Source organism: Eretmochelys imbricata, chromosome 1 (assembly GCF_965152235.1).
Source record: "Eretmochelys imbricata isolate rEreImb1 chromosome 1, rEreImb1.hap1, whole genome shotgun sequence".
NCBI lineage: Eukaryota > Metazoa > Chordata > Testudines > Cheloniidae > Eretmochelys > Eretmochelys imbricata.
The window spans coordinates 48,101,969-48,246,147 of record NC_135572.1 but is presented as its reverse complement, the minus strand read 5'-3'; the positions used below and the strand labels follow the sequence as shown (position 1 = coordinate 48,246,147).

Genomic DNA, 144,179 nt, shown 5'->3' with positions numbered 1-144,179 from the left:
TCAGGTACTTCTGATCTTTAGATGGTGCTTTGGAACTACCTCGGTGCTATACTTGCTTTTAAAATGTTATGACGCTGGATCTAAAACATCTGAATTATATTGACGATGAGCCATCATGACCTGACTTTCAGGGGGACTGAGCACCCACAACTCCAGTTAAAGTCAATGTGACCTACAGGGGCTCAGTATTTCTGGAAACCAGGCTATTACTGTAGTAAGGATATGTTATATGTCTATATCGTGTAAAATGATTTCAAAACAAAATGCTTGTCATTGCATGAAGTATGGTTATAATCAGAAGAATTTCTTTAGAAATGACACTGCAAGGTTTCCAACAATACCAGTCTACAAGTAGGTAATAACAATAATTAATAAAATCCCATATTCATTCTTTTTTATTTACTGTCTGTACATTTAGACTTTAAGCTGTTTGGGCAGGGTCTGTCTCTGATTATACATTAGTATAGTATCTAGGAAAATTGGGCCATGAACTTGGTTGGGACAACTAGGTGCTAAGATAACACAATGAATAATACTATATATGAAATGTGCTTAATGTTCATGTTTAAAAACAAAAGATGGGTTTTTTCTAATGGCCATAATTGTAAACTCAAAATGAGATCTCTGCATCAAGCAGTTTTTGTTCTCTCTCATATCATTACTGTTGATAATGATTGTGCTACTAGAATTTAGCTGTCAATTTTGTTGGTGATACATGAGGCTTTCCCCTACTACAGTGCACTGGGCAGCAGAGATGATGCAAAGCCACAGGGAGCAGATGTGTCGAATATGAACGTCACTTTTCTGACTGTAACTACATTTAAAGGCTGCAGTGCTTCTCTTGACTATTTATTGAATTCCAGCTGATTTCTGGGCCTGACAAACTATTTGAGACTGCAGTTACTCTGATTAATTGTCTGGCTCTTTGTTTTGTTTTTTTTAAATCTGAGGCTTGTCTGTTTCTTTGCACTACTGGGTGATTACACTGCCTTTATTTTCTTCCAACTCATTATCAATGGCTGTTCCGTCCCCTGGCATTTCTGGAGTTAGAAAAATGGATGCTCAATGCAACATGAGAGGGGTCCTAGGGCTAGTGAAATTATTGACATGACTAAGCTCCTTTGTACTGCTGGTAACCAGCCAGCCTGTCCTTTCCTGTTTTAACTGGTTAACACTGGCAGTCCAGAGGTCACTCAATAATCTCCCTTGCTCTGGGCCATCACTTCGGTTGCTTTGACCATCCAGTTTTATCACACCGTTATTAGTATTTTTTTCAAACACCCAACAACGTGCAAGCACCTCAGAAAATGGAGCAAAGATGCAGTCTCTGCTCTAATGAGTGCACAATCCAAATGGGACATAAAACAGGGGCCTGATCCAAAGCCCATGGAGGCCTTCAAAGAGACTTTCCGTTAGCTACATTTGGCTTGGGCTCAGGTCCTAAGTGAAAGTCACAAATAGACCAGGAAGAAGGGAAGAGATAGGACAAGAATGTCAGTAGTGATTTGATGTAGTTACCCAGGAAGGTGTGTACACATCTTGGTGGAACTTTTAACTTGTGGGGGGGCTCTTAAAATATATATTTTTATCTTTACCTTTCCTCCCCCTCCCTCCTCGCAAACAAGGAAACACAGGTTTAAGGAAGATTTGAACATGGTGAAACTAGATGCTTGAAAACAGCTTTAAAAATAGAGCTTTCCATGTGTGAGGCTGCATTGGAAAAGATACAGATACTGAGGTGATAGAAGGGAGCAGAGAGGGCACCAACGCTGGTATCACTAGTGAAACAGAAGATGCAGAAGGATAGTCTTATGATTAGGGCATTCGACTAGTGCTCAGGAGATATAGGTTGGTTCCTGGCACTATCACAGACTTTCTGTGTGACTTGGGCCATAGTTCCTATCCACAAAATGGGAATAATAATCCTTAAATTGGTTAGTCTCTAAGGTGCCACAAGTACTCCTTTTCTTTTTGCGAATACAGACTACCATGGCTGTTACTCTGAAACCAATCCTTCTTTGTGCGCCTCATTTATTTAGGTTGTAAGATTTTTGGGCAGGGACTTTGTATAGCACCTAGCATAACATGGCTACAATCTCAGTAGAGGCCTCCAGGCACTACTGTAACATAAATAATATATAATAACCTTGCAATTAGTCAAAGATAAGGTCAAAGATATTGAGTGGGCTGAATACAAGGAGAGAGCTCAGAGGGGACTAATATCTTAGTTGGTGCTTCAGGAAATATTCTATTGGAGAACAGTTTTTTCTTCCCTATTTTTCTTTTCTCTCTGTCTTTTTTATTGACCTATACGTTGAGATTTGTGTAGCTGTGACATTTAAAAGTCATTAGCACCTATCCCTTTGTCTGTCGACCCTATCTCAATCATTGTTTCTGGCTTTCATTGTACTTCCCAATGTGTTTCTCTTTGGCAGTTCATCTCAGCCATTCTCCTGGAGGCCTTTTAACCAGGTGAAACTAAACTTTAGTTTTTATTAGCTCCTCTCTTGATTTCTGTGCTTCAAATACAAAACATTTTCAGTGTCTTTTGTAGCCTCATCTTGTTTTTACCTGCATAAACATATCTTGTATGTCTTAGGCCCGTGATTATTCTAAGCAGACATGTCTGAGTGTATGAGAGGATGTAGACGACAAAAATGGTTAGTGTGTTTATATCTGCTCCTATTACAAGGTATCTGATAGTTCCTCCTTGTTATCTAAGCTGCAGTATTCTGTCCATATTCCTGTCTAAGGGCACTAGCTGTGAGGGGCAGTAGCTATGTCGATGGGAAAAGCTGGCATAGCCCTGTCCACACTACCACGTTAGGTGTAACTTATGTCACTTGTGGGGGGGGGTGATTTATTCACACCTGTCAAGGTTCCTTCCCCACTCTGAACGCTAGGGTACAGATGTGGGGACCTGCATGAAAAACCTCCTAAGCTTATCTTTACCAGCTTAGGTCAAAACTTCCCCAAGGTACAAAATATTCCATCCTTTGTCCTTGGATTGGCCGCTACCACCACCAAACAAATACTGGTTACTGGGGAAGAGCTGTTTGGAAACGTCTTTCCCCCCAAAATACTTCCCAAAACCTTGCACCCCACTTCCTGGACAAGGTTTGGTAAAAAGCCTCACCAATTTGCCTAGGTGACTGCAGACCCAGACCCTTGGAGCTTAAGAACAATGAACAATCCTCCCAACACTTGCACCCTCCCTTTCCTGGGAAATGTTGGATAAAAAGCCTCACCAATTTGCATAGGTGACCACAGCCCAAACCCTTGGATCTGAGAACAATGAAAAAGCATTCAGTTTTCTTACAAGAAGACTTTTAATAGAAATAGAAGTAAATAGAAGTAAAGAAATCACCTCTGTAAAATCAGGATGGTAGATACCTTACAGGGTAATTAGATTCAAAACATAGAGAACCCCTCTAGGCAAAACCTTAAATTACAAAAAAGATACACAGACAGAAATAGTTATTCTATTCAGCACAATTCTTTTCTCAGCCATTTAAAGAAATCATAATCTAACACGTACCTAGCTAGATTACTTACTAAAAGTTCTAAGACTCCATTCCTGGTCTATCCCCGGCAGAAATAGCATAAAGACAGACAGAGAGCCTTTGTTTCTCTCCCTCCTCCCAGCTTTTGAAAGTATCTTGTCTCCTCATTGGTCATTTTGATCAGGTGCCAGCGAGGTTACCTTTAGCTTCTTAACCCTTTACAGGTGAGAGGAGCTTTCCCCTGGCCAGGAGGGATTTCAAAGGGGTTTACCCTTCCCTTTATATTTATGACAACATCCCTGAGCAAGATAAATTATGCCAAGATAAGCTGTAGTGTAGACATGGCCTAGGAGTTTGTAACAAGCATAGAAGAGACAATTCCCAGGGAATCCTTTCCACACTAAGACTGGAATGGGATTTGCCGAGTTTAGGCCTTAATTTAGCAAGGTACTTAAGCACACGTCTAACCTGAAGTCAGTGGACTACATGTTAAAAGTTAAGCACATTGCATAAGTACCATGCTGGGGCCTCAATCATTGCTGTGTGAATGTTCATGCAGTGTAGGTATAATTAATAAAGTCATGTACCCAATTACTGATGTTCAGTGGAAAACATATTTGCACAGCACAATGGGGGCCAGTGGTGAGTGGGGCCTTTGGGTTTATTGTAATCTCAAGAATAATAAATGCCCTGATTTAAGAATAACCAGGAACACAATACAAAAGTCACCCGTGATTTCTGAATGTTTTGCTCAGTACTGTCTCAGAAACCTAGCCAGATGGTGCTTTAGTTTATCACCCTTCTGAGTTCATCCTTACAGGATAAAAAGCTATGTACCATTCATATAGTTCACACTGGGGCAGTGGAGTGACTCTGGTTCTTGCAGGGTCTTCTGCTTGAAAATTTTCTTTAGATTTATTTGTGCATGTAACGATTTGGGGCCAGAGCATGGAAGAAGAATGGATTCATTCAGGCTAGTGGGACTATTGACATGATTAGTAACTGCTCACCTATGTGATTAGGTGTCCCATAATATAGAGCTAATTTTTCAAAATAGTACCTATGTTTCATATGCAAACTACTAGAAATTGCCTATTTTCTGCTATTAGCTCTGTATCATTAAATTTAGCAGCCCATGCCTTTGGTTTGAAATCGGAATTTCCCTTTTCCTAGCGATTGTGGAGGAAGACAACCAAGGGGAAGCCAAAGACTCGGTACTTCGACTAGATATCTGCAGACCTTAGACTCAGAAAGACCGATTTGCATGACAGCCAGGCATACAGTCATGAGATTTGGAAGAAGGCTATAAAAGTTGCTGACCACGAACAGGGAACTGGCAAGAACAAGAATTAGCTCTGCATCTGTATGAACAACTCAGGTGCCTGTTCTTGAAAATTATCAGCTAGAGAGTCTCCTTTTCTATCTTATTCTTCCTTGTGACCTATGACATATACTAACTCTGGCATAACACCAAGGTAACGCATTCCTACTATTTAAGAAAAAATAAAAATCTTCTTCCACTCAAACCTTTCTAGGAGGTCGGAATTGTCATTGCCAGCAGCAAATAAAATCTGAATTGTATCTATATTGGCATATCTATTCTTACCATTCCAACCAATGTCTGTGTCTCTGCCATGCATGGTGTCCAAATATTACTATAATTTTATAATCAACAGTAACCCTCATAACATATACAAAGCCATTGTATGGACCACATTGTAAAAATCCCATCAGTCTTTATTCTAAGTCACTTCAGCATTTGACATCCCTTAGAGTTGAGGTTAGATGTAATGATGCCCAATTTCTGTAATGAGATATGTAACGTAATTCCGGTACTTGCCTCTTAATGAAAATGTTAGCTAATCCATCAAAATATTAGAGCTGAGTAAATAAATGATGTTTTTGATTGATTAGCTGAACCAAAAATCTGGAAAAAAAATTGCTTAGTTTCAAACTAAATGGATGACAACAAGAAAAACTTTTCATTTGGGTTGAACTAAAAATTTTGAACATTGTTTTGAATCCACATTTTGTTTTAGAAATGTCGATTTGAAATGACACAGTTCATTTCTAAATGAAATATTGAAACACTTCATTTTGAAAATGTCATAATGAACCATTTCAACTTTTTTGACATTTTTATTTGGCTAAAACTATCGGTCGAATTTGACCTGAATTTGCAAATAGTTTCAGTTGCCCCGAAACTGCATATTTTGGCAAATTACTATTTGACCAAAAAATGTAGCCCATCTCTACATAATGTATTAAACTCAATCAATCCACAGTACCTTGGAAGTAACAGAAACCTCTCTCCCACCACTGAGCCTTTCCCTTTACAAATATGAATTGTTTACTTAGGAGCAAATTCATCCCTGATATAACTCTATTTATTTCAGTGGTGTTTTGCTGAGACTTATGTTGCCACTAGAGCCTTATTATGAGCCATAAGTAGAATATTTAACTATAGAGCCAACACTTTTGTTTCAATCTGAAATGCCCAAATGTGATCCCTCTTGCACATTGATCTGAACCATTGACGAGAGTGTTTGTATGAGCTGTTAGTCCAACCACAGATTAATGCATACAGGAAATGTGACCTGAGATAAGCTAAAAATACTCAGGTATTGCATATATTCTTAGCGACAATTTTAGCTGAGCTTCTTTGACCATATAAAAAATTAAAACACATGCATATACTGCCATTTTCTTTCTCATACACTCCTGTATCTTTACCGAACAAATCCCTTCCCTGACTGCGAGAAATAGCGTAGGCTCTTTACTAGGCAACGCTTTCTCAAGTTTTATAAATAAGGGGGATCAGCCACATACTTGAGCCTTCTGGGAGTATTTTCTATAATAATCCTAAAGGAAGACTGCTCAAAGGAGCATTATATTTTATATAATGTACAAAATGGTGTAATTATAAGCACTGGTAAAAGGAATCTTTGCTATATATTGAAGTTGCATTGTCTTCAATTCATCCTTATCAAGTAGTGGAGTCATTTTAGCAATGCCTGCTGAGTTCTGGACTGATTTTCTTGCACAGATAAATCAGTCTAGGACTCAAAGTACTATAATGGTGTATGAGGGTAAGAACCATAGTATCGTAGAAATGGAGGGCTAGAAGGGACCTCCATAGGTCATCAAGACCAGCCCCCTGCACAGAGGCAGAACCAAGTAAATCGAGACCATCCCTGAAAGGTGTTTGTCCAGCCTGTTTGTAAAAAGCTCCAATGGTGGGGATTCACAGCCTCCCTTGGAAGCATATTCCAGAACTTAACTACCATTATAGTTAGAAAGGTTTTCCTAATATCGAAACTAAATCTGCCTTGCTGCAGATTCAGCCCATTACTTCTTGTCCTACCTTCAGTGGACATGAAGAACAATTGATCACAGTCCTCTTTATAACAGCCCTTAGCATATTTGAAGGCTCTTATCAGGTCCCCCCTCAGTCTTCTGTTGTCATGCTCAGTTTTTTTAACCTTTCCTCATAGGTCAGCTTTTCTAAACCTTTTATCGTTTTTGTTGCTTTCCTTTGGACTTACTCCAATTTATCCACATATTTTCTAAAAAGTGGGACCCAGAACTGAACACTGTAGACCAGCTAAGTGGCGAGTAGAGCAGGACAATTACCTCCTGTATCGTACATTCAGCACTCCTGCTAATACACCCCAGAAAGATATTAGCCTTTTTTGCAACTGCATCAGATTGTTGACATATTCAACTTGTGATCCTTTGCAGCAGGGCTACCACCCAGACAGTTATTCCCCATTTTGTAGTTGTGTATTTGATTTTTCCTTCAGAAGTGTAGAACTCTGCACTTATCTTTACTGAGTTTCATCTTATTGATTTCAGATCAATTCTCCAATTTAACAAGGCATTTTGAATTCGAATCCTGTCTTGCAAAGTGCTTGCAACACTTCCCAGCTTGGTGTCATCTGCAGATTTTATAAACATACTCTCCACTCCATTGTCCAAGTTATTAATGAAAATATTGACTAGTCCTGAACCCAGGACTGACCCCTGAGGGACCCCCACCCTTCATATGTCCCACCCATTTTGACAGGACATCTTTGATAACTACTCTTTGTGTATAGTCTTTCAACCAGTTGTGCACCCACATTACAGTAATTTCAGCTAGACAACAGTTCCCTAGTTTCCTTTGAGAATGTCATGTAGAACGGTGTCAAAAACCTTACTAAAATCAAGATATATCATGTCTACTGCTTATCCCCTATCTACTAAGGCCAGTAACCCTGTCAAAGATATAAATTAGGTTAGTTTGGTATGATTTGTCTTTGACAAATCCATGCCGGCTATTCTTTATAACACTATAATCCTCTAGGTGCATAAAAATTGATTGTTTAATTATTTTTTCCAGTGTCTGTCCAGGTTCAAAATTAGTCTGCCTGATCTATAATTCTCTGTGTCCTTTTGCCCATCTCCAGTCCTCTGGGACCTTACCCATTCTCCATGAGTTCTCGAAGATAATGCTAATGGTTCCAAGATTGTTTCAGCTAGTTCCTTAAGTACCCTAGGATGAATTTCATCAAGCCCTGCTGACTTGAATACATCTCACTTACCTAACTAGTCTTTAACCTGTTCTTTCTCTATTTTGGCTTTTGATTCTTCCCTCTTGTTGTTAATATTAATTGTGTTGAGTATCTGGTCATCATTAACCATTTAAGTGAAGACTGAAGCAAAATAGGCATTAAACACCTCTGCCATCTTGAAGTCATTTGCTCTCCTTTCCTCTGGAAGTACAGGATCTACACTTTCCTTTGTCTTTCTTTTGCTCCTAATGTATTTAAAGAACCTCTTTTTGCTTTTTATGTCCCTTGCTCGCTGTAACTCTTTCAAGAAGCATTCTTGAATCTCACATTCCAGATTTACTCTTCCATGACAGCAAAGGGATATTTCCTTAGATCTGGACAGCTGGCTGTAGGGAAGTTCATCAACAAACTAGCCAGTTTGACACCTCTATACATGCTTGTGTAACTCCCCCAATGGGTATTATTTGGGAGTGTCTATCAGTATGGGAATGCTCTCAGCAATGCTGTGCAATAGCCTTCCAACAAAACATACACTCAAATGGAAGCTCTCACCTCGTTTCCCATCTCACTTTTTGCCCCACCTCCTTTTTCAAACGTTTATTTAAACTGTTGAAAAACCTGTTGACCTAAGAGAAAACAGCCAAACCAAGAACCTCAGCATTCCTCAACCATTCCTCCTGCTCAAATACCTTTATAATAAAAATAGAGCTTATTTATACATTTATTCTACCCATTCAGCTAGCCAGTGAGATGGACCTTTCCTCAAAATCTTCTGTAATTTTTGAGAGGGAGGGATGACATTTTCTATATTGATGTCTGTGTGTTGTCAAGCTCAAAGGTGAAGAATGAAGGAAGGTATTTAAACTCCTCCCTTCTCACCTTTATCCTTCAGTACCTATTATTGGTATTTGGATTAAAGGGTAAGGTTTGGCTCATTCTAGAGATAGGGGGTCATCTGGAATGTTTGGATCAGAGTCCAAATCCAGAGACAAACATTACCAAAATGTAGGAGTATTTGGATCCAGAAGTTGATCCTGGCCTATCTCCAACATTTTATATTAACTTCTTATATTCGGGGGTGGGGAGTGGGGGGGGAACACCTGCACTGAAACCTCATACATATTTTTGTCAGAATTATACCATCACCTCCTTCCTACACAATGACTTAAAAAGTCAGCCAGAAAATCATCCAGTTTGGTTACTTTGTTCACTGGCAGGCTCTAATGTGGGTCGTTTCCTCCTTCTGTTCTCCTTGCCTCTACTTCAGCCACACCAGCTAGTGTAATTTAGCCATGTCTATGTTTATCCTTAATATCCACCTGTTTAGTATTGATGGCTGATGGAACAGACGCTGGTAGAAATGTACAGATTCTTCCTTGGCTATTCTTGGGCCAGGAATGTTTAATATGAGTGATTGTGTCTATTCTAACCTATTCTGTATAGGTTCTTGTACCACGTTCATCATCATAGTATCTGAGCACCTTCCAGTAGTGTGTTGAGCAATGTAATCACACATCTATCCTATGTTAACAGGTTTCAGAGTGGTAACCGTGTTAGTCTGTATCAGCAAAAAGAACAAGGAGTACTTGTGGCACCTTAGAGACTAACACATTTATTTGAGCATAAGCTTTTGTGGGCTAAAGCTCACTTCATCAGATGCATGCAGTGGAAAATACAGTTGGAAGATGTATATATATACAGAGAACATGAAAAAATGGGGGTTGCCATACCAACTCTAACAAGAATCATTGATTAAGATGGGCTATTATCAGCAGGTGAAAAAAAACTTTTGTAGTGATAATCAGGATGGCCCATTTCAAACAGTTGACAAGAAAGTGTGAGTAACAGTAGGGGAAAAATTAGCATTGGGAAATAGTTTTTAATTTGTGTAATGACCCATCCACTCCCAGTCTTTATTCAAACCTAATTTAATGGTGTCCAGTTTGCAAATTAATTCCAGTTCTGCAGTTGTTGGAGTCTGTTTCTGAAGTTTTTTTGTTGAAGAATTGCCACTTTTAGGTCTGTAATTGAGTGTCTAGGGAGGTTGAAGCGTTCTCTGACTGGTTTTTGAATGTTCTCATTCTTGACGTCTGATTTGTGTCCATTTATTTCATGTTGTTTGTTTTCTCCTTCTCTCCACAGAGGAAGAAACAAGTGCAGTGGAGTATCTAGTTTACTGCCATCCCAATGCTCTATCAGTTCTGTTAATTTTTTCTAAGTAATGCCTCTTAGATACCTGAATCATAGATTCCATTTTTATTGTTTATTTTTCTGCTATTATTGATTTCTGCTATTAGCTTTGAGGATTATTTCCTCCAGGACGCATCAACAGAGTGAATCCTCTGCACTGTGATTTCCCGCCTGATGAATAGAAAGTGGGGATTGGTTAGCAACTTCCAGACCACCATCCTTCCATCCCAGAATCTGTAGATCCGCCTCTGAGAGTCCTAGGATCTACACATGGAGAGAGAGCAGGAGAAGACAGAGATGAAGGAGGGCCAGCAGGCAGGTTAAGCCTGCCCTATCTTTTGTGTGAAGCTCTCTCTGCATTGGGAAAAATCTCCGTTCAGGGGGAAGCTACCTGTGAGGTACACCCCAGCAGTACATCTCAAAGGGAAACTCGCTGCCTGGGTGTCAGTAGAAGCAAGGTGGGCCCAGAGCTGTGAAGAGCTTAGGGTCTGCACGCAGATGGCCCTGTGCCTCCAGAAGATCCCCAGAGATCTCCAGGCTCTTGAGGCTAACCCCCTTGACAGGACCCTGGGGCAAGGAGGGAATGCCCTATCCTCTCCTCTGATGGGTCCTGGGGCTACCAGTTGTTCTCTCTCATGAGTTGGTCCATGCGAGGGGTCAGTGCTTAATTTGTGCCAGGGCTGAGCTCTGGCACCTCTGAGCTTGCTATGTCAGTTATGAATGTAAAAAAATTGCTTGAGCCCCAGCACCTCTTTAATTACAAATTAAACACTGCTGGGGTGGTCCCAGACCAAGCCTCTTATGATTTTTTGGTATTTTCAAAGGAGTCAGTGGGTGTTAACACCCACTTCCCACTGATACCTTTACCATCTAGATTCAACACAGGGAATTCTTTGCTGTTCATCATTTTTAGCTAGACCTGATAAAAGGCACATTTGAGGAGGCTGAATAGAGAGAGAGAGAGAGATTGGGAGAGAAACAATTTTTTTAAAACAAGCCTCCCCTGGGGTTTGGCAAAGCCCCTGCTCTGAGGCACGTTAATTCAGAACAACACAGAATAAGCTTGGTGAGCTTTATCTAAAAATGCTTAATGTTTGAGGCAAAACATAAAGGCTGTAGTTTTCAAAGGACGCTAAGGGAATTAGACCCACTAATTGACACCGAATTACATTTGCCGTACCCCAAAGGATGCTGCTTTTGAAAATGTGGCCATATATATAAAAGCCTTTCAGACTTTTAATCAGGTGTAGCAAAAATGATGTGTTTCAGAATAGCAGAGAATTCCTCATGTTGAATCTAGACTGTGGAGTCCCAGAGAGAGAGAGAGAGAGAGAGAGAGAGAATATCAGTGCCTCCCTCTGGAGCAGCCTGGGGCCCGCACTGTCAGCTGCCAGTCCCACCTTTAGATTTCCCTTGTGAGAAGCCTGATTCTGGCTGACTCTGTCTGAGGAGGGGTGGGTGGGGCTGAGAGAGCTCGAAGGCTCACCCCGTCCTTGTGCACCAGCACAGGGTGAGCCACATTTCAGATGCTCGTGGGCCCTCAGTGATGCTGCTGTAAATTCTAGGGTTACAACAGTGAAATCAGCAGCTTTACTCTGGATTTCCACCAGTGATATTGGGATGAGGATCTGGCTTCCTGAGTTGCAAGGAGCATTAGTGCCGCCAGTCGCACCAGGGACTCCAGCGGGGAGCATGCCAGGAGAGTGGTAGTGAGCCCACTTCTTTCCACACCTGTCAGCAGCCTGGAGGTAGATGCAGGCAGGATACAGATTCAAACCCCCCCCCCCCCCGAAAGGAGAGGAAAGAGCTCCCTGTGCATATGCTCCTCCCCAATTCCCCTCCATGTACTCCACACAGAGAATCCCTCCTGCCACTGGTGAACACTGTGTGCCGGGCCAGGTTCGCCTTTTTACCCCAGTGTTTATCAGGATTAACTCAGCTGAGGTCAGTGGTGTCAGCGAGAGGGGACCCAGGCCCACGCTTTTTACTATGGCTGTGCCAGCAATACCCCCGTCGTAGGGGCCTTAATCACCTGGTATCATTTTAGCTGAAGTGGGAAAGCTGTTGTGGTGAAGAAAACTTTCCATTGGAAATTAACCCTTTCTTTTCTCTTCGAGGAAAAGTCGGGCAAGCCGGACTGTGGCATATTTGGCGGTCGAAGATGCACACTAAGAGGAGGATGCTTTGCTCCCCAGCTGTCTGTTCCCAATATGCTGCTGTGAACGCCGCGTGGGAAGAGAAGCACCTTGGCATGGTTGCAGTGATGCCTGCAGTGCTAACAGCTGATAAGCAGTACAGAAGGGGCCATTTCTTGAAAGCACGTGTCCCGCTCTAGTCCAGTAAAATTGTTCAGGGCACATATGGGTTACCTGAATCAGGAAATATTGGCTCCATGTTCAAAAATAGAGGAGAAGAAGAAAAAAGACCTGTTTTTCATTCCTTCATCTGTAAATGTCTAATATGAAACATGTTTTCAGGTCGGAGAAAGCAGCAGGAACAATTGCAGATTGCACCTGGCAACATCCCACCCCAGGTGAGCCTTGATGAATTTGGATGTTTGGGTAAATTTCTCATATTTTTATTGTGCTTTGGCTGTTATGGCTTCGTTTGCAAAACAGCAAGGAAAGAGAGGTAATTGTTGGGTCGGGCGCTGGGTGTGCTAATGTGAGCCTCACTTGGGTTAAAACTGGTCAGAGATAATTTGCAACCCACATGTGCCTAAAACCAATTTTGCATAATCTCCATGGACATACAGTTAGTGCCTTTGTGAGTGCTGGAAGGAGCATTGCCTTATCTTTCAGTAAGGATATTACTTTTCCTTGAGAAACATCAAGCGAATATTCTCTGTATAAATAGAAAAGAGGAAACATTTTAAGAGCAGGAAAACTCACAAGTTAGCTTGCCGATGAAATCAATGTAATAAACAGGAAATGAATTTTCATATGGACAAGCTCATATGAGCCTGCGGGACAGGAATCCTCTCAGTCTGACATTTGGCATACAAAGCACATTTTATGTTTATATATAACGGATTTTCTATTTTTTCTGTACTTTGAAGTGAGGGTGAAGTTTGAGACAACAGGGAGGAAGGAGACACTGAACCATTATTGGCTCCAGAATGGACTGGGACTGAGGGAGAGCTGAGGAGAGATCACAAGCTTTAAAAAAATGTTAAAAAAAAAAACATTTGCCATTCAGGCACTGGCCCCAGAGTCATCTTCCCTATCAAGACAAACAGGTCTTGTGTTCGCCACTATGGTCCCACGCAAGCATAATATACTAAAGCCATTGGTTATCACTATTCTAGCACTTTTTATCTGTAGATATGATCCAGTGTTGCCAACTTTTGTGACCTCAACTCAAGTTGCAATATTTGGTGTTTGTCTTTAAGCATGAGACCCTGGAATCATGTGACTATACCATGAATTACAGGTGTTCGATATTTTTAATGTAAGTCTCTAGGCCTCGTGGTTGTGGAAGAAAACTTGAAAGCAGAAACCCCGAAGGTTCAAAAGGCAAGTGAAAAGAATCCAACTGTATTATTTTATACGTTTCATGTTTTTAAGCAAATCCCATGATTTTGGAGGGACCTTACTTCAGATGTTGGGACACAGCTAAGAGCACCAATCTCAGGCCAGACTGCCAGAATACAGGGTATTCACCCCAAACGGGTGGCATACTCTCTCATAAGATTTAGCAAGCCAGTAACATATGTGTAACTTCCAAAATACTATACTAGTTATTATGAAGCCACAGACCTTCAGGCCCTCTGGCCCCTCATGCACCACCCAGACAAACCAGACTTTATGTGAAAGGCTATTAAACCCATAAGTCATCACACATTAGGTTCTTCCAGCTCCGGAGAGCCAGCCACTCACCCCAGGTCAATATGTTCTTCAGGATCTTACCAAAAAAACCACGCTGATGCCAACCCTCTAGTAAACTAAAAGTTTATTAATAAAAAAGAAGAGAGTTATGAAAAGGTTAAAGTGAATCATATACATTACAGTTGATTTCAGAGTCTGTAGATCAGGATAATAGCAGTGATGTTAAATCTGCTAGCTTGTAGTAAGTCTTTCTGGTTCAATCAAACGATGAGAGTCCTCAGTCCATTGTTCAAAGCTCCCCTTGTTAGAAGTTCAGAGATGTGGGGCAGGAATAAGACCAAGAGGTGCTGTCTCCATCTCCAATTTATATCTCCAGCCAGGTACTGGATCAAACATGGAGTTATGCATCACATGTTCTACGTTCCACGCTGAATCATGGGGTCTCCATTGTCCATGTGCTCTTTGAGGCATCCTTGAGAAGGGCCCACTGGAAGAGTTGATTCTCCTGATTGGCCTATCAAGCATGGCTGTCTAGTCTTGATGTAAATCTGTCTTGTGGGTGTTACCCAGGAACATAACATGTTTAGTGACAAGCAAAATTTCATAACTTCATACCCAATGATGATATATGCATTTCATCAAGTTATCACTGTTCCACAGATTACAGCTTTTCCAATGATACCTTACAAGGCATATTTTGTACAAGATTTATCACAATTGCGCTACAATGGTGACAATATTAGTGTAGACAGTCACCTTCCTTTATATACAGTGTCATGATTTTTAAGCAGATCCCATGATTTTGCGGGGACCTGACTTCCGACATTTGAATGCTTGTGGTTGGCAATACTGGATAGCAAAGGAGATTAAGTATCTTTATCCCCTTTAGAGAGATGGGGAAAATGAGGCACAGAGGAGCTAACTGACTTGCCCAAGGTCACATAGCTATTTGGTTGCAGAACTGGGAATAGAACATTGGTCTCTTGACTTTCACGCTGGTATCCTGTCCACAAGGCCACACTGTAAGAGCTGATGTAATGTATAGGGCCTTGTTTGGGCCCTCTGCACTATGAATTTCATTCTGTAATACTGAACCCACATGGCATTGTAATGGGGTTCCTCTCTTCCACTTTCTGGGTTGCAGGTGCATATGGTTTGAGAGAGGCTGCAGAAATGGAAAGTGAGAAGTGTTCTTGAGTTTGGTGCTACCTGGGGACAGACACTTGCTGTGTGGGGACTTGCATTAGGATTAAGATTAAGTTGCATTAACATAGGATTGCTAGATTTAAGAACAGTGTGCTGATCTACCTGGGGCCCAGCGTGTGTGGAGGAGGTGTGAGTCTCCCAAGATCCTGGGGTTGTCAAGATCTGTAGTTGTCATTCAGAGATGGATTTTGTGGCCAGTGTCTCTGGGGCAGCAGCCAGGTCTCCTCTGTGATGGGAGAAGCCCAAGGCTAATGCGGGGGGGGGGGTCACCTAATCCTGCCTGGGGCTGTCCAGAGCCCAAACCCTGATCTGACCAAAATGGGGGCCTGGGCCTCCTGGGCTATATAAATACTGGTGCTAATAATGGTAGTAAAGTACTGCACAGTATTCAAGTTCTGTTTTGCACAAGGTGTTCAAGGGTTTAGGAATGTGACATAGAAAGGCTGACATATTATCGCAGTGTTACATTAGAAATGTCTGCCTAAGTGGCTGAAGAATGTGGTATTGTCTAGCATTTGGCAGCATGCACAGATTGCTTAGATAACTTACTGATTGAAATAGGACCTTCGACATTGATGGTGCCTGCTACATCCATCAACTGGTAAAATCGATGTATCACCTTATTATGAAGCAAAACCAGCTGTATTAGGCTCAGAAATTACAACCCAAAATAAGGGGCTTTATTGGAGGCAGAAATGAACACTGTGTCTTAGGACACTTAAAAGACACTGGTTTCTGCATCTCTTTTTTTGAAGCTGCAGTAAGCACTCTCCCCAGAAATGACCTTGGACCAATAGCTGTACACAGTGGTGGAGGAGGATGGGCCTGTAGCCACACTCCCTTTGCGGGGCATGCTACTATTACCATAGCCAGCACAATGACGCCACTCCACATTGTGCTCAAGAACTCCTTGCACTAAGGGTTTTTCCTGCTGGGCGCAGGTGTGCCATGGCAGGAAGAGCTGCCTGTGTTTTTCCCTTCTCCTTGCTCACCTGGGCAGAGAATCTTGCCCAATGAGTTCCTTTGTTAGCAGTAGGAAGAACAGGAGGAGGAACAGGAGGCCGGTTCAAGCAAATCTATTGAATCTAGCAGGCTTTCTATCGCTGCGGGATCTAGGAATTGGACATGCGGCTTAGAAAGGGGTGGTCCAGATTCTCCTGTCATCCTGATTTTACACTGGTGTAATTCCGTTGACTTTAATGGAACCAGTGCTGATTTATACCAGAGTTTGTGAGAGGAGAATAAGGCCCAGTGAGATCTGTCCAGAAGAGACAGTCCATTCCCCATCCCTCTCTTTGTTTGTAGCCAGGCAGCCATGTGCACTGGCCCCTTTGGGGGGATGCTTTGCTGAAGGGGTGGGCTCTGCAATATGACCTGAAGATGGTGAGGCTCAGATATGAGCCTTGTTGGGGAAGGCTGTTCCCAGTTATTGGGCCTGCTATTAAAAGGCTCCTGCTCTGTATCCATTGACTCTCTACATGGGCTTCATTAGTCATAAGATCCTGTCAGTCCACAAGGTACTCTGGGCCTATCCCATTAAAGGCTTTGTAGATCAGAACCTTGAACTGGGCCTGGTAATGAAGAGGGATACAGGGTATATTAGGGAGCAGTGGGGCAATATGCTGTTGTAATCTTCCCCCTGCTCACACAACAGCTTGGTGCAGTGTACCAGCTAAAGCTCCTTTTTTGCTAGACCCAAGTAAAGCAAACCATGATAACACATCCTGAAGGTGATGAAGGCCTGGATGGCAGGTCAGCAGTGCAGTCTGGATCCCTTGTAATGGCTCCACATGACTGTTGACTAGATGTTTTAATAAATATCTTCAGGAGGGGTCTGGAAGTCATTATTTGCACACACAATGGCTGTACTGGCATAGCTAACTATAGGTGCAAATTTGCAGGCTGTTTTTTTAAAACGTGGCCTTCAGCATCTGTTAAGGAAGAGGGAATGATGAGGGAAGCAATGAGCAAAATGGACTAAAGCTAATCAAAAGGGAATAAGAAGGGCCCTGGGATGGGGTGCACCTGTCCTTTACAACTCCCTACAGGATGGCCTGCGGTCCTATTACAACCTGCCTAAGGAAGCAGAGATATAGGAGGAAGGGAGCAGTGAAGGTGGGTCCTCCAGGCCTGCCTCTGGAGACCTGATCCTCCAAGAGCTAGTGACAGCCAGTAAGAGCCCTGCAGGCTCAGATCAAATGATGCTGTAGGGCATTGGCAGGGCAGTCCATGGCTGGAACTGGGGGCTGGGGGGGAGAAGACAGGTTCTCCTCTCTGGCCAAAGGAGCCTGACAGTCAGGCAGGGTTGATGGCTGGCTGAAATTACATAGGTGGGACAGAAGGACCTGAGGATACTGACCTTAAGATAGGGCTGGAGATGACAGGGCCCAGTGGGAGGAGGCCCAGAGAAATAGCAGCAAAGGACTGAAGTGAGCAGTAAGTGCCTGCTGTACGCAGAGTCCCTGGGTTGGAACCTGGAGTAATGGGCGGTGCCTGGGTTCTCCTACTGCCACAAGTAAAGTAGTGTAGACCCCAAGAAGGGGACAGGGCTTATTTGGAAACCCAAACCAAGGCCTGGATTTAAAGACCTGGGGCTGACGACCTAACTGAAGGCAGAGAGATGGCTTATTTATTGGCCTCTTTCATTCAGACTTTGTGACTCAGCTGCAGGACCATGCCACTGAAGACCCACCAAGATTGTTCGGCACCTACAGGGGGCACCAGGGGGAAGGAAAGGACTGTGGTACTGCACCCAGTTACTCGGAAGTGCTCAAAAGGTGAGTGCCCCTTTCCAGGCCTTTACACATATACCAAGGAGAAGAAAAAAACAAGGGAGGAAGCAGGTCACTTAATAAAGGAGGGGGATGAAGTTAATGGAGACTCAAATATAACTGAGATGCTGAACATCTTTTAAAAATCTGACTTTAATACGAGAAACAGAGTCAAACAACTCTCTGAAGGAATGAAATCGGTGGAAAGAAATTGAGAGATTGTGTATCAGGGATGCTGGACTGAGACTCAAACTTTCTGAATCTCTAATTCTGGGATTAGGACTCAGGCTATAGTTTTTCAAAAACAACTCCATAAAACAACAGGACACTTAAAGAAGTGTGATTCTATAAAGCTCCAACCCAGCCTGGTGAGGACTGACTGACACACTGCAAAAGACCTCGCCACCAGTTTATTATTTCTTGTATTGCAGCAATGCCTGCTGTGCAAGGTGCTGTACAAATGCATAGTGAGAGACAAAATTTAATAGGCAAAGAAGTGGGGGTAAACAGAGGCACAGAAAGGTGAAAAGATTTGCCAAGGTCACACAGCAGGGCAAGGACAGAGCTGGGAGTAGAAGCTAGATCTCCTGGCTTTCAGGCCAGCTTCCTGCCATTAGACACACTACCTCCTCAAGGGTTGGCATTGGTGTGATATTTACAGTTAGACGGTGTTGCATGAGAGATGATAGCTACCAGCCAAACATAACTTTTACATTGTAAATCATTTTGTGTTTGGTTGCCATTGTCTGCCAGCGACCTTTGCCACTGCAGCTAGTCACACTTCTTGTAGTGGTTGGTTTCCTTTGGCCCAAGTAAGAGGCTTTTCCTTTCACTTCTTCTTTTCCCTGCTGCACACAGTCCCTGGGTATGCAGCCACTAAGCCTGAGTTCTTCTTTGCAACTTCCTCTTCTGAGCTGCTCCTTATGCATACAATTAACCTGATTCACCTTTTTGTTATTCCAGCTTTGCCTGGAATAGGTGGAGTTACCGAAGCAGTGAATCAGGCCAGCTGGGTGGACAATAATCTCCATACTGAGGGTTGCTTCTGTTCTTAGCCAGGATGCTGTGCTATGTCTAATATGCTAGAGAACACTTGAGTCATGCCCGTCCGCCAGGCGCCAGGCCTCCATCCAGCTGTTATTTATGTTGCATTTTGCAGAAGTTTGCAGGCTGTCATGGACTCTTGCATCTGGGTCATGACGTTGGCATTGCACAGGAAGCAGAACTGGGGACTTTCATGTAACACCAAAGACATGGGCGGTTTGTGGCATTGAAAATTGTCTCATCTTTACATTACCTATTTCCATATTTCTTCTGGCCATTTTAAGCAGTGATCCAACTGCACTGATATTTCTGCCAGGTGTGGCTTTAACCAAAGACACAATTAAATGGGCCCAGTGTTGTGGGGGTGGAAACAGTTTGCTGCAGTTTTAAGTTAGAAACTGGTTTCTTTAATGTTACTACTGTAGGGCTAGATTCTGGTCAGACTCAGCACAAGTGCACAAAAACCGGGAGGATACATCCTCTTCCCCTCTCCTCCCACCACGGCACCCCTAAGTAGATGCTGCTCAGAATCCCACTGGGGAGCACAGACCCTGCCTGCTCCCTCCTAGCAGCCCCATGTGTGCTAACTTGCATAAGGGAGCAGGGAGTATGAGACCTTTACCCCTCCTTGCACTGGCTTGTGAATAAGACCATGAGCGCGGCCATACTGGGACAGACCAATGGGCCATCTAGCCCTGGATCCTGTCTTCTGACAGCAGCCAGTGCCAGATGCTTCTGAACAGCGCAATTTATTGAGTGATTCATCCCCTGTCGTCCAGTCCCAGCTTCTGGCACTCAGAGGTTTAGGCAGTCAAAGGACCAGGCCAGAGTGCTACATCCTCTCCAAAGGCTGGTTGAACTACAGCTCAGCGGGCCTGATCCCAAGCCCGTTAAACACTGTGGGAGTTTTTCCACTGAGTTAACTGGATTTTGGACCAAGTCCAGTGTGCACATCCTAGGGGCCCACTAGAACGAGTTGTGGATGAATCAGCCACAATTCCTCCTGGGGCCCCAGCTAACACACTGTCCCTCTGCAACCCCTCTGGAGCCCCAGAACCTTGCTCTTAATTATATTTTACATAGCTGATGCTGGGCAAAGGCTGAACTAGGAAACGTGGGAGATTTTTATATACACTTTATTGAGGTAGGGTTTTTTATTATTAGGAGAAATAAAATAAATGCACAAAATGCTGTGATTTATTACAGTGGAACTTAATGTAGCTCATCTTTTGGGAATCTGTCACATCATTCTTCACCTATAACTCAGTGTATTCTCCAGCTGGGCATGGATTCAAGGCACCTAATTCAGCTAACCAAATCAGGTCTTTAACCAAGCAAATTCTTACAACCAATACAAGCATGTTGGGTTATAGCTTCATGAAGATCCAAAAGAAATACTTAGAGTAATCTTCCTTACTCTATGACGTACTCAGAACTGTTGCCTCTAAATGAGAAATTGCAACATTTATTCTGATCTTACGGCGTGCCTCCCACAGCTGTTACAGAATATTCATCTCAGATCTCAGAATGGAGGCAGGGATACATATACCAAACGACACATTTGAAGAGGCACTCTCAGGGTTAACAGGGCCCAACTTTCTCCTACATTAAAGCTGCTTTTTTTTTTTTTTCTTTCTCTGGCATCCTCATTCTCATCCTGATCCTGAACAGTCTTTCGAGAGACAGGTGCAGTCTAGTTCTTAAAGTGCAAGGCTAGGAATTAGGAAGTCATAAATTCTAATCTCAGGTTCTGACACTGGCTCTCTCTGTGCTTTTAGACAAGGCAATTATGGCTAAAATGGGCTTGCCTGTGCGCAGGTGTGCTAGCCTGGACAGGAGGCACAGGAATCTCCTTCCTTTCTTTACTGTATTTCTGCAGGGCACAGACAGACAGCTGATTTGCAGGGCTCCAGAGACTAAGCATCAGGGCAGGCTCCTTTTGCCTGCAGTGCTGATTGGGCCCATCCCAAAGCATTTCTTTGTGGGATGTGAGCAGAATCATGGCCTGTTTATTTGTCTAGGCTCTTACATTGTGCTCATCCCTGCATTGTCCAAATAGTGGGTTGACTGCGCTGTGAAGATTATTTGCACACCCATGGGTGGTGGGTATCGCAGGCCAGGGGAGGCTGAGCCACTCCAAACAGCCAGGCATGGCCCTGCTCATGCTCTGCCCTGAGGCCACCTCCTGCTTCCCGCTCTTCCCCCATTGCCCCAGCCCAGGCAGCTCCTCTTCCCAGAAGCAGGTGGGGCTGGGGCTAAGGCAGGCCGGCTGGTGGCCCGGGACTCGGGGCAGCTGGGGCGGCACTTGGCTCACCCAGCGCTCTGGAGCTGGGGTCACTGGGGCCACCCGCCCGGCGATCTGAGGCTGGGGTTGCTCAGGTAGGCCAGCTGAGGCAGGGGTGAGGGGAGCAGGCAGCCAGGGCCAGATGGTGGGCCTGGACTCCTGGCAGCTGGGGCAGGGCTCCTCCAGCTGCAGTGGGGGGCTCGGGCAGAAGGGGCTGGGATGGGGGCTAGCCTCCCCGAACAGGCGTCTCACACGCTGCTCAAGGCACCACTTTTTCAAAGATGAAGCCAGGGGCACGACTGACCTTATTTGCTCATGCCCCGCTCTCATCTGGGCATCTCTTCCTCGTATGCAGAGCTCTCCAGTAGTGTGGGAGTTACAGTTTGACTTTCTCTCTCAGTTTTCCCCAGTGTAAAAGGACTTCAGTGGAGCAGCACATGCTTTGCCAGTGGACAAATTAGCTTAGAAAGCATAAATGCAACATACAGCGAGTTATCACGTTGTGGTGATAGGTGAGATGCCACTGTTATTGTTTGTACAATCTAGGAGTGTTGTCTAGTGGCTTGAGCACTGGACTGGGACTCAGGGGAGCTAGGCTCTATTCCCAGCTCTCTCCCTAGCCTGCTGTGTGGCCTTGAGCAAATTGCTTCACCTCTCCATGCCTGTTTCCTGATCTGTGAAATGGGGATAACAATACTTATCTCCTTTGTAAAACGCTTTGAGGTCTACTGTTGAAAAGACCTAGGTATCTCTGGTAAATGTTGACTTTTTGATAACAACCACTGGCAGGGTTTGGAATGTACAAGAATCCTGCTCTCTGAAGTGATTTATGTATTTCAAACTCCTGCCTACTCACAAGAATGAAGTCAACAGACAGAAGGATGAGGGGATGTGATTACGCTCACAGGTGCTGTGTTCATGTAGGTGCTATAGTGAACCAGAAAAAAAACGCTACTAGGTTAAAGTCTGGCATGTGAAAATGTCACCTTCGGACAAAAAGGAGATGCCTTGGCACTGTCCCTTTAAAGTAAACACATCTGGATCGAAACTACACCAATGCAGCAGACTGCAGCTTCCACTTTGTAACTCTACGAATCACTCTATGTGGAAACAGAAAATGATTCTCAGATTGGAGGTAAGTCCTGAAAGTCACATTGGCTGAGTGGGAGTCACACAGCTAATACTTCCTACAAATGTTTAGTCGCGTCCATGTCATCGTAATCATTTATCGACATTTGTCCCTTTTCACTTAAATTCCATTGGGACAGTTTGGGGAAAATGTCTGTGTCAGTGTCCGAATTCCTTTTGGTTTGTGAAATAGTATTTATGACTGTAACCTTCGGTGTGGATTAGAACCTCCAGTTTGTAGCAGAAACAGAGTAAGGCCAGGTCTATACTCTTGTCGGCATAGCCATACTGGCACACAACATTGGCAAAGCCCTCCTCGTATGGACACAGCTGAGACTGGCAAAACTGCACTTTTGCCGGTGTATCTTAGTCTAGCCCCCTTGAGTGAAACAAGCTATACCAGTAAGTAAAAGCACAGTTTGCCTGTATAACTGTACCTACACTCGGGGCTTGTGCCCGCACAGCAGTATTGGTCAGGGTCCACACTTCTTCACACCCCTGACTGATGGAGCTATGCCGCCAAAAGCTCAGAGCGTAGACCTGGCCTGTGTCTGAGAAGCTAAAACAGGGTCTTCAAAGGGCTACCAACAATTGAATACTGTAGTGCTACCTTGGTGGGACAATAGGGTTGCTACTGGCAGAGCCATTGATTTTTAATGACCCTCTGCCCAACATCCAAGAGGGGGTTAGAGCATGGAACATCCACAGAGGAAGAAGAGAAGAGAAAGAAAAAATGGGTCTCAGGCTGCTTTGAAAAACAATATACCCGATAGGCAAGGGAGGCAGCCCATCACCAGAAACAGGAGACCCCACTGGAGGAGTGGTGGCAGACGGGGCTTTGCTGTCCCTAGGGTTGCCAACTGTCTAATTGCACAAACCTAAAGACCCTTGGTCCACCCTTCCCCAAGGTCCCACCCCTGCCCCCTCCTTCTTCGAGGCACCCCCCCATTCACTCCAGCCCCCCCCCGTCGCTCACTCTCCCCCACCCTCACTCGCTTTCACCGGGCTGGGGCAGGGGATTGGGGTGTGGGATGGGGTGCGGGCTCTGGGCTGGGAGGTGGGGCTGAGGGGTTTGGAGTGTGGGAGGGGGCTCCAAGCTGAGCCTGGGGCAGGGGGTTGGCGTGCAGGAGGGGGTTTGGGGTGTGGGCTCTGGGAGGGAGTTTGAGGGAGGGAGGGGGCTCAGGGCTGGGGCAGGAGGTTGGGGTGCTGGAGGGGGTGCGGGCTCTGGGAGGGAGTTTGGGTGTGGGAGGGGGCTGGGGCAGGGGGTTGGAGTGTGGGAGGGAGTTCAGGGTGCAGGGTCTGGCCTGGTGGCACTTACCTCGGGTGGCTTCCAGAAGTGGCGGCATGTCTGCCAGCAGTTCCTAGGCTTCTGGACAGCCAGGTGGCTCTGTACTCTGCCCCTTCCTGCAACCACCGCCCCCGCAGCTCTCATTGGCTGTAGTTCCCCATTCCCAGCCAATGGGAGCTGCGGAGTCAGCGCTTGGGGTAGGGGCAGCGCACAGAGAACCCCTGGCTGCACCTCCTCCGAGGAGCTGCTGCCAGACATGTCGCCACTTCCAGGAGCAGCGTGGAGCCAGGGCTTAGCTGCATGTGGGATCCAGAGGTTGGGCCCGATTAACTCAGTTTGGTGATTGTCAGACAGGTCTGAGACATTTATTTCTTGTCAAATGTTTTTCATGTTAATTTTATGGTTTTCTTAAAGTCATTCCTATAATAATAACCCGGTACTTATAGAGCCCTTATCACAGTACTATATGAGCACCTCCTGGTCATTGACGGGAGGGGGTGAGCTTCAGAGCCTGAGCCACAACTTCAAAGCACTCGTACTAGCACGAGCCCCAACTAGCCTGAGTCTGTCAGTCGGGGCTGGGAGGCTCGCTGCCTCAGGCCGTGTGGACATTACCAGAAAGTCTCTGGGAGAGCTGGGAACTGAACACAGGCCTCCAATGTCCCAGTCCAGTGTGTTAACGGCTACGCCTTCTTCTGCCGTAATACCGCAATGCTGTGACATTAACCTCTCTCTGTCATAAAGGTAGCCACACAAAACACTGCAGCTTCTGAAACACATTGGCAAATCTTCACTTGAGTTCCCCAGCAATGTACTAATATGGGGAAAGAAATTCTGGTTCTGAAATGATCGTTGGTTCCTGTTGAGCGAAGTGTGAGATGACACATGACATGACCGAATGTACTCAAGAGAAGTCGGTAAATCCACAACATGTGTGGTGCTCAGCCTTGTACCACAACGCTTAACCAGTGAAGAAGCATAAGTGTTTCCACACATGCCGCTTGAACCGTGATGCATATAATACATAATATATCGAGAAAACCCCCCATGAATTCAAAATAATGTATTAATAAATTGATTTCTGTGACAAACAATAGCAGCGCATTTATTGCTTCCAAAATTAGTACACCGGATGTTTTCAGTAACAATAAACATTTTTCCTAAAGCAAACCTTAATGTTAAATTATAAAAGCAATTTGAAAATGGATCTTCTGCCTCCCCCTCTAGTTCTTACCAGCAGGTGGCATCAGTACCTTCATATCTTGAAAGACAGGCAGGCTGAGCTACACTAGGGAGAGTAAAGCTCCAGGCCTTGGGAAGCACAGGGAGGGATTTCATGCCAGCTGCCTTTCCCCACGCAAAGTTATTACTGTTGCTTTGAGTTTCTGAATGGTGGAAGGATTCTGGTAAGAAAAGTGCTGATGCATATGAGGATGTGAGAACCTGTGTCCCATCACTGCTATGTCTTCCGGTGGCCAAGCCATTTTAGGAAATGAAACAATCATCACATTTGTTTTGAACCTGAAGGACAGTGAGCAGAAAAACGTCTCACTGGTAAATTAATCGAACACAAGGTGCTACAAAAGGCTGAAGCGCCTGATTCATGAGAACCCAAGCAATGCTTAGGAACAATACACTATTTCTTCGTTGAAAGCAAGGGCCTGAACCTTTGAGGTGCCGAGCACCCTTAAATCCCTTTGACTTCAGGGGGAGTCAAAGTTTTTCAGTTCCTTACAAGGGGTATTCAGACTGAGTCCCAAGAAAATCTCTGTCGGATAACAGAGACCTCATTAGTTAGTATTATTCACCTGTGACATAGATAAATACACAATGGGTTCTGATCAATATCCCATCCCTAAATCAGTTCATCTTTTTTTATTCTGTGCAGAAGCAGCCCTTTCTCCAATACTCTGAGCAAAGCTATGTGAGTTGGCAAAACCAGACTGACTAAGCATTTACATACATACATGAATGGATTCTCTGCTTAATCAGGAGCACAACATACAAGATCTTGCAGCTTTTTAGCAGCCATTACTTATCCACTGATAGTTTACCAGCTTTAAAGTATCTATTTCCTCTATTTGAAAAAGCAGCTACCTTACCAAATTCAACTGGTATGAGATTTAATTTCCCTCTTCCTAGTAGCTATACCAGTGGTGGGCAACCTGCGACTCACAGGCCGCACTCAGCCCATCAGGGTAATCCGCTGGTGGGCTGCGAGACAGTTTGTTTTCATTGCCGTCCGCAGGCACGGCTGCCTGCAGCTCCCAGTGGCCGTGGTTCGCGGTTCCCGGCCAATGGGAGCTGCGGGAAGCGGCGCGGGCCTCAGGGACATGCTGGCTGCTGCTTCCTGCAGTTCCCGTTGGCCGGGAATGGCAACCTGGGGCCACTGGGAGCTGTAGGCAGCCGTGCCTGCATATGGAAATGTAAACAAGCTGTCTCATGACCCGCCAGTGGATTACCCTGACGGGCCGCAGGTTGCCCACCACTGAGCTATGCTGTACTTTCTGAAAGAAACACAAACCACTATATCTTGTCATCTGTTGTCATACACATCTATATTTCTTGCAGTGTGTCAAATGGTTAAGTATATTCTGGTTTGCACATGCTGTTAATGATTAACAGCTGTCTGCTAGAGTAACTGTTTTTTTCCTTCATTTCTAAAGTCATTAGCCATCTTTAGAGGAGAAAGAAGAATAGCATTGCACTGGATTCAGTAGGGACTTGTAAATACTGCATTGATGATACAGAGGATGACAAAGCATTTGGAATCTGTGCCACAGCTTTTAGCTAGTCTGTTTGCTATTAGGTTTCAAAATGTGTATGGATAGAGGTGCATGAGAGAAAGCATGGGCTTGGGGTTAAGGCACTGGATTGGCCTGAGACTCAGAAGATCTGCATTAATGTCCTGGCTTCGCCACAGACTCTCTATATATGACATTGGGCAAATCACTTAATGTCCTTGTGTCTCAGTCCTCTACCTATTAGATGGGGATAATACTTCCTTCTCCCACCTTTTGTCTGTTTGATCTCTGTAGACAAAGCTTGTCAGGGCAGAGATTGTCTCTTACTGTATGTTTGTGCAGTGACTAGCACAACAGGGCCCTAATCTTGGTTGGGGCCTCTACATGCTATTCTACTACAAGTAAAAACTAAGGATATTAGCAGTAGGACAGATTCTGCACTGACTCACTCCTAGGTGTTCACTGTGCTTATCTTCAGGTCTCTTAGAGGGCTGGGACCAGGTACCTTATCGATCACCTCTGTCTCTGCATGGCAGTGGTCCACCATGACAACTGCAATCACCAGAAACACTAGAGTTGGCTGTGCCTGGGCTGAAAGTCACAGGAGACTGGACATTCTGTGCAGCTATGGAACTCCCTTCCACCAGACATCAGAGTGACCGCAGATGTCACCATATCCCGAGCGAAATTTGGACTCCACCTCTTTATGCTAGCATTCAGCTCAGATGGCAAATGAAAATAAAAACGCCAGAGATTTAGATTGTAGATGATCTAAGCAAAGATTTACCCATCTGTAAAGGGCTCACAAATATGGGTTCTAAAGAAATTATTTCTGTACACATGTATGTAGAGGGTTTAATTCTCCCCCACAGACCCACATGGAAGGGGCAGGAAACTGAGCCGGTCAGAACTTCCTCCCACTCCTTGTCTTGTCTTGTCTTGTCTCTGCGGAATGAGTAGAGGAGTTAGCCCCTAAGCCCTTGTAACGTGGCAGATCTGTGGATATGAGGGAGACCTGCAGAGGGCAAAGCCATAGGCATGGAGGCCCATGCTTCCACTCTGCATTCCAGCAATCCCCAGAGCTTCTTTGAAAACTCACAGCTGCTTCTGTCCTTGAAGCAGAGGCAGACATTGCATACAATACTGCTGACAATGTTACCATTAGCTTACGTGATGAATGAGGGGGGATGATGCTGCAAGCTATAGCCACCACTCTAGCCCTGTCCCCTTCCGACCTGTGGCCCTCCTGCTCTGTGGAGCACCCACTCATGGAAACTGAGGGATGATCACACACCCATTGTGAAATTTGCCATTGCTTGTTATCTTTTCTAGAGTGTGGTTCAATAACGTCGAAACAATGGTGAAATAATCACTAATGTGGATTTTAGGAACCGTCCACTGCATCCACTGTTGCTCCTAAACATTTTGGAAAACTAGTTTCAGACACAGTTATAAAGTAGTAGGACTGGGACTGTCCTGTGGTGAATATAAGCTATATAATATGTCTATACTGTGTGTACTATACCAGTATGCGTGTACTGCTAATATTCCTGTAACTAGAGCCAGAGACACCGACTTTCTACGTTCCCGGGGGGTGCTCGACCCCTGCTCCACCCCAGGCCCCACCCCCACTCCACCCCTTCCCCCAAACCCCCACCCGCCCCATCTCTTCCCGCCCCTGCTCCGCCCCCTCCCCCGCCGCAGTGCCGCCTGCACACTGCTGAACAGCTGGCCACCGGTGGGTGGGAGGCACTGGGAGGGAGGGGGAGGAGCTGATCTACAGAGCTGCCAGTGGGTGCTGAGCACCCACTGTTTTTTTGCTGTGGGTGCTCCAGTCTGCACCTATGGTTAGAGCATGATCAGGGACTCATACCGAGCAATTTCACATGCTTAAAATCCATCAGCCATTCATTTAGCCCTTTTCTTCAAACCCGCATGCTTGTATTTCAGTGTATATATACAGTGCATTCCTCAACAGAAATCTAAAAATTGGGAGGCTCCTACCAGAGACTCCACAATTAACACTCGGCTATAATTTCACACTGCAAAATTTCAAGACGCTGTGTGCCGAAAGCTGGTAGATCTTGCTCATATAATGGTGGCCCCTTTGCGAAATGTGACAGCGAACACCCTAATTAATCTTAGAAATGTCAGAGCCCACTGGAAGTAATTGGGCCTGACAGTTCGAGGGCTAATTAACTTCAAACCATGCATCTTATTTTTGCTTCCTCCACGCTTGTAGGTCACTTCTTTGCTTTATTTTTACATGACACTTGTTCTGTTTGGAGCTGTATTAGTGCCTGCCTGTTTGTGCGGAGGCTGATGTAAAGGTTGAGAGCAAAGTGTATCTAAATAATTGCCAGGTTGGGTGTACTGCAGGCAGTCACAGGAAGTCCCCTAGTGTATCCTGACTTGAAGGGAATACAAAACGGCAGTAAACTCTGGGCTAGCCCCCTGGGAACCGCTTAGTGCAGGAGACTGTAAGAATAAAACCTCATGAGGTCTCCTATTCCCATGCCTCAACAGTGTCTAGAAGCAGAGCCGTAACTAGGCATTTTAGTGCCTGGGACGAATAACCATATTTGTGCCCCCTCCTGGTTTTTTTAATCATTTTTCCGCCCCCGCAGCTTTGCGCAATGGGCAGCTGCCCCCTTCACCCCGCCCTGGGCTATGGCCCTGTCTAGAGGCATAACAGTTATCACTTTCAATCCCCGGCAGAGTGGTGGGTGAAGCCATTATCATGCTTCAACATTGTCCAGCAGCCATAATGAAGTGGTTGCACAGCGCAGTTTTATTAGGCCCGATCCCACTCCAGGTTAGCCGGAGACTGCAACATGAGCAGGATGAGGTTTGATGTGAGCCTCTGTCAAGCCAAGAAGGTGAGGATTTTGTGCTGCACAGAGCTAACGAAGAATCCTAGGCTCCTCTCCTTCACTCCACCACCTTTTACTTTAATCTCCTCTTCTTTCCCTGTTTGTAACTATTTTTGTAGGTATTGAATATGCATGAAAAGCATTCAGTTGGTTTCAACTCTTGCAGTTTTTCTCACGCGTCAGTCCAGGCGCACAAATTCCTTCTTTCCAACATAGACAGTGGGTTTTGAATAACAGAATTTTGAAAGGTACGGTACACTCCTGCGGCTTAGTTCACCCCCACTGGTGCAGGGATGAATATATGTGCAACTTGCACTCCCCTGCATCAGCAGGGACCACTGCACCAAAGGGCGAATTCACCCCAAGGGAGGGTAGCATTAAACTGTGACCAGGATGGCCTAGGAGCCCTACCCTTGGAGGCTGCCTGGGTAGTGTCTTGAATTGGCTCAGCTCCCTGACTCCCCAGCCATCTCACCCACCCTCCGCAGTGACTCCTTTTGAAGTGTCTTCAGGTTCCTCAACAGAGTAGGGATTGTGAGTGCTCTGTGCTGGTCCATAGCCCCTTCCAAGCAGACTTTAGTTTTAAATGTCTCTAGTGGTGGGGCTCCCATCACTTCCTTCGCAGACTGTTCCATAGCCTAATGCTGTAATTCTCACTCCTAGAAGGTTTCTCCTTTTATTTAGACTACTGTTTCTTCTTGCTTAATTTCATTCCATTACTACATATTATTCTGACTTGTACCAATTCTTCACCCTACTTGGCTCCTGATCTGTCCTTACCTTGGTAAAACTCCATTGACTTCTTCAAAGGGTATTGCCTGGGGAATGATCACAGAATAGGTCCCTTGGCTCTTACATCATTCAATGTTTATGGAAAGGCATAGAATGGGATAGAGAGGGAAAGTAAGGGAAAAGGGCAGCTAGTAAGGGCTTGTCTAAGTCAAGAAATTGCCTAAAGTAGTTATTTTGGAATACCTCCCCATAAGGACACTCTTATTCTGAAATAGCTATTCTAGTCAATTTCCCCATGTAAAAAAAACATAAATAGAGTTGGAAGGAAATCCCAAATTAGACTGTAAGGTCTTTAGAGCCGGAACTGTTTCTGTCTGTACAGCACCTAGCACTGTAGAGCCCTGAGTCTGATTTGGGTTTCTGGGTGCTACAGTAATACAAACACTAACAAGGAGCCTCTCCTTCTTAGCATCACAAGAACTGGGGTCCAATCTGGTGATAAGGCTATCTGTGGGAGTCAGGTCTGTCTATGCGGAGGCAAGGCACTTGAGATATGAACTATGTAGTACCCGAGTAGGAGGATACACTGCAGAGAAGGGAAATTAGGAAAAGTGTGAGAACACTATACCTGATTGTCATGGGGTTCATTGATCTTAATTTCTTTTCAGCTAGCACTCTTCTTCAGCTGCCACTTCACACTGCTCCAGCCAATATCTAATTATCCATCATATGCCTGGCACAGGAGTATCTAAGTGCCTTGTGAGTGTGGTACCTCGTTAGCATTCACTGAAACCTGTTGTAAAGGGATAGTACTGAAAAGAAAAGACTCAGTTCATTAATGAAGTTGCTTAGCCCTGGTCTACACTACGAGTTTAGGTCGAATTTAGCAGCGTTAGATCGATTTAACTCTATACCCGTTCATACAACGAAGCCATTTTTGTCAACTTAATGGGCTCTTAAAATCGATTTCTGCACTCCACCCCGACGAGGGGATTAGTGGTGAAATCGACATCGCCGGGTCGAATCTGGGTTAGTGTGGATGCAATTCGACAGTATTGGCCTCCGGGAGCAGGCCCACAGTGCTCCATTGTGACCGCTCTGGACAGCACTCTCAACTCGGATGCAGTGGCCAGGTACACAGGAAAAGCCCCGCAAACTTTTGAGTTGCATTTCCTGTTTGGCCGCCGTGGCGTGACCACACAGACAGAGCTCATCAGCAGAGATGACCATGGAGTCCCAGAATCGCAAAAAAGCTCCAGCATGGACTGAATGGGAGGTACTGGATCTGTTTGCTGTATGGGGAGATGAATTCGTGCTATCAGAACTCTGTTCCAAAAGATGAAATGCCAAAATATTTGAAAAAATCTCTAAGGGCATGAAGGACAGAGGCTATCACAGGGACCCGCAGCAGTGCCGCGTGGAACTTAAGGAGCTCAGGCAAGCCTACCAAAAAATCCAAGAGGCAAACGCTCGCTTGGGGTCAGAGCCCCAGACATGTCGATTCTATGATGAGCTGCATGCCATTCCAGGGGGTGCCCCTACAACTACCCCACACCTGTATGTACACTCCTGCAACGGAGTCTCACGCAACAGGGATGAGGATTTTGGGGATGAGGAGGGGGAGGTTGAAGATAGCGCACACCAGGCAAGCAGAGAAACCATTCTCCCTGACAGCCAGGAACTGTTTATCACCCTGGAGCCAATACCCTCCCAACCTGGGCTCCCAAACCTTGAAGCCAGAGAAGGCACCTCTGGCGAGGATACCTTTGTAAATATAATATGCGGTTTAAAAGCAAGCGTGTTTAATGTTTAATTTTCCCTGAAGACTTGGGATGCATTTGCGGCCAGCACAGCTACTGGAAAAGTCTGTTAACGTGTCTGGGGATGGAGCGGAAATCCTCCAGGGATATCTCAATGAAGCTGTCCTGGAGGTACTCCCAAAGCCTTTGCAAAAGGTTTCTGGGGAGGGCAGCCTTATTGCATCCTCCATGGTAGGACACTTTAGCATGGCAGGCCAGTCACACGTAGTCTGGAATCATTGCATATGAAAGCATGGCAGCGTGTGGTCCCAGTGATTGCTGGCATTCAAGCAACATCCATTCTTTATCTTTCTGTGTTATCTTCAGGAGAGTGACATCATTCATGGTCACCTGGTTGAAATAGGGGAATTTTCTTAAGGGGACATCAGAGGTGGCCGTTCCTGCTGGGCTATTTGCCTGTGGCTGAAAAGAAATCATCCCCGCTGTTAGCCACGCGGTGGGGGGGAGGGGTGAAGCGATCATCCCAGAGAATTGGGTGTGGGAGGGGTTTAGTTGGGTTTGTGCTGCACGTTAACTCGAAAACATCAGCCCCTCCTTTTAAATGGCCAATGTGTCTTTTTCAATTTTAATCTCCCTTTTTTTCCTCCCGCAGCTGCAAATGTTTCAACGCTGCGACTAGCATCTCCGTCCTAGAGGCTAGCGCAGATAAGAAGGCGAAAAGAACGCACTAGCGATTAAATGTTCTCTGAGCTCATGCTGTCCACCCAAACTGAAAGAGCACAGCAGAATGCGTGGAGGCAGACAATGGCAGAGTCCAGGAAAGCACAAAATGAACATGAGGACAGGAGGGACGTGCGAGAGGATAGATGGCTGGAGCAACACGAGAGGTGGCGGAATCAAGAAGAAAGGTGGCGGCAGCATAATGAAAGGAGGCAGGATGCAATGCTGAAGCTACTGGAGGATCAAACTGATATGCTCCAGCGTATGGTTGAGGTGCAGAAAAGGCACAGACCGCAACTGCAGCACCTGTGTAACCAACCACCCTCCTCCCCAAGGTCCATAGCATCCTCACCCAGATGCCCAAGAACGCGGTGGGGAGGGGGCCTCCGGCCACCCAGCCGCTCTACCCCAGAGGACTGCCCAAGCAACAGAAGGCTGGCATTCAATAAGTTTTGAAGTGCTGTGTGGCCTTGTCCTTCCCCCCTCCCCTCATCCACCACCCCACCCGGTGCTTCCCTCCTCCCCCACCCCTCCTGGGATACCTTGGCAGTTATCCCCCTATTTGTGTGACAAATTAATAAAGAATGCATGAATTTGAAACAACAATGACTTTATTGCCTCTGCAAGCGGTGATCGAAGGGGGGAGGAGAGGGAGGCTGGCTTACAAGGAAGTAGAGTGAACCAAGGGGGCAGGTTTTCATCAAGGAGAAACGAACAGAACTGTCACACCGTAGCCTGGTCAGCCATGAAACTGGTTTTCAAAGCTTCTCTGATGCACAGCGCGCCCTGCTGTGCTCTTCTAACCGCCCTGGTGTCTGGCTGCGCATAATCAGTGGCCAGGCAATTTGCCTCAACTTCCCACCCCACCATAAACATCTCCCCCTTGCTCTCTCAGATATTGTGAGGCACACAGCAAGCAGTAATAACAATGGGAATATTGGTTTCGCTGAGGTCTAACAGAGTCAGTAAACTGCGCCAGCGCGCTTTTAAACGTTTAAATGCACATTCTACCACCATTCAGCACTTGCTCAGCCTGTAGTTGAACAGCTCCTGACTACTGTCCAGGGTGTCTGTGTATGGCTTCATGAGCCAGGGCATTAAGGGGTAGGCTGGGTCCCCAAGGATAACTATAGGCATTTCAACATCCCCAACGGCTATTTTCTGGTCTGGGAAGTAAGTCCCTTGCTTCAGCTGTTCATACAGACCAGAGTTCCTGAAGATGTGAGTGTCATGTACCTTTCCCAGCCATCCCACGTTGATGTTGGTGAAACATCCCTTGTGACCTACCAGTGCTTTCAGCACCATTGAAAAGTACCCCTTTCGGTTTATGTACTGGCTGCCTTGGTGAACCGGTCCCAAGATAGGGATATGGGTTCTGTCTATCGCCCCACCACAGTTAGGGAATCCCATTGCAGCAAAGCCATCCACTATGACCTGCACATTTCCCAGAGTCACTACCCGTGATAGCAGCAGCTCAGTGACTGTGTTGGCTACTTGGATCACAGCAGCCCCCACAGTAGATTTGCCCACTCCAAATTGATTCCAGACTGACCAGTAGCTGTCTGGCGTTGCAAGCGTCCAGAGGGCTACCACCACTCACTTGTGAACTGTGAGGGCTGCTCTCATCTTGGTATTCTTGCACTTCAGGGCAGGGGAAAGCAAGTCACAAAGTTCCATGAAAGTGCCCTTACGCATGTGAAAGTTTCCCAGCCACTGGGAATCATCCCAGACCTGCAACACTATGCGGTCCCACCAGTCTGTGCTTGTTTCCCGGGCCCAGAATCGGTGTTCCACAGCATGAGCCTGCCCCATTGCCACCAGGATGGCCAGATTGCCGGGGCCCATGCTTTGAGAAAAGTCTGTGTCCATGTCCTCATTGCTCTCATCACCGTGCTGCCATCGCCTCCTTGACTGCTTTTGCAGGTTATGGTTCTGCACATACTGCAGGATAATGCTTGAGGTGTTTACAATGCTCATAACTGCCGCGATGATCTGAGCGGGCTCCATGCTTGCAGTCCTATGGCGTCTGCACGGGCAATCCAGGGAAAAGGGCGTGAAATGATTGTCTGCCATTGCTTTCACCAAGGGAGGGGAGACTGACGACAAGGGCAAATGCGAGGTGTTTATGTACAATGCTCACAACTCCAGCGGTGACCTGAGCAGACTCCTGCTTTCAGAGCTATGGCGCATGCACGAGCAATCCAGGAAAAAGGGTGCGACAGGATTGTCTGCCATTGCTTTCATGGCTGGGGGAGGATAGGGGGTGACTGACGACATGTACCCCAAACCACCTGAGGCTACCTTTTCCATTATCTCATTTATTTTTAAGTAATAAAGAAAAAATGCATGGTTTCAAAACAATAGTTGCTCTATTTCGAAGGGGGAAGGGTGGTTGGCTTACAGGAAGTTAAATTCAACAAAGGGGGCAGGTTTGCAGCCATGAGAAACTAGTTTTCAAAGTCTCTGTGATGCACCACGCACCTTGCCCATCCCGCCATACACGTCTTCCCCTTACCCAGGCATCACGTAGCACACAGCAAGCCGCAATAAACAATGCAAATGCTAGTTGCGCTGAGGTTTGATCAACAGCAGCAGCGAGCTTGTTAATGTCCAAAGGCACATCGCACCACCATTGCTCCTTACTACTGTCCAGGGGTCATGAGCTGTGGGAGCAAGGGGTAGGCGGGGGTGGGTGCGGCCGAGCGGTGCTGCTGCCTGTGACAGCAGCCAGGTTGCTGGAGATCAGGATGGCAGAGTTGCAGCGGAAGTGGCGGAGCGAGCAAAGCAACACTGCATTGCCGCTCCGAGGACAGTTAAAAGTCATATGCAGGACGACGGCTTTCAGGCCTGTTGCACAATCGGCTGCTGGATTGCAGGAGCTCGGGATGGCAGAGTTGCGGCGGAAGCGGCGGAGCGAGCAAAACACCATTGCTGTTGCAGATGGCTACAAGTCCTACTGATGAGGACGGCTGCAAGACTTCTTCTCTGGCGACAAAGGAGATGAATATGATGCGCCTAAAATCTAAACAGTCCCATACATGTCCCAGAGTCACTACCCTTTAGACTTGCCTGCAACAGCAGTGGTGACGGAGAGCTGAGCGGGCTCCTGCTTGCAGTGCTATGGCATCTGCGCTGTTAACCCAGGAAACAAGCCGTGAAACGATTGGCTGCTGTTACTTTCACAGAGGGAGGGAAGGAACGAGGGTTGACTGATGACAGTTACCCAAAACCACCCGCAACAAATTTTTGGCCCCATCAGGCATTGGGAGCTCAACCCAGAATTCCAATGGGCAGCGGGGACTGCGGGAACTGTGGGATAGCTTCCCACAGTGCACCACTCGGAATGTCAACGCTAGCCATGGTACTGTGGACGCGCTCCACCGACTTAATGTGCTTAGTTGGGACGCACGCATTCAACTTTATACAATCTGTTCCCAAAAATCGACTTCTATAAAATCGGCCTAATTTCATAGTGTAGACATACCTTTAGAGGAAAAGAACTGCTATATGTAACATCTCCTTTCATAGCTGTTGGATTAGGAGTTCAGTGTAGTCAAGAAAATGTACAAATATTTGCAAGATACTATATGTAAGGTTTTGTTGTTGTTGTTTCAGTTTTTAAAATAATAAGCACATTTTCTGTTATTTGAACTGTTGTAACTAATCAGAAGTTACATGGGTTACTATGAAGTATTTGTACCTAAATAAAGAGGCCCAATTCTGATGGACAAAGAGGCTTCTGAGAAGTTTGTGGGCTGTTGCAATGAAGTGGCAAATACTGTAAAATGGAAATGACAGCATGAATCCCTTTCATACATGCATTGTAATATTTCCTCTGCAATCATGTCTTTCTCCTTCTTACCATTTGAGGCAGATAATTTTGTTGAATTTCACTTTTTCTTGGGCAGTTGTTACATTTTTAAATCCTGTGTGAAATGATGTTGTGATGGCAAAAGTTTGACATGATTCACTGCAAAACAAGGTTTTTGTGAATAAAACCACAGATGAAAGAAAGCCAAGACACGGATTCATCAGACACCAGAATCCAACTGCAGAAATTATCAGTCTTTTGCTTTCACTAGGAGGATTCTGTAAGTGCTAGGAAATCGCCTTCACAAGCATCTCCTCATCCGCATTAGAAATGAACCATATGGCAACATGGCAGGAGCTGTCAAGTCACTGTTGGGGAGGCAAGGGGAGACTTTGAATAATGGAGCAATGAGTGGGCTATATGTGTTCAAATTACTAAAGCTCCCACTAAACTAATACAAGCCTCATTTTTAATGTAGTTCTTAATTTACCTTATCCTGGCTCTGGCTACGGCTACTTTGTGTTGCTCTCGTGACGCACATGGCCATGATTCTAGTTTAACCAGCTGGTGGAAGGTTCCTCTAGAGTGAGGAATCCCCAAGTGGTATATTATTGATTGATTCATTGATTTTATTTGTATTACAGTAATATCTACAGACCCCAATCAGAGACCAGCACCTCTGTGCTAGGTGCTGCACAAACCAAAAAGACGCCCCATACCTCATGGAGTTTACAATCTAAGTAAGCTGCTGTAATGGTTCTTCTGCCATTCCTTACCCAGCATAACGATAGTGCCTGGGAGGAAAAGGCCTCTCTGTAGGCCGGTGTGCGTAAGTTAGAGCAGCCTCCTATGTAAGGGACCAGTCCAGTCTCGAGCCAGCCCCAGGATCAGAAAGCCACTTTGCCTCTACCTGTGAGCAGCAAAAGATCACGGCCTTTATCTTTAGCAGGTTTATTTTTTCAAAGAAAAAAGACCCCCTCAGTGAGTGAGCGCTATTGCTCTGTAAAAATGTTTGCACTGGGGCAGGAGATTCTAGAAGTGTAAATATTAAAGTTTGTCCTACTTGGGATGTCTATGAAGACCAAAAGGAGAGTTAACAGAGATTCTAAAATCCATTTATGTTCTGCCAGATGAGATAAGGGCACCTGAATGTATGTGAACCTTTCAGATGATTTTCTTTCTGAGTCAGTCTGAAGTACCATGCACACAAAGCAGCATTGCTTGTTTGGGTTCAGGGCAATTCTTTTTATTCTGGAGGTAGCATCTCCCCCACCCGCAATCTAAGCATTGTTGACTTATTTGAATGAATTATGTGACTGTTTGGAGCAGCGACTGCATGTGCAAAGTCTGGCACAGCAGGGTGTCCATCTGGATACAGATAATAGGGCTTCCAGCTTACTCTCTGCAAACAGGGTGAACCTATGGCATTTTCACACTAGAGAATTGTATGTGCTCTGGAAATAATGAGGGAAACTAACTACTGGTTGGTGGTCAATTTGCCCTGATATTGTGAACGTTGTGCCTGCACAGATCTACATAAAAACAGCCATACTGGGTCAGACCAAAGGTCCATCCAGCCCAGTATCCTGTCTACCAGTGGCCAATGCCAGATGCCCCAGAGGGAGTGAACCTAACATGTAATGATCAAGTGATCTCTCTCCTGCCATCCATCTCCACCCTCTGACAACCAGAGGCTAGGGGCACCATTCCTTACCCATCCTGGCTAATAGCCATTAATGGACTTAACCTCCATGAATTTATCCAGTTCTCTTTTAAACCCTGTTATAGTCCTAGCCTTCACAACCTCCTCAGGCAAGGAGTTCCACAGGTTGACTGTGCGCTGTGTGAAGAGAACTTCCTTTTATTTGTTTTAAACCTGCTACCCATTAATTTCATTTGGTGGCCCCTAGTTCTTATGTTATGGAAACAAGTAAGTAACTTTTCCTTATTCACTGTCTCCACACCACTCATGATTTTATATACCTCTATCATATCCCCCCTTAGTCTCCTCTTTTCCAAGCTGAAAAGTCCTACCCTCTTTAATCTCTCCTCATATGGGACCCGTTCCAAACCCCTAATCATTTTAATTGCCCTTTTCTGAACCTTTTCTAATGCCAGTATATCTTTTTTGAGATGAGGGGACCACATCTGTACGCAGTATTCAAGATGTGGGCGTACCATGGATTTATATAAGGGCAATAAGATATTCTCCGTCTTATTCTCTATCCCTTTTTTAATGATTCCTAACATCCCGTTTGCTTTTTTGACTGCCACTGCACACTGCGTGGACGTCTTCAGAGAACTATCCACGATGAGTCCAAGATCTTTCTTCTGATTAGTTGTAGCTAAATTAGCCCCCATCATATTGTATGTATAGTTGGGGTTATTTTTTTCCAACGTGCATTACTTTACATTTATCCACATTAAATTTCATTTGCCATTTTGTTGCCCGATTGCTTAGTTTTGTGAGATCTTTTTGAAGTTCTTCACAGTCTGCTTTGGTCTTAACTATCTTGGGCAGTTTAGTATCGTCTGCAAACTTTGCCACCTCACTGTTTACCCCTTTCTGCAGATCATTTAGGAATAAGTTGAATAGGACTGGTCTATAGGATAGGACATCTAGCTGTTACTGGTTTTTTTCTTACTTTCTATCAAATATGCGACTTGTATTAAGCCCGTGGTGCTTGGCTCAGAATTTCATTGGGCTTTAGAAGCTGGAGTATAATGGCATATGTACAAGTAAATAGTATTTACTTTAACTGTTTTTTACTCTTTTTTATTTAACTGTTCCAAATGTGACAGTGCAAATAATTATGGACATTTTGCTACTGTCTTGATAACTATGAATGTTTATGTAGCCACTTACATTTTGGCAAATTGAAACCTCACTGTTAAATTCACAGCTGCATACTCAATTTGCAAGGAAGGGCTCAAGCACTGGACTTCCTTGTTAAGCTGATATGAATGCTTCCTCTTTCTTCTCTTCCTATACCCAAAAAACAAAATAAAGAAAATAAACTGATGTTTTCTCCTGTCAAAACCTGAGTACAGTTGATAACATCATTAACCTCTAAAGCTGTGTGGGGCATGCAGCTTCTCCAGATGTTTTCTGCAGTGTTGAATTTGCCAGCGATAGGCTACAAAACCCTTAACCCTGCACTCAGGTTTCGGTAAGTAATTTAAATTATCAATGATTTTTCAACTATTTCGTTGGACTAAAGTTTAAAATATGCAGCACCTACATAAGCGCTTTACAGTTTCAAAGTGAGAAGTATAAATAATCGGATACCAAATTTAGATCTTTAGCATTTTTAACTGGCTTACTTTATTTGTGTACAAAAGCATCTTTGCTCACCTATAAGCAGACTCAGATGGCTTTGGATATAATATAAGTGTGATCTACCTGGTCTCTGATCCCACTCCCACTGACTTTCTATTGACTTCAATGAGAATTGAACCAAGCCCCTGACTTCTACTGAGCTAGAGGGATCTTTGGTCTCACCCAGTCTGACCCAGTATGGCCATTCTTGTTTCTATAGCATACGCAATATGAAATCAGTATATTATGTTTCGTGACAAAGTTCCTGCTCTACCTTGCAAAAAGAAAAGGAGTACTTGTGGCACCTTAGAGACTAACCAATTTATCTGAGCATGAGCTTTCGTGAGCCACAGCTCACTTCATCAGATGCATACCGTGGAAACTGCAGCAGACTTTATATATACACAGAGAATATGAAACAATACCTCCTCCCACCCCACTGTCCTGCTGGTAATAGCTTATCTAAAGTAATCTTCAGGTTAGGCCATTTCCAGCACAAATCCAGGTTGTGCTGGAAATGGCCTAACCTGAAGATTACTTTAGATAAGCTATTACCAGCAGGACAGTGGGGTGGGAGGAGGTATTGTTTCATATTCTCTGTGTATATATAAAGTCTGCTGCAGTTTCCACGGTATGCATCTGATGAAGTGAGCTGTGGCTCACGAAAGCTCATGCTCAAATAAATTGGTTAGTCTCTAAGGTGCCACAAGTACTCCTTTTCTTTTTGCGAATACAGACTAATACGGCTGTTACTCTGAAACCTGCTCTACCTTGGTGGGTCTTGCGCTTATTGGCGGATTTGCTTGCCTTGGAGCTTCACGGCAGCCCTCAGCTTGGCTGTTTTCTGAACCCACAGTCCAGGTCGACTCCTCCTGTGTCTGATCAGAAGTTGGGAGGATTTGGGGGGAACCCGGGCCCACCCTCTACTCCGGGTTCCAGCCCAGGGCCCTGTGGAATGCAGCTGTCTCGAGTGCTTCCTGGAACAGCTGTGTGACAGCTACAACTCCCTGGGCTACTTCCCCATGGCCTCCTCCCAACACCTTCTTTATCCTCACCATAGGACCTTCCTCCTGGTGTCTGATAATGCTTGTACACCTCAGTCCTCCAACAGTACGTGTTCTCATTCTCAGCTCCTAGTGCCTCTTGCTCCCAGCTCCTCACACGCACACCACAAACTGAAGTGAGCTCCTTTTTAAAACCCAGGTGCCCTGATTAGCCTGCCTTAATTGATTCTAGCAGCTTCTTGATTGGCTGCAGGTGTTCTAATCAGCCTGTCTTAATTGTCTCCAGAAGGTTCCTGATTGTTCTGGAACCTTCCCTGTTACCTTACCCAGGGAAAGGGACCTACTTAGCCTGGGGCTAATATATCTGCCTTCTATTACTCTCCTATAGCCATCTGGCCCAACTCTGTCACAGTTTCTAATAGTATGTTCCCTAAAAGCTGCACTGTATGATGCTGTTAGGCATGAATATGCTGTTCAGGTTTCATTATGCGGCTGTGTGTACTCGTGTTTTTATGTTCTGGGAGCAATAACATGGAGGTGTTCTGTTCAACATCTGTAGCCATAAAATTGCTGAAGGACTTTGTTATACTGAATGTTGTGACCTTCACCACTACCTAGGACAAGACCTCTGCTCTGATCATTAGGAGGGTTGGAAGGAAGAAGGATTTTGGAAATGGGTCAGTGGGTTCTAACGGGGACAGAGGGTAACTAAAATGAGAAAAGTTAGGCCATGTTTACACTACAGAGTTAAGTCGACTTAAATTTTGTCGACGATCATAAGTTGCTTTAATAACATTGGTGGAGCATGTCCACACAACACTCCTTGTAACACCTGAGCATGTCCACAGTCATTGCTTTTGCATCAACAAGAGAGAGTGTTGCATCGTGGGTAGCTATCCCACTGTGTAACTTGCCACCCTCTGTCACCCTTTGCCACTGGGAGCTCTGGGAACAGATCGTGGTGCATCATGGGGACATGCTCACAATCCTGTGATGTAGTTCTTTCCGTCCCATCATTTCATGGGTTTCATACTTCCTACTTGGTTTCACACCATTTTTCAACAGCCCCAACGGAACAGAGAACCGCCGTCTCTGCCTAACAGTGTGGATCCTGAGCTGCTAACCATTGTGGTGATGAGCATTATGAACACAACTCAGCTGGTCCTGCAGTATTTCATGAGCTGCAAATCAGAGAGAGAATCAGTGATGCTTGTCCTGCTGTCTGCCATAGAAACAAATAATTCAAGATTGCTGCTCACATTCACGGAACAGCTTGCCACAGTGGACTGTCGGTACTGGGCTTGGGAAAAAAGCACTGATTGGTGGGAGCGCATTGTAATGCAGGTCTGCTACGATGAGCAGTGGCTACACTCACTGACATCAATGTGAGATAGTCAGGGAAGATGCATGATGCACGCATCTTTCAGAACACTGACTGGACTGTATAGAAAGCTGTGTGCTGGGACTTTCTTTCCAGACCAGAAGATTCCAATGGGGGATGAGCAAATGCCCATAGTGATCCTGGGTGACCCTGCATACCTTGATCCCCTGGCTCATGAAGCCTTACACCGGGAACCTAGGCAGCAGCAAGGAGTGCTTTAACAATAGGCTCAGCAGGTGCCGAATGATGGTTGAATGTGACTTTGGCCAATTAAAAGGATGCTGGCACTATCTTTTTGGCCGGTTAGACCTCAACAAGGCAAATACTCTGATGATCATTGTGGCCTGCTGTACTCTCCATAATATTTGCAAATCAAAGGGAGAAAAGTTTCCCTAGGGGTGGACCACTGAGGCTGATCAGTGCCAGAGCTGGAATGCTGATTTTCAGCAGCCATATACAAGGACAATTAGTGGGATGCAGTGGGAGGCTATTCGAATCAGGGAGCCTTTGAAGGAGCAGTTTGACAATGATTCCCAGTAATATGTTTTTATGTGATTCATTTGGCTAGACAATGTTTACTTGCTGCCATGCATTGCCCCTGCTATGCTTGCTTCTTGAGCATTAATTGCAAGGAGCAGATAGTCCTACCTATAGCCAGTGTGTTTCAATGTTAGCACTGAGCGATGTAGGTATGTCTGTATTTCACAAATAAAGACATTTAATTTCAAAGACTCAAGTTTAATAACAGGATCAAATGCAAACTTTTGGTCAAACAGGGGACATGAAAGTGAGGAACAGTCTCACAGTTAGGGCTCTCACACCTGAGTGTAACTCCAGCTTTCACTGGGAAACCAGTCCCCAGGCGTGGAGTGCATGGGATTGTGTGAGGGACCGGTAACATGTGATGAATGCAAGGGTGCGGGAAGTTTGGGGAGGGCATGGACTGGTGTTGTGTAGTGGCTGAAGGGGGAGTTGGGCACAGATTTACTGCAATTGCAGGCTGACGAGGGACTTCAACATCTCTGTCTGGTCCTCAAGGAGCTTTATCATCTGCTCCTGCCCCTGTGTCCTTTCCTGGCTATCCAGCTGCAGTCTTTCATATATTGTCTCCCTCCATGCTCTTCTTTTGCTCTGAGCTGCATCTGTAGACTGCAGTGCCTTGCAAAATAAATCCTCCTTACTCATCCTGGGTTGTCGCCTTATCTGATGGATAAGGCTCCGCAGGTGTGGAGGAGTGTATTCCCCAAGGGCACATCTGCAGAAGGCAAAGAAACAATGAACAGAGACAGGATTGTGAGTGCACTCACAGTCGTGAATCACAATAGTTACACACATCTCTTTCTCACTGCCCCTTGGCTAGCACACATGTTGCATAAATCATAATTATGGCTAATTAGCAGGGAAGGGAGGATGGACATGGGGGGAAAAGGGGAGAAAGGGAGGTTTGCAAAAGGGGTTATTATAAGCAGCTAGGGAGTCTATTTCCACAGGCTAGGGTAATTGAACCTGATATCTCACTCCTAAGGGTAACCCATCTCCTGCATGCATTTGCCTTCAGACCAGTTCCATATGCCACTCGCCTGTGTGCCGCTCTGGTCCCTGCAGAAATAATTGCCAGATGGTGTAGCAAAGCTTCCTACAGCAAAGGTAGAAACAAGGCAGCTCTCCCAAGGAACCTTCGGCGGAGGATTGCAGAATATCTACAGAAGAGTTTCCTAGAGATCACTATGGAGGATTCAAGAGACATCCCTGTGTACATTAACAAACTTTTCTGCCATGGCGTAGATTGACAGGCTCTGTTGTTAATTTCTGTCCCTTATCCCTCCTCTATCATATAACAAAGTACAGGAGAGCTCAATCTCCTCTCACTGTGCAGTATGAAAGCAAACTGAACACTTACCGGAGCTCCCCTCTCCTGCATCTTGCGTGCCAAAGCTGGAATGCTGGGACTGGCTAGACCCCTCTGGAGTGGAAAAGAGATCCTACTCACTGCGACACTGCACAACCCTGTGTGTATTCCACATCATCCTCCATCTCCATCTCCTTGTCCTCCACTTCCTTATCAGGGTTGAGTCTGCTGGCCACTGTCTCCAGTCCCCCCATAGTATCCCCGGGGCTCTTGGTGGTGAAGGTAGGGTCACCACTGAGGATGGCGTGCAGGTCCTTATAGAAGCGGCATGTCTTCGGTGTTGCACCAGAGCGATGGTTGGCCTTCTTTGCCTTCTGGTAGGCCTGCCTCAGCTCCTTGATTTTAGCATGACACTGTCGCATGTCCCTTTCGCGCCCCTTCTCCTGCATGCCACTAGCAATCAGCCCACAGGTATAGAAATTCCTACAGTTGGTGAGAAGCTGCAGCTGCACAGCCTCCTCTCCCCATAGACTCAGCAGATCCAACAGCTCTGGTGTACACCACACGGGAGCGCGTCTGCTACAGAAAGCTGGCATGGTCAGCTGGGAAGATGCTGTGTGAACTGTGCACACCCAGCAAACAGGAAGAGAAATTTCAAAAATTCCTGGGCCTTTAATGGGGGAGGGGCACATACTTGTGTACCTTCAGGGCAGCAGAGTTCAAACTGCTTACCAGAGTGGTCATGATGGGCATTGTGGAACACCTCGTTGAGGCCAATTAGGGCAACAACCCAGTGCGGTGTCTACACTGACTCTCTAAATAAGTCACAAAAAGCTCTTATGCCACTCGTTGAGGTGATTTTATTATGTTGGCATAACAGAGTAGTTACAGCGGCGGGAGGAACATTTCAGTGTGTACACCTCCACTGTTTTGTTGATGAAAGCTGACTTTTGTTGACCAAACTGTGTAGTGTAGACAAGGCCAAAGTGTCTGGTGCTGCTGTAAGTGACTTTGCTTAGAGTTGGGGGATGTGATGTTTTGTTTGTGGATTGGAATGTGCTACAGACCAGGGCACTTTTAACAAATGCCAGATCTGTTGATTGGCTGTTAGAGATTATGGCCAACATCTTCAAAAGCGACTAGTGACTTTGGGTGCCCAACCAGAGACACCTAAAAGGGGTCTGAGCACCTGTCCTCTGAAAACAAGGATTCTGGCTGCAACAGAAGTGGAGCTGGAAGGGGAAAAGGGTATGGCTCTATGCACCCTGTCCCTATTTGTTAATGAATCAAATGAATCAAGCCTACCCAATGTTTAATTTGCCAGGTTTTCAAAAGAATATATTCCTGCAGGCTGTTTGAAACAGGCTTCATTATGCCATGTCTTTAAAATTGCCAACAGGCCTCCATAGGACCTAATTTAACACATTCATTTGCTCACAGAAGTGTATAAGGAACAAACTAGAGAGCAAGAACAAAGAAACATTAACATACTTTGTCAAGCTAAACCAGTTGTAAAAGGCATGGTATACCTCTCTTCACTATTCTGCACATGACATATGCACTTTGGTACAATGAGTAAGGGCCATTATAAAACCTGCCTGTGGTTCTGGAGTGTTTTGGGCACCAACAAAAACACCCAAAGTGCCCAACACATAATACTCTATAACAAATGCCAATTACTTCTGTCAAAAATCAAAAAAAATGCAGAGTATTCAGAATGGATGATAATAGGAATTGCCAGTGGGACATCCCAGAAAACAAGTCAATCCCAGTCCTTATGCAAGTACACAAGGGGCAAGGCAAAGGGGGTGGATGCAAAGGGCCTACCCCATGACCTAGATAAGGGCCAGGCAGAATTGCAGTCCCCACACTCAGAAGGGAGAAAGCTGCACCATGCTCTCCTCCTGTATGACAAGGAGTCATTCTGATCATAGGGAAGAAAATGCTTCTTTGTCATGACCCCCAAGCCTCGAATCCCAGTCCACAGGAGCAGCCACACTGCAACCTTCCCCTTGCCAGCCTGCTGACAACTGCTGACCCAGGACCCATGAAGTCCAGCCCCAGTTTGAGGTTCCTCTCCTGAAGTCCCATTGGTGGAGTCCCAGAGCAGGATTGGCCCGCTGGCCCAACTTAATGCAGCAACAGGAACAGGAAGCTGTCTGAACAACTGGGATGTACCCTGCTCTGGACTGTGTACCTTGTCACTCCAGCTCCCCTGGCTTGGCTCCTGACCTCTGATTTGTGGTTCTGATCTCCAGTTTGTCTCCTGCTTCTCCTAGTATCCTGACCCTACTGACTCTCCACTTCTGACTGTGGGCTTTGCCTCTGACCCCTAAGTCTGGCTGCCCATGACCTGGCCTTGACATTCTTGGTGCTTCTTTGGGCAGTGCAAGTCTGCACCACCTTTTACTGTGAGCAGTGCCTAACACACACAATACAGCCTACTGGGTAAAGGTTTGATCCTGCATGGCTGGGACTACTCACATGCTTAAAGTTAAGCACATGCCAAAGTGCTTTGCTTGACTGGGGACAGAGTGTTTGGCACCTTCCTGAATTGAGCCCTAAAACTTCTTCCAATTTTGTTATCATCCTAACTGATTCAGTATCCTGGGTCTCCTATAAACTGAGTGATGGATGTTAACAGTTCAAATATATTGAGATTGGAGGAGATTGTGCTATCAGGGATTAGAGCATTTAGAGCAAACAATGGCTAGCAGCATTGGTCTAGATTCTGATCTAGCTAGCTCGATTTACTCTGGATTTCCATGGATAGAACAGAACAGAACAGTTAGTTGCTATTTTCTTTAATTGAAAAACATTCTTTTAAATAGAAGGAAAGAGGAAGTATGGAGACGGATATTGGCAACAGAGACACATTCACACAATTCTAACAGCTTAACTCAAACAACCGGTTTAGTATAAGAATCAACATACACTACACCAAGTATGCTGTTATTTATTCATAGACATATGAGAATCAGACCTAATGTTGTTAAATATTCTCTAATCGCTCATTCACTGGAAAAATATTTTTCAGGTTGGCAAGATCATTCATACTAAAATACCAGTCTGATCTTAAGATCTCTCTTTTTCATTTTTCTGGTATGTTTTGAGCCTTTCGACTTCATCTCATTATCAGCATCTGAGGGGTTTTATTTACATTCACCAGCATGTCCAGATCCACGCAAATAAAACCCCTGTCTTTAGAAGACCAAGCTGATAGAACGCTATTAGACTATTTCCAGCCAGAAGAAATCAGCCCATTCACATTTACTGGTAAACACTCCCTTTTATCCATAGAAGTAATAATCATATGATGTAGTGATCCTACATTCATTAGTGGGCTAGCCTGGCATTTCAGTCAATGGAATAAAAGCAAGTATAATTTTGCTGCATTCCAGCAGCAATAAAGATGGTATGCTAGAGAACCCAGAAAGCTGTTCAAATCCTTTTCCTTCCTAACTCTGAACATTATCTACTTTATGTGTTTCTACTGCTGGAGCAAAGGAAAAAGAAACATGGACTATATAAAAAAACTACACAGTTTGAAATTATTGTAAAAGTTGGATTCTGGAAAACAATGGCAAAAAGATTTTTTTAAAAATCAGTGGTTTTGATTTCATAACTGTTCACATCGTGTGCAACAGCACACACAAGGTTTTTGTGCTCCACCAGAAATGTGGGGTGAAGGCTATACATAGGTGAAGTAGTGTTAAGTGCAAGGTGTTGTGTCCTCTGCATGGAATGATAGTAATTCTGAACCTCTTGATGCTCAGTCACTTACCACATGTTCAGGGTAAAAAAAAAAAAAAAAAGGTTAGGGGGGCAAGGTAGGGCAGGACAGTATTGGGGAATGAGTGTGTCAGGAAGCATGGGGAATGGTGCGGTGTTTAAGTAATTCTTAGCTATATGTTCCCCTCATAGGTCTGATTCCTGCTACTGCTGCTAGCTATTCCAGGGTAGTGCTCTTATTAATACAGAATTGGGCTCCCATGCTCTGCATGTCCTGCTCATTAATTTTTAACCTTTGTGATCGAATACACCCCCTGTATTCACTCCCTACACACTATTGTAATAATCATGGTGCAAAATATGCCTTGTGAGGTATCATTAGAAAGCTCAGAACTTGCTGGTCAATAATATCACGGAGAAATGTGTGTCGCAACATTATATGTAAAGGTATTAACATAAGCTGAAATTATGACTGAAATGTGTTTACCAGACAAGTCTGGGAAGGGGATAAACCAGTTCCTCAAAGACAAAGGGCAAGCTGACACCTCTAGCCAGGTGTCATCAAAGTTGATTGGCAATCACCAGTCAAGTGTCCATTCTTTGGCAATGGAGGTGACAGGGACAGATCGGTCTGCATTTTAACAAACAACAACATGGAACTTCTTTCACCGTGAGACTCCATTTCTCTATCTTCACAGCAGGAAGAAACTGTACCTAGGGATAACCCTGTGGAAAGTGCATTTCAAAGGGGTACTGGACTATAAAAAGTGAGGGACAAAACACCACAGGGATTCTTTCTTTCTCTCTCACCTAAGAAGACATAGGAACCAGCCTAAGGACTTTGGGAGGGGTTCTGACCTAAAAATGTGGTTAGCAACGTTGCCGGGAACATGTGGTAAGGATTTTATCTTGAACCAAGTCTAGTTTAAGTTTTAGTTACTAGAAAGGATTTTATATTTTGCTCTTGTAACCATTTCTGACTTTAATGCCTTATACTTGTACTCACTTAAAATCTATCTCTTTGTAGTTAAATAGACTTGTTTTATTTTTTTAATCAAAACTAATCCAGTGTTGTGTTTAAACTGAGCTGTTTGGTAACTCCAATTAAAGTAGCACACTGTTGTATATTGACCCCTTACAGGGGAGATGGACCTCTAATGTCTGAACAGTCCAGGAGACGGCTAGTCAGTGCAGAACACACATTTTTTTTGCGGGGGCGGGGGGAATCTGGCACTAGGAGTGTGTTGGGGTCACCTTGCAAGTAGTAACGGAGAGTGTGACTGGAGTGTTGCTGGCAGGCTGCAGCTATATACAGTCAGGGGGTGACCTGCATGCTGTCTGGGAGGGACTCAAGGAGGGAGCTACAGCAGCAAAGTATTTTGAGCACCCAAGGTTGCAGGGCAGGTGGTGACACAACCCCTCACTGGTCTGGACTGCATCCCAAAATGTGACATATTTGCCGCACTCCACATTATAACATTGTTGAGAGTCACTAGAAGGTGCTGTTACAAATGGTTGTTAGTTTAGATTAACAGATTGTATAAATTTATTGTCAGCTGTGCTGCACTTCTCTTTTGATGCTGAAAATATCACCAGTCAAATCTGTTCTGCCTGAGTCTGTCTCTGACTGAATCTATTTTTAGGTGTAACTTGCCTACTAATGCAAGTAAACAAAACATTACGTGATGCCTGTCCCAGTTTCAGGGTAACTGCTCCTGAATTCCCCTCTCCGAGGTCCACTCCCGAAGTGCCCAGTCAGGTCTCAGGTCTCCAGCTGTCACCTGTTGCTGGGCAGGGACCCATGTCCCAGTCCATTCTGACTAAGGGATTTTAAGGCTGCACAGCTCCCTGCTTTACACTGTGATGTTCCCAGCAAGACAGCCTGCCTAACGGCCAGTCCCTGTGTGTTGCTTACTCTCTATGGGCTATGACAGGTGTGATTTACCAGTATGACCACATAGCTCTCTCTGCAGTACATTTATTCTTAAGGTAAAAGCATTACAGAGAAAATATATAAAATACAAGAAAAGTTCCTACATGTTTATTAAAATCTTGCCCAAAGTAACTCCCAACTCCAACATAGGGCTCCGGTAGGTGTCAGTCTTCCCAACCCTTCCACAAAGAGGAGTCCTTCTAGGACCCAAGGTCCTGTCAGTTTGTTGAGTCAAAAGGAAGATCCTATGTCAGTTTAAACTCAGGCTTTTATACCAAAAGCCCTTTCTTTGTCTCTTGGTCTCCGGAAAACCCAGTTTGAACCAGTATATGCAAACCATCCTGGGGTTGAGGGTGGGGGTGGGTGGAACTTCTCTGGAGTTCTTTATAATCACCGGGGTAATCACACCCACCCACACCCTAACACACACACATTGTGTTTAGTTTCTGGGGGAGCTGTGGTAACCCTCCCCAATGGAGTAGAACACAATCATACATAAACCATTCATAAATGTAATGCAATAGTCCCCAAAGATACTGCATTATAGTGAGGCGGCTGCCCCATTCCTGGAGAAAAGGGGTTAAAAGCAGCCAAGCTAGGCTGATTGGGTAAGCAGCCACAGCTGGGGCCATGCCAATCAGGGCCCAGCTGGCCCTGATAAGAGGGCTGGGGGCCAGGAGCTGAGAGGAGTCTCTCTCTAGCTGTTGAGAGAGAAGGACCTGGCTGCCTGGGAGCTCAGGGTACCGGGATTAGAGCAGTGCAGGGGAAAGGCAAGAGGAGCTGGGGAGCTCCAGCCTGGCAAATCCCCAGGCTGCGGACCTTGCTAAAGGCCAAAGCAGGTATTCGGGTTGCAGAGGTGCAGCCCACGGTTAGGCAGAGGCAGCTGGTCCTACCCTCTTGCCAATGATGAGTGGCCTTTACAGACTACAGTTTGCCCCAGTGACAGGGGGCTAGATGATGACTGGCAGTAGCCACTGAGGCAAGGTGGATGAGAGGGTTGGTGTCTCCCCTGGGTGGGGAGACCCAAAGAGTGGGGGTACTCCTGGTGCCAAAACCCTGAGTAAAAGGGGCACTGGGGTCCTGGAGGGACATGGGGCCTGAGGCAGGTAAGACACTGGCCAACAGAGGGCGCTCTGGAGCTGGAGTGAGCTAATCCCCAAGATGACCAGCAAAAGGTGCTGTGCCTGTGAGTTGTCGACCCTGCTAGATGCATGAGGTTGCTATATCTGTCACAAGGCCAAAACATTACATGGTGGCTGGAGCCCTGTAAGTGCAGAACCAATTTATGAAATAAACTGACCTGCTTTACAGAATATGCTGGAGTCCAGCTGCCCAAAAGGAACTGGGGAAAGCCCGAATCTTCTTTTGGGATGAAAGAAGCTTGGTCAGCATGGAGAGCTGTGTAGGAACAACACCTAAGTACAGAAGTGTTTTTACAAATGAGCTCTGTATCAAACAGATTTCGAGGGTATATATGCATGTAGAGATTATGACAAAATATATTTTTCATTTCATTATGTAGTTCATGGTAGTCAGGAATAGTACAAGTTAAATCTGATGACAGCTTTCACTCCGTTTCTTTTACGGAAAATATTGAATAGCTTTTTTGTTTTAAGGTGCATGCTTTGCTCCTTTAGACTAATACTCAAGCCATCTCCCACTTTTTAAAGTACCATTCATGCCCTTCTTAGGTCATGGGAGAGTTAGGTTTTCATACAAAGTTGAAGAGGTGTTTCATCAATAAGGAAACATAGATTTTGCTTTTACTGCAGACATTTATTACAAAACGGCTAAGAAGTGAACAGCATTTTTGTTTGGTGGCATTTCTAATACTTTGCAAAATACACTGTATTGTTCTGCATTAATATTCTGTGTTAAAACATACATTTTGCTGGATCTGCAAATAAATTTGTTCTAATAAAATAGAAAGTATTTAATCTCACAATGAAGCTGCCCGGAAGAGAGCTAGATATATTTTCCCCCTTTCAATTTTTCTTCAATTTATTTTTTACAAGTTTTTATGGAGTCTCTGACAACATCCTCAGTGCTTCAGAAAGTGAGGCTTTCTGGAAAGTGAATGGATTTAGGATCTCATACAACTCTCATGGTAGGCAGTGGGAGTCTTCCCATTTGTTTTAATGGCAGCTGGACTGAGGCCCCCATCTTGCAAACACTGATGGGCATACTTAACTACAAACTCCAGTTGCCACATTGTAAATGTCTATAGCAAAGCCAGTGATGAGTTTTTGTCTATTTCTTATGAGGTTTAAATATTTTCTTAAGATACCATGACTGCAACTTTTGTGAAGTCACATGCTCATTTATCTGTTTGAAAATGTATTATTAATTAAGTGCCAGCTGCATACTCAATGTTGTAAAAGAGATAAAATAAGACAAGATTCTCGTCCTGAGGAGCTTACAATCTAAAACCTCAATCCTGCAAAAGTTTACAGACAGATTTAACTCTTAAGCACAGCACTAGTCCTGTGTGCGCTAGTTAATTCTGACTTCAGTGAGACTACTCCCATGCTTTCAGCTGAGCACAAGCATAAATGTTCACAGGATCCTGGACTTTGGATCATAGGCTCTTTGGAGCAGGGATCATTTCCCATTCTGCATGTCATACTGCACCAGGAACATTGTTAGCAATTAATTAATAAATAATACACTTTTAAATAGAGGACTGAATGTGTGACCTTGCAAACATTGGATTTATGGTATCTTTTAAGAAATCATTTACACTCTAATAAAAAGAATTGAAATTTTATCACAGGTTTTGTGTATGGACAAATATTTATGCCATTACAGTTGTATGTGGGTGTAGTCTCCAGGCACCCAGATACTAATAGTGATGGATGCTTTAGCACTGAATGATGAGATAAATGTGCATTGAATTCTCCTTTTATTTAACTTTGAGTTAATACAGCTTATAATTGAGCTTTTAAATGAATGATAGAAGCAGGTAGTGCCTGCTCAGCACTATTAGAAATCGTAACTAGCTCAAACACTGTTGTTAAAAACTGTTGTGTGGGTGTCTCAAAGTCCTGTTTCAACCTTCTGCTGACACTACATCAATTATATGATTTTTTTATGCTAGTTATCTGATTGGGGGGTACGGGTCTATACTATATAAATACTGCTACTGTACATCTATGCACGGGGGTAGATTTAATTGATGCACTCTGGAATTCTGCAACCTGTCATCAGTACCTCAGCCAGAGGTGACGGGTGGGCGAGGTTCAGTGGCCTTCAGTGTGCAGGAGGTCCGACTAGATGACCATCGGAGGCAGATTAAGATTTACTGGGGCCCTGGGCACAAAAAACATTTGGGCTCCCCACACCTTGGGGGCTCAGAGGCGACGGAAATGGAGGGGCCTTGCCTGCCCACTTTTTAATCTGGGCGTAGTAGCCTTGGGCAGGTGCAGAGCAGCTGCAGCAGAGGCTGCGCTTCACAGTGGGGGAGCTGATCAGTCTCTTTCAAGTGCAGGGGCTGAGGTGGGCCTTAGTCACTGCTCACTACAGGGCCCCACCCCCTGCTCCTCCTCTTCCCCCTGAGGCCCTGGCCAAATCAGAAGCTGGAACCGGGATGTGGTAAGAGGCCCCCAGAGAGCCTGGGCTGCTGTGGAAAGCTCTGAACTAGGCTGTCAACTTTCTAATAGCAGAAAACCAAACACCCTTGTCCTGCCTCTTCCCCAAGGCCATGCCTCTGCCCCACCCCTTCTCCAAGCCCCCCCCTCCCTCCCAGCCACTCGCTCTCCCCCACCCTTGCTCACTCGCTCATTTTCACCGGGCTGGGGTAGGGAGTTGGGATGCAGGAGGGAGCGAGGTCTGGAGGTGCAGGCTCTGGGGTGGGGCCAGGGATGAGGGGTTTCAGGTGCAGGAGGGGGCTCCAGGCTGGGGCAGGGGATTGGGGTGCAGGAGGGGCTGAGAGCTCTGGCTGGGGGGCTGGGCTCAGGGGTGGGGCCAGGGGTGAAGGGGATTGGGGTGCAGGAGGGGGCTTTGGACTGGGGCAGGGGATTAGGGTGCAGGAGGGGGCCTTGGACTGGGACTGAGAGATTCAGGGTATGTGCTGAGGCAGGTGGTTGGGATGTCAGAGACAGTGAGGGCTCCAGCTGGGGGTTCAGGGTGGGACCAGAAATGAGGAGTTCAGGGTGCAGGAGCGGACTCTGGGCTGGGGCAGGGGATTGGGGTGCAGGAGGGGGCGAGGGCTCCGGCTGGTGGTGTGGGCTCTGGAGTGGGGCTGGGGATGTGGGGTTTGGCGTGCAGGAGGGGGCTCCAGGCTGGGGCCGAGGGGTTAGGAGTGTGGGAGGAGGCTCCGAGCAGGAACCGGGGGTTGGGGTGCAGGAGAGGGTGAGGGCTCTGGGCTGGGGGTTCAGGGTGTGGGAGGGGACTCCGGGCTTGTGGAGGGGGTTGAGGTGTGGAAGGGGGTCCGGGGTGCAGGCTCTAGGAGGGAGTTTGGGTACAGGAGGAGGTGAGGGATGCGGGCTCCGGGCAGCGCTTACCTCAGGCAGCTCCCGGAAGTGGCGACATGTCCCGATGGCTCCTAGGTGCAGGGGCAGCCAGGGAGACTGCACACGCTGACCTTGCCCGTAGGCGTCGCCCCTGCAGCTTCCATTGGCTGCAGTTCCTGGCCAATGGGAGCTGCGGAGCTGGCACTCAGGGGCATCTCACAGAGCCTGCCTGTCTGCCTAGGAGGCAGACATGTCGCTGCTTCTGGAAGCTGTGCGGAACCATGCAGGGAGCCTGCCAGCCCCACTGTGCCACAACCCGACTTTTTAACAGCCTGGTCAGCAGTGCTGACCGGAGCCACCAGGGTCCCTTTTCGACTGGGTGTTCCAGTCGAAAACCAGACACCTGGCAACCCTACCCTGAACCCTCCACCTTCCCTGGGTAGTGTGGGCGCGGGCCGGGGGCTGCTCTTGGGCCTCTGGCCTCCATGCCCAGTGTAGGTGGAGCGTCCAGGGCTCCCCACAGCGGCCCAGGCTCCCTGGGTGGCTCTTACCACAGCCCAATTCCAGCTTCGGCCTAGCCAGGGGGCAGGAACTCAGGGGGAAGAGGAGGAACAGGGACAGGGCCAGAGTTTTGGCACCAGTGGCCCCACCACCTCAAAACAGGTTCCTGCACTTCTGCAGGGACCCCCAAATTGTCTGGGGCCCTTGGGTATGGGCCTGTTAATCTGCCAATGATGATCATTATGGTGCCTTCTGACCTGATAGTCTGAGTCTATGCCAGTGCCATGACTGAATCTTAAAGAAAACAATCTGTCGCAACAGCTGCAGCATTCTAGATTATCTGGGTCTGGCAATATAAACAGAATAAAATTCAGATTGAAATGTAATGGAAATTCCAGTTAAAGGGCCTGCTGCTGTTCTCCCATCAGTGTAAATCATTAATAACTTAGTCAATGGAGATACACTGGTGGTATGGAATTAGTGTGAGATCATAATCCAGCCCAAAGTCCCCACTTTTTTTTTAAATTAAAAAAAAACAGTCATATATGTACAACTCCATTCCCCAGTACTGTTATTTTTCCCCTTTACATATAAAAGAAAGCAGAGCATTCAGCAAAACAAAAGAAAGGATTATTCACATGTTTCATATACTGACAACATTCATCCTCAGGAACTCTTTGTTGATTGTTCCTAGTAGCTCTAGTAATAAATTTAAAGAAATACAAAACAGTGGTGTCCCCGTACCCCATAGACGACACTATACCATTGTCCTATTATGTTTAAAGAATGTAACAGTGACTGTAAAGAGTTTCCTGAGCAAACAGCAAGTGGTAACCAAAGGACAAGTGGTCTCTTGAGTCAATTAAAAAAGCAGAATTTCTAAATGCTGCTTTATTCAGATTTTGCGGCTCGTGAATGTTAGAATATAAGTCACAATGATGGTTTTTTTACACTGATGTAATAATGTATGCAACCAATAAATACGTGCTTGGTATAAAAAGGTCTATTGTTGCTAATTATGACATCATAAAAAACACAAGGACACATTCTGATCTTGGTTAAACCATATAAATTCAGAGTAATTCCACTGGCTGGTATAGTTGAACTGAGAGGAAGTGTTTCAGAGAATGAAAAAAATATAGTTAAGATCCTTAGGTAAATGAATAGAGCCCTGCGTGGATACAAAATTATATCTGCAGATTTGCAGGGCTCTAGATATAAAATTTGGATCCGCATCCGTCAGCGATCCACAAACATGGTCCATGGATATCCGCATTGGCAAATATTGGGGATTATAAAGTGGATATTCACAGATATGCAGGGCTCTATAAATGAAAACTTGTCTTAGTACAGTACTAGGAGTCCTAGTGGAGTTTATGTAATGCAAACATAAACACTGAGAAATCAGGAATGGGAGCCCTAATAATAATAAATGAATATAGCATTGCTTCTATGTGCTGCAAGTCCAGAAAATACCCTGTGTTAGTCAGCAAAAAATAGAAATGACAAACTGTAACCGTACTCCAGATTCCCCATGAAATCTGATTCTCTGAAGACAACAGGCTACATTCAGCCCTGGGCTACAATGGCTTCTGCAAAACATAAATGAAGGCTGGGATTTTGGTGACACTAACAAACACCCTGAGCATCACTTTTCTTCCTTAAGATTTGTTAAAGCCCTTCTTATTCTCCTTGAACTTTTTCTTAGAAGTAAGAAATTCTGTTTTCTAGTGCTCTTCTATTTCCCTCCTAACTTAAGCATGTATTTTTGTTTTTTCCCCATTTCTCTTTCCTGTGCAGTTGATTTTATAAACTTGTTGTAGCGGTCATTCATGAAGCTGCTGCTCTTTGTTCCTTTTTCTGAAGAACTGCAGTCCATTGTACTTTTATTATGGCACCCTTGGGATTCTCCAGCCTTCTCCAATGCTGACAGTTTTAGTATTTCTTTAGTCACACCTTTAGTCACAATTTTTTTTAATTTCCCCAGATTTGATTTCATGATGTTTAATATCCTTTTACTGCTGTGGTCTGAAACCCATTCCTCACAATGCTAAATTCAAGCTCCTGGCTCAGATCTTCCCTATTATTTCCAATGTTTTCCTTCAGTTCCACCTTGTTGGTAGGAAACAGACCCCAAGATGGAGTGTCGTCTGCTTGGATTTTTTTATTTTCTGGTTCTTGTCTTACATATGTAACTTAGGAATTTCCATTTGCTTTTTTGGCTGTGTTTGTTACCTCATAGATTTCTGGGTAGTTAAAAGCCCTGAGTATAGCATCCTGGGGCTTCATATACTTCCAAAAGTAGTTCTAGGAATGTTTTGGCTTTGTTCTCTTCATACCTACTACTGTATCCCACCCCCACCCCTTTGTTTTTTCATTCCTTATATCCTACTCCATCGAATTTTACTCCATACAGTCTTCATTGTTGACTTGCAGCTCATTGGCATAAAAATGTTTGATACATGACACCAATATTCCATCTTGCCTTTTCTACCACTTGTGTCCATTAATACTGGCATTGCACTATTGCCTCCAGGTTTAATTTATGACAACTAGATCATAATTATCATCACTTTGTAGCACTTCTCATTCTTCTTGTTTGTTCCTTATATTCCTTACATTTGTATATAGATACTACAATATAAACAGGTGCATGGAAAAAGTAAACCCTTGAAACATAAAGGGATACTGTTAATGTTTTAGACCCACAATCTGAGTTGTTATAGTATTTTTAATTATATCAGTCTGACACCTAATATTGAAAAAAAGTAACCACTAGTGTGTAATGTAAACACTGCAAAAACTCAAAAGTTTTCTTTTAATCTCCTTACTGGCTCTGAAGCAGAAGTTAACTAATAAATGTTATTCCCAGAATGCTGCTGACATCAATTGATGTGGCTGGTACATACGCTGTGTTGGCTTGACATAAGCAGAACTTGTGAAACAAACGAGGGAAAATCAATATTTTGCAAAAAGAAAAGGAATCATTGTAGTAGGGGGGAAATATTTCCAAATTTGGGGTCAAATCCTGATGTCCTTATCAAGGCCCAGCCCTGGGAGCTGCTGAATATCCTTACCACATAGTGTGGACAATGGAAATTGACAATGCTCAGGACATATCAGGAGGAGTTCAGTGTGACAGATATGGCAGTTTCTTGCAGTATCAAGAAATGGGACTACTTGCAGCCCATAAAGTTAAGCACATGTGTAAGTCTTTGCAGGACCTGGGCCTAATCATAGTTTGGGGACAAAATTATAATCTGTTTGACCTGTTCACAGTTCCTCAGTCTGTCACAGATTTAACCATGCATGCACAGGGAAGAATGTGTCTTATGTAGGATGGAGGAGTATTACTGACTGAGACTCCCTTATTGTTGGTGTTCTACAATGCTCATTATTTTAAATTCTTTTTGTGATACATCAAAATACAAAGAGCTTAGCTCTTTCACATAAAAACCCACCAGCAACTCCAAAACTTGAGAATTACCAGAGAGATCAATACAATCAATGCCCCAACACTATCCTGCTGCTCCCACAACTACCAGTCCTTTTATTATTATTTCTGGTCATGTAGTGCCAGCCCTAGAAGCCCCAGCTGAGAGCAGGGCCCCATTATGTAAGGTACCATATACACAGAGTGAGAGTCAGTCAGTGAGCTCACAGACTAAACAAGCAAGACTGACCAAGGGTAGCAGGGAAAACAGGCACAGAAAAGTGAAGTGATGTGTCCAAGGTCACACAACATAACAGCAGGGGAGCTGGGAATAGAAACCAGATCCCCTATTCACATGGCCTCTCCACTAGCCCTCTCTTGTAACACTGCTCATGCCCCCAAAACTTTGGTAATGAGTTGGACCTTGCTGCAAGCCATGGAGGTCAACAGCTTTGTGGTATTTTGGGCCAAGGAGTAGAGAAATGCATTCCAAACCAGAGGACCCATCATGAAGAACATCCTGCTGTGGGTTCCCTCTGTATTATACTGAGAGGGCTACTGCTCAAATGCCTCCTCTGAACACCACTGCTGTAGTCTAGTGTGGGGAGAGAGGCAGTCTCTAACTTTCTGAACTATTGAACTTAGCCATATTTTGATGTGGGTTTACAGGAGACCTATGACCTATAGACACCAGACTGAATGTGTAGATGATAGTGAACCATCCTTAAGGAAAAAGAAAAGGAGTACTAGTGGCACCTTAGAGACGAACCAATTTATTTGAGCATAAGCTTTCGTGAGCTACAGCTCACTTCATCAGATGCATTCAGTAGAAAATACAGTGAGGAGATTTATATACACACATAACATGAAAAAATGGCAGTTATCATACACACTGTCAGGAGAGTGATCACTTAAGGTGAGCTATTACCATCAGGAGAGCGGGGCTGGGGGGGGGGGAAGAAAACCTTTTGTAGTGATAATCAAGGTGGGCCATTTCCAGCAGTTAACAGGAATGTCCGAGGAGCAGTGTGGGGTTGGGGGGGGGGAGAGGGGAATAAACATGGGGAAATAGTTTTACTTTGTGTAATGACACATCCACTCCCAGTCTCTATTCAAGCCTAAGTTAATTGTATCCAATTTGCAAATTAATTCCAATTCAGCAGTCTCTCGTTGGAGTCTGTTTTTGAAGTCTTTTTGTTCTAAAATTGCGACCTTTAGGTCTGAAATCGAGTGACCAGAGAGATTGAAATGTTCTCCGACTGATTTATGAATGTTATAATTCTTGACATCTGATTTGTGTCCATTAATTCTTTTACGTAGAGAGTATCCAGTTTGACCAATGTACATGGCAGAGGGGCAGTGCTGGCACATGATGGCATATATCACATTGGTAGATGTGCAGGTGAACAAGCCTCTGATAGTGTGGCTGATGTGATTAGGCCCTATGATGGTGTCCCCTGAATAGATATGTGGACACAGTTGGCAACGGGCTTTGTTGCAAGGATAGGTTCCTGGGTTATTGTTTTTTTTTTGTGTGGTGTGTGGTTGCTGGTGAGTATTTGCTTCAGGTTGGGGGGCTGTCTGTAGCCAAGGACTGGCCTGTCTCCCAAGATTTGTGAGAGCGATGGGTCGTCCTTCAGGATAGGTTGTAGATCCTTGATGATGCGTTGGAGAGGTTTTAGTTGGGGGCTGAAGGTGACGGCTAGTGGCGTTCTGTTATTATCTTTGTTGGGCCTGTCCTGTAGTAGGTGACTTTGGGGTACTCTTCTGGCTCTGCCAATTTGTTTCTTCACTTCATCAGGTGGGTATTGTAGTTGTAAGAATGCTTGACAGAGATCTTGCAGGCGTTTTTCTCTGTCTGAGGGGTTGGAGCAAATGTGGTTGTATCGTAGAGCTTGGCTGTAGACGATGGATCATGTGCTGTGGTCTGGGTGAAAGCTGGAGGCATGTAGGTAGGAATAGTGGTCAGTAGGTTACCGGTATACGGTGGTGTTTATGTGACTATTGCTTATTAGCACCGTAGTGTCCAGGAAGTGGATCTCTTGTGTGGACTGGTCCAGGCTGAGGTTGATGTTGGGATGGAAATTGTTGCAATCATGGTGGAATTCCTCAAGGGCTTCTTTTCCATGGGTCCAGATGATGAAGATGTCATTAATGTAGCGGAAGTAGAGTAGGGGCATTAGAGGACGAGAGCTGAGGAAACGTTGTTCTAAGTCAGCCATAAAAATGTTGGCATACTGTGGGGCCATGCGGGTACCCATAGCAGTGCCGCTGATTTGAAGGTATACATTGTCCCCAAATTTGAAATAGTTATGGGTAAGGACAAAGTCAAAAAGTTCAGCCACCAGGTTTGCCGTGACATTATCGGGGATACTGTTTCTGACGGTTTGTAGTCCATCTTTGTGTGGAATGTTGGTGTAGAGGGCTTCTACATACATAGTGGCCAGGATGGTGTTTTCAGGAAGATCACTGATGGACTGTAGTTTCCTCAGGAAGTCAGTGGTGTCTCGAAGACAGCTGGGGGTGCTGGTAGCGTAGGGCCTGAGGAGGGAGTCTACATAGCCAGACAATCCAGCTGTCAGGGTGCCAATGCCTGAGATGATGGGCCGTCCAGGATTTCCAGGTTTATGGATCTTGGGTAGCAGATAGAATACCTCTGGTCGGTTCTAGGGGTGTGTCTGTGCGGATTTGTTCTTGTGCTTTTTCAGGGAGTTTCTTGAGCAAATGCTGTAGTTTCTTTTGGTAACCCTCAGTGGGATCAGAGAGTAATGACTTGTAGAAAGTGGTGTTGGAGAGCTGCCTAGAAGCCTCTTGTTCATATTCCGACCTATTCATGATGACGACAGCACCTCCTTTGTCAGCCTTTTTTATTATGATGTCAGAGTTGTTTCCGAGGCTGTGGATGGCATTGTGTTCTGCACGGTTGAGGTTATGGGGCAAGTGATGCTGCTTTTCCACAATTTCAGCCCGTGCACGTCGGCGGAAGCACTCTATGTAGAAGTCCAGTCTGTTGTTTCGACCTTCAGGAGGAGTCCACCTAGAATCCTTCTTTTTGTAGTGTTGGTAGGAAGGTCTCTGTGGATTAGTATGTTGTTCAGGGGTGTGTTGGAAATATTCCTTGGGTCACTTGATTTCAGACCTAAAGGTCCCAATATTAGAACAAAAAGACTTCAAAAACAGACTCCAATGAGAGATTGCTGAATTGAAATTAATTTTCAAATTAGATACAATTAACTTAGGCTTGAATAGAGACTGGGAGTGGATGTGTCATTACACAAAGTAAAACTATTTCCCCATGTTTATTCCCACCTTGATTATCACTACAAAAGGCCCCCCCACCCCCCGCTCTCCTGCTGGTAATAGCTCATCTTAAGTGATCACTCTCCTTACAGTGTGTATGATAACACCCATTTTTTCATGTTCTGTGTGTATATAAATTTCCCCACTGTATTTTCCACTGAATGCAACCGATGAAGTGAGCTGTAGCCCACGAAAGCTTATGCTCAAATAAATTGGTTAGTCTCTAAGGTGCAACTAGTACTCCTTTTCTTTTTGTCAATACAGACTAACACGGCTGCTACTCTGAAACCCATCCTTAAGGAATCATCTGCTTGATTTTCTTAATATTTCCTTTGACACTTTTACATGAGCAGATATGTGTGTCTATACATCTGCATCTTGGTTAAACAGTTGGACATCAGTTTTTCCTTTTTAGAGGTGGAATATCTCTTCCACCTGACATTACCTTTACTTAGTCAGGGCTGGGATTCCAAATCAGACTGTGGTAAGGCATAAATTGCCCTACAGCCTCCTTTTAAGAAAATTTGGCCTTGAAGTAAGGAAGCATTTGGTGAGGGACCACTTTCCTTTTGAAACTGCAATAAGTCATCATTTCTGCTATGGGTCCCATTGGAGCTTTTCAGTGGAAGAACTACGCAGCTTAGAAAGAATGGTCCAGACTAGAAATGACTGATATTTCAGGCTAAAAAAATCTAAGAATTGAGAAGTACAAAGAAGTGCTGTGGCACCTGAGACATGCGAACCTGTGGTATAAAGAAATAATTCTCTTCTATTCAGCTGGAAAATGTACAGGAACAAAACATACAACCATATTTTGTAAATAATACCATCTAAAAGGGCTCCCAGTGGTCTCCAAGTAGCTGTATAGTACGTTACAGCCCACCTCATGAAAACAGTGCAATTCATTTAATATTTATGTGGAGGTTTATAATATTTAAAGAAAACAGGTGCATTGTAACACATCATCAGTTTCAGCGGCTGTGTCTTAGTTGGTGCCTGGCCCCTGGGCCAAACTCACAGAAGTTGCACTGGGAATATGGAGTGAAATCCAGGCTGAGAACTTTGGAAAACTATATCTGCTTGTGGCCCAGCTGGGCCTGTAAGGAGCTCAGGGAACTGGGTGCCCTGGTGGTGCCAAGCTCTGCAGGTGGCCCAGCTTCCAGCCAGAGACTTTGGAGAGCAGGGTGATCATTGGGACTGCAGCCCCTGCTGCTGGCAGGGAGTGGCCCTTGGGAAGTGTGGGGCTCCTAGGCTAGAAGCCCCCTTGGGAAGTGTGGGGCCCCCTGAGCTTGCAGCCCCCTGGGGAAGTGTGGGGCCCCTCGGAGCCAGGGAACTTGCTGGCCCCCCCATGCTCCCTCGTGACAACACGACAGGATACCGCCCCCACGACCTGTTGCCAGCCCTAGCAACCGTTGCTGAGTGAGGGCGGCGCTCGACTCTCTGGGCTGTTCGTTCTTGGGGCTTCCCCCGCTCCGCGGCCTACAATCCCCATGGTGCCCCGCGGGGGATGCCGTACGTGACGCACGGGGGAGGGGCGGGGCTCGTCTCTCCCCTGCTGTGTCCCCTTCCCTCGGCTCGGCGGGCGCCATGTTGGCTTGAGAGGAAGATGACAGGCAGCGGCTGCAGGCGCGGGGCAGAGAGCGGATCGCACTGAGACGGCCCCGGCCCACGGCGAGACGAGGCAGGGCAGCCCGCCCGGCACTGGGGTCCCCGCCGGGCCGCTGAGGGAGCCGTTGGACGGGGGAGGCAGCGGCGATGAGAGCAGAGACCTGAGGCTGCTGCGGGCTGGAGGCGGCTGCCGTTTAAATTCCCCTTGAGGCGCTGCCGCTCCCGGAGCGGTGTGGGGGAGGGCACCCCGGGCCGGGGAGAGACGCTGCCCTTCTCCCTCGCCCGCAGACACCGTGCAGGGTGGTCCGCCCCCGGCACCCCCCGCCTCCTGGGAGGACACAAACTTCAGCCGCTCGCTCCGGCCGCCGGAAGGTCGCCCAGCCTGTCTGGGTCGCCCGCTTTAATGAGGAGGTGACTTGGGCGCAGAGCTATCCCGTGAATCATCCCGTCATTATCCGTCTGGGCTGGAGAAGGAAGAAAAACCCCCGCCCGCAGTTCATGTCACTGTACAGCCCTGCCTGGTCCACCTGGCACCGCTGCTGCTGACAAGGATCTGCTGCCATCTCCGGGCTGCTGCTGTGCCCGCTGGAGACCGGCTCCTCTTGGATATTTCCCCCTCAACAAACAGCCTCCTCTCTGCGTATCCACCACTCACAGGAACATTGAACTTACTGCCGCCGAACCGGGCGCGGATCCCTTGCTGTGCGAGCTTGGTATTATTATTATTTTTTTTAAAGTTGTTTTAAACCACTAGAGTATAACAGCAAGATGTCCAGCAGTGTCCCAGCTGACATGGTAAGTACTGGGCGCCTTATTTGCTGTCGTTACTACAGCCATTGGTTGACAGTCTGTTGGGTGTGTGTTTGGGAGATGAAGACGGAAAAAGAGAGGGGTTCAGCAAAGAGGGTTAGCAGAAAATGACACTCCTGTCCCTTAAGGATGTAGGGGACAAAAAGTTCCAGCCTTCTAGTGTGTCCTTCCTCGCCCACCCTCCCCCCATACGTCCAGATGCTGCTTTGATTTTTCCTAAGGGAATCGGGGAGCTGCAGTGTCGTCTTGTATGTAGTAAGGCAACTCGGAGAGGTAATTGTCCTTCTCCTTTACCTACACCAGTGAATAGCTGTCTGCGTCTTTTCATTTTGTGTAGCTGTATTGTGTAACGCTGTGAAGCATTTTTGAATTATAATGTGTGAGCGAGATGCTATACAAAATAAAACTGCACCGGAAACCATTTGTGTCCAAACCATAGCATACTGGAAAGCGTTTATCCTCCAGAACCAGCTGAAATTCGGCCCTATTCTCTCCTCCCACCTCCCTGGCTTCCCACCAACACTTTGGCATCTAGCATTGATAGGGAGATAATCTCTTCACTTGATACAGGTGAACAGGCAAAAACTCACATATGTATTTACACAATAAGATCTCTTGTGTACTAGCTGCAGTATTGACTTTTTTCAAGGACAGTTGTATTTCTTTTAGTGAACTATACTTCAACCAGTATAGTTCTCTGTTGAGCTCCCGTTGGACCTGCCAGATCAATAAATTTAAAACCAGAAAGGTGTATAGATGGGCATGTTCTGGTGCTTTGGGGGGAGGAGGAGGGAGTTCTTGCACTAGTCTTTCAGGTCTGCTAATTAATCTATTTGCAGCATGAATTTTCTGATGTTATATATTGAAAGAAACTGGTTAATACATTTTTATGTGTTACCTCTTTATTCTTACAGCAAAACTTCCACATATCACTTCATTCTTCATATTTCAAGGTGATTGGTGGTGACTTTGTTTTAGAGCAGAAGACACGTCCATGCTTCTGTCATTTGGTGTGAAATTACATTTTGCCTTGATAACCTAGTGCTGTAGAAAGAATTTAAAGATGGATAGCCCTTGTTTCAGGCATAGTAGGTATGCAGTTAATGTGCATATTCATGCTAATCAGGCTGTTGGAATAGTGGTACCATTTGGGAGCTTACTTTCATTGTTTCTTGCAGAGTGTCATTTTGGCTGCTGTAGAAAAATTAAATTTTGCCAAAAAAAGAGAAGTAATAAGATAAACGATTAAAAAAAATCGGTGGCTGTGGGCTTTTTTTTCTCTCTCAGATATATTCTGTATATTATGACTTGGAGGATGGGGGGACTGTTGTCTCTGAGTTTGAATCCTTTGCAGTGTAATTTTCAGTCATAATATTATTTAGTGTATGTTTCCTTTCAGGGTCTCCTTAGCCCTGAGAATACACTGAATAGTCTTTCCCCTTCCCCTCACTGACTAATGCGTCATATCACAGCAAATCTTACTCTAGCTGAGGAGGGCTGGATGCAAATCCCTTAGCATTGTTTTTGAAATTTGCTGGAGGGGTCTCTAGACAGCAACAGGAAGCACTCTTCTCTCCCCTTTCCCTGAGCTGAGCAAGTTGCCCCTCCACAGTACTCCTGGACCCTACCTACTTGGGAATCATTGTGCTGTCACTAGATATCTTGTGCTGAAGACTTGATTTTATATCAATGTACACATTTAAATGATAGAAATAAAAAGATTTTAGCTATAAAAACTGTTCTATCTTTTAAAAGTAGTAATTATTCTGATGCCATATTGGCACATTGCTACTAGTAAAATAGGCCTAAAGATATGCCATTTGTTCATAATCAAGAAGATTGTTAGCAGTAGTGATTTTTTGGATATATGGGGATGAAATATCAAATGATAACATCAGTATCCATTCATTTTAACTGGGGATATAAATTCATGCTGGCTTTTTCAGGACCATTTCAATAGGTTTCTGCATTTTTTTTTTTTAGCTGCAGTTGTCTTGTCTTAACAGGCTTGAGTCATATACACTGTGGAAAATTGGGCTATTAAGTATGGATAAATTGTTAGAAGGAACATGGGGAAATGACACCCCCTTGAGTGCTGCAAGTTTCAGTGCTGTAAAATGCCAATATAGACAGTGCACCCGTGCTGGTAGCCATGCCCCTCGTGGAGGTGGGTTTTTTAGAGCGCTGGGAGACCTGTCTCCCAGCGCTCTGCCGCAGCTACACAAGTCAAGTTAAAGCGCTGCTGTGTAGACTAGCCCTTAGTCTCCTATTATCAACAACGTCCTCACTCCAAAAGCTCACATTTGCTAGTAATCGCTGTTTAAACTGATTGTTCCTAAAAGAGAAGCATTTATCAGGCTGTCACCTTGTTTGTTTGTATTTACTGTAGAGTCTTGGTAATTTGCATTTCCCTAATCCACCCACTCCATAATTTGTATGCACAAGCAATGGTCTTTTTCCCAGTTCTCAACGATTTAATAGTAGTCTAGAGGGATGTTGTATTACTAAAATTCATTACGTTTACAAAACCATTTACAAAACACTGAAGTATTATAATAAATAATTAAAACTAAACTGTATTTGTCAGATAAATGATTTAGTATCTGCTTTTTATTATTTTAATGGCTACTTTGCAAAATGTAGTTATTTGCAATAGCTCTTTCTATCAGTAGAAATTAGCAGTGTTCTGGTGTGTGTGTGTGTGTATATATATATTCTGAATTTATATAAATCTATGGACGCTGTACAGAAATTTCAAGCTAGTACAATATTTGAATATGTGCAAAACTTTGACCTCTTTCTCGTCAGTCACGTTTGATTGACTTCCTCTAGAATTAGTCGCTTTTTATGTTGCTAAACATTTCAATACATCAGTCCTAAATGATTAACATAATAATTCTTTATCATTTGCATTCTATTAACAAAGTAGATTATGACACGTCACATTCCAAACATTATTTTATAAGTATGTGTTTTGCTGCTGCTGTTGCAATACATGCTACTCAAAGGTTAAGGCTCCAGTTTTTCAATGAAACCTGCTAGTGTTGACCTATGTGGCTGTGTGGCTTTTCATCAACTAATTAGGACTCTAGACATGTGTAGGGGTCAGTGGTAGCAGATTGTATTGCAGGGTTGGATCATAATTTTGTTTGTTTTCTCATAGTTCCCTGTTTTAGAATATTGGGGGTGCCAGTGACCATAGGGATCATCTCTGAATATTTCAAACACTTTCACCAGAAAATTGACCAGTTTTGCCATGCAGTAGTGGTTGAAAATAGATTGTAGATAAGAGGTGATCTGTTTGCAAGTCATATTTCTTAAGTAAAAATAAGAAGGCACTAAGTGGTTTGCGGATTCATGTAGTTAATTTGACTCTACTCTTTTAACTTAATGAAAATATTTAGTTTTCTGTTTGAGTTTTGATATAAGCATAATTGAGTGTTTCAGCACAAGTGACTCAAAACATGGGCTCAGTACAGAAGCTATTACTTAAATGAATAATTCCAGGGATTTCAGTGGGACTGTCATGTGAGCCATGTCTCTTGTACTGTTACTACACTCTTCCTTACAAATCTAATTTCTTTTCAAGGACTTCCATCTTTGAAAAGCACCTTGTATGGCTTAGTCTTAAACTGAGTCCTTCCTGCACCTTCAGACATTGCTTAGGGCATGAACAAGACTCTGCCACCCCTGATTATCCAGGGCCACCCTTTGTATGTCTTCTATGTTGTTAAGTCCCATACGTTTTCTCTCTCTGAGTAATGTTCGAGGGAGATATTCTTTTTGTTGACCCCTTTTGCATAGGCACCATGTAAACAACAAAACATTTATAAATTAGGAATTTATAGACTATTAAATTATTTTATACAGTCTGTTTGAATCCATATACTAAGACTTAAGCAAAAGACATCATGGTGTGTGGAATGCCTATTTTTAGTAAAACTTAATTAGCGTCTCCGGTGCTAGGCACTTAACAGACACAAGACAGGTGCTTGTCGGGCAGAAATACTATCGTCTTAATGGGTAATGAGGATAGTGGACAAAAGAAGGGCGGCAACAACAACAAAAACTGGTTCCAAACTTATTCCACGGTTTTTGAAGGGGTTTATATGTGTGCCTGTACAAGCTATTTCAGGAAGTAAAAGGTAGGGAGAAGGTGGGTGGCCTAGTGTATACTGGCACCTGTGAATTGTGATTTCATGAGGGACTTGATGGAGAAAATCAGATTGTGCAGCCTGAAAGAAGGTGCAGTAGGAGAGTGGAAGAAGAACCTGAAGAAGTAGTTGTGTGCAGTTAAATTTCAGTATCCACCAACCAGTTTAAAAATATTCTAAATATAAGAATACTCAAGGAGAATATCAACATAATATATTGGAAATAAAGTAGTTAAACATATTTGATTTTATTCACAGCATTTCATTTATGGGGACAAAATTCAAAAAGTGGTGCATCTTTATCCTCTTACCTTATTTACTTTAGTTACTGTTCCTCGTTTTACCTTTTCATAGGCTTTGTGACAGAATCTGAAATAACTTTTCTTATTTTTTAAACTGATTAGATACCAAGTTGACTGTGTTAAGTTTATTAAGGAGTGCTTGAGGGAGTGACTAATAAATGCTAAAATGTTATTTCTGTGCATTTTACATCCCCTTCTCCAATCTGAACAGTTTTAAGTATTTATTCCTGGTATATTGTGTTCTGTATTTAATTGTAATATGTTATCCAGTTTGCAGCCAGGAAGCATTTGGGTATTCTTTCTTTCCTGATACAGGAGAGAGTGAAACATATCACAGTGTATCATTTCCTGTGTTGTCGTCATTTTCCTTTTTGTGGGTGTATGTCGGGGATGTGGGAGGGGATCAGGATGAAGAAAGCCCCTTTTCTGGTTCCCTATATGTTGAATCAGGGTGTGTAACATATTGCAGTGCTGCTTTTAAAGGGACAAGACATTTCTCCCTGCCTGTCTTCCAACACACTCTTGTTACCTGCAGCTGTGATCAGGGCCATACATGCTCAAAGCTGATGTCACATATATACTTGGCAACCTCTACTAAAATTATCTGAAAATATTCCCCCTGCCCAACAAACAAAACGGAACAACCCATGTATCTAACCAGGTGTACCAATCATTATTATGATCCTTTGTTTGTATACAGGACATTGTGTACTCCGTGGCAGAATAGGACCAAATTCCACAGTACTCATCCATAACTTTTAGGAAGTGTTAATTTACTCTTTTCACAATAAAATGCTCCATATCTTATTCCCCCACACGAACACAGATCTATGTCTCATAGTTGAAAATTCTCAGATGTAAAATTTGTCAATGGTTATTTTTGAAGATGAGGTTTTTTTGCTATGCTCTCCAGGTGGCCCAGCTCCTCTCCTTGGGCCTTGGCTCCTATGTTGTTGTTCAAGTTTTTTGGCACAGAACTTGCGTCCACCATTGTGCAAGGAACTGACAGGGCTTATAGTCTGCTTCATTGGGACATTTCCTCCTGGCCTTGGCTGCTGAACTGTTTTCCAGGCAAGTTAAGTCATCAGCCTATTTTCTGGTTCCCCCTGTTTCCTGGCTGTAAGCTGGACTCTAGTTCTTGCTCTCCAGCTCCCCGCTGTCTAGTTCCATGAAACAGTGCAGGGAGCACACACTGTAATCCAATTAATTTCCCCTTTTGGGGAATGGTGGGGAGCAGAGGCAACTGCTGGCAGGTCCTGGAAAGACTGAGAGACGGAAAACAAAAGCTGGGCACCTGGTAGTAGCAAAATGATGAATTCTACAGCAACAAAAGTTGAATTTTGTCAAAAAATAGCCAAATTCTGCAGCTCTGGAGTCCACAGGGCTCTATTTGAGATAAATGGGGCAATTCACAGTTCTCAGAGTTATTGTTTTGGTCTCTGTGCAAATGCAGGCAGGTAACAGTGTTGATGCTTTCAAGGTTTTTTCCATGATCACTATGACTATAGACCAGCGTTTCCCAAACTGTGTTCCACGGAACACTGGTGTTCCACACAATGTGAACAGGTGTTCCTTGAAAGAATCTAGAATTTAATTTTGACTCTTGCGCTTGATTTTTGTACCTCTTTATACGCGCTTTCCAGTTAGAAATTGTTAGTTCAAGTTATTTTAAATTTATATTTTTGCTTTGTTTTATAAAATAAAATATATTTGAGCATAAATAATGCAATTTTTTATTTGAAAACCAAACAACTACAAAATAATATTATAAATGTTCTGTAATAGGCTAAAAAGTTTGGGAAACGCTGCTATATATATAAATAGAAACTCAGATTCTGGAGCACAGCTCTGTAAAAGGGGTGAAATCTGAGGCTATGCAACGTGGAATACGTGGGGCCTGCTTGTGTATACACTTACATCCAGTTTTTGTCCGTTTCTATGCTTTAATAAGTTTTAGAGTATAAGGTTTGAGGGCTGGAACTGTTTTTTCCTATATGCTTGTACAGTGCACAGCACAATGGTGTTCCAGTCCTGTCTGCACCCATTGAGCGCTACTGTAAGATAAATCCTAGAAATAATGTGGGAGAAACTGTGGAACTGACTATATGCAAAGTGCTGTCAAATACACAAAATAAATAATCTGAAAAGATAGTGATGTTGCCACAACAGCAATTCCAAATCCCCAAAATAAAACCTGTTTTTCCCCACAGAGAAGCCAAGCCCCTGGATCTTAGAGAATTTTTTCTGTGTTTTTTGTTTTTTTTAACTTTTGACCTTCTTCCTCGCTCTGAAGAATTTACATTATTCTTGGGAGGGTGGTCTTGCAGGAGTCTAGGCACTTCTGGAAAGTTCTGGGTAATCTTGATGGTTCTGTATATGGCTCCTCTTATTTTTCAGTCTTCTATCTGCACTATTGCATTCACTAGATATTGGCCATTTATTCTAAATTTAGTAACAGTGAAAACTTTTGATTCCATCATTGTCATCTAATCCTAGCCATGATGCTGATTTAAGTCTAAATTTCAGACCTTTTAGCACATCTACAACTTCAGCTTAGTTTTGGAGTAGTCTCTGGTTTTGGTATCCAAAAATTGGCAAAGATCAATCTATGACTATGCTATAACAACAACTTGCATTTGATAGGATTTGCAACCTCCTACTATGCTAACCACCTCCAGGGTAGTACAAAATGATCAATTTAAAGAAATGACTGAAGTATTTTGGCCTGGCTATACTTCCCAAAACAAATTTAAAATGGCAGGTCCACCACCAGATGCTACTTGTGATGAAAATGAAGAAATATTGAAGGAAAAAATTAAAGAACGAACACTTATAATTGTAAGGACTGTTGGTCAAATATGAGAAAATTCTTGAAATTGTCTCTATGCAGCCAAATGCATTCCAAGTTAATGCTATTGATTATACATCAGAAAAGAAAATTTAGAGAATAATATGTCAAAGTTGCTGAAGGGGCCTTCCAAGAACGTTGGTAAAATTGTGTCAAGGATATCTTTGTTATTTGTTAAGCCAACGGAAAAAAGATGAGACTTCTCAGTTGTAGTCATTCTAAACTTCTGATGTATAAGTCTTCACAAATATTTAAACCTTGTTAAAGAAGTAACATTGAACCGTCCTAAAGCATGGAGTGAACACTGAAATATTCTTTGACAGCCACTCTCAGTTTCAGGATGGGTTGGTTGGTTGTTTGACAGAGAAGGATTGATATGTTCTAGTTTGACAATTGCAGTCAGTGGAATCCGTTGGCAGGTTCTCTCTAAACTTGTATCTAGCAATCATCATAGATGTGTTTGAAATTTGCACTAAAAAGGAAGAGGGCGTTGATCAAAACATACTATAAATTTTCTCCAAAAAGAGTCTTCACAGAGAGCCACTAAACTTATAAAAGCATCTGAAAGAGGAGGGAACTTGACACATTGCAAGGTGATGACGCCCCTGATGCAGGATCGGACTCTTTTCAAGTAATTTTTTTCTATAGTTTCTGGCAGTGGCTAAGTGGCTTAAAAATAATTTGTCAATGTTAGGTCCACATATCTATATTTCTTACCTAAAATTCTTTGGGAGATAATTTCAAAACTTCATGGAAAGCTAGTGGTAGAATCCCATACAATTAATTATCTTTCCAATTAAGATATTATTTTGTTCCATGATAGTTATTATGGAGATAGAAATAAATATAAATTGACTGAGTTTAATGTATCCCATTTTTATTAGCCAAGTCATAAAACAGATGTAAATAGGACCAGGTCCTGTTCAGCACTGTGCCAGATTTGTGTTAGCCCTCCACCAAAAAAAACTTCCCTATACTTTAGTGGGTCCAGCTCCTGGATAATAGTATCTCATAGTCACCAACTAAGAAGTGTGTCTATGACACTCCTACACTGTATGTCTATCTGTTGGAATAGCCCCTGATTGCTCCAGGTAGCTGTCATCGATTCAAGTACTGTTCAGGCTCATCTGATTTACACCAAAGACCTGGACCTGTGCCAGGACAGCCATAGTAGATTCAGGGGGAAACAATCCTGGCTCTCTTCTTTTAGTGCTATTCAGCTGCAGATCTGGACTTTAATTTGTAATGCCAGTATTTCAGGTATGGATGAATGCTTCGACCTTGAAAAACTTGGGTCTTTGCTCTTTTGGAAGCTTTCCCTTGATCTTTCTTACACCATATTATGTTATGTAAGATAAGAAATTCTCTTAGATGTAAATTTGGTACCTTTTTAAAATAAACATAACATGGTGGGGTTTTTTCTTCTTTTGAGATTAAACAGTGAGAAGAATGTGTTTTATTTCCAAAGAAATTTCATTTCAGAGTTGGATATTGCAACATTGGTTAATATCTCCTCTGTGCAGCAAGCATGATGTCCCAGTGCATTGTGGTCTAACAGTCGCCTGTGCCACACTAATCTGTTTCTGAACTCTAACAAACATATCAAATGATACTGCTTATAGTCCCTTAGAATACTGACGTATATATTTAATATAGAGATTCCATTATTGTTCGTAATAAAAATAAATAGTGGAGATCAATATTTAATCAATTAATTGTGCCTTTCAGAACTGCGGTATAACTTTAAGATGCTGATGGTGTGTTGAGCTTGATTAGTTATCCAGCAATCCCTATTTCCTTGTTACCCTAATGAGTCATCAGGAGAGCACTTCAATTATTTTAGATCTGTGGCCTTATATATATATATATATATATATATATATATATATATATATATAAAAAAAAGTTTATAGTTTCCAAAGGAGCTTAAGTACCAGGTTACCTTGGCTCAGATATTCTTTTCATAGCATTATGTATTGTATAATTAGTGACTGAGAGAATGGCTAATAATGAGCTATACAGTATCAATAAGGTTTAAAATCGTGGATATAATAGGTTTTATTACACATTGGTACTTGGATGGGCCGGTGGAATGAATGTGACTGTTTGGAATAATGTTCAGTTACTTTAGTTGTTGTACAGTGTACTAATAAGGGTTGAAGTTTGTATGTCATCTTGGTGCTATACATTTTTAATTTTAGTCTTTACAAAGAAGAATTATGCAGAGTAATTAATAGCTGTTGTGAAACCAGGGTGGATAAAAATCAATTATTTAAAAAATAAAATAAAAAAAATCTGATTTTTTGTATATAAATCAGATTTTTTTTTATTTTTTTTATAAAATGTATCCAGCAATGATCCCTCCATAATGCCAGCTATAGTAAACTTCAGAGCTAAGGATGAACCATTCAAGAAATATGTTTGCTGATGATGTTCTAAAGAAAGTCTCACCAGTGAACTGGTGGAAGTCACTTAAGCAGTTGGATTCAGAGACTGTTGAAGTGATAATCTCACTTTTAACAGCAGTAGCTTCTTCTGCCGGTGTAGAAAAAATATTTTTTTCCTTTGGACTAATTCATTCCAAATTGAGAAATTGTTTGGGACCTGAAATAACCAAACAATCATTCATTTTCTGATATAGCTGTAAAACTAATCTGAAAAGTTTTCAAAATAAATCACTTTAAATATGTATAGTGTGTAGCTTCTAAAAATGAAACCTACATCTGTCTCTGAGTTGTGAAGAATATGTATTAAGGTTATAACAACCAACAAGAATGCACTTTTATGTAGAAATCCATGATTAAGTCGAGTCTTCCTGACTTGTAATTTAAATCATGATTTAAATCAAATCCATCCTGTGTGAAACATCATAAAGCAAATATAATTTTCATTTGTGAAAACTGAATTACTGATGTAAATGGACACAATTACATTTCTTATTGGATTTACGTAGTTATGCATGTTGTCTTAATCTTTACAGTTTAAGATAAATCATTATATGGGGACTCATCTGTATTTGTATATATGATACTTGTATGCAGCTTTTCTTTTTTCTGTTTACAACAATACCAAGACTGGTTGCAAAAATATTTCAAATTTTGATTTATCAAGTTTTTTTACTGAGAGAGGTAGACATCGTGAACTCTTTTTATCTTGCGAATAATGAAAATATTGGAACAGAATTGAAAATATGTAAAAGAATTGGTGACTCTCTACAGTTGTATTGCAACAGGTGAGCTGGTAATATTACTATGTACCTAAAATGAAAGTACTTTTACGTGCTGTTTGCCGTCATCCTCTGAAAAAAGAACAGTATATTATTATAGGTAGGGCTGGTAGTGCTGTCTGTTACTAAGGTTACCTGATACTTCCCATTTTGTTCAGTTTCTTATAACTTTACCACCATGTTTGCCTTAGGCTTTGTTTTTTTATGAAAAACTTCAGCCAAAACAATTCAGCCATTTCAGAGAACTAGGTTAGAGAAAAATTGTTTTGACCACATTAAAAATTCCAGTAATCTTTTTTTTTCTTTTTTTTTTTTTTTTTTGAAACCCACTAGTGCATCCATGCTTTGGAGCAGGGATTTGAAATTTTGGCAGGGAGTTGACCTTTGTGTCAGTGATGTCTTTGCCATCCCTGTAGAAATCCACCCAAATTTGGCCACGTTGCATTTTGTGCATGCTCAGTAGAGATTTAATAGAACTTTGCTGCTAAATTCTTCAAAGATTCCATCCACCACCAAGCATACTGTAGTCCAGGTTTTCAGCAACCCAGAATCATCTTAGTTCAGGTACTATGTCTTTGCTATCTCTTTACTTTTATAAAGACAACCTGCCCTATACATGGATTATAGGCTGATCACTGATCAGTCCTTCTATCTACATGTATGTTGTTTTGTGAGTGCTTGATTATATGAGTTGGGTTTGAAATTGTAAAAGTGAGGGACTAAGAATTCTGGGTAGAGCTGAGCCAGGCATAGGCAAGTTAGGTACTTACAGGCTTTCTCAGTTGGTTCTGCCACTTCACATCAGTACGACCTTCAACACTTTTGCTAGTCTTGGGCATCTTCTGAGCAGAGACAGACAATTGTGACCAATTATTGTATGTAGTATCTTTATGATTGTAATAACCCATCATTTGGGTTTAGGTTGAAATCAACCAATTTGTTTAATTTGTGACCTGAATGAGATCTATACTTTGACCTGTCATCTCTGAAGGTGTGTAGGTATTAACCAACGACCCTTCACAGCCATGGAGTATATTTTATAATATTAAAAGCCCTTAAAATCGTAAACAAATTAGGTCTTTATTGATAATAAACCTGCCATTAGGAGATGTTCATTTTCCCCTTAGCTTCCCCCATCCTAAAAACTTAGTTTGAGTATTCGAATGTCCTATTTTTCAGTGTATGAAAATAGCTGAAAGGAAAAAATACTAACATTCATAGACATAAGAGGAAGGGAAGAGTAGTAACCATAGGTAGTAATTTCTGGGTGGCTGTGTGTGGTGGACTGTTTGTATATATTTTTGGCCCTTTTTATCCTTCTTAATACTGAAGATGCTTTCAAATACCTTGTCATGCCTGAGCAGCAATGAGCTCTATGTCAGTGGCTCTCAACCTTTCCAGACTACTGCATCCCTTTCAGGAGTTTGATCTGTCTTGTGTCCCCAAGTTTTACCTCACTTAAAAACTACTTGCTTATAAAATCAGACCAGTGTCAGAGCACACTATTACCGAAAAATTGCTTGCTTGCTCATTTTTACCATAAAATTATAAAATGAATTAGAATATAAATATTGTACTTACATGTCAGTGTATAGTATATAGAGCAGCACAAACAAGTCATTGTATAAAATTTTAGTTTTTACTGACATCGCTAGTGCTTTTTATGTAGCGTGTTAAATATCTAAACGAATTGATGTACCCTCTGGAAGACATCTGCGTACCCCCAGGGATACACATACCCCTGATTGAGAACCACTTCCCTATGTTATTGAATAGGTATACTTGACTCTGCCTCAGCATGCGGGAGATGGATTTAATGACCTCTCAAGGTCCCTTCCATCTCTACATTTCTATGGTTCTATGAAAGACTGAAAATAAAACATGACAGATATTGTTTACATGTTACTGCACCCAGAGGTTTTTTTTTGTTTTTTGCACTGAGTAGATATTACATACTAAAATACTGAAACATGTTCTAAGAAATATGATACTTTTCCCCCAGGAGAACCAAGATTCCTATTTATACCCTCTATCCCTGAAGATCAGTTCCGGTTTGCTGTTATATAGAGGAAATTGGGGGGTCCTCCTGTAGTTAAGGTTGCATAGTAGTTTGTTATAACCCAATGTTTGTATTGTGGCTCATAGCAAGTATATGTTGTTCAAACAATTCTTGAGAGTTACCAAAGTATTTAAAAATTGAAATTTATATGTTGAAAGAAAGGCAAGACTACCTATTCTCTGCCTGTTAACTTTGGGGGTAAAGCCAGTTGGCTGTTTTTAGCTGTACACTGGGTGTTGTGTTAGGAACAGTAATAGCCAGCTTCAGAGTGTCTGAAACTCTGAATATCAGCCAGGCAGCCATAGAATTGTAGGACTGGAGAGGACCTTGAGTAGTCTTCTAGTCCAGTCCCCTGCACTCAAGGCAGGACTAGTTTTATCTAGACCATTCCTGATAGGTGTTTGTCTGACCTGCTCTTAAAAATCTTCAATGACAGAGATTCCACAATCTCCCTAGGCAATTTATTCCAGTGCTTAATTACCCTGATAGTTAAGAGGTTTTTCTTTATGTCTAACCTAAACCGCGCTTGATGCAATTTAAGCCCATTGCTTCTCCTATCCTGAGAGGTCAAAGAGAACAATTTATCTCCCCCCTGCTTGTAAGAACCTTTTATGTACCTGAAAACTGTTATCAGGTTCCCCCTCAGTCTTCTCTTCTCCAGCCTAAACAAACCCAATTATTTCAATTTTCCTTCACAGATCATATTTTGTAGATCTTTAATAATTTTTGTTGCTCTCCTCTGGACTTTTTCTCATTTGTCCACATCTTTCCTGAAATGTGGCTCCTAGAACTGGACACAGTACCAGTTAACGCCTAATCAGCACGGAGTAGAGCGGAAAAATTACTTCTCGTGTCTTGCTTACAACGCTCCTGTTAATACATCCCAGAATGATGTTTGCTTTTTTTGCAACAGTGTTATACTGTTAACTCATCTTTAGCTTATGATCCACTATGACTAAGGCTGTGAGTTTGTCATGAAGGTCATGGATTCCGTGACTTTCCGGGACCTCTGTGACTTCTACAGCAGCCGGTGCAGTTGGTCCGGGTGCCACCTGAGCAACTCAGTCAGCCCCTGGGCCAACTGCACGAGCCGCTGCTGGGGCAGTCTTGGGCCACTGCGCCCCTTCCCCTGAGCAGCAACAGGAGTTTGTGTGTGGGAGGGGTCTCAGGGTTGGGGTGTGTGAGGTGGGGGTAAGGGTTCTGGGAGGTGCTTGCCTCAGGGGAGCTCCCTGGAAGTGGCTACATCCCTCAGCTCCTAGATGGAGGTGTGGCCAGGGAGCCCTGCACGCTGCCTCCACCTGCAGGCACCGCCCCCACCACTCCCATCGGCCTTGGTTCCCAGCCAATAAGAGCTGTGGAGTCAGCGCTCAGGGCGGAGGTAGTATGCAGAGCCCCGTGGCTGTGCCTCCGCCTAGGAGCAGAGGGAGAAGGATGTCACCGCTTCCAAGGAGGCACGGAGCCGGGTAGGGAGCCTGCCAGCCCCACCAGTTCCCCCTCCACAGCATCAGCAGGGGTTCCGGGCCACGTGTCCACTGGACTTCCCCCCCCCAGCATCCGCAGCTCCCCCCAGGTGGCCTCCCCAGCACCCGCAGCACCCCCAGGCCTCCCCCCCGCCCCCAAGATTTAGTCAAGGCTATATAGTACAAGTCATGGACAGGTCACTGGCTGTGAATTTTTATTTACTGCCCGTGACCTGTCCATGACTTTTACTAAAAATACCCGTGACTAAAACATAGCCTTAACTATGACCCCCAGATCCCCTTCCGCAGTACTCCTTCCTAGGCAATAATTTCCCATTTGGTGTGTGTGCAACTGATTGTTCCTTCCTAAGTGGAGTACTTTTCATTTGTCTTACTGAGTTTAATCCTATTTACTTTAGACATGTGAGAGAAAGGAAGAGGAAATTTGCTGTATCGTTTTATCAATAGTTCTAGTTGGGTTACTGGTGGGAAAGAACAAATTCACTTTCAAGGGTAGGCATTGTGAATTGTATTTAGACCTTGAAGATTCTGTGGTTATAGCTGCTGAAAAAGGGTTGGAAGGAGAAGTCATACAGTCAGCTAGTGAGTAACCTACAAACATTGGAAAGAGGGGGAACCAAAGTTAACAGACTTACTTATGGGCAATAAATTAGCACATAAGCATGGATGGACAGCCGCAAGAAGTCATGTAAAGTAAGGAATATAGTTCTGAATTAAGAAAATGCCATCACATACATTTGTAGGCTTATTGGCCAACTTCTGTTATAAATCGTTTTTCTGACATGTCAGATGATGATGATAATGCAAACCCTTACCCATTCCTGAATCTGTTTTTCCCTTTCTTTAAATTTTTTATTTATATGCATGATTAAACTAAAAAAAAATTATCAATACTGTCTTGTTTTAAGATTGAGTGGAGGTAGCACTAATAGACATCAGTGTATGCAAGTGCAACAAGGTCTATCCGTGTGCAGCAGAATGTTTGCTTCAGCCTTTAGAAGTAAAACTTCCACATTTAAAAGTAGGACTATAGTGCAGTAGAACACTTCAGAATGTTTAGAGATGTATGAAGTCCAGTCTTGGCCACAGTATGTGTAACATTTACGTATATTTGTTTTTGTAGATCGCTTTCCTCTAGCTCACCAGTTTTGAAGTACTTAGGTTACAACAAATGATAATTCTCCCAGGTATTATGGTTGCTCCTGAAAAAAGTTGACTTTCATATTTAAAGCTACAAATTTTCCAAATCACTGGAAAACAAATATAATCAGCAATTTTTCCAGTGCTGGGAATGTATGTCTTTCCTCTTTCACACTGATCCAGAGGTTTGAAGGAGAATGAGTTCACAGATCAACATGGATATTTCGTGACACGTTTATAGTGCTTATTGCCAAAGTATTGGAGTGCTTCATAAGACTGAGTATTGAGAACTACTAGTATTTTTTCTTCCTTTAAGTAAGAGAGGAGACAATTGAAACAATTTTGGGGGCAGGAGGAGGGGTGGAAAGGTGGTGGATGGACAATTTAGCACCAGATTACAAAAATGTAACAGATTTTACCATGTTGAGTAAAATGGTCAAGTTCTGAACCTTGGTTGATTACCAACTTGGTTATTACCAATACCAGGAGTTTAAGTATAATGCCGATCATAATTTTAGGGGAATGTTGTTTATTATGTATGTCTTTATAAACTACTAAAGTTTGTAATACTATTTAATTTCTTGTAATGTATTTTTTCTGTGCTAAAGATGGAACTGGTGAACGGTTATTTTGTTAGTGTAGTTATATCAAAAATAAGGTTCAAGGCAGCAGTTGCAGAAACTGTTCTAAAAGGCTAAGAATACACATTGTGACATTTTATGTAGAATGTCACTCTAAGGGCTGTTGGCTTAGTGTTTCTGTTTTATTGATGATCACTTTGATATCTACTTTCTAGAAAAGGAACCATTATTGTAAGGGGCTTTATGGCACCTGAAATTTATGTAAAGTGAATTGCAACAGTACTGAAGCCCACCACTACAGCTAGTAGATTTTCAAGCCCTTGAGTACATTACGTAAAAGAGATGATACTTTTATTTCTATTCTACTAAAGAAAATATAATGGGTATAAAATGTAACAAGGTAATATGTAACATGTATAAGACAAGTCGCTGTCCCATCACTTAAAAGGCAGACCCTGTCAGGGTGGAATATGACTGTGTTGCTGGCACAGAATGGCTAGCTGGCATTGTTGCGGGTTTTCTGTTTTTGGATGGAGGTGAAGGTGAAGGAATGTAATATTAAAAGCAATTAAGTCTTCCATTTTGGTATGCATTTCTTCAAACTGTACCCAAAAACCTGAAAATGACATGGTGGATCACTCATGTCACCATGAAGTTTTTAAATTTGATATTGTGCTATTGGATATAAGATTTTTATATTTTTATATTTTTATATTGTGATTTTTTAAACGCGAGGAGTTGTGTGTTACTCCCTTAAGTCCTCTAAAAAATCTCAGTCATGGCTAACTTTTGTATACAATTTTTAATTTGTCTAAAAAGTAAATGGTAAATTTCTAAAGACCGTTGACTGCATCTATTAAATACACGTTACCACTTCTGAGATTCGATCAGTAAGAGAATCTGGGAAAAGACAGCAAAAATAGCATTTGATAGTAAAATGCTCGTTTGCATTAACAAATACTAATTTGTGAAATGAAGTATGTAGCTCTAATTTGGTATTGATTGCCACCAAAAAGCTAGCTGTTGAAAACATTTTTGGTTGGCAACTATGTCCTGGTGAACTGGCAGACCACATTGCAAGTGGGCATGATACTGCCCTACCGGATGAGCATTAGTGAAGACATGCTAGAGAACTAATACTTACTCCTGAGGGCATTCTGCACCAAAAAATTTAAATTCTACACACAATATTTTACAATTCTGCAAATTTTGTCAGATAAATGTGGAGGCTCCAGCATGGCATTGGGGAGCACAGGCCACTGGCTGCAAAGAGGTGGGAGATCGCTATGCAGCGCCCCTTTCCCCCCGCCCCCGGGACATAGAGTCAGCGGTGAGGCTGCACCCAACCATAACTCAGTGCAAGGACCGGGCCTGCCCCAGGAACACCCCAGGGCCCGGCCCGTCCATGCCAAATGCACCAAGTGTGGGAGGCAGGCTCAGCAAGGCAGGATCCAAATGTGGAGGGGCTTAGTGTGGGAGAGATCCAGGTGTGGTTTGAGAGGGTTTTGTGTGGGGCAATCTGGGTGTGGGTGGCTCAGTGCGGGATCTAGGTGCGGAGGTGATCTGGATGCACGGGGGCTTGTTGGGGTGTTCTGGGTGCAATGGTAATTTGGACTTTGCAGGGGGTCCAGGCAAAGGTGGTTGGGGCTCAGCGGGGGTGTGTGTCTGGGTTTGGGGAGCTCAGTGGGGGAGATCCAGATGTTGGGGGAGTGGGCTCAGTGGGGTGGGGATCCAGGTACAACTGGTTGTGGCTCGGTTGGGTGGAGATCTGGGTGCGGGTGGCTCGTCAGGGTGGTCCAGGTGCAGGGGAAGTGGGGCTCATCCGGGGGGAGGGGGGTTCTGAGTGCAGGGGGGTGAGGCTCAGCGGGAGGGTCTGGGTATGAGGGGGTCTGGATGCATGGGCGTTGGGCGGATGGGGAGCAGTCCCTGTACAGGGATCCCTCCCCCTGCAGCTGAGGAGCGATGGGCGCAGGAAAGAGGGGGGAATAGGGAGTTTGCAGAGCTTCCTGCAGCTGGGGGAGAAATCTGGAGGTGGGTCTGACCTGGCCCCAGATGCCGTGCAAGGGAAGAGGAAGTCTCAACCTCCCCAGCCCAGATTAGCAGCTAAACTCAGCACAGGGTAGGAACCACAAGCTGGGTCTTCCCTAGTCCAGCCTCCTGCCCCACAGTGACTTATCTCTCTACCGGCTCCTCTGGACACCCGAAACATACTGCTGGGGAGGGTTGCATGACCGTTCTTGTGGCTTCCCTGCCAGGAAGTTTCATTTTTCTGGGGGGAAGCAAAGAAATCTGCAGGGGCCATAAATTCTGTGTATGCACAGTGGTGCAGAATTCCCTCAGGAGTAAATACTGCATAAAATTTGAGTTTAATTATTAGGATATATATTTAATCTCAGGAATATTGAAGTGATATCCCATGCAGAGTATTCCTATCCAGAGTTAGGTGGATAGGCTATTGCTTCTCCAGTTCAGATGGATTAAATCCATAAATACTGTAGCCTCCTATATGCTTGCAAAGTGACTTTTAGATTCTGGTAAATGTGAGAGGTTTTTGCAGAGGAATGAGAGTCACTCTGTGTATTAGTTTAACCAATAGCTGTTTTCTTGCACCTTTTAAGGAATTTATAAAAACTTGGTATGCTTTCAATACAGCATATAAATAGATGGTTTTTTATCTACTCTGAAGGGATTATGTATTTTACTAAATGATCCATCATGGGAATGAATCATAGAATATCAGGGTTGGAAGGGACCTCAGGAGGTCATCTAGTCCAACCCCCTGCTCAAAGCAGGACCAATCCCCAACTAAATCATCCCACCCAGGGCTTTGTCAAGCCTGACCTTAAAAACTTCTAAGGAAGGAGATTCCACCACCTCCCTAGGTAATACATTCCAGTGCTTCACCACCCTCCTAGAGAAAAAGTTTTTCCTAATATCCAACCTAAACCTCCCCCACTGCAATTTGAGACCATTACTCCTTGTTCTGTCATCTGCTAAATGGAATGGTAACGCTTAGTCTCATGGCTCAGTTTCAGATGTTAGAAAAGAACTGGGACTTTACCCTTACAAATTGGAGTAGTGTGAAGTAGAATATACAATATTAATCAGCTAGGAAGCAATTTGTATGTGACTTATTTTGATACAGACTAAAAAATTTAGCATAATTAAATTATATGAGATTAGGGGGAGGGGTGTGCGTGTGTTTATTTCAACTCACATTTAGGTATTTGACTTAACAATGAAAAATCGTGTAAACATGAATTCTATACCTCTATATCATGGACGTGATACCACTAATGCTTGAAACATTTCTGCTGCACTCTTTTCCTCTGATCTGTGCTTTCATCTCTTTCCACTTAAGTTTGAAACTGCTCCATGGAGTCTACCCATGCTTAGAAGTGTTTTAAAATACTTTTATGTATTATATGAGATTTACAATTATTTCTGCTGAATGCAAAGCTGCTTATATTAAAAGCAAGATGTATGGAGTTTAAAGGTGCCTTGCAAACATTTTATTGTACGTCGCAATGTTTGGATTATAGTAGGTTATGAATGCCCCAAATAAAGAGGACAGGAAATAGATCAGCACACTTATAATTACTTCCACTCACCTCTTTCTGATGTCAACATAACAAAGATTCTGCCACCCAGATGCAAAGGCTGGTTTAGGCTTAAGATGGATGCCCTGATGTCCTAAAGGCTGATGAACAGTGCTGAAGACTGGTGCATGTCAAATACATTAACTTTCCCCAGTATTGTATATTTAAAAAGTTAGGAAATATTATGTTATACTGTAGCACTTGAGATTAATATTGAAGACTTAAAAACACCATGCAACATTGAATGGAGATGGTGGCTCTTGTCTTATCTTTATAATAATCAGGTTTCAGTCCCTGGTATGGCTTGATAGGTGTAGCATCACCAGCAGAATGAATGCTGGAATATCATGAAGCTAGAGATCATGAAGCTAGACAATGGGATCCATGGATGGAGTGATTGTGGAAAGTCAGCCTGTCAGATTTGAATAAGCAGTGCGGTGTCCTGACTCCATGCCCCTTTACCCTTTTTACTTGAGGCATAAGAAAATAACCCTGAAGTTTTATTTTTTTTAATTTGCAGATTCTTTCTATTGCTGGAAACTGATAGGTAGTAATACTCAGGGTAGGAGATACTCTACAAATGTATGTATCACACATTCTTATGTTTAAAATATTCAGATGTTCAACTTTGTTTCATCAGTAGAATTCTAAACTGTAGTAAGATGGACTGTTTAAATATTACAGTTCATCTGAACATTGTAAAAGATTATGTTAAGAGACAGAAGCAAAGCCCAATCTCATAACCTGTGCCACCATCTGCTAACTACACTACAAGCTTATGTTTCCTTCTGGAAGGGGTTTAGCCAGCTGTCCATTCTGGACTGCTGACTGGAAGAGGGTATGCATTTAAGAACAACACAGGACTCACAGGAGGCTGTCTGTGAGTTGACAAAAGCTTTTTCTGTTTTCATCTGAAACTCTTTTAATTTGTCTATGCTTTTTTATATTCAGTCTTTGCGCAAATGAGAGGAATGTGTTTGAAAATTTTCTGCTGCATTCCCTTCCTCTGGTCTATGCTTTCATCTTTTCCCACTTAGGGTTGAAACTGCTCCACAGAGGTACTACCCATGCTTAGAGATGTACATTCCTGCTGAATTCTTTGTGAGGAACGTTGATGTGTTTTGTAGCTGTAGCTCTCAGTGCATTCAAATTCTATTGTCATGTAACCCAAGTAGCATTTAGGTCAGTGGTTTTCAAACTTTTTAGGCTGTGTACCTCTTTCCAAATAATGTAGTCTACCACATACTCCCATCTGAGATAGGGTCATAATATATCTATTATTAGATTGCCAAGTCTCACTAAATAAAATATGTTGTTTCGTGTGTCCCCGATCAGAGCTTGGGTACCCCATTTTGAAAACCACTGGTTTAGGTAATCTGTCTGACATTCTCCTTTCTTTCTGATCCATTGAGATGATGCAGCTTTTTGTAACTTTTAGCTAAGAGATAGCGGTGTCATTGTTCTAATTCAAGCTGTATAAATACTGGGGGTTTTTTTGGTTCTCTGGCATCTGGGAAAAAAGGTCATTTTGGGTCAACCGCAACCAACATTTTTCAGACTTCTTAGCAAATTGAAATCTGCTTTGTATAAAAAATGTTCATTGGGCCAGAGAGAGAGAATGACTTTGTTAGTAGGTTGTTTGGGCAGTCACCTGGGAGAGGGGATCTGAGAGTCTCATCAATGAATATTCAAGTATTTTATACAAGTGCAGCACTCACCTAGTAGGGGAGAGATCTGGGTTCAAGTTCCCACCCTAGAAAAGGGAATAAAATCTGGGTCTCCCACATCCCAGGTGAGTGCCCTGACTACCAACCTGTTTGGTATAAGAGGCAGGAGCACAGCTCCTCTTCCTCCATTTTAGATTTTCCTTCATTTCTTTATTCCTGGCTCTGTGCAGGTGGCTAGACTCAAGGTCCCTTCCAGCCCTATGATTTTATGAATGGGACAAACGTCCCCTTGTGAATCTAGCCCCCCAAATCGAAACATTTAGTTTAGATAATGCTGAAATTAACGTTTAGTAGTTTCTGAATCTTTTTCTCTTCCTTTTTTGATCAAAACAATTTGCCAAAATCAACATGAATTCGTGAAATTTTTCAGTTAACCCAAATCTTTGACCAGCTCTGGTTGTAATACAGGCTAGTGATGTTTATTGAAAATATACTTCTTGAATAAAGAAAAGGAGTCCTTGTGGCACCTTAGAGACTAACCAATTTATTTGAGCATGAGCTTTCGTGAGCTACAGCTCACTTCATCAGATATTCATCAGATGTATCTGATGAAGTGAGCTGTAGCTCACGAAAGCTCATGCTCAAATAAATTGGTTAGTCTCTAAGGTGCCACAAGGACTCCTTTTCTTTTTGCGAATACAGACTAACACGGCTGTTACTCTGATACTTCTTGAATGTTTACTTTTGTTTAATTACAGGGTTATAAACTCTCTAGTATGGACATAAACTGAAACTGGCAGATATATTTAACTATTGTAGCTATTGCAATTTAATAAACAACATATTGGGGTGTTGAGATCAAGAGAATATTTGATATTAATTCTGCAAAAAGACAGTACATTGTTATTGTAGGTCAGTTATATAATATAATTGCATTATTCTGCCATTCGTTGTGCAATAAAAGTAGACTTATTTTTAAATCTGATATCAGTGTTTTTTTCTATAAAATTACTGAAAGCAGTTCAAGATTACAGGTCTCCTTCAGACTGAGAATTACTTGAAATGTCTTTAATGTGATCTTAAAAGTAAATGTTGGGAAATCATTCTGCCATCTTCTACAGGAACTATGATCTGTTGAATCAGACTGTAAGACTTCAGTGAAATCTAGCAGAAATATTTTTAAGGAACTGGATGAGATAATGTATTGTATATTTACTCAGCTAGTTTTCCATGGAATACTCAGTGGATGTTGCAGTATATTGTACAGAATTGTGAGTTCTTCACCACTGGCAATTTTACCATTCTAGTAGCGGGCTTTCCCTGTTCCTTCAGGCAGGAACAGAATTGTCAACTGAAGAAAGACTTCATTCCACTCTATGGAAAATCCTCACTTCTTTCTGACTACTAGCAGAGTTATCCGGTGGGCCTACAGATTCATAGAGCACTGAAAAAATGTTAATTTGCAAAGTTTAGGGGGTTCAGGGATCTTTCTTAGTTATGCCAAGCTTTATTTTCTGGGCTCCACAGAAGAATAACACTTTATTTTGACAAGGCACTCATTCTGATCCACTCAATGTGGTAGATAAACACACCAAAAAGAAGCAAAAAGGTAGGGCTGTTTTACTGATGTCTTTATGGTCTCCTATAGTACTCATTACCCTACTACCTAAGTGCCTGAAATGCTTTGCTCTTCTAATCTCCTGCGTGGATGGGAAACTGCCCTGGAAAAAAAAATGAAGCATTTTCTGCAGCCTCTACTGCTGCTACATATTTTGCATGGGCTACCTCCATGTGGCATTGTCTCAGCATCAGAGGATCATTCTAGGCAGATCAAAGACATCAAATCTACCCTTTTAAAAAAATTCTCTTTTGCCGCAGTCTTGGACTCTCCAATGCCTCACTGAATGCTTGCAGCTACAGCTATACTATTTAACACTGATGATGCAAGAGAGCACCTCTGAAGTCCTGACAAATGAAGAGCCAAGCCAAGCACTTAATGGTCCTGTTCAGATAACTGAGGGCAAATATCTTGATGAAAGATTGGATAAAACCATAGTCTAAATTAAGGAAAAAAGTTCCATTTCTTTTCCCATCTAGCCTTCAGAGGAAGGACAACAAAAATTGATACAGAGGTAATAAGTCTTTTTGTCATAGGGTGACCAGACAGCAAATGTGAAAAATCAGGTTGGGGGTGGGGGTAATAGGAGTCTATGTAAGAGAGAGACCACAAAATCAGGATTGTCCCTATAAAATCGGGATATCTGGTCACCCTGTTTTGTCACGTCTTCTCCTTCCCCGGACGATGACTTAGCATTAGTTACTGACCAACATGAAAGAATACTAATATAAAATTCAAATTTCAGTCAGAAATCAGGATGTATGGAAACTCAGTTTGTGAAACCAAATGTACATTTGTGAGCGGCGAATTAATAGTCAGTGACCGACTGAGAACACAAATTCGGAATTTGCTTAGAACGCCAAAATCAGGCCAGATGGCTTTAATTTAAAAAAAAAACAAAACACTAGCTGCCTGGTTGATTGGGCAGAAAAAGCAAAATAAAAGCACTATTTTAAAAAAATCAAATAATAAAAAAAGGCTGCCAGGGAATCTCCAGATGTTTTACACTTCTTTGAAAATTGTAGCTATTATATTGAATGAGTACATCTATTTTTATAAAAAGAGACTGTTTTGATCCACCCTCCGATTCATGGGGTGGCAATATTGTTTGGTTTGATTACCATATATTCTTCTGTTCCACCAAAACCCCTCTCCCCTTTCTAATTCAGTCTCTTCTTCTTTTTAAATCTCACATTAAAAACCTTCCTTTTCTCTTTCGACTACAGTGTGACTGTCTCACTCTGAAGTTTTTAGTGATGTCCTGTTTGAAGAACACTACATAAACTCTACTGAACTACAGTACAAGAACTTTTAATTAGGTGGGAATGTGAATTTTTATTAGTAATAATGCTAGGCCAAACTTTTAATCAGTGCAACTTGTGAATCTGCAGTTGTTGTACCTATTCATTTCAGAAATGTATCAGTTGTCCCAAGAGATTGGTACTCACATTCTAACCTGGGTGTTCTCTCTGAATACTGGTGGCAACAGCCAAAGGCCGTCAGCTGGTGCTCAAACACTGTGGTAATGGGTGGCAGTACAAAATCCTAAATTAAGTGAGAGGGTCTTCAATTCCCATTTTGCTTGGGTTCTGAAGTGGTTGCAGTTCTGCCACTTTGGAGAGCATGTTTTTGTTCTGTATTGGTACAGAGTCTAGCACTGTGGGTTCCTGGTCCATGACTAGGGCTGTTATGTGCTATGATTGTACAAATAATAATAAGGGGAAAGTGATGAGATAGACATTGTCTTATATATATGCAAGAGGGGGAAGGGTCACAGAACCTCAAAATTATAAGAATGTTGGTGAGTGTGACACCGAGCCGTGGGGAAGAGTGAAGGGGTCAGGGTTTGGGAATAAAAAATAAGCTTATTTTTGGCCACATTCAAATTGGGTTAGCAGCAGATCAGTCAGGAGGAAATACCACAGGGTGTGTCTACACTGCAGCTGGTAGTATGCCTCCCAGTCTGGGAAGAAAGATATATACTAGTTCCGCTTGAGTTAGAGTGCTAATAATTGCAGATTCGATGATGATGCCTGAGCTTGGACCCAGAGATTGGGTGGTCTTGCACTCAGGCAGCTAGCCTGTGCTGCAACATCCATATTGCTAATTTTAGCTGGCTGAAGTGGAGCTGGCATGTGTCAGTCTATCCAGACTGGAAGGCATACTACCAGCTGCAATTTCAACACACCCAGAGAAAGAGATTTGTGGGACTGGATGAAGGGGGCAAAGGTAAACATGAGTCATCAGCAAAGAAAATGGTAGATAAATGTGTGCATATGGTTAAGTCAGCAAAAGATAGGATGTTTCTAGAACAGGGATGGGCAAACTTTTTGTCCCGAGGGCTGCATCTGGGAATGGAAATTGTATGGCGGGCTCGGGGTGCGGGCTCTGGGATGGGGCTGTGGATGAGCGGTTTGGGGTGTAGGAGGGTGCTCCGGACTGGGACAGAGGGGTTTGGAGGGTGGGAGGAGGATCGGGGTGGAGTTAGGGGGTTGGAGCGAGGGAGGAGGTCAGGGGTGTAGGCTCTGGGTGGCGTTTACTTCAAGCAGCTCCCAGAAGCAGTGGCATGTCTCCACTCTGGCTCCTACATGGAGGCATGGCCAGGCGGCTCTGTGCACTGCCCTATCTGCAGGCACCACCCCCCACAGCTCCCATTGGTTGCAGTTCCTGGCCAATGGGAGCTGCGAGGGTGGCACTTGGGGTGAGGGCAGCATCCGAAGCCCCCTGGCTGCCCCTACATGTAGGAGCTGGAGAGGGGACATGCCACTGCTTCTGGGAATCACTCGCAGCTACGGCATGCACGGAGTGGGGCAAGCCCCTGATCCCGCTCCCCGGCTGGAGCGCAGGAGCAGGGCAAGCCCCAAATCCCACTCTCTGGCAGGAGCTCGAGGGTCAGATTAAGACATGTGACCGGCTGGACGCAGCCTGCGGGACATAGTTTGCCCACCTCTGCTCTAGAGAGAAGAGATTGGTACCAATAGCAGTGCCAGGAGACATGGGGAGAGGTCCTGGAGGCCACATTTAGGCTGCTAGATAAGAGATTAAAGTCCAGGACCTCCATGGTAGCATCCTCTGAAATGCTTCCAGTTCCATCTGCAGGGCCAGTTAGACAGGCAGAACGTCAGTGTCTCAGTGCGTCGAGGAGACGATAGGGTAGAGAGGAGAATTTGGGTTTTTTAGGAACTGGGAAACCTTTTGGGAAAGGAGGAGCCTATACAGGAAGATGGCTCCACCTAAACCAAAAGGGAACCAGATTTCAGGCACATAAAATTAAAAAGGCCATAGAGGAGCTTTTAAGGGCTGAGGGAATGAGGGCAAAGCTGACAGGTGTGGAGGAGCGCATAGTTCGGACAAAGATGTCCCATAGGGGTGGTTCAATTAATGGGTATTCTTTAAATTCTAGTAAAGAGGAGAGGATAGAAATTGATAAAGTACAGAATAGGAGGGAAACAGTCAAATGAAAGTGTCCCATTTAATTACAGAACATAATGGCAGACAACTAAAAAGTGACAAATTTTAAAAGTGCTTGTATATGAATGCTAAAAGTCAAAATTTTAAGATGGGTGAACTTGAATGCCTGGTATTAAATGAAGGTATTGATATAATGGGCATTATGGAAACTTGATGGAATGAATATCATCAATGGGACATAATAATACTAGGGTATAATACAGGAATGACAGAATAGGTCATGCTGGTGGGGAGAGACACTATATGTGAAAGAAAGCAGAGTCAAATATAGTAAAAATCTTAAATGAATCAAGCTGTACCATAGAATCTCTATGCATAGAAATTTCATGCTTGAATAATAAGTGTATAGCAGTAGGAATATGTTACTGACCATCAGACCAGGCTTGTGATGGTGATTGTGTGAAATGTTCAGGGAGATTAGATTGGCTATAAAAAAGAAAACTCAGTAATAATGGGGGATTTCAACTATCCCCATATTGACCGGATACATGTCACCTCAGGATGGGATGCAGAATTAAAGTTCTGGACACCATTAATGACTGCTTCTTGGAGCAGCTGGTCCTGGAACCCACAAGGGGAAAGACAGTTCTTGATTTCGTCTTTAGTGGAGCACAGGATCTGGTCCAAGAGGTGAATATAGCTGAACCGCTTGGTGGCAGCAACCGTAATATAATTAAAGTTAACATCCTTGTGGGGGAGTGTCAAGGTTCCTCCCCCACTCTGAATTCTAGGGTACAGATGTGGGGACCTGCATGAAAAACCTCCTAAGCTTATCTTTACCAGCTTAGGTCAAAACTTCCCCAAGGTACAAAATATTCCACCCGTTGTCCTTGGATTGGCCGCTACCACCACCAAACTAATACTGGTTACTGGGGAAGAGCTGTTTGGACGCGTCTTTCCCCCCAAAATACTTCCCAAAACCTTGCACCCCACTTCCTAGACAAGGTTTGGTAAAAAGCCTCACCAATTTGCCTAGGTGACTACAGACCCAGACCCTTGGATCTTAAGAACAATGAAAAAGCATTCAGTTTTCTTACAAGAAGACTTTTAATAAAAATAGAAGTAAATAGAAATAAAGAAATCCCCCCTGTAAAATCAGGATGGTAGATATCTTACAGGGTAATTAGATTCAAAAACATAGAGAACCCCTCTAGGCAAAACCTTAAGTTACAAAAAAGATACACAGACAGAAATAGTTATTCTATTCAGCACAATTCTTTTCTCAGCCATTTAAAGAAATCATAATCTACACATGCCTAGCTAGATTACTTACTAAAAGTTCTAAGGCTCCATTTCTGGTCTATCCCCGGCAGAAACCAGTATAAGACAGACACACAGACCCTTTGTTTCTCTCCCTCCTCCCAGCTTTTGAAAGTATCTTGTCTCCTCATTGGTCATTTTGGTCAGGTGCCAGCGAGGTTACCTTTAGCTTCTTAACCCTTTACAGGTGAGAGGAGCTTTCCCCTGGCCAGGAGGGATTTCAAAGGGGTTTACCCTTCCCTTTATATTTATGACAGGGGGATACCAGAGAAGCCCACCAAGTAGCATTTCGTTTCAGGAGAACTATACAAAAATGAGGAAGCTAATTAAGTGGACATTAAAAGGAGCAATCACAAGAGTGAAATGCCTGCAAGCTGCATGGAAACTTTTTGAAAACACAATAATAGAGGCTCAAATTAAATGTGTACCCTAAATTAAAAAAGAGTAAGGATCAAAAGAGTGCCAGTATGGCTAAACAATTAAAAGAAGCAGTTAAAGGCAAAAAGGCATCCTTTCCAAAGTGAAATCCTACTGAGGAAAATGGAAAGAAGCATAAACTCTGCCAAGTCAAGTGTAAAAGTATAATTAGTCAGGCCAGAAAAAAAAAACTTGCCGAGCAACGAGCCGAAGACACACAAACTAACAGCAAACAGTTTTTCAGTACATCAGAAGTAGTAAACCTGCCAGATAATCAGTGGGGTCACTGGATGATCGAAGTGCTAAAAGAGCATTCAAGAAAGATAGGGCCATTGCAGAGAAGCTAAATGAATTGTTTGCATCAGTCTTCACTGCAGAGGATATCCTCTGCAGTGAAGACTGATTCATTTAGCACCAGGAAGATTCCCACAACTGAGCTATCCATTTTAGGTGACAGATCTGAGGAACTGTCCCAGTATGATGTGTCAGTAGAGGAGGTTTTGGAATAAATTGATAAATTTAACAGTAATAAGTCACCAGGACTAGAGGATATTCACCCAGGAGTTCTGAAAGAACTCAAATGAAATCGCAGAACTACTAACTGTGGTATGTAACCTGTCACTTAAACCAGCCTCTGTACCACATGAGTGGAGGATAGCTAATGTGAAGCCAATTTTTAAAAAAGGTTCCAAAAGTAAGCCTAACTTCAGTACCAGGCAAATTGGTGGAAAGTATAGTAAAGAACAGAATTGCCAGACTCATAAATGAACGTAATTTGTTGGGGAAGAGTCAATGTTTTTTGTGAAGGGAAACCATGCCTCACCAATCTATTAGAATTCTTTGAAGGGAGGGTCAATAAACATGTGGACAAGGGTGATCCAGTGGATATAGTGTACTTGGACTTTCAGAAAGCCTTGGACAAGGTCCCTCACCAAAGACTCGTAAGCAAAGTAAACTGTCATGGGTTAAGAGGGAAGGTCCTCTCATGGATCAGTAACTGGTTAAAAGATAGGACATAAAGTATGGAAAGAATTGGCCAGTTTTCAGAATGGAGAGAGATAAATAGTGGTCCCTCAAGGATCTGTACTGGGACCACTTCTGTTCAACATATTCATAAATGATCTGGAAAAAGCGGTGGCAAAACAGTGATGTGGGAAAATTTGCAGACGATACAAAATTATTTAAGATAGTTAAGTCCAAAGCAGACTGTGAAGAAGTACAAAGGGGTCTCTCAAAACTGGGTGACTGGACAACAAAATGGCAGATGAAATTCAATGCTGATAAATGCACAGTGGAAAACATAATCCCAACTTTACATACAAAATGATGGGATCTAAATTAACTGTTAACACTCAAAAAAGTGATCTGGGAGTCGTGGATAATTCTGTGAAAACATCTGCATAATGTGCAGCAGCAGTCAAAAACGTTAACAGAATATCAGGAACCATTAGGAAAGGGATACATAATAAGACAGAAAATATCATAATGTCACTATATAAATCCATGGTACGCCCACACCTTGAATACTGTGGGCAGTTCTAGTTGCCCCATCTCAAAAAAGATATATTAGAATTGGAAAAGGTACAGAAAGGCAAAAAAATGATTACGGGTATGGAACAGCTTTCTTATTAGGAGAGATTAAAAAGACTGGGACTTTTCAGCTTGGAAGAGAGACGACTAACAGGCGATATGATAGAGATCTTTAAAATCATGACTGATGTTCTGTGAAAGGGTAAATAACACTTTCTTATTCATTTTCTCCACACAAGAATTAGGAGTCACCCAATGAAATGAATAGGCAGAAGGTTTAAAACAAACAAAAGGAAGTACTTCTTCACATAATGCACAATCAACCTGTGGAACTCATTGCAAGGGTTATTGTGAAGGCCAAAAGTATAACTGGATTCAAAAAAGAATTAGATACAGTAGAACCTCAGAGTTACGAGTACCTCGGGAATGGAGGTTGTTTGTAACTCTGAAATGTTCATAACTCTGAACAAAACATTTTAGTTCTTTCAAATGTTTACAACTGAACATTGACTTAATACAGCTTTGAAACTTTACTATGCAGAAGAAAAATGCGGTTTTTTTTTTAGTAGTTTGTTTAACACAGTACTTTGCTGTATTTGCTTCCCCGCCCCCTCTGCTGCTTCCTGATTGCATAATTCCGGTTCCAAATAAGGTGTGTGGTTGTCTGGTCAGTTCGTAACTCTCGTGTTCGTAACTCTGAGGTTCTATTATAAGTTCATGGAGGATAGGTCCATAAGTGGCTACTAGCCAAGACGATCAGGGGTGTTACCCCATTCTGCGGGTGTCCTAAGTCTCTTGCTACCAGAAGCTGAGAGTGGACAATGTGGGATGGATCATTCAATAATTGCCTTGTTCAGTTCATTGCCTCTGAAGCATCCAGCATCAGCCACTATGGGAAGACAGGATGTTGGGCTACGTGGATCGTTGATCTGACCCATTGTGGGCATTTTTATGTTCTTATGAAGTTGAGGGGTGGGGGAAGAGGAACTTTTCCTTTTAGTTTTTGCTTGTCACATTGATATTTCATTAAATGCTGTAATTCAGCTATTTGTATGTTCACTAAGATTTTTTTGTTCCTGTGTCAGCCAATCCAATATTTCATGAGGTTGGCCAAAGATTGGTGGCTCCTCTTTGCTGTGTGGTACAAAGCCATAACAGACCTAAAGCAGTTAAAGCAGGAAATGACTTCTCAGAAGGTATTGGGGAAATTGGCTATTATGCTGGTGTTTCAGTTGGGAAATTGAGCATTGATACTCTAGAGTTCATATTACAGAATATGCTTAAAGATTCATTTTTTTAAATGAACTGTTCATCGGCTTTAACAGAAATAGAATCTTGAAGCAGATACTGTCTCTGGCAGAGCTTAAAGTCTGTGATCACATTTGGTTTGTTGTGAATCCTAAGTAGGAAACCAAAATAGAACTTGAGTTAAAGAATGTTTGCCTAGAGAAGGTTAAATACTTTTTCATGCATTAGTTGCCAAATAGAGATCTGGGGACACCTGCTCTTAAATAAGGCAAAGCTGTTTCCAGATGGGCATAGTGGTGCCTGTTAAAGTAAACAGTTTTATTTAATTGCTAAAATACTTTATTTTTCTTTGTATTGGAAAGTTCCTACATATGTACATATGTTAAAAATTGAGTATATGTGGTATGTAGTTCTGTTTAAATTTACAGATGTGTATCTGCCCTTCCTATTTTCTGCTTTCCATTTTCAGTCATTTTGGGTTAGAGCTGTTCAGAAAAAGATTGCTCTCTTTTGTAATGTGAGAAAGTAGTTCCTCCTCTTTCCACTATTTTCAAAAATGACTGAATTGTTCTTATTCATACTTTAAAAAAAAAATAAAAATAAAAAGACTCTTGAGCAATGACCAGGTTTGGGAAATTTCAACCTGAATTTGAATGGTGCAAGGTTCAGAAAGTTAAGCATGAGTGATAACCAAAGGTTAAAATGGAAATGTTTGGGCAACCTTAATTGTTGCTTCCATTCTAACCATATCTGTATTACTGAATATGTTCTGAACATAATTGGGTTAAATTTATAGCCTGCTGTGGAATTTCATGGTTTTCAAGAGCCGTTAAAATAGTTGTGACAAATTCTAAGAATAGTGAATATTCTGCCCAGAATAGGTCTAATGTGTTGTGCAGTAAAGATCTAATACATGTCAAGGTATTCATTATTAGCAGTCTGTGTACACTTAAATGTTTGCTTTAACCAAATGAGAGGTAAGTAATCAGTGTTACTTCATGAAATCAAATATTTCTTCTACGTTTTGTACTGCTCAGGCTTGAGTGTGTAAAGGGAAATAATTTTTTTTTATTAGTGGTTCTAATTTCAATGCCAAGGCACATTTTAGTTAAATAATATATGTAAGATTGATATCTTTAGAATAATTTAAATCCAGTCCCAATAAAGACATACTTTTGGCCTGAACTCATAACATCTCTGTCTGTAATCTCACCAGATCCCATAAGCTAATCAAGTTCTACTTTTGTCAATACTTAGCTTTCCTCTAAGATCTCCTAGTTATGTTGACCACAGACAGTAGGGGTCATGGTGATTCAGTAGATGGTTTTCTGGCCTCTGAGTCTGTGTTAAACCAATGCTCCAAGTCAGGGCTTCAGTGCTGGAGGGATGGGCTTTGAAACTTAAACCACAGGCTCATACTTTTGAAAGAGTGGTGTGTTTGCATCCTGGACAAATTCCGGTTCTGGAAATTGCATTCTGCCTGCCTAAATAACCATTGCAGATTAAATTGGATTGAACTGAAGTTCTTCTTTTGGGACTGGGCTGTGTCTTGTTTTTGTAGAGCTCAAGTACACTTATGGCATTAGTTAAATACTTAATAATCAGTTGCTCAGAGTTCAACCCACATAAGTGGCAGCACTTTGTTGGAGAAATGATTGCCAGTGTGTCTGTTTCTGTAGCTTGACTGCCACCAGTTTGGATAATGAGTTATATTCTTCACTGTGTGTCAGTTAGGTAGATGGTGGCCAGTCAGAAGGGATTTTTGCATCGAGTCCTCTTTCTCACTATGCTCTTTTTGCAAGTTTTCCCCAGTCTTTTTTTGGTTGTTTCTTTTGTTTTAAGTCCTCTCTCTTACAGCAGTATAGCAGCTAGAAGAGCTACAAATAAGAAGGTCTCATACTTCTCAGGAGGAGTGGAGATGAGGCTCTTTCCACTTCACCTGTAATGTGCTCCAGTTGGGAGCTCACTGTCCACCATGAAAGTAGCTAGCAGAAGAACAAAATGTTCCTACCTTCTGTTAATTTTCTGTGGTTGACAACGTCAGTTGGACTCGCTCCCCAGCATCCCCTCTCTGGCAAAGCAGCCAGTACAATACTAGATAGGGTTAGTCTCCACTAGACTTTCATATGAAAACTTTCATCGTCAGCATCATCATTCTCAAGGCAAATCCAAAAGTGATGTAGCCTCTTTGTAGAGTGTAGATCAAGTGTTACCTAGATCAAATTCTATCTAGGTCCTTAAGTCTGGAAGTTCATCACCTGAGGAATACCTACAGATAAAGTCTAAGAGGAGGAGGAGTTTATACCTGATAAAATCGTATTTGATTCCAACCAAATGAATAAATTGAAATGCCTCCACATGAATTACGTTAACGTTAACCTTAAGTTAGGAAATAATGTATTCTGAGTAGCTGTAAATTGCTTTGTTGTCTTCTAAACTCAAGGAGAAATATGGAATGCACACATTACATGAAAGGGTAAGTATACCGTTCTTGGGTAAGATTACACTATTTTTTTCTGACATCCTTAAGATAAATAGTCTTTTTCAAAATATAATCAGGTGAGTATTGGGTGTGGTTGTTGGGGGGTTTTTTGAGGAGTATTTGTGGCACCTTAGAGACTAACAAATTTATTTAAGCATAAGCTTTCGTGGGCTAAAACCCACTTCATCGGATGCATGCAGTGGAAAATACAGTAGGAAGATATATATATACACACAGAGAACATGAAAAAATGCACGTTGCCATACACACTATAATGAGAGTGATCAATTAAGGTGAGCTATTACCAGCAGGAGGAGAAAACCTTTTGCAGTGATAATCAGGATGGCCCATTTCCAGCAGCTGACAAGAAGGTGAGAATAACAGTGGGGGAGGGGGGGCGAGAAGGGGGGAATAAGTATGGGGAAATAATTTTACTTTGTGTATTGACACATCCACTCCCACTCTTTATTCAAGCCTAATTTAATGGTGTCCAGTTTGCAGATTCCTTCCAATTCAGCAGTGTCTCGTTGGAGTCTGTTTTTGAAGTTTTTTTCTTGTAATATTGAGACTTTTAGATCTGTAATCGAGTGACCAGGGAGATTGAGGTGTTCTCCGACTGGTTTTTGAATGTTGTAATTCTTGACATCCGATTTGTGTCCATTTACTTTATGTAGAGACTGTCCAGTTTGGCCAATGTGCATGGCAGAGGGGCATTGCTGGCACATGATGGCATATATCACATTGGTAGATGTGCAGGTGAACGAGCTTCTGATAGTGTGGCTGATGTGATTAGGTCCTATGATGGTGTCCTCTGAATAAATATGTGGACAGAGTTGGCAGCGGGCCTTGTTGCAAGGATAGGTTCCTGGGTTATTGGTTTTTTTTGTGTGATGTGTGGTTGCTGGTGAGTATTTGCTTCAGGTTGGGGGGCTGTCTGTAGGCAAGGACTGGCCTGTCTCCCAAGATCTGTGAGAGTGAGGGATCGTCCTTCAGGATAGGTTGTAGATCCTTGATGATGCGTTGGAGAGGTTTTAATTGGGGGCTGAAGGTGATGGCTAGTGGCGTTCTCTTACTTTCTTTGTTGGGCCTGTCCTGCAGTAGGTGACTTCTGGGTACTCTTCTGGCTCTGTCAATCTGTTTCTTCACTTCCGCAGGTGGGTATTGTAGTTGTAAGAATGCTTGATATAGATCTTGTAGGTGTTTGTCTCTGTCTGAGGGGTTGGAGCAAATACAAATTTGGGGTTGATACAAATGCGTTTGTATCGTAGAGCTTGGCTGTAGACAATGGATCGTGTGGTGTGGTCTGGATGAAAGCTGGAGGCATGTAGGTATGTATAGCGGTCAGTAGGTTTCCGGTTTAGGGTGGTGTTTATGTGACCATCGCTTATTAGCACTATAGTGTTCAGGAAGTGAATCTCTTGTGTGGACTGGTCCAGGCTGAGGTTGATGGTGGGATGGAAATTGTTGAAATCATGGTGGAATTCCTCAAGGGCTTCTTTCCCGTGGTTCCAGATGATCAAGATGTCATCAATGTAGAGCAAGTAGAGTAGGGGCGTTAGGGGACGAGAGCTAAGGAAGCGTTGTTCTAAGTCAGCCATAAAAATGTTGCAATACTGTGGGGCCATGCGGGTACCCATAGCAGTACCGCTGACTTGAAGGTATACATCATCCCCAAATGTGAAATAGTTATGGGTGAGGACAAAGTCACAAAGTTCAGCCACCAGGTTTGCTGTGATATTATCAGGGATACTGTTCCTGATGGCTTGTTGTCCATCTTTGTGTGGAATGTTGGTGTAGAGGACTTCTACATCCATAATGGCCAGGATGGTGTTTTCTGGAAGATCACCAATGGATTGTAGTTTCCTTAGGAAATCTGTGGTGTCTTGAAGATAGCTAGGTGTGCTGGTAGCGTAGGGCCTGAGGAGGGAGTCTACATAGCCAGACAATCCTGCTGTCAGGGTGCCAATGCCTGAGATGATGGGGCATCCAGGATTTCCAGGTTTATGGATCTTGGGTAGCAGATAGAATACCTCTGGTCGGAGTTCTAGGGGTGTGTCTGTGCGGATTTGTTCTTGTGCTTTTTCAGGGAGTTTCTTGAGCAAATGCTGTAGTTTCTTTTGGTAACCCTCAGTGGGATCAAAAGGTAATGGCTTGTAGAATGCGGTGTTAGAGAGCTGCCTAGCAGCCTCTTATTCATATTCCGACCTATTCATGATGACAACAGCACCTCCTTTGTCAGCCTTTTTTATTATGATGTCAGAGTTGTTTCTGAGGCTGTGAACGGCATTGTGTTCTGCATGGCTGAGGTTATGGGGCAAGTGATGCTGCTTTTCCACAATTGCAGCCTGTGCACATCAGCGGAAGCACTCTGTCGAAGTCCAGTCTGTTTCGATCTTCAGGAGGAGTCCACCCAGAATTCTTCTTTTTGTAGTGTTGTTAGGAAGGTCTCTGTGGGTTAGTATGCTGCTCAGAGGTGTGTTGGAAATATTCCTTGAGTCAGAGACATCGAAAATAGGATTCTAGGTCACCACAGAATTGTATCATGTTCGTGGGGGTGGAAGGGCAGAAGGAGAGGCCCCGAGATAGGACTGATTCTTCTGCTGGGCTAAGAGTATAGCTGGATAGATTAACAATATTGCTGGGTGGGTTAAGGGAACCACTGTTGTGGCCCCTTGTGGCATGAAGTAGTTTAGATAGTTTAGTGTCCTTTTTCCGTTGTAGAGAAGCAAAGTGTGTGTTGTAAATGGCTTGTCTAATTTTTGTTAAGTCCAGCCACGAGGAAGTTTGTGTGGAAGATTGGTGTTATTAGAGTATCCGGTTTGAGAGCTCATTCTTAATTTTTCCCTGTTTGCTGTATAGGATGACGATGATCAGGTCGTTCCTCAGTGTCTTTGAGAGCGTGTGGCACAATCTGTCAGCATAATCTGTGTGGTATGTAGATTGTAGTGGATATTTTACCTTCAGTCCTTTTGGTATGATGTCCATCTGTTTGCATTTGGAAAGGAAGATGTCTGTCTGTATCTGTACGAGTTTTTTGATGAAGTTGATGGATTTCCACTTCATACAGCTAAATGCCGTGCCTTGCATGGTGACAGGTTTCAGAGTGGTAGCCGTGTTAGCCTGTATCAGCAAAAAGAACAAGGAGGACTTGTGGCACCTTAGAGACTAACAAATTTATTTGAGCATAAGCTTTCGTGGGCTAAAACCCACTTCATCGGATGCATGCAGTGGAAAATACAGTAGGAAGATATATATACACAGAGAACATGAAAAAATGGGTGTTGCCATACACACTATTAGGTCCTATTCAGGGGACACCATCATAGGACCTGTCACATCAGCCACACTATCAGAGGCTCGTTCACCTGCACATCTACCTATGTGATATATGCCATCATTTGCCAGCAATGCCCTTCTGCCATGTACCTTGGCCAAACCGGACAGTCTCTACATAAAAGAATAAATGGACACAAATCAGACGTCAAGAATTATGACATTCAAAAACCAGTCGGAGAACACTTCAATCTCCCTGGTCACTCGATTAGATCTAAAAGTCTCAATATTACAAGAAAAAAACTTCAAAAACAGACTCCAACAAGACACTGCTGAATTGGAAGGAATTTGCAAACTGGGCACCATTAAATTAGGCTTGAATAAAGAGTGGGAGTGGATGTGTCATTACACAAAGTAAAGCTATTTCCCCATGCTTATTCCCCCCCCACCCCCACCCCCCCCACACACACTGTTACTCACACCTTCTTGTCAACTGTTGGAAATGGGCCATCCTGATTATCACTACAAAAGGTTTTTTTCTCCTGCTGATAATTGCTCACCTTAATTGATCACTCTTGTTATAGCGTGTATGGCAACGTGCATTTTTTCATGTTCTCTGTGTGTATATATATCTTCCTACTGTATTTTCCACTGCATGCATCCGATGAAGTGGGTTTTAGCCCACGAAAGCTTATGCTTAAATAAATTTGTTAGTCTCTAAGGTGCCACAAGTACTGCTTGTTCTTTTTACCTGCTTTGTGTGTGCCTTGGAGGCATTCCCCTGCTCCAGGCTCTCACTTCCCATAGTCATCAGGCAACAGCATTTTGGGGAGCAGGATCCAAGCAGCAGCGTGGAGGAAATGCTTCAGGGGCATGGGTGGGGAAAGCACAGGCTGCTTCCTCCATGCTGCCACTGCTAGGTGGATCCTGAGCTCACTTCCTCTGGTCAGCAAGCAGCAGTGTGGAGGATGCAGGCAGCAACAGTGCTGAGAAAGTGGGCAGAGCCAGTGAGCAGGCAGACAATCAATAGCTTAGTGTAGTGATCTTGGCCTTGCTGTGAGGACAGAAGAGCTGGCTGGGGTACAGGAGGTGGCATGGCTGGGAGAGCGAGAGCAAGGAATTCTTGGGGGGAACCAAAGAGGGGGCTTGGCCTGAGAAGTGGGGGACTGGAAGGCTGAGAAAGGAAGGGGAGTGATAGCAGGAGTAATTGTGGGTCCCCCAGAAAGTCAAAATGCAGTTGATAAGTCACCTTAATAAAAGGTTTGGGAACCGCTGAACTAAAACGTTTTGCCTGATTTAGCGGAGGTCTTTATGAAGAGTAAATTATGAATGTTAGCATGTATTATATGATAAATGACAATAATTGCTAACTACAAATGAAAGCTTCCCAAAGAGCGTCTTTTTAAAAAAACACAAATCTGTATACTGGCAATTATTATGGAATATAGTACTGAAATACTGTCTCAGTTTGCTTTTGTCTTTATGCAATGGCAAACAAATTTTCTCAGAATTCTACATAAAATTTTAGGATTAATATTTTATGGGTATGTAATACCTCCTTGAATTATTTTTCCCAGGAACATTTTGTATGGAGATTTATCTTCCAGTCTGGTATAATTGACTTGGCCCAGCATTAGCATTCTAGATGGCAGTGAAAATGTTCTCATCATTTGTATTCGTTTGTATGTTTGCTAACAACCTTGTCTCTCTCCTGAGATGCAATAATATGTCTGATTTATATTTTGAACTTTCAAATAATTTATTTTGTCCTTTATTAATATCAGTTATTATCAGACATTCTATCCCCAGAGATTCTTATTTTGTGTTTTAATGGGTTGGAATCTGGTCCATTATATTTGTCTGATATGTATTCCAATATAATGACTTCTGCAAGTCTAGTTCTTTTACCTACTATACAAGGATTTTTTTAATATAGCATAGGTCAGTAGTTTTTAAACTTTTTGAGCTGAGGTTTCCCTTTAAGTTACAATTTTTGGTTTTGACCCCTTCTTTCCCCCTCCCCCGACTAAATAGACCCACATACTGGGTGGCTCACTGAGGTGAGTCAGGGGTAGCTATGACGTTATGTCCCCAAACATTTCTCTCACACGGGGCCAGCCCGAACATTCTGCTGCGCCCCCTAGGGGGCACGCACCACAGTTTGAAAACCTCTGATATAGGTCAACTCATTCTCCTGACATCTAAATAATGGGCTATTTGTAAATATATTGATGTGTTCTCTGCTCTAAGAAGCCTTGGAATGACTGCAAACACTGGGAGTAGTGTACTATCAAGTGCAGAGCTATATTCATTCTAAAGAACTGCACTGTAGCTGCTGTAGTTTGAGAGGGAGATTGCAGCAGGTAATCACAATAATAGTCTCTTCCTTCACAGCACAGATAGCCCCCTGATGATTTTAGTGACGCATTTAGGGAGGAAGGTGAAGATGATCAGCTGGTTCAGTACTTGCATCAAGAACTAATTAAACTTTTTAATGCTACCTTTGAGGCAGATATTGGAAAGGTCCAAAATACCATGGGTTTAGATCTGGGAGAAGTTCACTTATTGTCAGTACTGTAGTTTAGTAGTGAGTTGTCAGCTTTTAAAATTTGAAATTAAATTTTAGTGAGGACCTAATAGAAGTAGAGTATTTATCATGTTTGTCTGATGAAAGACTTTAAAGTGTTTCTATCAAAAGTAGTTTCCTAGTACAGTTCTAATCAACTAGAATTATTTGGACAAGCTTTTATTCTTGGCTGTAATGCACAGTTTGTTACTTTATTGAAGCTTCAGTGAAAGTCCTCAAGAATTTGGAGAAAGGGCATGGATTAGTACACTAATTATTCAAAAAAAATCGTAGGTACTTATATGCCCCCTCTTTCCCCAATGGATTGATGTAAATCAAAACAATTTAAATAATTTTAATTTTGTTTAGTATTTGCATTAACTCTTTTCCTAAAGAAAGTTTTATTCTTATTTGCTGGTAACGATTAAAACATTGATTTTTTTCAATTAAATATAGCCTTTACGCTATATTTTGGTGCTTTTTTGCTAACCAGGAGGATACACCATATCTATCCACATTTATTTAAGCAATTAAAAATGGTGAATGATGTATTTCTTATTTACTAGATAATGATTAATTTTTAGTGGTGATTTTTGCCGAGCTCTATTTGGATGGAAATTAAAATGCATAAAACTATAATTTTAAAATGTGTTCATTAGTTAAATAAGGCTCTTAAATGTGCTGGATACATAAAGTTTATCAGAAACTTTATATGAAATTGTTTTTAATTTAAAACTGAATTGATTTATTAAAGAAAATAAATATTATCTGTAGCTAGTGAATGTAACTGATTTTGGTCATTTGTGTCCTTTGAGATTTTTAGAACTAGTAGATCTTATCCTCTGGCATTTGATTTTTATTAATAGATTGGAAGCTTTTCTGCGTTTTTCAACTCCCATTAGTTTATTAAGTTTCAGTAAATGCCTCTTTGAACTGAACTGATTGAATAAACTGAAATGAAGAAAATATTCTCTCCGCATCTGCAGAAAAGGCTACTGCTATTCACAAGCTGCATTAGCCCTTCGGCAAACTCTGGTGCTTGGCCAGTGACTTCCTTCAGTTCAGTGGTATGATTTTCTTTAAAACTTGGCAGCAAACATATGCTGCTTAATATTATTGTTTTATTTTATTTAAATTATTTTAATAAATTACAGTAAATTTATGCCTTAATGTAACTTGTCATAATTTAAATTTAAAATTTAAATACAGGTTTTTTAAAATGTAAGTTAGGTTTATTTTAAATCTCATTTAAATAAAAAACTGATTTAAAAATTGGATTTTTAAAAATTTGAATAAAATAAATCCCAATTTTTATCCGCTCTGCATGCCCTTTCAGAAGTATCTGAATGTCTCACAACACACCTGTGACATAGGGAAGTACTATTATCTATATTTTACATGTAGGTGAACTGTAGTACAAAGATTGTCGCTTGCTCAAGGTCATACAAAGTCGGTAGCAGAGCAAGGAACTGAATCCAGGTCTACCAAGTTCCAGGCTAGTGCTAGCCACTGGACCGTCCTTCTTGACATCAAAGACAGATTTTAGCGCTGATGCAAAAGTTATAAAGAGACAATTTGTACCAAAAGCAGTTTACCAGTACTCTTACATGGATACATGTTCTCTCTCAGCACAACTTCTCCTTCTTGATACTATAGGGAAGTGCTTAATTCTGTATCTATCAGATGGGTCTGTTGCTGTTGAAATTATGTTGAATCCAGGGTCAACACTACGGCATTTCTGCAGGATCAAGTAGTAGGAGAGGGGGTTGAGAAGAAAAGCAAGTCCTTGTCATCAATACCAATTGAGAAATAGGAAATTTAGTAAGAAATACGTAGATAAACAAAGGAAAGTTAAAAAATCTTTGGTAAATCTAAGTCCCCCAGTGCACAAGAAATAAAAATTTCATGTCACAAAATGTGCTCATGAAAACTTAAACTTACAAAACCAGTTACATTAGCAACAAGACATTTATTGTGCTTCTGCTTTTTCTAGGAATCCTCAGTGATTTGTATATCGGACTGTTGCAATGGGGCATCCGCTCACCTGCTGATTGTATAAGGAAGCTGATGTTAACACCTCTCTAATCTCTCAAAAAAAGAAAAGGAGTACTTGTGGCACCTCAGAGACTAACGAATTTAGTTGAGCATGAGCTTTCGTGAGCTACAGCGTGCATCTGATGAAGTGAGCTGTAGCTCACGAAAGCTTATGCTCAAATAAATTGGTTAGTCTCCAAGGTGCCACAAGTACTCCTTTTCTTTTTGCGGATACAGACTAACACGGCTGCTACTCTGAAACCTCTCTAATCTCTGTTACCATAGTATTTTACCATGTGTGAGCATAGACTGATGTACTCCACTTCTTATATAGTTTATATAATTTAACTTTTTCATAAGTATATGTTGATTAAAGAAGTCGGGTAAGTTTATCATGTGTGAATATGTGTTTTCAGCTTCCCTGCATTTAAATAACTCCTACATAACAGCTGCACGCAAGTAGATGTTTGTTGTGGCTGATTTTGAATATTTCCTCTATGCAGTAATGAAATGACGCTTTGATTCCCTTCATTTGAGTTTTAATAAATAAGTTCTTAGCTAGATATGTTAGTTATGTTGAGGCTGAGACAAATGTGTGTGTATGTATCTTGCTTTATAGTTTTAAGAACTAATAGTGTATTCTGATAACGTACAAATGTACTTCAAAATAAAACAACCTTTGCATAGAGTTTAAGGGCAGAAGGGACTACTGGACATTCAGTCTGATCTCTTATATATCACAAGCCACCAAAACCACCCAGCACCTGCACCTTAAACCCAACAACTGAAATTAGACCATTATTACAGCCTATAGGAGAGTAGATTATTATGTGCCATAGGCAGAGAATAGGAGGGACTGAGGTGCACCAGTTCCCAAGGCCCCCGCAGAAGAAAGGAAATGATTGTTAGATATACTCAGATAATCCTGGCAAGTAACCCACACCTACGTGCTGCACAGGAAGGTGAAAAAAACTCAAGGTCACTGCTAATCTGACCTGGGGAAAATTCTTTGCCACACAGTTTGGTTGGGAATCAACTAGACCCTGAACATATGAGCAATAACCAGCCAGCCAACCACCTTGGAAAGAGAATGCTCGGTGCCACCTCAGAGCCTTGTCCTTTCTCTTCCAATGTCCAGTTTCCAGCTGTGGCTATTCCTGATGCTTCAGAGAAAGGAGGAAAAAAATACGGTGAGGGGTGAAGTGGGGAATCCCTTCTTAACGCCTATAGATGGGTAAATATGAATAAATAAATGTAAACGCATTCTCTTAGATTATTATCTGAGTTGCTTACAGTCTCAGCAGGTCTGATGATGAAGAGATTATAAACTTGATTTTTAACGTTATGGATAATTTGATGCCTGCACTAAAATTCATTTTTTAAACAGGATCAGCTTGCTCCTAACAGCACCATGCAGTTGTTCAGCCGTTTAAAACCCGCTTAGTTCCATGAAGATGTAGTTTGTGTGTGGATGGAGAATAGGGCTTTTATTGTACTTATTTTGGTATGTTTTGAGTATTGATGGCAAAACACATGAGATCAACAAACATCTTCAGGCCACATGCCAGAAATCAATTTGAATGAAGCTTTAAAAGATGCTGCCAAGTCAATTAAGTCAAACACGCATCTTTAAATTTGTCTCTGCTTATATATGGGATGATCCAGTGGATAGGGTGCTAGTTTAGGACTTGCTAGACCTGGTTTCAGTTCCCTGGTCTTCCACAGACTTTGAGTGAACTTGGGCAAGTCATTTAACCTCTTTGAGTCTCAGTTCCCCATCAGTAGAATGGGGGTGATACTTCCCTACTTCACAGGGATGTTATGAGGATAAATACATTAAAGATTGTGAGGCACTCAGATACTCCAGTAATAGGAACCATATAAGTATCTGATAGTCTCTTAGATAGGTGGTGCGGGGGTGCTTTTTGTTTCTTTTGTTTTAAAATTTAACTATGTGTACTCCCAGCTCAAAAAACTCATAAGAACCCCAGATGTCATGCACATTAGCAAAACACTTCATGTATACCATGTATATGCTGCTTGAGTTATTGAGATGGGTTGTGTGTGGTAGACATAGAGGATGGAAAGGAGGTAAAAACAAATTGAAAAGATCAATTAAAGGAAAACACAACTGATTAGGCAAATTTCCTAAATTTCTGTCCTATTTTTATATATATAAATAACTGTATTCGCTTTTTTCTAGTGTTTTAATGAGAAAGTTGAGTCTTTCATTCCCACTTTGCATCATCAGATTGTGTCTTCCTGTTTGTGCGTTTTTGGTTTTAAGCTTAAGACACTTAGTGTACAACATCACCTTACTTCCAGACAGCCCCCCAACCTGAAGCAAATACTCACCAGCAACCATGCAACAGAATCACTAACCCAGGAACCTATCCTTGCAACAAAGCCCGTTGCCAACTGTGTCCACATATCTATTCAGGGGACACCATCATAGGGCCTAATCACATCAGCCACACTATCAGAGGCTCGTTCACCTGCACATCTACCAATGTGATATATGCCATCATGTGCCAGCAATGCCCCTCTGCCATGTACATTGGCCAAACTGGACACACTCTACGTAAAAGAATAAATGGACACAAATCAGACATCAAGAATTATAACATTCGGAGAACACTTGAGTCTCTCTGGTCACTCGATTACAGACCTAAAAGTGGCAATTCTTCAACAAAAAGACTTCAAAACCAGACTCCAACGAGAGACTGCGGAAATGGAATTAATTTGCAAACTGGATACAATTAACTTAAGCTTGAATAAAGACTGGGAGTGGATGTGTCATTACACAAAGTAAAACTATTTCCCCTTGTTTATTTCCCCGTTACTGTTCTTGTTAACTGTTGGAAATGGCCCACCTTGATTATCACTACAAAAGGTTCTCTCCTCCCTCTTCCCACCCTCCCCTCCCCCCGCTCTCCTGCTGGTAATAGCTCACCTTACCTGATCACTTTCCTTACAGTGTGTATGGTAACACCCATTGTTTCATGTTCTCTGGTATATAAATCTCCCCACTGTATTTTCCACTGAATGCATCTGATGAAGTGAGCTATAGCTCACGAAAGCTTATGCTCAAAAAAATTTTACTCTCTATGGTGCCACAAGTACTCCTTTTCTTTTTGCGGATACAGACTAACATGGTTGCTACTCTGAAACCTAACATCATTCTGAGCTACTGTTGAATCAGTCAAGAAACTGTTCCAAGTTTCTATGTGTTCTTCTGTTTGCTTGATGGTGAGCAGGGGACATCTTCCTTGCCCCAAACCAGTGGATCTCAAACTGCCCGTCTGGGAGCCCTGTGCTTCTCCAATGTACTTAACCACCATCTGCTCTCTCTGGATGCGACCCTAGAGCTCCTTTCAAAGAGAGATTGATCCAAAGAGTGAAGAAGAGAAGTGGATTAAATTAATGTTGATGAATTCAACATTAAATTACCCACAAATTTTGTGGGGTTGATGAAAATCCTGCTGTTTCAGGTACCACTAGCAAGAGAGAGTAGATTGGGACAGATATGCAGAAAATTGTTTCTTGGCAAGGGAGGGGACTAGAGGAGTTATATACATGTCAGGTATATGACAACTCCTCTTCTGGTCCAGAAATGTTTATTTTTTAGGTTAAATTAACAAAGAAAAGTCCATTAAATGTAGCTTCCCTTTTTCATAAAAATCCTTTTTTCTCTGCTTCCTCCTTCCCCTCCACTAGGTGAGGTATTTTGTGTTTTTTCTCCTTCCTACTCGTTTCCTTTGTTGCCTTAATTTATGCATAACAAATCAAATTCAGAACTATGGCATCCATGTAATGCTATCGTCCAAGTGAGACTGAGAGCAGAATTTGGCTCGTGTTCAAATTTGGGAACTCTCTTCACCATTTTATTTAGTGTTCCTTTGGATGACTACATCTGTCTCACTTTATAATACATTCATCACCGTGGTATTTGAGCACCTTCCTTTAGCTACTGTTCTTATGCTTTCCGCCATTATTTCTGGAATCCTTTGTTCTTCACAAGGCCAAACTGGTGTTCGCTCTCCATGAGTTTAATTTTCAGTTATTCCTTCTGCCTGTCATCTTTATTTTCTCTCTCGTGCTACTCCTGCCAGTTTCTTTCATCTTTGTTTTCTGGGCTGCACCTATCTCTGCCTCAGTTAAGAGCTTAGTAGTGGTCTTAAATTTACTATAAAAGTCTGAGACTTCAACTAGAAATTCAGTTTAAGTTTTAAATGCTGGCCAAAGTTCTATGGGGCAAATCAGAACTAACTGTCCCGAATGGTGCTTCTCCGTGCAGAAGATCTGACACTTGGGCAGGTTCATGGAAATAAAATTATATATGCAGCTGTATTTTTGTCCTTTCTACCTAATTGTTCCAAAGACAGCAAGAGGTGCAACTTTCTTATATCGTGTGTTCAGGGGATGGGGAGGAAAAATGCTAGACAGCGTCTGACATTACATGCATTTATCCACCTACTCAGCTCCTCGGTTTCTGATACTACGCAGCTGTGCAGTATTTGTAACAGTCATCCTGTATAACTTGATAGTCTATTTATTTTAGCTGAAGCATCTTGTCTGTTGAAGAAATCAATGAAATACAATTGTATTCACATGAGAATTCATAAATGTTCTAAAAACGCTAATTTATAAATAAGAATGGTAATAGTAAAGCAGATGATGCCATAGCTGTCTGTGGCACCACTAAGTGACAGTATCACTAGTCGCAGGTTGATGCAAATTGTCTGTGGTTAGCATGGATAGCTTGAGACAATAGTTTTCTTGATAACTAGTTTGTAAAACAAATGCAGTCTTCTTTTTAAACACCAGTTCCTCCTTTCAGCTTTGTACAATGATTTGTCTGACAAACATATTGGAAAGAATAGAATAGCTTTAACTATGTGGATTTTTTCTCTCTTCATATTGAGCAGCTGTTTCTTGTATTCATTGTAGTGTCCTATGATGGTACACTTCAGTTTTTGCAAGACAGTTGTGGAATTTTAAATGTAACTATGCCATGACTGTGACAGAGCTCATCAAACATCATCTAGGGAATTGTGAACAAATGGATTTCCTAGCTATTCACAAAATACCAATAACTCCCACTTGTAACCCCCAAGTCAACAGTACTTTGTATATATTTTTCATAAAGATTTTGTGTGCACAGGGTGGTGACTTGTTCCAAGGGCAATCAGTTTAAATTACTTTCTGATACTCATTTATACCAGAACGTGTAGTTGAAGTAATGTTTATAATGCCATGACAACAATTGTGAAGAGATTTTAAATCCCAGTCTTCCATAGCCAAAAATAAAGCATTTCTCATGTAAACTCTGAAAATCTCTATGAAGTTTGAAGGCTTGTCTCATCCATCAACAGAAATTGGTCCAGTAAAAGATATTACATCACCCATCTTGTGTGTGTCATAAAAAATATATATATATTTTAATTCCTGTTGTTAGAAATGACCTGGCACAACTGAGTTATGCCTGCCTCCATAACTCTGAGTTAAAAAGAAGCAGTCCTAACAAGGAGTGTTTCTTTCTGATATATACTGTAATATCTACCCTCCACCCCCCCATTGGCCTGTACCAAAGGTTTAGTTACTTTTATTTTCTGAGGAGTAGCTCTTCTTCATCACTTGTGTTGATTAACCCTTTAGTCAATAATCTCTTTTAAAACTAACGCTCAAGTAAATGGTTTCAGAGTAGCAGCTGTGTTAGTCTATATCCGCAAAAAGAAAAGGAAGACTTGTGGCACCTTAGAGACCAACAAATTTATTTGAGCATAAGCTTTCGTGAGCTACAGCTCACTTCATTGGATGCATTCAGTGGAAAATACAGTGAGGAGATTTATATACACAGAGAACATGAAACAATGGGTGTTACCATACACACTGTAAGGAGAGCGATCAGGTAAGGTGAGCTATTACTAGCAGGGGGGGGAGCGAGGAGGAGAGAACCTTTTGTAGTGATAATCAAGGTGGGCCATTTCCAGCAGTTGATCAGAACATCTGAGGAAGAGCAGCGGGAGGGGAATAAACATGGGGAAATAGTTTTACTTTGTGTAATGAGCCATCCACTCCCAGTCTTTATTCAAGCCTAAGTTAATTGTATCCAGTTTGCAAATTAATTCCAATTCAGCAGTCTCTCATTGGAGTCTGTTTTTGAAGTCTGTTGTTTTTTGAAGAAGAAGAAGAATTGCCACTTTTAGGTCTGTAATCGAGTGACCAGAGAGATTGAAGTGTTCTCCGACTGGTTTTTGAATGTTATAATTCTTGATGTCTGATTTGTGTCCATTTATTCTTTTACATAGAGTGTGTCCAGTTTGGCCAATGTACATGGCAGAGGGGCATTGCTGGCACATGATGGCATATATCACATTGGTAGATGCGCAGGTAAACAAGCCTCTGATAGCGTGGCTGATGAGATTAGGCCCTATGATGGTGTCCCCTGAATAGATATGTGGACACAGTTGGCAACAGGCTTTGTTGCAAGGATAGGTTCCTGGGTTAGTGGTTCTGTTGTGTGGTTGCTGGTGAGTATTTGCTTCAGGTTGGGGGGCTCTCTGTAAGCAAGGACTGGTTTGTCTCCCAAGATCTGTGAGAGTGATGGGTCATCCTTCAGGATAGGTTGTAGATCCTTGATGATGCATTGGAGAGGTTTTAGTTGGGGGCTGAAGGTTAGTTGATGGCTAGTGGCGTTCTGTTGTTTTCTTTGTTGGGCCTATCCTGTAGTAGGTAACTTCTGGGTACTCTTCTGGCTCTGTCAATCTGTTTCTTCACTTCCGCAGGTGGATATTGTAGTTCTAAGAATGCTTGATAGAGGTCTTGTAGGTGATTGTCTCTGTCTGAGGGGTTGGAGCAAATGCGGTTGTATAGTAGAGCTTGACTGTAGACAATGGATCGTGTGGTGTGGTCGGGATGAAAGCTGGAGGCATGTAGGTAAGCATAGCTGTCAGTAGGTTTCCGGTATAGGGTGGTGTTTATGTGACCATCGCTTATTAGCACCGTAGTGTCCAGGAAGTAGATCTCTTGTGTGGACTGGTCCAGGCTGAGGTTGATGTTGGGATGGAAATTGTTGAAATCATGGTGGAATTCCTCAAGGGCTTCTTTTCCATGGGTCCAGATGATGAAGATGTCATCAATGTAGCGCAAGTAGAGTAAGGGCATTAGGGGACGAGAGCTGAGGAAACGTTGTTCTAAGTCAGCCATAAAAATGTTGGCATACTGTGGGGCCATGCGGGTACCCATAGCAGTGCCGCTGATTTGGAGGTATACATTGTCCCTAAATGTGAAATAGTTATGGGTGAGGACAAAGTCACAAAGTTCAGCCGCCAGGTTTGCCATGACATTATCGGGGATGCTGTTCCTGATGGTTTGTAGTCCATCTCTGTGTGGAATGTTGGTTTAGAGGGCTTCTACATCCATAGTGGCTAGGATGGTGTTTTCAGGAAGATCACCGATGGATTGTAGTTTCCTCAGGAAGTCAGTGGTGTCTCGAAGATAGCTGGGAGTGCTATGTAAATGCCTTTATTTTAAAGTAATGTGAGTAGTCTTGAGAAGCATTATGAGATCCATTAAAATATCACAGAATTACTCAATTTTAACACATATGGTGTTAGAGATCAGGACCCCATTTTAGTGATGACTTTACAAGTGCAGACCCTTGACGTTTACTGTTTAAATAGACAGGTGGAACAGAGTGTAGGAAGAGGGAAGGGTTATTATCCCCATTTTTCAGATGAGAACTGGGGACAGGGAGGTGAAGTGACTTGCGAAGTCTGTGGCAAAGACCAGAATTGAATAAAGAGGGTTCCTGAGTCTCGTTCCAGTGCTTTAGCCGCAAAAGCATCCTTCCTTTCAAGGTTTAGTTCTATCAATGTATTAACTGTGTTTGTGCCAAATATACTAAACATAAGTGGTGAAAACATGTTCTTGATGATGTTGAATATGATTGATTCTAGTCATTCATTCATTCATCATTCAAGGCAAATCCAAAATGAATGTAGCCTCCTTGCAGATAAAGTGCCACCCAGATTGCTGTGTAGCTAGGTCCTTAAGATGGTCTGGTTGGATGTTCAGTCTCTCCATCACTGACGATCTTATGGTGGCATTGAAGCTTCGGCAATTGTGTTATTGCTGATCATTTGTAGCTGCATTGCTTGGTAAAGGAACTTCATAATTCATTGATCTTCCATCCTAAAATGCCTGCACCAAGAAAGGTGTCAAAACCAAACCAGTGCTGATGGAGGCGGTTGCTGGGTTTGGCTACAAGTATCCTCATTGTTGATCTTGTCCTGCCACTTAATTTGGAGCAGCTGACAAAGACAATGAGAATCAAAACAGTCAATCTGCTGCTCTTCAGCGTCCAAATATCCCAGGTCTAAAATTATCCTATGCCAGGTGTGATGGAAAAATGCTGTTAGATGGGGGAGGGGGAAAGCCTATTAAATGTGGATCATCATACATTGTGCTGCATACATGTTCGAATCAGTTGTGCTGTAGACTTATTACTAAATGGTAAGAAGCTTATGAAAGTTATTTTTGTTTACTGTTGAATCATCTAAAGAGAATACTTCAGAGTGCTTTACAAACAATTATTAAGATGCAGAGAACTGCACAAGTAGGCCAAATTTATAGAGCCTAACCTTGCTTACTTCTTTGGTGAAGCATATCAGGTGGGTTATCAGAAAAGAATTGTTGTTGGATGGAGGAAAAAACTTGCTAATATTAAGTCTTTCTATTTTGTAATCACTGTGAGGGATATTAAAGTGTTTCCCAGGCAGAGCCTCCTATATCAGGGAAGGGAGAAAAAGCACTAGACTCCACAAAATCCATTAGACATCTTGGTGCAGATCCAGTTCAGCTGGAAGTTCTTCGCTACTATGGCAATGAGTGGTGTATAAAACCTTAAGAGAGGCATCCGGGGTTGTTAGGAAATATTGGATTGGGAACTCAGGGCTGAAAAGGGATCAAGTGATCAGATAGCAATTGATAAAGTACAGGTTTCTTTATAGAAGTCTACAGTAGATGTAGAAGAAACATTCAAAGCGGAAAAATTGAGTAATGATCTCTACACATTAATAACAAGTAGCTAGTACATGCTGCCCAAGCTCCCTTTGTAAGGGAAGTGGTATAATCGTAACTTTTGTCTACCTACTGATTGGTAGGACACATGCAGTGGACTGGCATGATACAGCAAAAATCCAGAAAAGCTACATTTACCCTTCTTAATATACAACTGAATATACTGAACAGAATAGTACTTGGGTCAAACTTAATCTGTGATGTAATGCCTTTGATGTCAGTCAGTTGACTTCAGTGGGGCTGCATCAGCGATGAATTTATCCCATCCCGTTTGGTGTTTGAACAAAACAAATATGTAGATTTCTTTAAAAGCAAGTTTTATGTTTTATTGTGCTTTAAGCGTTACTCATTAAGGATGAAAATCTCTGAAGGTAAGGAATGACCATTGGCCTGCTCTGAGAAGCACATTCAATGGCCTAGATCATGTTGTTGGCTTGTAAGGAGTTTTGTTCTAGGGGAACTAGCAAGTAACCTCACAATCCTTAATCCTCTTATCATGTGATTAAATGTTTGCTATGGGCTATATTAGGAAGAACCCAATTAGGAAGAAGGGATTTTGCTTTCATTCATGTCCGAATTGCTTACTTTCACTTGAGTAAACCAGATCTATAGTTACTTAAACAGCCATTTCAATTAAACTTTACTATCTTTTGCATCAAAGATAAAAATATCTTATGTCCTGTATTTTGCCTTTAATTATCACAGCTCAATGGTTTAGATAGTGCTTTGAAATGGCAAAATTCTGGCTGACTGCCATGGTACACAGTAAGTTCAATGAAACTTGGAATCAGTTGCTGATGATAAAAATTTAATTTCATGGTATTTCTGCTCAAGTGAACTGAAATCTGTCTCTGCTTCAAGGTGTAATTCTCTGCTTTGCTCACTTAAAAAAAAATACTTGTAAGTACAGAATTTTTTCAGTTTTTCTTGATACTTGTAGTCAAGGCTAGAAAAACTTACCAGATGCATAGTAGCCAAGCCATAGAAACAAAAGAGGACTGTGGGTCCCACCACCAGGACTCTAGGACAACACATTGTTGAGAAGCCCAAATTCTACCATGTTCATCTGTTGGGTCGGAAAAGAGTGCTGAGGTTTCTGTAGGGATGCTGACCCTGGGGACCCTTCATGGGACCACCATTTTCCACATCATTTTCTGGCTAGTAACTTATGTGTAGTGTGTTTAAAGAATAAGCAATGACCTCACTACATGAATGGCCAATAACTCTTCACTTCTCCATACACTGCAGCATGGCCATTTTTTTTTCTAGAATTATTCAAGCTGTGTCTAAATTCAGTGGCAGATATTGTTCATTTCAGCATTTCATGTAAAATTATTGCACTTGTTCAAAGATTTCTATTTAAAACAGTTCTGAATACAGCATTAAAAACATAACAAATGCAACATGCTTCACAATAGAATATGAATAGAACAGAAATTTGAGCTGAATTAATGGCTGCATTACCAGCCATTCAGGTTGGCATATAGGTTCAGCATTTTGGCCGTAGGCTTGTCCTTCTTTCCCTTGCCACCGTGGATGGGAGCATGTTGGCATTCTCTTGTACCCATCCACTTTGGGCCCAAACAAGGAACAGTTTTAATAGCTTTCAGAAGGAGAGCTATCCAGCCTTCGTCTGCTGGTGGGAGACTCACCATGACATTAGTCCATATGCTCTGATACATGGGACTCCCATCTCCATGAAAAAACAAACAAAATAATTTTAAAGGATGAAGAAATTCTCTCTTTCTCTCCCCCCTGAGGTCTTATATCTGAAGACTTTCAAGGAAGCTTCTAAAATACCGTAACTACCTTTGTTTCTCTTTTGGTAGTAAAACATGTCATTCATAATTTGAAAAAAAATAATACACACTTTAACATGGAAATGCTCCTCTGGTCCTGCTCTGTTCCTAATGTAACCTGGGCTCATGGGAGAATCCTGGTGTGGCTAAAGTAAATTTTGGAAAACTGAGTGCTCCTATGTATATTGTTTGTTGTTTTTTAAACCATTTTTATTCATTTTAATCCATTTAAAATAAATGTAAGTAAATAAATTAGCTCCCTAGGCGATGCACAACTGACATTCTTAAGTTAGTTCAGAGAAATTAGTATTCACAGTAAATGCAGTATCACTGAACGAGCATTGTCTATCTTAATGTGCTGGAAAATTAGTGTATTGGATCTAATGAGATCACATGACCAAATGTCATTTGCAGTCCTAAATATGCTGACTTCATTGGCAGTTAATAACACAGATCTGAAATGTTCGGTTTCATATTGTGTGTTTTAGTGACATCCTTGTATTTGATTTTCAGCTGAAGAGCCAAATTCTGGTCCCGTTGAAGTTAATAGAATTTTGCCCTTAATTTCAGCTGCATCAGGATTTACATCTGGAAACTTGTATTCATCTTTGCCTATGGTCTCACTGACTTCTTGATTCAGGCTTTAGAGTTCCTGATGTCTCCATGTCCAGCTCCACTGCACATGCTTCCCCAGTCTTCAATGTTCTCTGCTTCATTCCCTTCTGTCTCTCAGCAGGAAACCCAGACTGCCATTTCACTCCCACCTTTTCCTAGTGCACAAGGACCTTTCTGTATGCTCTCTCTAGTGCACCAGTAATGTCTTTCTTTCTTCCTCTCCTTATAAGGGTCATACATGAAAATATGTAGGAACATGAATAAAATAAAAGTTGCTAGCCATAAAGCAGCTGTCTTAATTTTTTTTTTCCATTTTCTTTAGTCATGTCTTTCTTTCTCTTCCACAGAGTGTGTGTGCACTCACACACCCCTACCTCCAAATTGGGAGGCCCACGTTACTGTTGGCATGGATAATTTTGGCTCTTCCTGCCCCACTCCTTGTAGCTCCTCTCTACATGTTTGCAGGCTCTTTAAAGATGACTTTGTGGGTAGAATACACTAGTTTTCTATGGGACTTGGTGGATACTACTCCCCTCATTGGTCCAAAATAACCAGAATCTACTGACATTGAGGGAAAGATGCTTCTGTAGAGAAGGGCTGCGTAAGAAGCAAATGTTATTGGGGTGATATTTATGGGAAGTGAGGAATTTGGGATTGGGGGGAATGGGACTGCTCGTTAATTTAATAGTAGCATATATAAATTATGGAGTTTCTCTTTCTTCTTTGAGGGTTTTTTTGTTTTTTACAATAGAACTAGAATAATTCCAGTGGGCTGCTTAGCCATATGCAATAGCTTTCCAGGGGGAGACAATGGGGAATTGTAAACTGAATTAGCAGGAGCTGCGTAGCCAGACATCTGACAGCAGGTAAAAATAATTGATTTGGGAGGTGAACTTTGTCATTTGACCCTGAATAAGTTAGCCTCCTATGGAGCCAGCATCTGGGATTTGCATTGTCCAGGTGGTTCTGAATCTTTTGATTAGTTAGGCCAATAATAATTATTTTTAGTTTTGGTCATATAATAGTGTTTTAGATATTTCACATAACAAGCAAAGGTACGTTCCCAGTCCTAAAGATCTTTGGGGAGAGAGGGTGAGAAAAGGGGGATTGAATGATAAGGAATTTTTTGAATGCAGTGTTGTTTTAGCCATGTTGGTCCCAGGATATTAGAGAGACAAGGTGGGTGAAGTAATTACTTTTTATTAGACCAACTTTTGTTGGTAAAAGAGACAAGCTTTCAAGCTTACACAGAAAGCTCAAAAGCTTTTCTCTCTCACCAGCAGAAGTTGGTCTAATAAAAGAGATTTCCTCACATACCTTATCTTTAAGAAATTTTTTGAAATGGTCATTATTACTGTTTAACAGAGCTCTAGATACAGAACAAATCAGTTCAAAATCTGAGTTGTATTAGAATTAAATGTAATTTAATTTGACAAGTTTAGTGTTGTCTCTGTTCCCCTTACTTGCTTCTCCAGACTTTGCCAATGTATATTGCGACTGCCTTACCTGTACAAAGACTTCCCAATCATTCCTCACTTCAAGGGGCCAATTACACATACAAAACAAGTCTATTTTTTCTTTAAAACTATTCCCTATGAAGTGATCAGTGCTCCTGTTATAAAAATAGTTACATAGTTCATATAAATCTAGAGAGTGAAGTATTGCATACTATAAAGTTTTTATGGCCTCATGTTTGGGATGACCACCTTTTTCAAAAGTGGTGTGGCTACAAGTGAGTTATGCAGGTCTACCAAATGAGTGGCAATAAAACTTCTTAGTGCTCCATGCCATAAATTTGTTTTTGCCACTTACTTTCTTTAATCTTTGTCCATTGTTCATCTCCCTCTGCTTCAAAATAAGGAATTTACTATAGAAATAGGGCCATTTTATGGGCCGAGTTTAGTGATTTCCACAAGTGCTGTATAAGTCAACTAATAATATGTATCTTCAAAACATAGCCATTAATGGAATAGCGTTTGTAACATATGTGATGTGGTAACTATTAAAATGGCAGTCAACTTCTTTGCCTCTCCCCCCCCCGCCCCTCAGTTATTTCAGGGGCTATACTTGTCACCAGCTAATATGTGTGGTTTTACAGTCACAGCTCATAGGCCCCCATCCTGCACTGAGAAGCAAGCAGGTGGACCCTCTTTGACTTCAGTAGGGGCTCTGTGTGGACATGGATATGACTGCATGGTCCTCAGTGCAGGTTTAGGACCACATTTTCCTATTTTTTAAAAAAAACTGATTTTCTTTCATGTTGTGGGAAAGACCTGTACTCAGGGAAACTGACTATATTTAGAGTTGGAAGGATTAGATTTTTATCATTAAATGTTGGTAAATGTTGATTTCACTATACATATACAAACAAAAATATTTCCGTCAATAATAATATAAATTTACAGATAAGCAAAATAAGAAAAATGCTCTTTGAAAACTTATTTTATTTTGATTTTAAGGATATTTACTTTTCTATTTTGACGTGATATTGACAGTTTGTGTTTTAATGGTTATAAAATTTAACTTTTTGAATCTCCGTGACAGCCATTAAATAACTATAGTCTGACACCCTCTCACCCCATAATTTCCCACAACTATGAAAATTTAAATAGATAAAAATAAAAAAATGCTTGAAATTAACATTGATATCAGTCAAAATTATAAAAAATAAAAATTTGAATTCTGCCGAGCCTAACTACATTGGAGAAACAGTGAACCTAACTGCACCAGAGTAAACAAACTGAATACAGGGAAACTAACTTTTCTCCCTCTAATCTCTTGGCTATAGAAGTCTTAGGTAAAAAATGTCAAAGTAGTAGTTCCTTTTAGGAAATGTAAAATAGTTAATCAAAGTTTACTTAAAGGTGAAAGTTCTCCAAAGCCATTTCTTGCACTGTCAGTTCTCTTACAATAAATAGAATAACCAGTAGTGGAAACATTATTAAAAAAAATTTTATAATGTCATGTGGATGTATTTTATGTTGTAGATGTTTTTAATTAGGGGTTTTATCTATTTTATTAAGTAGTATATAAAGTTTGTAAAGTGCTCTGGGTTCCTTTGGGATGAAATGATCCTGTGCAAAATTACATTCTGGTTTAATTTTTATTTTAGTCATAGCAGTATAAAGAAGAGCATGCTTCTGAAGAATGGGACATTATAAGGGTAAAATGTTTTTTTAAACATATATTCATAATTAGTTTGCGGTCCCTGAACAGCAGAATACTGTAAAATGGTATTCCTGATCCTGAAAAACTAGAATGATTGTCTTCAGAGTAGCAGCCGTGTTAGTCTGTATCCGCAAAAAGAAAAGGAGGACTTGTGGCACCTTAGAGACTAACAGATTTATTTATTTGAGCATAAGCTTTCGTGAGCTTCATCGGATGAAGTGAACTGTAGCTCACAAAAGCTTATGCTCAGATAAATTTGTTAGTCTCTAAGGTGCCACAAGTCCTCCTTTTCTTTTTGTAGAATGATTGTGTGGCGCTTTAAAAAATATTTGGATATTTGACAGGTATATGTTTGTGTTGCCTGCTAGGACGTCCCAGAGATACAAAAGAGTCATGGCATACTCAAAAAAACAGTACAATCCTCATAGTTTTTGGTGGAGAAAGGGGACCTCACTTTTTAGCCTGTGTGTTCCAAGAACCTTAGCATTGATCCAAGCTTTTTCTTCAAGCCACTGGTTTGATTTTTCCAGCTCTTTACAATCTCTGTTAAGCAAATCTGACACTGATAAGTAAAGTTTGTATTGTGTGGTGATGTGTACCTAGAGACAGAGAGGACTTTTTCTGAGCTAGTGATACTGAATCTTTAGGAGCCCCAGATTTATCTTTAAGCTTTGGAGAACATCTCGCTCTTTTAAAACGTTAATTATGAAAATGAACCAGGAACTAAATATATCAGACTGCAAAAAGGGAAACTTAAATCTCTGTGTTTCTATATGTTGTTTGCCACCCTCTCTACTCCCTTGGCCCAACAAGTTTTTCATGTAAACATATTTCCTGTGCATGACAGAGAAGAAGTTTCCTTCCCACAATTTAATGATCATTAATGATCTGGAGGATTGCGTGGATTGTACCCTCAGCAAGTTTGCAGATGATACTAAACTAGGAGAAGTGGTAGATACGCTGAAGGGTAAGGGTAGGATACAGAGGGACCTAGACAAACTAGAGGATTGGGCCAAAAGAAATCTGATGAGGTCCAACAAGGACAAATGCAGAGACCTGCACTTAGGATGGAAGAATCCCATGCACTACTACAGACTAGGGACCAAGTGGCGAGGCAGCAGTTCTGCAGAAAAGGACCTAAGGGTTACAGTGGATGAGAAACTAGATATGAGTCAACAGTGTGCCCTTGTTGCCAAGAAGACTAACAGCATTTTGGGCTGTATAAGTAGAAGCATTGCCAGCAGATTGAGGGACGTGATCATTCCCCTCTATTCGGCATTGGTGAGGCCTTATCTGGAGTACTGTGTCCAAGTTTGGGCCCCACACTACAAGAAGGATGCGAAAAAATTGGAAAGAGCCCAGCGGAGGGCAACAAAAATGATTAGGGGGCTGGAGCATATGATGTATGAGGAGTGGCTGAGGGAACTGGGATTATTTAGTCTGCAGACGAGAAGAATGAGGGGGGATTTGATAACTGCTTTCAACTACCTGAAAGGGGGTTCCAAAGAGGATGGATTTAGACTGTTCTCAGTGGTAGCAGATGACAGAACAAGGAGTAATGGTCTCAAGTTGCAGTGGGGGAGGTTTAGGTTGGATATTGTGAAAAAGTTTTTCCTTAGGAGGGTGGTAAAGCACTGGAATCTCCTTTCTTAGAGGTTTTTAAGGTCAGGCTTGACAAAGCCCTGGCTGGGATGATTTAGTTGGGGATTGGTCCTGCTTTGAGTAGGGGGTTGGACTTGTTGACCTCCTGAGGTCCCTTCCAACCCTGATATTCTATGATTCTATGAATTTTGTAAATGTTGCATACTTTGTGGAAAAATAATACCCGCAAACCCAAGTTATCTCAGAGACCTCATCATAGTCTCAAAAACAACGAGGAGTCTGGAGGCACCTTAAAGACTAACAGATTTATGTGGACATAAGCTTTCGTGGGTAAAAAATCCCACTTCTGGCATCTGAAGAAGTGGGTTTTTTTACCCACAAAAGCTTATGCCCACATAAATCTGTTAGTCTTTAAGGTGCCATCAGACTCCTTGTTGTTTTTGTGGATACAGATTAACACGACTACCCCTCTGATACATCATAGACTGTAATTATTCAGGACAGGTACTAACACTATGTATGTATAGTGTATAGCTTTATGAAGATCCTTTTTTCCTGATTGGAAGCCTCTAGTCATCAGTGTAATATAAAAATTGATAATATCAATATCTAAATTAAAAGAATAGGATGGAAATACTGTAACTTACTTTGCTCACTTCTTGCTATTTACAACCGTTTACAGTATTCTTGTGTTGCAGAATCCTATCTTGGGCCAGAAAATGAAACTCTAGGGAATCTGCAGCATTCAAACAATTTTATAGCCTGTTTTTCAAAAATAGCTGTCGTTTTCACCCAGTAAACACGCTTGCAGTGAAGAGGTTTCAGAGTAACAGCCGTGTTAGTCTGTATTCGCAAAAAGAAAAGGAGTACTTGTGGCACCTTAGAGACTAACCAATTTATTTGAGCTCATGCTCAAATAAATTGGTTAGTCTCTAAGGTGCCACAAGTACTCCTTTTCTGCTTGCAGTGAAGAAATTTGTTCACCAAGCCACTTCCTTCCCCACATTTACAATGTTCATAAAAACATTTTAAGCTGCCAAGAAATGAGGGTTATGAAAGATAATGTTAAAAGTTAGTGACTTTATATGCTTAAAATTCTCAAACGTAATGTTCATAATTTGATTCTGCAAGAACCAACCAGAGTGGACATAGTCCAGAATTGACACTAAATATTACTTCTAACATCGCTGGCTCTTTTCACCTTTCATCAATAACATCTCAGTTGTTACTACAATAAAGAAACTTGAATTTTAAAATTCATAGCAAAGACTCTGGGGTTGTCTTGCCCACAGCAAGAGGCTGGAACCTATCTTCTGTAGTCTTCATAAAAAGAATCACAAGACTCATTGTTGTCCTATCCCCCATGGAGGGACAAACCAGCCACGATCATGAAAAGCACAGAAGGCATAACAAGGGTAGAGGACCTCCTTAGGAAGAAGGAAGAAAAATAACTCTTTTTGGTAATCATCTGGGGACACATTTTAATTCCATTGCAGCCTTTCAAATGATGAGATATGATGTATTATACAACTGGCATCTGAATCATTGTATAACCGTAGGAGTTTAAAATTAGCTACTTGTATATTAGATAACTCCCCTAACTCGTCCATTACTCAGGCTCTCCCCTACTATATGCATTCAGACTCTCAAATTTGCAATAGTATCTTTAAAAATATCATCTTAATCAGAGAGTTTTGCAGAGTAAGTAGTGTAGGAGTTGAATGCCTATAACAGTTCACGGTGCCTCAAGGAGATTTTAAAGACTAGACTCTCAGATTCAGACCTTGTGGGACTGTCACACCACAATGAACAGTAAGATTCCTTCAAGAGAAGATTTAAAAAATTAGATTTAAAATTTAGACAAGCACGCACACTAAAAATATGACTATAGTCTGCAGTGCTATAAATAAGAAAATATTTAACCATTTATTAGAGCAGTTGTTTCCTTACATAACTTGACCTAACATCTGTTTAAGTATTTTAGGGATTTGCTTCAGGCTTTTGCTAATATTCAGAAATGGTCACATTTTGAGACAAAAGCAAAAACCTTGGTCTACATATAGTTGTAGTATACTCTTTAAAAATTTGTTAGCGTTACCTGAAGCATCTTGATATTGGATCACAGGATCATGTGAACCTCTGAGACAATAGCAGAATTTCAGCAGTAATGGAGTCAGCCATGTAGGATGAATGTCAATGAACATTTTTACTCACTTTTTCATTTCTGTTGCTTATCTTCATTTTAAATTGTGTATTTACTCAGAGATCTGTAAGGGACAGCATTAGGTCCTGACAGAAATGTTGCAGTTACTTTAACTTTACTTACATTTTCACACTATTTTTACGTCATCTTTGTTTTCTGTAGTGAGCCTGACAAGCCTAAGAAGCAGAAAAACAAGGAAATATGCCATCCCCTAAATACTGTACTAAGTGGGGAATAAGTTCTCTGATTAATACAAGGACTATTGCCTTAGGCATTGCTCTGTCTGTTTTAGCTCATCAGTCTTTGGCAGTGCTGGACAATCAATGTTTGGTGACAAGACTATTCAGCACCTAAAAAAGTAGTAGTGTAACTATTTTAGATTACGTGATCCTTTCTCAACCTTCTGGATTGTTTGGCAATTCAGTGAGAGTAGAGACAGGAGTTGTTAAAATATAACACAGATTGTTGAAACAGATTAATCTAGTACTGTAGGTTTAAAGGTTTTTCTGTAGCATTGAATATCTCCAAACACACACAATTCAAACAGTCCTTGTATATGCTGTAATGTGTGTCTGTGAACAGCCTATTTGGCAATCTTCTGTTGCTTTCTCAGTATGACTGTTCTTAAGTTTTTCTGTTGGGGTTGGTCTGAGCATTTGAAGAATCTTCCTTGTTTAAATAACTTTTCTACAACTCCTGCCCCTTCCTGCCTTACATCTTCTTTGACTTGATCTGTGTTGTACAGAACAATGCAAACGATAATAAATACTGTGGTATACCATAAAATTATTTATGGGCTTTATGCAAAAATAAACAAACAAACATTGACATTTGGACTACAGTCAAAAAACAAGGTTTGTGCCATTATGACAGGAGTTTAAGAAAAAGAATAATTATTTCATTTGTACAGTAGCCTATTTTCCCCCTTACTGGATTCCTAAGTGAATTTCAGAAAAAGAAAAAACTGATAGAAATATCATGTCCTGTAGAACTTTTAAGCTGAATCTCTGTTCAAGCTCCTATTTGTGAGTAGTATAGCAAGTGGAAAAAAAACCCTGTAGAATACAGGTCAAAATCCAGTAAAGCCTCACTTTTTATTGTTATAGTAATTATTCATTGTTTTACAGCTCAAGGGCTGAGAAGTGGCAAGGGGAACCATATATCTAAAGGCATTTTGTCTAGCACACCCAAGTGTGCTGCGGAGGTTAGCCCTGTGGTTATCACTATGCTCAGGACCGGCTCTAGGCACCAGCAAAGCAAGCACATGCTTGGGGCGGTACGTTTCCAGGGGTGGGATTCCGGCCATCCTTTTTTTTTCCCCCGGCCGTGCTCAGGGTCAACCAATGAGCCCCTGCGTGGGGCCGGGGCGGTGGGCTCAGCGCAGGGGTCCCGGCCCTGGGGGCGATCCCTGCCCTGGCCCCACGCCACTGGGGGAGCGGGGCGATGTGGCTCCTCCCCCCTTGCCTGCCCCTGCAGTGTGTGTCACAAGTGGCAGAGGAGCCGGAGCCGAGCAGAGCCCGGGATCGGGGCAGGACCCGCAGCCAGTAAGGGACCTGCTGCCCTTGGCGGCTCGACGCTGGTCCGCACCCCTCCCCGTGGCTGACCCGCCCCCCAGCCTCTCTGTCGGTTACTGTCCCCTCTGCAGGGGTGGGACCGGGTCTGAGATTGGGTGGGGGGCCCATGGGCGGGCTGTACAGCCCCGAGCACCTCACTCCAAACACTGCTATAGCATTACACATTCTTTTAACATTTACCAGTATCAGTGACTTCTGGGGAGCACAGTTTCTCAAAACTGAAATTACTAAAAAATTATTTGAGGTCCACCATGACTGAAAATCGTTTGTCAGGACTCACATGAATTTCAGTTGAAAGTACCATTGCACAAAGTGTAGATTTCACTGAATTATTAAAAGACTATGCAAGTATTAAAACCAGAAAAATTCAGTTCATATAAATTTTTAATTAATGAAAAACTGCGCGCACCAGAAGACACTAATGTTTTTCATTACACTGTATAGTTGAACCCAAATTGTTTGTAATTGTGATTTTGTTAAAATTAAATGAGTACACTAGTAGGAAATTTGTTTTATTTCACTAACTACAAATTCTCTGTTTTCATTTTTTTTTTATTTTAAACAGTCAAAAAAACCCAAAACAAACCAACAAAAACATTTCAAAGTGCAAACATGTATAAAAAGCCAAAAAAAAAAAAAAAAAAAAAAGGGCGGGGACACTGCCAAACATTTTTTTGCTTGGGGCTGTAAAAAACCGAGAGCCGGCCCTGACTAAGCAATATTACTTGGAACAGAATGGTAGATGGTGAGGGGGTGGGGATGGAAATTTAGGCTTTGAAAATCATTTAGCCACTACTAATATTGCTGTAACCAGGACCGTTTTGAGACCTAGACATTAGGACGTCTTTCTATCATTTTTTGGTCTGTGGGCTGGGTCCTGTAGGGATGGAATGTCTTGATTCAGTCCATTAGTAACTCTCAAACAGAAAGGGGGGAAATAATAACTGAAGATGCCAATATCTGGACGTATCGTTTGATGACATCTAAGAGAAAAATGATGGTGTTATTAATTACTTCACGGAGTCAGGATCTTATTCTCCTTAGGAGAAAAGTAAAGTTGCAAGTTAGAGAGATCAGCAGAAGATTCAAAGTCCTAAAACGTACAGGCACTGTCTAGAGGCTGTTTGACTTTCTAATATTCTGTAGTGGGTCCATGTGGTAAAGTCAGGTCTGACAGTCAAGGTGCAGATATTACAGAAGAGGGGTTTGGAGTTAGTCTAGGGTTTAATTTTTAGAAGCAGAATTTCATATTTTTAAATTTGCATATTTTTCTTCTTTCAGTTAAGTAAAAGGTCAAGAGAAGATGAATTCTTAGCATTTAGCAGTGTTCTTTAATGAACTTGTTTGTTCCTTGAAAAACTGTATTTGATGGTACTGTTAACTAATAAAAGGCATTTGCATATATTGTGATCGAATTAAAGAGCCTTAATATACATGATACATTTTATTAGTATAATTGTCATCTTCTTGGCCCATCTATGGGAAAAATCCCTTCTGTCCATCCTTTTTGGTTGATGCAAATACGGTTGAAATACGGTTGTCTATATTTAATATTTTCTGTTTAAATCTGTTGTGATTTTTTTTCCAGACTAATTTGGACTGATTAGTTGCTAAAACTAGTGAATGACTTTGGCAATTTAAATAGCCTTTTGATTAAATAGTGCATTTGTATTTATTTTTAGCAAATCTTCCTAATGTTCCATTTTCTTTACAGATAAATTTGCGCCTCATCTTGGTAAGTGGGAAAACGAAAGAGTTCTTGTTTTCACCAAATGATTCTGCTGCAGATATTGCAAAACATGTGTATGACAACTGGCCTATGGGTGAGTCATTCTTATGTGTCCTTTAGCTGCTAACTGTCCAGTTAAAACTGTTTACTCTTCTGTAATTAAGACTCAAATGTTAACAATTTTATCATTGTTCTTCATATTCAAATGGAAGTTTATATAGAGATATTTTATCCTCTGTTTTCAATGGTACTTCAACATCTCAAATTTTGTATGATCTATTACCCAGTTTATTTCTGAGGCTACTTCTCATATTCATTGTGCCCTACGTACTGCTTTTCCCTCATCTTGAATTTTTTTCTAGACAGACTTGGTACAAATCTAATAACTGCAGACTGATCCTGGTGGGTGTTAGATATTATACCCTTTGTCTAAGGATGAGTAAGGAAAATATGCCATTTTATATGAATGAAATAGCAAAACTGAACCTCAAATATTTTGTATTTTTGATCGCTTTGCCTCAGAAACAACCTACAAAAATACAGTAATGTCCAGAAAAAAGGTAATGATAAAAGGCAATTGTAAATGACTTTAAAGGATGAGGGAAACTGGGAACAAATTTAAATATGAAGATATTTTAAATTATTTGGGAGTATTTATTTTGGAAAGTAGAAGTATAAACTGAGATGGTGTGGGTGTAAGTAAAATAATGAATTGTTCAACAAAAACTGATCAGGCAATCTTCATCTCCCTGTCCCTCAATCCAAAACACAAGCCAAAACTGAGAAATGACGTTAAATTTGATGAAAGAAAATACTTATACATTCTCTGATACTGGAGGTCATGGGAGGCCATTAACTTAGTGTTGCAAGAGGGCTAGAAAATTACTGCACATGAACAGGAATAATGTGCATCTGTGCTATCTATGTCAATAGGAGTATCAATAATACATGCTTAGGCCCTAAACTGGTCTCCTCTGAAGGTTAGGAAGGAATTTTTCCGTCCCTGATGCAGTTTTACACAGTTGACAAAAAGCACAATGAGGAGGTTTGTGGTCCTCTAAAGTATTAGATACAGAGACACGGCTGTTGGAGACTTTTTATACCAAACTAGCTGGACCAGTGTTTCTCTTTGGTATGGCAACTCAGTATCTACTGTACATTGTTTTAGTGTGCTTCTGGAACACAACTGACAAAATAAAATTTATCTAGTGTGCATTTGTGTGAATTAGTAATGACTGAAACAACTGTTTTTCCTCTTAAATTTACTCCTGAGTATATTACATTGCAGTTTCAAGTCGGCACCCTGCCTAGCTATTAAAGCGCATAACAGGCACTATGTAACACAGAATCAGGGATTTATATTTTGTGACTCTTATTTATGTGTCAGTGAATCTAATTAGTAGCATTTCATCACATTGACTTCTTCAGACTTTTGCAGCAGCAATTAAAACTGAGATTTGTACCTTGTACACATAACAAAGAATGAAGAAAATTACATATTTTAATAGGAAGAAAGCCATTCCATATTACCTAAGGAACAACAGCTAAAGTTAATGTGTGATCATAGTATGCAACATGTACAAGAGAAATGGCTCATAGGCTGAATATGATTACAGATCAAGTTGTTATGTGTATGTAAATCTTTAGAACAAATAGCTGCTAATGGCCTTATTTATATTGTAGGAGAAAGTACATGCCTAGATTTGTCAGTGAAATTGTGATCTCTCTTCTCCATCTCTTTAAATCCCATTTCATGTGTTAGGTTAGTTCTGAGAGGAAGAAACTGGAATTATTTAAAATTGAGGCAGTTCTGAAATTAAATGTTGACTTGTTTAAGCCTTCCCAAGCAGTGAGCATATGTGAATAATCTCTTGTTCTTTAAAATTTGAAAACTATCTTTGTTACAAGGGTTGATTATAACTGACCTAGAATGACACATTAAAATTATTTAAAAAGGTGACTATGTTGAATCTGTTCCCCAAGTTTTTTATTTGTTTGATTTGTCCATAAGATGTGCAGAGATGAATCTGCCTTGGGGTCTTTCAGAGATATGGACGAAATTGTGCTCTTAGGTACAATAATACAGATCCAAATTAACATCACTGAGTTTGGTGGAGATAGTCTCGGTTTACATCACTGCAACTGAGGGCAGAATTTTGCCATATATCTGAAATGTCCTGTCAGCTGCCTAAATTTGATGATTTTAAAGGGTTATAAACTAGCATGCTTAAGCCACCTCTCTTCTATTCCCTTCCCCCCATGTATAGGTTGAAATACTCTTAATTTAAAAACTTCCTCACTCCCAGTGAGGCTGTCCAGTTTGATTCATTTGCTCAGACAGATAGTTGATATCCAAGCTAGAAAAGTTTCTCTTTATTCCCTCTTTTCTGAAATTACTTTATCCTTGTTGGTATAATTAAATTTTCTCTTACGATGATCGTCTGATAAGCGTTATGACACTTTTCAGTTGAACTTTTTTTCATTGGTTTAGCTAGTGGAGAAGTGTTTTCCTTATGAAAATTAAATATCCCGAGTGACTGTTTAAGGGGAAGAATTTTTGAGACTCTGCCAAGGAGCAAAGATTAAAAACATAAAACGGTGGATCATCAGTCAGGAATTAATATACCAAATTGCCACTTTTCATCTTCTGGCCTCTTGTATTATTGCATCTTTCTAGTACTACAAATTGGCTAAACTTTAGTACTGCAGTCCAGATGGTAGTCAGAGAAGTGAAATCTTAAAGCAGAAAATTATAGATAACGTTTCGTCAAGCAGATAAATAGCTGATACTAATAATCAGGATAATTGTAACACTTCATTTTAGCTACTCTATTGACAGCATATCAATGCATTGCAATTAAAACAGGTAGTAAATGAAAACATTGAATTTCAGATGGTTTCAGTTGTCTAGGTTGATCATATCTTGTAAGGCATCTAGTAAATATTGCCACTTCTACACACTTTCCGCTCATACTTGTTTCTGATGTCAGCCCTAACTTTGTAGTGCTCTGTACACCTCTAATCAGGTGTCATTGTGCCTGATGCCTCTAAAAGTGAACAGACATCAATTGTAATAGTTCCTTTTTCACTCTTCTCTTCCTGCATCTTTTCCTACCAGATGCTGGTTGCACACTTGCCACAATGTTTAAATACCTTTCCCAACACCCCTGTTTCATTTTCTCTTCCTCTCTGCCCATTGTATCCGTTGTGTATTCTGGGCATACAGGTTGGCTTCTCCTATCCCTTCTTGAATATTCGTGTTTGCTATATAAATGTTACAATAGATGGAGCAGAGCAGAAGCAGATTTGTGAACAGTTGGTATCAGATACCTGGTCAGCATTCTGAAAGAGCAGATTGAAGTTAAATAATTTTGTTAACGTTTTGCAATATTTACCCTTAAAACCTAATGCAGATTCGCTGACTTGTTTTGAAAATTGACAGAAATTTCAAACAGGAATAATAAGTGATCACCTAATCTTATACATTATTTACTTTAGCTCAAACACTTCATGGGAAAATACATGATTCTTACAGTTAATTTGTGGTACATAAATCTGTCCAGACTGTGCTATGAGACATTTCCTGAAATCTATCAATATGTCTCTCTTCTGCGAGGGTCAGATGCTTACCATTCAGCTTTTCCAGGAATTTCAGGGTATGTTCAGTTCATTATGCCCTCTGGAAATTCAACTGGCTAAATCTAATCCAACACTGCGCAGTAGCCACAGAGAGGAGCACTTCTGCTTACTGATTTAAAATGATTTTCAAATCAGAGAACTGATGTGTTCCTACTATATATGTGGCTGCTTATCAGTCCTAGACTGAGGCTGAACTCAGCCAGTTGAATGTTGGAGGGCAGAGAGATTGAGAATCTCCTGCCATTGAAGGAAAATGGTACTAAATTAACCAGATGGATATTGAGTCTGAATGGGAACAGGAAGTGTCTTCCTTATCATCCATTTAAAAATATTTTGCATAGGAACTTATAACCATATATATCACTTATAACCACTAATAAAGCAGAAGTAAAGTGAGGCACAGAATAGTTATTGCCCAAGATTGAATGGGGAAGTTAGGAACAGAATTTAGGAGTCTTAACTTCAGATCCTCTCCACTAAGCAGCAGGCCGCACTGTCCTGTTAGTACTGAACTGGAAGAGTTTTGTTTTCTCTTTTCTACCCTGGATGGGTGGGAAATAAACAAAAGATGCATATGCTGGGCTGTTTCTGACAAAGCCCTCTTCCTTCTTTTTCAGATTGGGAAGAAGAGCAGGTCAGCAGTCCAAATATTCTGCGGCTTATTTATCAAGGACGGTTTCTTCATGGCAATGTGACACTAGGAGGTAATGAAATAACTTGGGTAGTATAATTTAGCAACTTTTCCCAGGCAAAGTGAATATTTATTTAAAATACAGTAGATTCTCATTTAAGTAAAACCCTCTCTAGACTTCAAGGTCACAGCATGGTTTTCTGCACAGTTTTGCTGCAGCATAACATGAGATACTCTTGTTACCTTTATATTTTTCCATCCTGCTAGAATCGGGTGTTAGACTATGGTATATATCACTGTGTAAATTAAATCTTTTTTCACATAAGGAATAGTTATGCTATCTTTATTGTCTTTTAATGGAAGAGAGATGATTTTATTCCACTTCTCATATACTGCATTTACAGTGTAAAACATTTCAGAAATCTCTAAGTATATTAAAAATGATGGATAAAGATTATGATGATTGGCTAAACAATACTAGGGAATTAGTGTAATGAAGAAAGACACCCTGTGAATTAGAATGAGGGAAAATATTTTTGCTATCTAGCTCTGTCCCAAGGATACAATTGTATAGTTATGTGAGAACAAAAGTAAATGGCTTCACTTTGTATGGTGAGGAAATACAGCTCAACTGTGCCCCCTTGTGTCATATTTTCTAGTTATATTTTGTAGATTTATTTTTTATTTATCAGAATGTAGTACAATGTATTGTAATTAACAATATTTCCTTTCAGAGGTGGTGGCAGCTATATGAATCTTAAGTAAAATCAATGTCTAAAGAAAATAGATCTCTTTTCTCTTTGCTCTTACCAAATCTAAGAAGTGAGCTGAAGGGCCTATTCTCTCCATCTACAAATTCCTTCTGTTGATGCTATTGGTAATTATGAATGCACAGGGAGGGGAAAATGTAATATAAAGTCATACCTGGGGTAGCTGTATGTATGTAATATAAAGTCATACCTGGGGTACCATTAAAATGTAATATAAAGTCAAACCTGGAATGACTTTTTATTCCTTTGTATTTATCATTTTTGTTTGTTTTCTATCACTCTGTGGTGGCACTAGTTAGAAACTTAAGTCTTTGGCATCCCACAATATCTCACAATATAAAGACTCTGGAAAACAAATGCAATACATTACGGGGAAAGTTTCATATGTGCCCTGTCAGTATGCCTCCACACCAACTCGGAGAGATTAGCTGTAGAATGACAGGGCAGTTCATTCTATTTTTCTCCTTTAATTGTTGCCCTATTTGCTGATAATGGTAACCAGGTTGTCATTTTGTGCTAGTTGTGATATGGATACTTCTCCATTAAGAACTGGACTGGAGCCACCAATTCATTGTAAATAGATAACCGCTTTTAGCCATTACTAACCTGGGCTGCTAATCTCCTTTTGGACAATTTATCCACCATATGGTTCAGTTTTCTAATGCTGCTTTATATACTGGCTAGATAATGATAAACTTCACTGTGTACTGCTTAGTAGTAACTCTCGCTTACCTGTGGAATCTTTATTTAGGCTTCAGTTAGTTAATATACGTAATCTCTATTGTGCAATTTTATGGCCCACTCGTGAAAGTAGTGAGAAGTAGTGTGTCCTTAGCAGGTTTCAGAGTAACAGCCGTGTTAGTCTGTATTCGCAAAAAGAAAAGGAGTACTTGTGGCACCTTAGAGACTAACCAATTTATTTGAGCATAAGCTTTCGTGAGCTACAGCTCACTTCATCGGATGCATACTGTGGAAAGTGTAGAAGATCTTTTTATACACACAAAGCATGAAAAAATACCTCCTCCCACCCCACTCTCCTGCTGGTAATAGCTTATCTAAAGTGACCACTCTCCTTACAATGTGTATGATAATCAAGGTGGGCCATTTCCAGCACAAATCCAGGGTTTAACAAGAACGTCTGGGAGGGGGGAGGAAAAAACAAGGGGAAATAGGTTACCTTGCATAATGACTTAGCCACTCCCAGTCTCTATTCAAGCCTAAGTTAATTGTATCAAATTTGCAAATGAATTCCAATTCAGTAGTTTCTCGCTGGAGTCTGGATTTGAAGTTTTTTTTGTTGTAATATCACAACCTTCATGTCTGTAATCGCGTGACCAGAGAGATTGAAGTGTTCTCCGACTGGTTGATGAATGTTATAATTCTTGACATCTGATTTGTGTCCATTTATTCTTTTACGTAGAGACTGTCCAGTTTGACCAATGTACATGGCAGAGGGGCATTGCTGGCACATGATGGCATATATCACATTGGTGGATGTGCAGGTGAACGAGCCTCTGATAGTGTGGCTGATGTTTAGGCCCTGTGATGGTGTCAAGATATTGCCTCTTTTCCCCTATCCTTTGCCTCATCCCTCCAACCCCAATCTTGGATCATCATCAAGTTCTATTCCCATGGTGTCTTGTCTCAGATTATCATTCTCCAGCCAAAGATGGCTATACAAGATGTTCTTTGGTATTCATAGAATCATAGAATATCAGGGTTGGAAGGGACCTCAGGAGGTCATCTAGTCCAACCCCCTGCTCAAAGCAGGACCAATCCCCAATTAAATCATCCCAGCCAGGGCTTTGTCAAGCCTGACCTTAAAAACTTCTAAGGAAGGAGATTTTACCACCTCCCTAGGTAACGCATTCCAGTGTTTCACCACCCTCCTAGTGAAAAAGTTTTTCCTAATATCCAACCTAAACCTCCCCCACTGCAACTTGATACCATTACTCCTTGTCCTGTCCTCTTCTACCACTGAGAATAGTCTAGAACCATCCTCTCTGGAACCACCTCTCAGGTAGTTGAAAGCAGCTATCAAATCCCCCCTCATTCTTCTCTTCTGCAGACTAAACAATCCCAGTTCCCTCAGCCTCTCCTCATAAGTCATGTGTTCCAGACCCCTAATCATTTTTGTTGCCCTTCGCTGGACTCTCTCCAATTTATCCACATCCTTCTTGTAGTGTGGGGCCCAAAACTGGACACAGTACTCCAGATGAGGCCTCACCAATGTCGAATAGAGGGGAACGATCACGTCCCTCGATCTGCTCGCTATGCCCCTACTTATACATCCCAAAATGCCATTGGCCTTCTTGGCAACAAGGGCTCACTGCTGACTCATATCCAGCTTCTCGTCCACTGTCACCCCTAGGTCCTTTTCCGCAGAACTGCTGCCTAGCCATTCGGTCCCTAGTCTGTAGCTGTGCATTGGGTTCTTCCGTCCTAAGTGCAGGACCCTGCACTTATCCTTATTGAACCTCATCAGATTTCTTTGGGCCCAATCCTCTAATTTGTCTAGGTCCCTCTGTATCCTATCCCTGCCCTCCAGCATATCTACCACTCCTCCCAGTTTAATATCATCCGCAAATTTGCTGAGAGTGCAATCCACACCATCTTCCAGGTCATTTATGAAGATATTGAATAAAACCGGCCCCAGGACCGACCCCTGGGGCACTCCACTTGACACCGGCTGCCAACTAGACATGGAGCCATTGATCACTACCCGTTGAGCCCGACAATCTAGCCAAGTTTCTACCCACCTTATAGTGCATTCATCCAGCCCATACTACTTTAACTTGCTGACAAGAATACTGTGGGAGACTGTGTCAAAAGCTTTGCTAAAGTCAAGAAACAATACATCCACTGCTTTCCCTTCATCCACAGAACCAGTAATCTCATCATAGAAGGCGATTAGATTAGTCAGGGATGACCTTCCCTTGGTGAATCCATGCTGACTGTTCCTGATCACTTTCCTCTCCTCTAAGTGCTTCAGGATTGATTCCTTGAGGACCTGCTCCATGATTTTTCCGGGGACTGAGGTGAGGCTGACTGGCCTGTAGTTCCCAGGATCCTCCTTCTTCCCTTTTTTAAAGGTTGGCACTACATTAGCTTTTTTCCAGTCATCTGGGACTTCCCCCGTTCGCCACGAGTTTTCAAAGATAATGGCCAATGGCTCTGCAATCACAGCCGCCAATTCATCTGTAGGTGTTTCTGTGCACCACTGTTACTCACTTTCTTCACTGAGATCAGACTGGACTTCACAGTACGAACAAGAGTCAATGTTATTTATCCAGTTCCACTGGAAAAGAATAGCTAGCATGCTTTTGATTGCTACATTAAGACAGTTTCATGGATTTTAAATGCATACTTAGAATCAGGGAATTTTAGTTCAGATTAAAAGAAAAGGAGTACTTGTGGCACCTTAGAGAGCATAAGCTTTCGTGAGCTACAGCTCACTTCATCGGATGCATTCAGTGAAAAATACAGTGAGGAGATTTATATACACACAGAACATGAAAAAATGGGTGTTTAGCATGTGCATGCTAAACACCCATTTTTTCATGTTCTGTGTGTATATAAATCTCCTCACTGTATTTTCCACTGAATGCATCCGATGAAGTGAGCTGTAGCTCACGAAAGCTTATGCTCAAATAAACTTGTTAGTCTCTAAGGTGCCACAAGTACTCCTTTTTTTTTTCGCGAATACAGACTAACACGGCTGCTACTCTGAAACCTGTCATTAGTTCAGATTGCTGTTCACTGATGTATTGCAATTTAATCATCACAGCTTCACCCCAGGGATATTTCATGTGTTACAAAGATTTATTTATGTTATATTTTAGAGGTTTGTTTTTAAACATTTATTTCAACACTAATGAAATAATGTAATAAATTTCAACCTGGAGTAAGATTATACGTCTGAGGTATAAATTCCTGAAAAGGAATGTTGATTCAACCTTTTCTAAAGCAACATGGATACATTTCATAACAAAAGAAAATAGTAACTTAATGTTTAGTCCAGTATGCAGTTTCTCATGACGTTATAATATTTTGCATTTCTATAGTGCTTTTCACCCAAGGATTTTAGGGGTGTTGAATTATAACATTTATAAAGAGCGTTACATTTATCTCAAGTGGTTAGTGAATATTGACTGAAGTTTGGGCTTGCTCACCACTGAAAGTCATTTAGTCAGTTGGAGAGGCAACAGTACCCTCAGGTTGTCTCTTTGGGAACTAAATATCATCTTTGGTTCTTTTTGTCAAAGTGTGGCAGTTTTCTACTTCTAAACTCAAACTTTATCTTGTAAATACTGACTGAAGTTGAAGCTTAAAACTAAAAAAAAAAGAAAAAAAGTCTTGAGCTTGTTTGCCAGCCTGTGTTAACGCATCTTTTGAAGTATCTGCTGATGCAAGAATGACTGAGGAAACAGCAAAAGTATCAGTGGAAATGGTAATAGAAAAAAACGTTTGTCTCTCAAGTCTGCAGTGTCATTGTTGCAAGAAGTGCCAGATCCATCATTTTCTGTTGCTGCTAGTAGTCAGTGTGAAAAGATGGGTGGAGAGAGAAGAGAGCATGCTGTCCAGATGCCATTAGTCCATCTAAAGTAGGGTGTTTCTGCCCAGCAAGGTGTTTCTGCCCAGCAAGTGCCAGGTTTAGTTTTATATCTGATTCTTGGATCTGCAATAAACTGATCTGAAATGGAAAATAGAGACTGTTGGGATACTTCCTCTCCATCCTCCCTCTGCAGTTACTGTGAGATGGATTATTTCTCAATGCAGATGGCAGACTGTGAGGTGAAAATGGAAGCTATGACCTGCTCATTAGAGGTTAAGGTTCTGCTTTAAGTCACAGTGGTTATGTATTTGGGCACAAGTACTAAGGGGCTGGGGAGGAAGTACCTTGAATTCCTAAAGAGAAACTGAGCTGGTTCATCTATTGCTGATGATATTCCCTGATTGATTGATTGTTCTTTTTAATGGAGCATGCAGCGGAAGATATTTTCCCCCTAATTTATAGTGGAAAATTTAAAACCTCAGGAGAAAATGAAGCTCTAGTAATGTGTGAAACTTTTACAAATAACCATCCTGACAAATGCTGTCACAAAGTTGCGGTCCAGAACATAGAAGCCTTGAGGGGAGCATTGAAAAAGGGTGGGTCAAACCTAATATGAATAGGGTATAAATGCTTTTGTGGTTTTTTGTGTTTTGTTTTGTTTTTTCAGTCAGTGAGATTGCAGTGGAATATTTATTAAAATTCCAGAGTGTTGAAACCGTAAACACAATATTATGAAAACTGGAATATGAAGCTGACCATCTAGTTTTACTGCAAAGTGGAATGAATTGTGAAAAGAAAATCAGATTTTTTAAATTCTTTCTATGATACAGAGTAGTAACAGTATTAAGGAAAACACTTTGTCTTAAACAACTGGTTTTAAAAAACATTTTAAAGTTTCTGGAGATGCACGGTTCTCACGTACTACTGATGTGATGGGTGTTCAGTGTCAAAGCATGAGGCATTGCAATGAGAGGTTCCATGAAATTATTTGTAAACATCACATCATATCAGCAGAGATTTGGCTTATTTACTCTTCAAGAGAACTGGAAAAATGTTAGGGTTCTGGTAATGCACGCTTTAGTGTGCTGTTCAATTCCTTGACAGTAAGTGTTTATATTATGGCTTAAATTAGTCACATTGGCTTAATCACATGCTTAAAATTAAGCACTTTGCTGAATCAAGGTGTAAGTGACCATTCCTTCTCCCATTAAAATGAATTGTACCACTGACTTCAAAAGGAGCAGGGTCAGGCCTCAGAACTTTATCATCCTCACAGTGACAAACATTAAAAGCACAGTATTTAATCTGATCATTCTATAAGACCCTGATCTATGTAACATTTATACAAAACTTCTTTCTGGAATTGGTAAATAAACAGTATGAATTGTAAAGTAAGAAGTAGGAAGCTGTGAAACAACCGAATCCAGTTAAAGTTATGGATTCAATTGTGTGTGTTCTGTAGTGATGAAAAGAGTGATTGTGTTAATAAATCATCCTCTATTTTTCACACAGCATTAAAACTTCCTTTTGGCAAGACAACAGTGATGCATTTGGTGGCTAGAGAGACATTGCCAGAGCCAAACTCTCAAGGTAGGCTATACAGTAGGTGAGCTTCCAACTTCAGCTGCATAGGCACGTGTTCAAAAATGTCATGGTTTTCATTGGTTGTTTTGAAAGGAGAAAAATCGTCATGGTTTATGAATAGTTCTTGTCAAGCAAGTAACCAAATGTTTTTGGACACACTAAAATAAAAAGCATATTTCTTTATTATGTATCTGAGTAACATTTTTTGTATTCTCCAGAGCTTATAAAATCGCACAAGATAAAATTTTTGCATCATTCTTGCATCATTAACAATTATCCCCCGCTCACCCCAACTGAATGTTTTGTAAATGACTTGCAAGAAAACCTTCTTTTCATTGTTCCACAGGTCAGAGAAACCGTGAAAAAACTGGAGAGAGCAATTGCTGTGTGATCCTGTAAAGTCTGTCTGCTTTACCTGCTAAGTGTGATGTAATATAGTCTTTGTCTTTCATGCTGCTGCAATAGAAGAGGCCCAGCCTTGCTTCAAACATCTTTAGGAAGAGCCTGTCAGTAAATCCATTGAACTGAAATATTACATAAACACTGTCACATTATTCTCTTTTTTAAAGGAGAGATCTATGAACAATTGCATTATGATTTTATTTCTATTTTTTCTTGCTGAATAATCTTATAATACATCAGTTCTTGAATGCATTCAATCTCCAGAAAAAGTTAGTGTTCTCTTCCACAGCAGAAACCATTTTGCTGCCACAAAAATCTTCATTAACCGGAACTAATCAATCAAGCTTTCTAGATGCAATTTGCACTAAAAACAGTTGACAGTATGTTTCTCTTCGGCAATTTCTAATGATATTTGAGACACCTAGAAATAATCTACAATATGTAATACAACACTGGAAAATAGAATCTATAATTTAAAAAAGCTCACTAATGGCCAACTCAAAGGAAAAACTGAAGTCAATTCTACCAAGTCAACCTTGGTGGCCGAACTGGCACAGAATACTAACTAAAACGAGCCTGGCTATATATATTTTCACTGCAACAAACAAACAAAAAAACTATGTGCCTGTAATTTAAAAGCACTCTGTAGAGGGCTGTTGAAACTGGTTTTTTTTTCATTATTATATGCACTCTTTTCTCCTATGTTAGTTGAGTGCTTGTTCATACAGCACAAACAAGTGCAGAGTGCATTTCCTAGCCTTAATATGGGAGGGGTAATTTCCTGTAGTTCCTAGGCTTTTATTATTGTGCATAAATATTAGAAGACTTCATTTACTAATCAATTTTATGTATTTGAATATCAGCAATTGATGTTTTTCAGTAATTCTTACTCCTCTGTATCTGTGTCCAGAGTCATGCTTACTCATAAGAGACTTCAAAAGAATTATTAAAGTTAAAAGAAAAAAACCTCTGCCATAGTACTAGTTTTGTTTCTTTATGTAATCTGCATTTGGTATTAGTGCTTGCAAGTGTATTAAAATCAGAAGCTGATTTTTAAAGGCATACATAATTAAAAAGGATGCCATTTTATTTCATATCAATAATTTAAAGGTTGATATGCTAAAGAAATTTGCACAGCACTAAAGCATGAGCTAGTTTCATCTAAACCTGTAAAAATATAAAAGATTTTATATTTTTTCACTCGGGAAGAATTCTTCCTGGATGAAATTACAAATAAGTGTAGAATATATTTAATAAAAATCTTATAAAATGCATAACTATAGAACTTAAATATGGATTGGCGTGTAGCATAATAGAACAATATTCCATATAAATAGCATTAGCCTTAAAAAAATAAAAAAATAAAAAAAAGTCACAGGTTGACATTGTGTTCTGTACTTAATAAGTGTTCACAGCCCTTACAGATGTTCTGTGTAATTGTTTTTTCAAATGGTCAGCATCATTCAAATGTAATCAGGTTATTTTACCCATTGTTACTGCTTTGATGAAATGCTTTATATGCCATAGGCCTACAAAAATATTGTTCATACTGATCAGAATTAAATTTGTATAGAGCAGAGTTTTAAAACAAATTGTAAATAGCACTAAACATTTTCTTTCTGCAACCTGTACTGATAGATTCTTCTGTAAACTAAATAAAAGAATATTGTAGTGCATTTTGGTGGTGGTCTAAAATTAATGACTGGGTCTGTAACTGGTTTATATGTGTTTTCACAATCATGAAAACTGGTGAAGTGTCAAACCTAGTTCCCCTCTGATTGAAAAAATAACTGTTTATAAGACTATTTATAGAACAATTCTTGGTTTTAGTCTGTGTTCAACATCATTTTTTCTTGAGTTTCCTTGGTTGCTCAAACATGGAATAAAACACCCTGCCCCAAAGAGATAAAAATAGAAGAACAACAAGGAGTCCTGTGGCACCTTAAAGACTAACAGATTTATTTGGGCATAAGCTTTCATGGGTAAAAGACCCACTTCTTCAGATGCATGGAGTGAAAATTACAGATAGAGGCATAAATATATATTGGCACATGAAGAGAAGGGAGTTGCCTTACAAGTGGAGAACCAATGTTGAAGGCCAATTCAGTCAGGGAGGATGTGGTCCACTCCCAATAATTGATGAGGAAGTGTCAATACCAAGAGAGGGGAAATTGCAAGAGGGAAATTATATGGGAAAAGGATCTACCACATAGTACAAGAAAAAGGAATGAGATGAAGTATGATTCATGTCTTGTTAGTTCAATAAATCTTTAGTGTGAACTGGTGGTATTTGAAAAATGATTATCTAGTGTGTTGCTGATAGCTTGAAAATTATATATTAAATACTGAAGAGACAGATCTTGTGGTGGTAGCCTAAAATTAAGAAATTTCCTCTTATGTTGTTCAGTAAGTTTGGACACTGAAGAAGATAACGAGCTTCAGGTATAGTAAAATAATTTGTAGTCATCTAAGGTATTAATACTAATGCCACGTTATATACTTATTAGAAAACGTGTGACCCTTTTAAGTAAGATTGCTGACTATTTGCTATTTTGCAGAGATTAATTTTAATAGAAATATCAGCATGCTTTTGCCTGCTCTTGAGGAGAACAAAGTACACACTCAAGAATGTTGAAATAAATCCTTTAAACTCTGCTCAGCTTTAAAAGTCACTACTTGTGAATATGCAGGATCTCTAGAAGCAAAGTAGAACACTTTTATGCTTGTTTGCCTGCCAGCATCCAGAATGGTGTTCCACCTATTCCATCGCATTGCTATTGTGTGGACTCTGGGAACAAATGTGCCTGGATAGTTAAGGGTAAGGTTTGTTCGAGACATGTTGTGTTTTAAAATACTTAGACATGGAAGCATGAGAAGGAGCTCCCTATTGTAAATTGGCCATATCAGATACAAGAAATACATATGGGGGATTATAGCCCGATAGTAAGATGCTGAACAGATTCTAGTGTTCATAAATCACAGCTTGAGTAAATCAAGGTTGCAGCAGCCTCAGGGCTTGCCTAAGCTACCAACTGGAGGAAGAAAGCATGGTAAATGCCTTTCCGAATTATTCTGTAGGCATCATCAATGTGCTGCATTGATGTTCATCCAGTACTAATAATTTGTCTGTCTCTAAAATTCCAGTTATAGTAGGCAGCACCTAGAATCACTGATACTCTGACCTTTATTTTAGAAGAGGGAAACATGGTACTTAGAAAAAGGTCAACAAGTAGGAATTTTTCATGATCTTCCTTATCAACATATGAAAAGATGCTGTTTCCCTCCAGTATGTGTCTTCAGTACCTGCTCCACTGATACTGTCTCATGAGTTTTGTAAATATGCTGAAAGGGCATGCAGCCAAACAGTTTTTGATCTCTTCTTCAGTTAGCGTGCACTGCAGTCACGGGCTGCTGATAACATTGCCAGCATGCAGACTTTTCAGCACATCTGAAAGCAAAGTCATGAGCTGATTCTCTGTCATCCTCCTGCAATTTTAAGTTGTGTTCATAGGTTCCAGAGCATAGTTCAAGAAGGGAAATCGTGTGCAGTCTGTGGCTCTGTAGTCTGATTGAATGCACCTTTGCGGTCTTTGTTCAAGAGGCAAACTCACGGATATGCCATTTGATCTAAACTTCTCCTGCTTGCTCTGCCTGAGCGTACCCATCTGATTAGTATAGAGTTAGGGTCAAGCACTGCCTTAGATTGGTACTGGGAGCTCCCAGTTGCACTACTGAAATCAACAGAAATCCTGTATGCTGATCAAAGGGAATATAGAAGCATTCCATGACTGTCAAAGAAATGATTCTACCTCTTTCTTTCCACTGAAATATTTAGAGTTCCTTAGATTTGTATCGTCTTTCTGTGAACTTGAGTGTCAAAATCTAACTTCAGAGTTCAAGTTGAAAAAGAGTGTTTTTCCCTAGTAACAATGTATTAGGTCTGTCAGTATCCTATCAACTAAATTTATAATATGTTAGTACTATTTATATTGTAGCAGCATCCCCAGATGCCAACTGGGATCAGGGTCCTTTTGTCCTGGGGGTTGCACTAAAATACAGTCCCTACCCCGAAGATCTAATTATGCCACATAAAATATAATGAGAAATATAATTAACAAAAATAATGTTTATTCTGTTCTAAGATTTCTGAGTGCTTTTGGACAGCTGCCAGTTTGATTTATACATTTCTTAATGATCTGGAAATGGAAGTGAGCAGTGAAATGCAAAATGATCAGATGACACAAAATTATTTAGGTTCGTCAAGTTCAGAGAAGAAAAGGAGGAACATTAGTGGGACATAACCAACCTAGCTGAGTGGGCAGCACAATGGCAAAGGAAGTTAAGTGTTGATGAATGCAAAATAATGCACGTTGGAGGGAAACATTTAAACTACTCACACAAATTTCAGGGTTCTACAGTAACTATCAACTCAGGAATGGGAGCTGAGCATCAGAGTGGACAGCTCAGTCAGAGAAGAACTCAGCTCAATGTGAAGCTTCACCCAAAAAGAAAAGATACGAGTATGCATAGCGAATAGTATGGAGAATAATATGGAAAATCTAATAAATTTTATATATTACATATTATAAAAGTCAGTGGTGCAGCCTCATCTGGAACAATGTGTGCAGAACCGGTCACCCCATCTCAAAAAGAATATTGCAGAATTAGAAAAGGTTCAGAGAAGAGCAACAGGGATTAGGGATGTGGAAAATCTCTCATATGATGACAGAGTTAAACTATTGGGATCGTTTACCTTAGAAAGGCGGCATATGAGCGCAGATGTGGTAACCGTGTGTACAGGAATGGACTAGTGGTGGCTTGTGACATTTTTGATAGGTGAGGCATAAATCACAAAATAGATATTTCCTCCCCCGCCCAGCGTATAATTTAATCACTACAAATAAGGTATGTTTTAAATAGCTAAGAAGCAGCAGGCAGACCCAGGAGCTGGAGCTGCCATTGAATCATAGAATCATAGAATATCAGGGTTGGAAGGGACCCCTGAAGGTCATCTAGTCCAACCCCCTGCTCGAAGCAGGACCAATTCCCAGTTAAATCATCCCAGCCAGGGCTTTTGCTGCTACCTGGGCCACTGGGGTTGGGATGGGGCACAAGGCAGGCCTGGGGCTTAGGTGCCTGGTGCACTTGCACAGTGAACACCCTGTGGGGGCGGGAGCTGGGGAGTCACAGGGCACAGGCCCCATCCCTACCCCCTGCAAGCCCCCTACAGCTCAGATTTAATCACTACAATCCTGCCTCAGCCTCACCAAGCAGTGATTACCAGTCCAACACCCTTAGAAAGTGACTCCGGGGAGGGGGAAATTACCATGCTAACAAGGCAGTGTCTTGAGGCATTACTGGCTGTACCGAGATTTGAGCCTCATGCAAAACTATGTTCTTTAAACTTTCTGGTGTTACATTTTGCTATTGGAGTGAGTTGTGGCATTTAAATCAAATCACAATTTGTCCTTCAGTCTGTATAGATTTCTCAAGTAAGTAAAGAAGACTATGCAAAAGGTATTTTGTAGCTTTGGGGAATTCTTGGTTATCCTCCCTTGCCGGGGCTGATGAGCCGCCCTGTAATGTGTGCTATTGAGAAAGTAGATCAGGAGCTTCTGGTTCTCCCTATCTCAAAGCACAACAAGAAGAGGCTGTTCAATGAAATTAAAAGATTGCAAAAGCAAAACTAATAAAATACTTCTGCTGCAGTGTGTAATTAGACTGTGGAACTCATTGCCACATGAAGTCATTGAGGCCAAAAACTTAACAAGTTTCAAAAAGGGATTGGACATTTATGTGGATAACAAGAATATCCAGAGTTATAATTAATAACAAACATTTTGGAAGGGATATTAAACCTCATGCTTCAGGGGTTAAAACCAATCTTTAATTATTAGGGATAAGGAGGAGACCTGATGTGAGGCCAGATTATCCCACATCTGCATACTGTGATTTTTTTGGACCTTCCTGTGAAACATCTGGTATTGATCACTGTTGGAGGCAGGATACTGGACTGGATGGACCAGGGATTAATCTAATATAGCAATTCCTGTTCCACTCTGCAAATCCCAGGTTTTCTCCTCTTCACTGTATTTTATTTATCCACGCCCTGA

General features: G+C 41.9%; 1 protein-coding gene across 1 annotated transcript; it reads left to right on the top strand.

The window, feature by feature from the left end:
- Positions 1-63,515: 63,515 nt before the first annotated feature.
- UBL3 (ubiquitin like 3) lies at positions 63,516-139,742 on the top strand. Its single transcript, XM_077809924.1, has 5 exons — positions 63,516-63,740; positions 126,471-126,579; positions 130,742-130,828; positions 137,593-137,670; positions 138,011-139,742. The coding sequence occupies exons 1-5, from the start codon at positions 63,714-63,716 to the stop codon at positions 138,061-138,063; spliced, it is 354 nt and encodes a 117-aa protein (XP_077666050.1). The 5' UTR covers positions 63,516-63,713; the 3' UTR covers positions 138,064-139,742.
- The last annotated feature ends 4,437 nt before the right edge of the window (positions 139,743-144,179 follow it).

Bases quoted from the DNA above. Each gene is read 5' to 3' on its own strand.
- UBL3 (XM_077809924.1), top strand. From the start codon at position 63,714: ATGTCCAGCAGTGTCCCAGCTGACATG. The intron at 63,741-126,470 runs GTAAGTACTGGG...TTTTCTTTACAG, and splicing joins GCAGTGTCCCAGCTGACATG to ATAAATTTGCGCCTCATCTT. The intron at 126,580-130,741 runs GTGAGTCATTCT...CTTCTTTTTCAG, and splicing joins GTATGACAACTGGCCTATGG to ATTGGGAAGAAGAGCAGGTC.